This window comes from Lissotriton vulgaris, unplaced genomic scaffold (assembly GCF_964263255.1).
Source record: "Lissotriton vulgaris unplaced genomic scaffold, aLisVul1.2 SCAFFOLD_765, whole genome shotgun sequence".
Taxonomy (NCBI): domain Eukaryota; kingdom Metazoa; phylum Chordata; class Amphibia; order Caudata; family Salamandridae; genus Lissotriton; species Lissotriton vulgaris.
The window spans coordinates 794654-931677 of NW_028246657.1; the positions used below are offsets into that span (position 1 = coordinate 794654).

At 45.5% G+C, this 137024-nt stretch overlaps 1 protein-coding gene across 1 annotated transcript; it reads left to right on the forward strand.

Moving 5' to 3' along the window:
• Positions 1 to 26710: 26710 nt before the first annotated feature.
• Positions 26711 to 121293, forward strand: LOC147665804 (cytohesin-interacting protein-like; the record flags this gene model as incomplete). Its single annotated transcript, XM_086949473.1, has 3 exons — positions 26711 to 26894; positions 53669 to 53718; positions 121239 to 121293. Coding segments are annotated over exons 1-3 (276 nt in total), but the record flags the coding sequence as incomplete, so codon positions are not given.
• Positions 121294 to 137024: the final 15731 nt, after the last annotated feature.

Here is a 137024-nt window from a genome sequence, read left to right on the forward strand (position 1 = left end):
AGGAAAATTGTTAAATAGAAGCAGAGGAGCAAGCATCGGAAGGTGGCGGGGAGAGTTGGGTTGAGTGGCAGGGATGGGAGAATATGAGGAGGTAAGGGTTTAGATACCAATGGAAGAATATTAAGTGAAATAGATACACCTCCAGCTCACTGTTCACCTATTATAAATCAAGACACGTAGCACAATGTGGAAGCACAGAAAACTAAAAAAAAATTGCATTTGCCAAATGCGGTGGTGATGTCAGAAGGCGGCTTGGAGGACTCAGTGCGCACCATCCATGCAGTGGGAGTCCTTGGAAAAGACGCTGGTCTCTGGGAAACCCCTCAGCACATAGGTTTTCCCACCAAGAAAGGCGCACTGCAGTGAATTCTTGCTTGCGCCTAGGGTGACCAACTGGCATTGGTGCAAATTCAGGACGGTGAGTGTAAAAATTCAGGACAAAGGGTCAAAATTCAGGACACAAATTCAGGACAGGAGGTCAAAATTCAGGACAAAACTTTAGGACAGTTGGATACGTTTTACAGACACATCAGAGGTCGCGCAATTGTATATAAGTAGGCCCAGCCATATCTAGACATATTCAGCCATTTGCAAACCTATCCATCATGTATCCTTCCATCTTACATTTCACTCATCCATCCCTTCATCCATCCTTTCACTCATCCATCCATTATCCATCCATCCGCCCTTTCACCCTATCCATCTGTACACTCATCCATCCACTCTTCTACCCATCCATCCATTCACTCATCCATCCAGCGATTTACCCTTTCACCCATCCAGCCATCCTTTCACTTACTCATCCATCCACCCAGTCACTGATCCTTCCACCCATCCACCCTTTCAGTCATCCATCAACCTCCCTTTCTCTCTCCATCAACTCTTTCACTTAGCAATCCTTCCTTCCATCCATCCACCCACCCTCCTTCCATCCATCCATCCTCCCATCCATCCATCTATCTACTCATCCACTCATGAATCCATCCTTTGACCCTATCACTCATCCATCCTTTCTCTCATCCATTTATCCTTTCACTCCTTCACTGGTCTATTAATCATTTTGTCCATCTACCTTTCTTTTCACTCACTCATCCATCCTTACATACACTCTTTCACTCATCCGTCCATCCATTCGCCCTTGCACTTATCAATTCATCAATCAATCCATCATTTCACTCATCCATCCACCCACTTACTCATCAGCCACCTTTTCACTCATCCATCCTTTCACTCATCCATCCACCCTTTTACCCATCCAGCTACCCATCCACCCATACATCCAGCTATTTCCGTTTTCTCTCTTCCATCCTTCCACTCACTCATCAATCCATCCATCCCCTCCCATTATCCATCTATTCAATCTTTCATTCATCCATTCACCCTTTCACTAATTCATCCAGCCATCCCTTCACTTACTCACTCGCCCACCTTTTTATATTAATTTTGAGCTGAGCCTTTTTGAGAAGAGGCCCATCAAGAACTTCACCCTCGTTGCAGGAGCCATTCCAGGACTGGGACAGAAGCGACTCAGGGCAGAGACAGGATCCACTACGGTAGGGGACAGGAGCCATCACAGGCGGGGGGGGGGGGGGGGGGTGACAGGAGCCACTACTGGAAGCGGAACAGGATCCACCGGGGTGGACACAGGGGTGGGTATGCAGTATTCTAGTATCATCTTGGTCTCTTCCAGGGTGGCGGAGGGCTCCTCACCCCCTCCTGGACAAGACAATGAGAAGACAGGCTCTGTTTCCAAAATGTTCGTTTTGCCCCCCTCCCCCCACACTGATGTACAGTACTGAAAGGAGATACTCCAAGAGAACTGATTTAACTGATTGTCCTCCATACTTTGTTAATCAGTGTGGGTGCGATTGTGACATTTCTCTATTTTATTACAATATAGACTGCATGTTTGAAGAATCGAGGTTTGTTTACAATTTAGTGACAGTAATTAAGCTCTGCGAAGTGAACCACGTGCTGCCTCGGTGTAATCAGGGCCGGTTCTAGGATGTTTGCAACCCTGGGAAGGTCTCACACAAGTGCTTCCTTGTAAAATGAACGCAGTGCATGAGCTTGGTCAGCTTGGCTTTAAAGTTCAATCACATGCAGCTTCATAGCCTGTTAAGAGGAGGCAGTAGCTACATGGAGTGTAGATATTAACACACTTTGAATGACCCTTCTAAATCATGGAACACTTTGACTGGATATGCAGCATGCTGAGTCTACTGAACAAGTGGCTTTTCCAACCCATGCTATTGACTACTTCTGTTTTATCTACATCTGCGCAATAAAAATGATTGCAGTAAAATGCTTAATTACTTAAACTATAGAGTTTATTGAAATTGAATGAAGCTTGCCCTGACACATGGCGATCGGGAAGAATGAGCAGGCAAGAGAAGAGTACAGGCCTGGGCAGGGAGAGGGTCAGTAAATGAACAAACAAACAGCAAAAAGGCTAGCGCACCGTGATGTACTGAGAAGATGGGAACAATTAATTTCAGAGCTTTTGCCTCCATGCAAGTGCCATAACCTTCTTTTTAATGAAAGCTGTTATATACTATCTCTAGTGGCCCTGTTGCTTAGCTACTCTTCCTCATGACTTGCTTCTTCTTGGGGACATACGCCATGGGGCAAGGTTAAAATGATTGGCTATCTCGATCTGTGTTCGCATTTAATGCCCCCCCCCTATCCCCTCCCCCTCCACCAAACTTCAAATCTTCTGTCCTTGTGACTCCTGGGAGGCGGGTTCAAAAGAGGAGACCAGGGTGCAGTTTCTGGAAATCCCTCTTACAATGGGGTTCAGTATGGGGTGCTCATTCCTGCCAGCATGGCTGCTTAGATAATTGTTGCTGTAATTCGTTGATCATCAGAAATCTTGAATATATGAGGAAAACATGCCAGAAATTTGCTGCACAATAAATAACTTGGCAACATAACGTAAATTGTAAACTGGTTGTTTGACTTTCAGGTTTGCAGAGTTAAAATCTTCCAGGTCAGATCTTAAACAGGCGAGCATGCTGACTGGTCAGGCATGGGGCTCAGAGGAAGGGCACAAACATGGACTTAAGACATTCTTGAAAAGCACTGCGCTTGGAAAGCAAATTTCGTCCACAGTGCTTCACATTGTTCCACACCCACATCACCTTACATTTAAAATGCTCCTGGAGGATGTGTAAAGGAAGCACAGGCTTTAATATTAAATCACAATGTTACATAAGAGCAAGTCAGTGACCATTGTTGAAGGGATATATTTACAACAAGGGGTGGTGAGGGACAGAGTCTCTGAATTAAGCAGAAAGCTCTCACCCAGTCAAGAGATCAGGGCTAGATCCAACACCGTTTTTTAGCTCACTGCACCATCCCAGTTTCAGAACCTGGCTGTATGCAAATTAGTCTGTTCCTGTCCCAGTGCATGATGGGAACAGGGCAAACCAAACTACAAAAGCCAATTCTTACACTGGGAAGGAAACAAGCTCCCGGGGACCGGTTTCTGGCATTACAGCCGTCTTCGGCCCGGTTTGCTTGAATCCTGATGGTGCAATGAGCAAGGGTCTCACATCTGAGAATACCCTTCCACGCTTAGGGTGGACAAAAATATTTACAACAAGGGGTGGTGAGGGACAGAGTCTCTGAATTAAGCAGAAAGCTCTCACCCAGTCAAGAGATCAGGGCTAGATCCAACACCGTTTTTTAGCTCACTGCACCATCCCAGTTTCAGAACCTGGCTGTATGCATATTAGTCTGTTCCTGTCCCAGTGCATGATGGGAACAGGGCAAACCAAACTACAAAAGCCAATTCTGAACAGAGTGTCTGAGTTAAACAGACCACTCTTACCCAGTCCAAAGATCAGGGCTTGATCCATCACCGTTATTTATCTCACTGCCCCATCCCAGCTCAGAACCTGGCTATATGCAAATCAGTCTGTCCCTGGCCCAGTGCATCATGGGAACAGGGTAGACTAAACTACCAAGCCAATTCTTCACCAGAAAGGAAACAAGCTCCCGGGGACCGGTTTCTGGCATTACAGCCGTCTTCGGCCCGGTTTGCTTGAATCCTGATGGTGCAATGAGCAAGGGTCTCACATCTGAGAATACCCTTCCACGCTTAGGGTAGGTTTTTGGCCACTATAGGTGTGGCAGGGTATACTCAGACATGAGTCCCTTTCTCACTGCTCCATCAGGATTCAAGCAAGCCGGGCCGAAGAAGGCTGAAATGCCAGAAACCGGTCCCCGGTAGCTTGTCTCCTTTCTGGTGAAGAATTGGCTTGGTAGTTTAGTCTACCCTGTTCCCATGATGCACTGGGCCAGGGACAGACTGATTTGTATATAGCCAGGTTCTGAGCTGGGATGGGGCAGTGAGATAAATAACGGTGATGGATCAAGCCCTGATCTTTGGACTGGGTAAGAGTGGTCTGTTTCACTCAGACACTCTGTTCATCACCACCCCCTTTTCTAAATCGTTTTTGGCCACTATAGGTGTGGCAGGGTATACTCAGACATGAGTCCCTTTCTCACTGCTCCATCAGGATTCAAGCAAGCCGGGCCGAAGAAGGCTGAAATGCCAGAAACCGGTCCCCGGTAGCTTGTCTCCTTTCTGGTGAAGAATTGGCTTGGTAGTTTAGTCTACCCTGTTCCCATGATGCACTGGGCCAGGGACAGACTGATTTGCATATAGCCAGGTTCTGAGCTGGGATGGGGCAGTGAGATAAATAACGGTGATGGATCAAGCCCTGATCTTTGGACTGGGTAAGAGTGGTCTGTTTAACTCAGACACTCTGTTCATCACCACCCCCTTTTCTAAATCGTTTTTGGCCACTATAGGTGTGGCAGGGTATACTCAGACATGAGTCCCTTTCTCACTGCTCCATCAGGATTCAAGCAAGCCGGGCCGAAGAAGGCTGAAATGCCAGAAACCGGTCCCCGGTAGCTTGTCTCCTTTCTGGTGAAGAATTGGCTTAGTAGTTTAGTCTACCCTGTTCCCATGATGCACTGGGCCAGGGACAGACTGATTTGCATATAGCCAGGTTCTGAGCTGGGATGGGGCAGTGAGATAAATAACGGTGATGGATCAAGCCCTGATCTTTGGACTGGGTAAGAGTGGTCTGTTTAACTCAGACACTCTGTTCATCACCACCCCCTTTTCTAAATCCTTTTTGGCCACTATAGGTGTGGCAGGGTATACTCAGACATGAGTCCCTTTCTCACTGCTCCATCAGGATTCAAGCAAGCCGGGCCGAAGAAGGCTGAAATGCCAGAAACCGGTCCCCGGTAGCTTGTCTCCTTTCTGGTGAAGAATTGGCTTGGTAGTTTAGTCTACCCTGTTCCCATGATGCACTGGGCCAGGGACAGACTGATTTGCATATAGCCAGGTTCTGTGCTGGGATGGGGCAGTGAGATAAATAACGGTGATGGATCAAGCCCTGATCTTTGGACTGGGCAAGAGTGGTCTGTTTAACTCAGACACTCTGTTCATCACCACCCCCTTTTCTAAATCGTTTTTGGCCACTATAGGTGTGGCAGGGTATACTCAGACATGAGTCCCTTTCTCACTGCTCCATCAGGATTCAAGCAAGCCGGGCCGAAGAAGGCTGAAATGCCAGAAACCGGTCCCCGGTAGCTTGTCTCCTTTCTGGTGAAGAATTGGCTTGGTAGTTTAGTCTACCCTGTTCCCATGATGCACTGGGCCAGGGACAGACTGATTTGCATATAGCCAGGTTCTGAGCTGGGATGGGGCAGTGAGATAAATAACGGTGATGGATCAAGCCCTGATCTTTGGACTGGGCAAGAGTGGTCTGTTTAACTCAGACACTCTGTTCATCACCACCCCCTTTTCTAAATCCTTTTTGGCCACTATAGGTGTGGCAGGGTATACTCAGACATGAGTCCCTTTCTCACTGCTCCATCAGGATTCAAGCAAGCCGGGCCGAAGAAGGCTGAAATGCCAGAAACCGGTCCCCGGTAGCTTGTCTCCTTTCTGGTGAAGAATTGGCTTGGTAGTTTAGTCTACCCTGTTCCCATGATGCACTGGGCCAGGGACAGACTGATTTGCATATAGCCAGGTTCTGAGCTGGGATGGGGCAGTGAGATAAATAACGGTGATGGATCAAGCCCTGATCTTTGGACTGGGTAAGAGTGGTCTGTTTAACTCAGACACTCTGTTCATCACCACCCCCTTTTCTAAATCGTTTTTGGCCACTATAGGTGTGGCAGGGTATACCCAGACATGAGTCCCTTTCTCACTGCTCCATCAGGATTCAAGCAAGCCGGGCCGAAGAAGGCTGAAATGCCAGAAACCGGTCCCCGGTAGCTTGTCTCCTTTCTGGTGAAGAATTGGCTTGGTAGTTTAGTCTACCCTGTTCCCATGATGCACTGGGCCAGGGACAGACTGATTTGCATATAGCCAGGTTCTGAGCTGGGATGGGGCAGTGAGATAAATAACGGTGATGGATCAAGCCCTGATCTTTGGACTGGGTAAGAGTGGTCTGTTTAACTCAGACACTCTGTTCATCACCACCCCCTTTTCTAAATCGTTTTTGGCCACTATAGGTGTGGCAGGGTATACTCAGACATGAGTCCCTTTCTCACTGCTCCATCAGGATTCAAGCAAGCCGGGCCGAAGAAGGCTGAAATGCCAGAAACCGGTCCCCGGTAGCTTGTCTCCTTTCTGGTGAAGAATTGGCTTGGTAGTTTAGTCTACCCTGTTCCCATGATGCACTGGGCCAGGGACAGACTGATTTACATATAGCCAGGTTCTGAGCTGGGATGGGGCAGTGAGATAAATAACGGTGATGGATCAAGCCCTGATCTTTGGACTGGGTAAGAGTGGTCTGTTTAACTCAGACACTCTGTTCATCACCACCCCCTTTTCTAAATCGTTTTTGGCCACTATAGGTGTGGCAGGGTATACTCAGACATGAGTCCCTTTCTCACTGCTCCATCAGGATTCAAGCAAGCCGGGCCGAAGAAGGCTGAAATGCCAGAAACCGGTCCCCGGTAGCTTGTCTCCTTTCTGGTGAAGAATTGGCTTGGTAGTTTAGTCTACCCTGTTCCCATGATGCACTGGGCCAGGGACAGACTGATTTGCATATAGCCAGGTTCTGAGCTGGGATGGGGCAGTGAGATAAATAACGGTGATGGATCAAGCCCTGATCTTTGGACTGGGTAAGAGTGGTCTGTTTAACTCAGACACTCTGTTCATCACCACCCCCTTTTCTAAATCGTTTTTGGCCACTATAGGTGTGGCAGGGTATACTCAGACATGAGTCCCTTTCTCACTGCTCCATCAGGATTCAAGCAAGCCGGGCCGAAGAAGGCTGAAATGCCAGAAACCAGTCCCCGGTAGCTTGTCTCCTTTCTGGTGAAGAATTGGCTTGGTAGTTTAGTCTACCCTGTTCCCATGATGCACTGGGCCAGGGACAGACTGATTTACATATAGCCAGGTTCTGAGCTGGGATGGGGCAGTGAGATAAATAACGGTGATGGATCAAGCCCTGATCTTTGGACTGGGTAAGAGTGGTCTGTTTAACTCAGACACTCTGTTCATCACCACCCCCTTTTCTAAATCGTTTTTGGCCACTATAGGTGTGGCAGGGTATACTCAGACATGAGTCCCTTTCTCACTGCTCCATCAGGATTCAAGCAAGCCGGGCCGAAGAAGGCTGAAATGCCAGAAACCGGTCCCCGGTAGCTTGTCTCCTTTCTGGTGAAGAATTGGCTTGGTAGTTTAGTCTACCCTGTTCCCATGATGCACTGGGCCAGGGACAGACTGATTTGCATATAGCCAGGTTCTGAGCTGGGATGGGGCAGTGAGATAAATAACGGTGATGGATCAAGCCCTGATCTTTGGACTGGGTAAGAGTGGTCTGTTTAACTCAGACACTCTGTTCATCACCACCCCCTTTTCTAAATCGTTTTTGGCCACTATAGGTGTGGCAGGGTATACTCAGACATGAGTCCCTTTCTCACTGCTCCATCAGGATTCAAGCAAGCCGGGCCGAAGAAGGCTGAAATGCCAGAAACCGGTCCCCGGTAGCTTGTCTCCTTTCTGGTGAAGAATTGGCTTGGTAGTTTAGTCTACCCTGTTCCATGATGCACTGGGCCAGGGACAGACTGATTTGCATATAGCCAGGTTCTGAGCTGGGATGGGGCAGTGAGATAAATAACGGTGATGGATCAAGCCCTGATCTTTGGACTGGGTAAGAGTGGTCTGTTTAACTCAGACACTCTGTTCATCACCACCCCCTTTTCTAAATCGTTTTTGGCCACTATAGGTGTGGCAGGGTATACTCAGACATGAGTCCCTTTCTCACTGCTCCATCAGGATTCAAGCAAGCCGGGCTGAAGAAGGCTGAAATGCCAGAAACCGGTCCCCGGTAGCTTGTCTCCTTTCTGGTGAAGAATTGGCTTGGTAGTTTAGTCTACCCTGTTCCCATGATGCACTGGGCCAGGGACAGACTGATTTGCATATAGCCAGGTTCTGAGCTGGGATGGGGCAGTGAGATAAATAACGGTGATGGATCAAGCCCTGATCTTTGGACTGGGTAAGAGTGGTCTGTTTAACGCAGACACTCTGTTCATCACCACCCCCTTTTCTAAATCGTTTTTGGCCACTATAGGTGTGGCAGGGTATACTCAGACATGAGTCCCTTTCTCACTGCTCCATCAGGATTCAAGCAAGCCGGGCCGAAGAAGGCTGAAATGCCAGAAACCGGTCCCCGGTAGCTTGTCTCCTTTCTGGTGAAGAATTGGCTTGGTAGTTTAGTCTACCCTGTTCCCATGATGCACTGGGCCAGGGACAGACTGATTTGCATATAGCCAGGTTCTGAGCTGGGATGGGGCAGTGAGATAAATAACGGTGATGGATCAAGCCCTGATCTTTGGACTGGGTAAGAGTGGTCTGTTTAACTCAGACACTCTGTTCATCACCACCCCTTTTCTAAATCGTTTTTGGCCACTATAGGTATGGCAGAGTATACTCAGACATGAGTCCCTTTCTCACTGCTCCATCAGGATTCAAGCAAGCCGGGCCGAAGAAGGCTGAAATGCCAGAAACCGGTCCCCGGTAGCTTGTCTCCTTTCTGGTGAAGAATTGGCTTGGTAGTTTAGTCTACCCTGTTCCCATGATGCACTGGGCCAGGGACAGACTGATTTGCATATAGCCAGGTTCTGAGCTGGGATGGGGCAGTGAGATAAATAACGGTGATGGATCAAGCCCTGATCTTTGGACTGGGTAAGAGTGGTCTGTTTAACTCAGACACTCTGTTCATCACCACCCCCTTTTCTAAATCGTTTTTGGCCACTATAGGTGTGGCAGGGTATACTCAGACATGAGTCCCTTTCTCACTGCTCCATCAGGATTCAAGCAAGCCGGGCCGAAGAAGGCTGAAATGCCAGAAACCGGTCCCCGGTAGCTTGTCTCCTTTCTGGTGAAGAATTGGCTTGGTAGTTTAGTCTACCCTGTTCCCATGATGCACTGGGCCAGGGACAGACTGATTTGCATATAGCCAGGTTCTGAGCTGGGATGGGGCAGTGGGATAAATAACGGTGATGGATCAAGCCCTGATCTTTGGACTGGGTAAGAGTGGTCTGTTTAACTCAGACACTCTGTTCATCACCACCCCCTTTTCTAAATCGTTTTTGGCCACTATAGGTGTGGCAGGGTATACTCAGACATGAGTCCCTTTCTCACTGCTCCATCAGGATTCAAGCAAGCCGGGCCGAAGAAGGCTGAAATGCCAGAAACCGGTCCCCGGTAGCTTGTCTCCTTTCTGGTGAAGAATTGGCTTGGTAGTTTAGTCTACCCTGTTCCCATGATGCACTGGGCCAGGGACAGACTGATTTGCATATAGCCAGGTTCTGAGCTGGGATGGGGCAGTGAGATAAATAACGGTGATGGATCAAGCCCTGATCTTTGGACTGGGTAAGAGTGGTCTGTTTAACTCAGACACTCTGTTCATCACCACCCCCTTTTCTAAATCGTTTTTGGCCACTATAGGTGTGGCAGGGTATACTCAGACATGAGTCCCTTTCTCACTGCTCCATCAGGATTCAAGCAAGCCGGGCCGAAGAAGGCTGAAATGCCGGAAACCGGTCCCCGGTAGCTTGTCTCCTTTCTGGTGAAGAATTGGCTTGGTAGTTTAGTCTACCCTGTTCCCATGATGCACTGGGCCAGGGACAGACTGATTTGCATATAGCCAGGTTCTGAGCTGGGATGGGGCAGTGAGATAAATAACGGTGATGGATCAAGCCCTGATCTTTGGACTGGGTAAGAGTGGTCTGTTTAACTCAGACACTCTGTTCATCACCACCCCCTTTTCTAAATCGTTTTTGGCCACTATTGGTGTGGCAGGGTATACTCAGACATGAGTCCCTTTCTCACTGCTCCATCAGGATTCAAGCAAGCCGGGCCGAAGAAGGCTGAAATGCCAGAAACCGGTCCCCGGTAGCTTGTCTCCTTTCTGGTGAAGACTTGGCTTGGTAGTTTAGTCTACCCTGTTCCCATGATGCACTGGGCCAGGGACAGACTGATTTGCATATAGCCAGGTTCTGAGCTGGGATGGGGCAGTGAGATAAATAACGGTGATGGATCAAGCCCTGATCTTTGGACTGGGTAAGAGTGGTCTGTTTAACTCAGACACTCTGTTCATCACCACCCCCTTTTCTAAATCGTTTTTGGCCACTATAGGTGTGGCAGGGTATACTCAGACATGAGTCCCTTTCTTACTGCTCCATCAGGATTCAAGCAAGCCGGGCCGAAGAAGGCTGAAATGCCAGAAACAGGTCCCCGGTAGCTTGTCTCCTTTCTGGTGAAGAATTGGCTTGGTAGTTTAGTCTACCCTGTTCCCATGATGCACTGGGCCAGGGACAGACTGATTTGCATATAGCCAGGTTCTGAGCTGGGATGGGGCAGTGAGATAAATAACGGTGATGGATCAAGCCCTGATCTTTGGACTGGGTAAGAGTGGTCTGTTTAACTCAGACACTCTGTTCATCACCACCCCCTTTTCTAAATCGTTTTTGGCCACTATAGGTGTGGCAGGGTATACTCAGACATGAGTCCCTTTCTCACTGCTCCATCAGGATTCAAGCAAGCCGGGCCGAAGAAGGCTGAAATGCCAGAAACCGGTCCCCGGTAGCTTGTCTCCTTTCTGGTGAAGAATTGGCTTGGTAGTTTAGTCTACCCTGTTCCCATGATGCACTGGGCCAGGGACAGACTGATTTGCATATAGCCAGGTTCTGAGCTGGGATGGGGCAGTGAGATAAATAACGGTGATGGATCAAGCCCTGATCTTTGGACTGGGTAAGAGTGGTCTGTTTAACTCAGACACTCTGTTCATCACCACCCCCTTTTCTAAATCGTTTTTGGCCACTATAGGTGTGGCAGGGTATACTCAGACATGAGTCCCTTTCTCACTGCTCCATCAGGATTCAAGCAAGCCGGGCCGAAGAAGGCTGAAATGCCAGAAACCGGTCCCCGGTAGCTTGTCTCCTTTCTGGTGAAGAATTGGCTTGGTAGTTTAGTCTACCCTGTTCCCATGATGCACTGGGCCAGGGACAGACTGATTTGCATATAGCCAGGTTCTGAGCTGGGATGGGGCAGTGAGATAAATAACGGTGATGGATCAAGCCCTGATCTTTGGACTGGGTAAGAGTGGTCTGTTTAACTCAGACACTCTGTTCATCACCACCCCCTTTTCTAAATCGTTTTTGGCCACTATAGGTGTGGCAGGGTATACTCAGACATGAGTCCCTTTCTCACTGCTCCATCAGGATTCAAGCAAGCCGGGCCGAAGAAGGCTGAAATGCCAGAAACCGGTCCCGGTAGCTTGTCTCCTTTCTGGTGAAGAATTGGCTTGGTAGTTTAGTCTACCCTGTTCCCATGATGCACTGGGCCAGGGACAGACTGATTTGCATATAGCCAGGTTCTGAGCTGGGATGGGGCAGTGAGATAAATAACGGTGATGGATCAAGCCCTGATCTTTGGACTGAGTAAGAGTGGTCTGTTAAACTCAGACACTCTGTTCATCACCACCCCCTTTTCTAAATCGTTTTTGGCCACTATAGGTGTGGCAGGGTATACTCAGACATGAGTCCCTTTCTTACTGCTCCATCAGGATTCAAGCAAGCCGGGCCGAAGAAGGCTGAAATGCCAGAAACCGGTCCCCGGTAGCTTGTCTCCTTTCTGGTGAAGAATTGGCTTGGTAGTTTAGTCTACCCTGTTCCCATGATGCACTGGGCCAGGGACAGACTGATTTGCATATAGCCAGGTTCTGAGCTGGGATGGGGCAGTGAGATAAATAACGGTGATGGATCAAGCCCTGATCTTTGGACTGGGTAAGAGTGGTCTGTTTAACTCAGACACTCTGTTCATCACCACCCCCTTTTCTAAATCGTTTTTGGCCACTATAGGTGTGGCAGGGTATACTCAGACATGAGTCCCTTTCTCACTGTTCCATCAGGATTCAAGCAAGCCGGGCCGAAGAAGGCTGAAATGCCAGAAACCGGTCCCCGGTAGCTTGTCTCCTTTCTGGTGAAGAATTGGCTTGGTAGTTTAGTCTACCCTGTTCCCATGATGCACTGGGCCAGGGACAGACTGATTTGCATATAGCCAGGTTCTGAGATGGGATGGGGCAGTGAGATAAATAACGGTGATGGATCAAGCCCTGATCTTTGGACTGGGTAAAAGTGGTCTGTTTAACTCAGACACTCTGTTCATCACCACCCCCTTTTCTAAATCGTTTTTGGCCACTATAGGTGTGGCAGGGTATACTCAGACATGAGTCCCTTTCTCACTGCTCCATCAGGATTCAAGCAAGCCGGGCCGAAGAAGGCTGAAATGCCAGAAACCGGTCCCCGGTAGCTTGTCTCCTTTCTGGTGAAGAATTGGCTTGGTAGTTTAGTCTACCCTGTGCCCATGATGCACTGGGCCAGGGACAGACTGATTTGCATATAGCCAGGTTCTGAGCTGGGATGGGGCAGTGAGATAAATAACGGTGATGGATCAAGCCCTGATCTTTGGACTGGGTAAGAGTGGTCTGTTTAACTCAGACACTCTGTTCATCACCACCCCCTTTTCTAAATCGTTTTTGGCCACTATAGGTGTGGCAGGGTATACTCAGACATGAGTCCCTTTCTCACTGCTCCATCAGGATTCAAGCAAGCTGGGCCGAAGAAGGCTGAAATGCCAGAAACCGGTCCCCGGTAGCTTGTCTCCTTTCTGGTGAAGAATTGGCTTGGTAGTTTAGTCTACCCTGTGCCCATGATGCACTGGGCCAGGGACAGACTGATTTGCATATAGCCAGGTTCTGAGCTGGGATGGGGCAGTGAGATAAATAACGGTGATGGATCAAGCCCTGATCTTTGGACTGGGTAAGAGTGGTCTGTTTAACTCAGACACTCTGTTCATCACCACCCCCTTTTCTAAATCGTTTTTGGCCACTATAGGTGTGGCAGGGTATACTCAGACATGAGTCCCTTTCTCACTGCTCCATCAGGATTCAAGCAAGCCGGGCCGAAGAAGGCTGAAATGCCAGAAACCGGTCCCCGGTAGCTTGTCTCCTTTCTGGTGAAGAATTGGCTTGGTAGTTTAGTCTACCCTGTTCCCATGATGCACTGGGCCAGGGACAGACTGATTTGCATATAGCCAGGTTCTGAGCTGGGATGGGGCAGTGAGATAAATAACGGTGATGGATCAAGCCCTGATCTTTGGACTGTGTAAGAGTGGTCTGTTTAACTCAGACACTCTGTTCATCACCACCCCCTTTTCTAAATCGTTTTTGGCCACTATAGGTGTGGCAGGGTATACTCAGACATGAGTCCCTTTCTCACTGCTCCATCAGGATTCAAGCAAGCCGGGCCGAAGAAGGCTGAAATGCCAGAAACCGGTCCCCGGTAGCTTGTCTCCTTTCTGGTGAAGAATTGGCTTGGTAGTTTAGTCTACCCTGTTCCCATGATGCACTGGGCCAGGGACAGACTGATTTGCATATAGCCAGGTTCTGAGCTGGGATGGGGCAGTGAGATAAATAACGGTGATGGATCAAGCCCTGATCTTTGGACTGGGTAAGAGTGGTCTGTTTAACTCAGACACTCTGTTCATCACCACCCCCTTTTCTAAATCGTTTTTGGCCACTATGGGTGTGGCAGGGTATACTCAGACATGAGTCCCTTTCTCACTGCTCCATCAGGATTCAAGCAAGCCGGGCCGAAGAAGGCTGAAATGCCAGAAACCGGTCCCCGGTAGCTTGTCTCCTTTCTGGTGAAGAATTGGCTTGGTAGTTTAGTCTACCCTGTTCCCATGATGCACTGGGCCAGGGACAGACTGATTTGCATATAGCCAGGTTCTGAGCTGGGATGGGGCAGTGAGATAAATAACGGTGATGGATCAAGCCCTGATCTTTGGACTGGGTAAGAGTGGTCTGTTTAACTCAGACACTCTGTTCATCACCACCCCCTTTTCTAAATCGTTTTTGGCCACTATAGGTGTGGCAGGGTATACTCAGACATGAGTCCCTTTCTCACTGCTCCATCAGGATTCAAGCAAGCCGGGCCGAAGAAGGCTGAAATGCCAGAAACCGGTCCCCGGTAGCTTGTCTCCTTTCTGGTGAAGAATTGGCTTGGTAGTTTAGTCTACCCTGTTCCCATGATGCACTGGGCCAGGGACAGACTGATTTGCATATAGCCAGGTTCTGAGCTGGGATGGGGCAGTGAGATAAATAACGGTGATGGATCAAGCCCTGATCTTTGGACTGGGTAAGAGTGGTCTGTTTAACTCAGACACTCTGTTCATCACCACCCCCTTTTCTAAATCATTGTTGAAGGGAGGCAGATATTTGGTAATAGTACAAGTATGGTCACCTGGTAAAAATAACATTGGCAAAACCAGTATGTCTGGCTTACAAGAGTGCCTCTTCATTGATTGTGGAATTTAGTTACTGTGTCACTCATCATACATATATGTACCTGTGCATTAATTCATCCTCTTTTTGACTCATTCTATAATTGAGTCATCCGTCTACAATACTCGACCCGCACTCGCACACCATCAACGAAGGGCCACATTAACTTACAAGCCAGACCTTCTTACTTTGCCAATACATATTGACAGACAATGTTTGTAACGGCACAAATCTGGCTGTAAAGGCAGCTGAGTGCTGTACAAAATAGTATTTACTAAGTACATCATTATTTCATGAGGAATCTCTTTTCGCAGTCATATTAAAGCAAACTCGACTGCAGCCATCTGGGCCACACTAGCACAACTTTGTAAACAGTGATGGTTTTAATTTCTTGCACAGTTTATTCACCAAAATTTAACCATTGCAGTGTTGATTGCACTGTCACTTAATCATTAAAAGTCAGAAGTAACATTGCCTTAGCAGAATCTCTACAGAGCATGTTTTGTAAAATGTACTGCTTAAAAACCACTTCCATTGCATGCCTGGGGCCACTTCCATTGCATGCCTGACGCACCATGCGGACAGCTTTAAATTGCACGCTCTGTCTAACCAGCAGTGTAATCTACTCAAGTGGGGTAAGAATGCTATATTCCAAGAAATGGTTGTATACAAGACGCATTCAGTGCTGTTTGCATCTGAATAGATGCCCCTGCTCTGAAGCTGCCGCCCCTCCCTCTGTCACCTTCAGCACCTCTTAACAGCTCATCAAGGGCTGAAGGTGTGAGGGTTGCCATCCCGCTGTGCCTCGCCAATGCTGATGGGTATCTGAGCTTTTGTACTGCCTTGGAGTCAGTTACACCCGACCTCAGCAGCATCGCAGTCAAAAAGGGAGGCGGGGGCCAGCTGTGCCGGTTGTGCGACCAGTTACAATTACGAACAAATGGCGTCCGTCAAAGAATCCTCCATGGACAACGGACAGACGGCCGAAATTACGGACTGTCCGTGAAATTTACGGACGGTTGGTCACCCTACTTGTGCCCCGGGAAGACTGTAGAGTGCTTGGGAATACAGGAGCACTCTAGTCGGTTCCTGCTTGTGCCCCAGGGGCACTGTAAAGTGCACACTACATGAGAGCAATGCTGAAGACAAGCATCTGGCTGGAAATTGAAAGGCAAGGATTGCATGTGTGTTGCTGCTCGTTCCAGCTGCAATACTCCAGGGGTGTCAACTTAAAAAAAGTGGGATATGCACCAACCATAATCCATTTGGAGGCTACGATTTGTAAACAGCACATGAAAAAGCCTATCCAAAGCGTGGGAGGAGTCAAACCCCACAAGCACATACAACAGATCGCCAAACAGCGCAATCAATGTATACAATCAACCTAAAAACTAAATACTTCAAAAACGGCAATCACTGCAAGACGAGGAAACTCTGGCAGATTCTCTCACCAGACCACTGAAGAAAAAATATATACCCATGCACAACCACCTAACCAAGTAAAAAACACTTATATTTAATCTAAAATGTACTTATTAATAATCGGAAAAAAATAATAAATAATTAATAAATAAAACATGTCCAAAATGACAAAAATCCAATCAGTATTTCTATTTTCTATTTTTTCCAGTTGTTGAGCGCATGTTTACCAGGAGGAATCCCATCGCTGGGTAAGAGGACTAATAATAACAGAGTGGAAAGAGCACCTTAGTTAGTCCTCAATGTTCCACCCAGGACCCCCTCCCAACCTCTACTGGCTAAACTTCACTGGTTGCCTGTGCGGCAACGCACTAAATTTAAAATTTTGTGTACGATTCACAAATGCTTGATAGGGAAGGGCCCCAAATATCTCTCTAAAGCTTTTCAACCCTACATCCCTGGCCGCTCCTTACGATCTAGCAGCCTCCACCTACTACAGGTCCCTAAAATAAGAAAGTCTCGTCAGGGAGGCCGGGCCTTGGCACACACTGGACCTGTGCTCTGGAATTCCCTCCCCCCTACATTAAAAACCATTTACAATCACCTTCTTTTCCGTAAAACCCTCAAGACCCATCTTTTTAGTAGCAGCTAATCCTTCCACTTGCCTCAGTTACTGATACGATCGTGCACAGGACAGTCTCCTCCAGTGGCAAAAGCGCAGAGATACCCCTCCGGGGGTTTATTCAGGCGCTATAAAAGCACATAAATACATAAATACAAATAAATACCTATGAACACTGATTTATTTAAAGAGCCATGTTTTGATTACTTTCCAAAAGCGTAACTCGTTGTCTGTCGCTCAGATGATGAGGAGAAGAGAGTTCCAGTGTTTGGCTACATCAAAACTAAAGGAGTAACCACAGCTTCTAGCTCTTTTTATAGCCAGCATTGTAGCCAGATGTAGATTTAAAGACCAAAGTGGTGTATTTGGGGTATAGGGGATGGCAAATTGATGTAATATAGGTAGGTCCTGGCCTTATAGGGCTCGATAAGGAATACATAGAGATTGAAATCCACTCTTTGGGTAATGGGGAGGCAATGAAGATCTTTCAGACCCTGTCTGACAGATTGTGATCTGGGAAGTCCTAGCAGTATGTATGCAGCCGCATTTTGTACCATCTGCAATTTATGGATAACTCATTTAGGGGCTTCCAGATACAGTGAGTTAGTATACTCCAAATGTGAGAGGACCAGCACTTAGACCACCACTTGTTTCTTAGCCTGGGGGGCAATGCCTGCACTCTGTGTAGCAACCACAAGTATTCAAGCGCAACTGGCCACTGTTTTAGTGGCCTGTGCTTCCATAGCCGGGGTATTTTCAAGCCACATCCATAATCTTTTAAAAACAGCCCTAGGAGTTCGAACCAAGGCCAGTGGGCCAACAAAGGACTTGTTGAGTAATGGGGTTGTTCCCAAGAATCCTTAGTTCTGTTTTTGTTTCATTGAGCTTCAAACAAGATGTTTTCATCCAGCTGGCTACTCTTTCCAGACATGGTCCCAGGTTAGATCTTGAAGGATCTGAGTCTGGGTCGAGAGAAAACACCAGCTGGGTATCGTCCATATAGGAGACTCTGGACATTCCAAATGAAGTAATTTGACAGCGACTAGATTAAGCATTAGCAGAAGACATCTTAGTTTTAGCTGTTAACTTGACATTTAGTGGACTTCATTTTGTATTCCCAGCAGCCATTTTGTTTGCTGCATGCTGCCTCGTGTCGGCCATGTGCTTTGTCCTATCTTCCTGTTCACAGCGCTTGAAATCTGCCCGGCAACAAGTTATATTTAGCATCCCCCGCTTCTGCATGTATCCTGAGGGGTCCACATCTGTTAGTGATAAGCTCCACAAAGGAGTTCTTGTGTATTAGTCTCCAAACCTATAAGTCCTCCCACTGATCGATTGTGCCTCTCGATATTACCTTATATGTACATGAACTGTGCTCTTGTGTTTGTACCGCCTCCTTTTGAGCCCCTATGTGGGTATAAATAAACCACGCTTTCTTAGCTCGGTGTGCTACTTCTTGCAATGCCGAAGGGTGCTGTTTGAATCGTAGTACCACCTCATGAGGTCTAATAAACATTACTTTTGTATTCTGGTTTCCGTGCCAACTTCTTCCTAATGGTCTGAGGACTTGTGCTGAGAAGAGTGAACCCCTTGCACTAGCAGGTCTGGCTGAGGCCCGATACATCACAAAGAAAGCCACAATGTCTGCCATAGGTTGCAGACATATATTGAACAGTGTTGATGTAAGTGAGGACCCATGCAGGACTCCACAGGCCACCGGCAGACCATCCGATAAGCAATCTCCATCAAAAACTTGGAAAGTATGCTCCTCTAAAAAGGAGCCAACCCATTCTAGGGCTTTCCCTGTGACTTCGGCCATTACCACACTATCTAAAGGTATAGAGTGGTCAACCGTGTTAGTAGAACCAGAGATTTGCAAGGTTAAAGATGTTAAGAAAGAAAATAGTGCAAACAAACAAAAAATGCCAAATGTCAATATCTGGTCGCAGCGGACCGGGACAAAGTCACAAGCTCTGGACTAGACAGGAGGACAGAGTCACAGAGATAAGAAGCAACAGGGGCATTGTTTAAAGACAGTTTCTCCTCAGCAGGTCAATCCCTGAAGCTGGTAGTGACTTTGAAGAGAGAGAGTTATTACCAAACCAAACTAAAATAGAGGAGGATGTTTTACACCAGTGTGGTAGGATGTTTCTTCTGCCATATCAACAGACTGGTGGCCTACCTGACAACATCTAAATTAGGGCCTAATTTTAGTGCGTGCAGGATATAAGCAAAAATTGAATCAAATAAACAGGTACACTTTGTATTCTGTAAGTGCTTCATCCTACATTTTAGTGAACATTTTGTATTCTTCTGCACCCAGTGATTTTATGAAGTCAGCTGGCCTCATTTAGAGTTTGGTGATTGGTGGTGCGAAAGTCCAGCTATAAATAGGCTGGGCTACTGTCCCTAATGTTACAATTTCCCCATTCCACTTAAAGGTGGGAGAATTTACAGATTTAAGGAACTCGGGAGGATTCGTTTGCTGTGATTCCTTGACCGGTGACTAGTCAACTAGAGGGCTATCAGTCAATGTATAAGGAGCACTGTTTTTTCTGATGTACATTGTTCTTGTTTGGGAGAGCCAGGCAGAACCTGGTGTTCCTCAACACACAATGAGGGAAATGACCCTAGAGACTCCGGAAAAACCTCCCAGCATGTCAGGGCCATTCATTTTGATGAGCAGGGCCAAAGGAATATGACATCGATTTTGCATACTTGTCTGCTTTCTGTCCAGCAGCCACACCACTAGATGCATTGAAGATACTCAGATACTAACTAGTCAGGTGGGCCTCTCATAATATGGTGGCTAATCCTTCTCCAGGGAAGAGGATGCCATGAACTCCACTAATATTGCGGACTGATGAGATGCCCACCTGGGTCTAAATGACCCCCAGAGTGCTATCTTTTCTGACATCTACATGCATATGTGAAAGGCTTTAAACATTTTCAATCCAATTCCCCTGAATGCTCAATTGAGAACCTTCAGTAAAATCTATGCTTTTTAATTGAAAGGACAGCAGCAATCTCATATGAAAAATCTATTACACACCCTGTTGGAATATCTGTGAAAGAAATCTGTTGCAGAGGAGATACACTTCATCATAAAGTACCAAGCAGTAAGCTAGTTGTCATGATGTGACATGAGGCAACTGCCAACCAGAAAGTACAGAGTCTTCATGAGTCAAAAAAAAGTCTTTGATTTATATTGTTTTAGTTAGCTCTTAATGTTTTGATCACCCAGTTGCTGTGGAAACAATTGTTATAGTTTTGTTAAGTTGCAATTCTTTCAGTACTTTGCAGAAGGGTTATTCATCTCTATAGAGCCCACTTTTGTTCACACATGTGTTTCTTTTTTGTCTGATCTGATCATTTTGCATTTATGCAAAAGCAAAAATAACTAATGATGGACGGAATTCTGAACAAATCAAACATTCACCCCCAATCACAGATCTGGATGTAATCCATTGTTTTTTGCTCACCATGTCAACCCGGTTTGGACCCTGACATATGCATATCAGTCCTGACCCTGCTCCCCATGGGGATTGTACAGCCCAAAATGCCAGGCCAGGTTCTCCCTGGACCAGGAGCAAGCATCCTGGGACTGGTTTTGGGATATCACCCCTCATCAGCCAGGCTTGCTTGAATCCAGTGGCACAGCAAGTATGGGATCCATCAATCAGGGGATTGTAAGTGTGCTACTCACCCATGAGGGTCACAAGGTGCCAAGGGAGGGGGAGGGTCCGCAGCTCTGCTAGCCAAAGAGCTCGGTCTTGAGAGTCTACCTGAAGGTGTTCAGGGAGCTATGTGAGAGAAGGATCTCCCGCCTGCTCTGGCTCTGTAGATGTGCGCAGGTTTGGCCAGTGCGAGGTTGGGAGATCGAAGGTTTCGTTTGAGTACATGGAAGTTGATTCTGCCGTTGAGGTATTTGGGTCTGGTGTTGTGTTGGCATTTGTAGGTGTGGGTGAGGATTTTAAAGGTGACTCTTTTCTCTATTGTGGAGCCTTCGTAGGTGTTGGCTGATGTGTTCATCCCGGGGGATGCCAAGGACGAGTCTGGCAGCGGTGTTCTGTATCGTCTGGAGTTTGCGGAATAGGGACTTGTTTATGCAGGTGTAGAGTGCATTTACATAGTCCAGTCTGCTGGTGATGAGTGCGCGGGTGACCATCTTCCTTGATTCAGGGGGGATCCACTTAAAAGTCTTGCAGAGGATGCCGAGGGTGTTGAAGCAGCTGGAGGTGACGGTGTTGACCTGTCGGTTCATGGTGAGGGATAAGTCGAGAACAATGCTGAGTTTTTTGGCGTGGACCAAGGGGGTTGGTGGGCTTCCAAGGGCAGCCGGCCAGCAGGTGTTGTCCTATGCTGAAGGGATGGTTCCAAGGATGAGAACTTCTGTCTTCTCAGCATTAAGCTTTAGGCAGCTGTTGGTCATCCAGACTGCGACGTCCTGCATACCTTTCTGGAAGTTGAGTCTGGCGGTAGTGGGGTCTTTGATGAGGGAGAGGATGAGCTGAGTGTCGTTGCCTTAGGATACAATGTTGAGGCCGTGTTATCAAACAATGGCTGTGCGGGGGGCCATGTAGATGTTGAAGAGGGTCGAGCTCAGTGATGACCCCTGTGGGACTTCGCAGGTGATTTTCGTGGGATCAGAGAGAAAGGGTGGCAGTCTGATTCTTTGGCTTCTTCCGGATAGGAATGATCGGATCAAGTTCAGGGCTGTTTCTTGCATGCCAGCATTGTGTACTCTGGCGATGAGTGTGCGGTGGGAGACAGTGTCAAAGGCTGCTGATAGGTTGAGTAGGATAAAGGCTGCAGAGTGGCTTTGGTACAGGATGGTGTGGATGTGGAGAAGTGTGGCTCAGGGGTTAGAGGCGGCAGACCCGGAAGCTGAGATCGGCCCTGGACCAGGGTTCAATTCCCCGCCTCGGCGGGTCTTGGGCTAAAAATTGCACGGACTCGATAATTCTCGCTCCGGTGCCTTCTCGACTCACGGGTTCACACTCTGCGACTCTGGGCAATAGCTTGCTTAATCTCCACAACGGCCCCTCGCGGCGGGATGCCTGGCTTTCACCTTGTGGATACCCTGCCGGGGTTATCTCACAGGGGAGTACCAGGACAGGTTCCCTAAGCAAGCGCCGGGAAACCCACTGCGGGTAGCTGTGCGCTATATAAGCTCAAATACATTTACATTTACATGTCATCTGTGGCGGCAAGTAGGGCAGTCTCGATGCTGTGGTTGCTTCGGAATCCAGATTGGGACGGGTCAAGGACGGCGTTGTCTTCGATGAATCGTGTTAGTTCCCTGTTGACAGTTTTCTCTGCAACTTTGGCTGTGAAGGGGAGGAGCGAGATGGGTCAGTAGTTCTTGAAGCCAGTGGGGTCAGCTGTGGGCTTCTTGAGCAGGGGCCTGACTTCTGCACGTTTCCAGTCATCTGGGACGGTGTCTGTTTCGAGGGTGGTGTTGATGGTGGATTGCAGTTCGGGTGCAATGGAGGTGGCGGCTCTGTGGTAGATGTGTGTAGGGCAGGGGTCTGTGGGGGCCCCAGAGTGGATGCCTTACATGGTCGAGGCGGTTTCTTCAGCTGTGATCGGTGTCCAGGTGGAGATGGTGGGCTGGCTGGTGTGTTTGGGAGGTGAGCCGACTGTGGCTTCAGGTGGATGATTGAAGACGTTGTGGCAAAGGTTTTTGATCTTGAGGTGGAAGTAGGTTCCTAGCTTGTCGCAGAGGTCCTGGAACAGGGTGATAACTGTGGCTTAGCTGCGGGGTTGGTGAAATCCTTAATGACAGTGAAGAGTTCCTTGGAGTTGGTGGAGTTGGCAAGGATTTTGTTGTGGATGAAAGACCTCTTGGCGGTTCTGATTTGGTTGTGGTAGTCAAGACTCCTTGCACAAAAAAGTACAGCCAAATGTCAATCTGAGGAGTTTTTTTTAAATTCAAATCATCATTCGAGAAGGTTTTGATGTTGCTTGAGAGAGATTCTTCTCCATATTGCAAATTCGGAAGGTTCGGGATCGCGATCTTCGCAAAACTTCTGTTGGTAGTCTGATGGCATGCCCGAATCACGTGTTTGCAATCACACACTCTCATGGGACCATGCGGCAGGCTACCAAATCTTGTGCCGCTCGCGAACGCTTGGGAAATTTCGTCGACGAATGTAGGCATCCTGGTAAGTTGCTCCCGAATGCGCAAAAATGCATTTTGAGCGCCCGAAAACTAAAAAGACTCTGTTCCGTTGTGGAACGTGAAGCTTTTCGGTAACTCTGTGTTCTACATAGAACACAGAGTTGCCAAAATTCGCAAACTCCGCGAGGGGAGCGGATTTTATGCCCAGAGTTTCTATAAGGCCCTGCACAACAAAGGACCAGCATACATCAACTAACACCTGACCTTCCACCAGCTAACCTGACACCTTAGATCTGCTTCCCCCTCCCTAGCAGACACCCAATGGATGCGCTGAACCAACAACAGAGGATGTTCCTTCTTGCACTTGGCAGCAAGGCCATGGAACAACCTTCCCCTGCACCTCAGGACAACATTATCACTTCAGCAAGTCATGAAAGTACTCAAGACCTGGATGTTCTAATGAACAACCCACCACGCAGCTGCCAACATCTCCTGCACCTTGAGAGCCTCACTGGTGAGCTGCCATGCTCTCTAAATGTTTGATTGATTTGGAAGTCCCAAGACTGTCACAAAAAGACTACAGGTCATCCAGAATGCCACGCTTTTATATTGTTGAAAATCGCCAGATACTAATCCACAAGTGCATCCCTGACAAGCCTGCATTAGCTACCAGTGCTCAAAATAATTAATTTCAAGGCTCTTTGCCTGGCTCATCAAGCGATGTATAAAAGGGGTTCTATGTCCTACAACACTCCAAGAACGTTGAGCTCAAACAGCCAGCAGCTGTTTGCAGTACCCACGATAAAGAGAACCAGGAGCGGAGGAAGCTCTTTCACATTCTTGATTCCCAAGCTCAGGAACACGCTCCCAAAGCATATTAGTGATCCAGCGAAAGCATTATGATAGTTTTAATTTTATCACATACTTCTGCTACATACTCATTTATCCCTATCTCTGTACTTGGCCCTCTACAGTTAGACAGATCACAGCTTTACCCTCACCACAGAGGTGAATGGTCCTTTGATGTATTTTTCTCCTCCGATAGTTGGGAATTCGGGTGTCCAAAGCACCACATTAGCCACCCAATGAGCACCATTAATTGGTGAGTAACTCACAAGTTTGAGATCAGATTCAAATACACCACTCTCTGGACTGTGCTATAGAAATAAACTATTGCAATGCAAAAAGCCAACCTGCTAAAGAAGTTAGGTTTAACTGAAATAAGCAGACTAGGAGCTCGGCTACCACAACACAGAATAAAAGAAGCAGAACTTGATACTCTGAAAAGATTTGTTGATTCTCCCTTTAACGCAATGGTATTTAAATGGCAAATAGCACAGTTCAATGAAAGAACATCAGGACAGAATAATAGACTGTGACATTTGGATTATTGTATTAATGATCTGAAATCAATACAGATAAACAATTGCTTAAGCTTTTGCAGTCAGGAATATTACAACAAGTAGTACAAGACTTCACATTTAGTCAGAGATGCGAATCCAAAAGAAAATATTTTTAAAATAGTCATCAAATTCAAGGGTACAGATTCTTACCACCATTAAAGGCAGAAAATGGTTCATTACTCTAACAGCATCCAAAGGTTCTAAAGCAAACATCAAATAAATGTCCCCTAAGGGCGAGCCATAACATGAGCAAAAAGGGGAGTAAGACAAAATCATATAGTTCAGCAAAGAATGATTCCAGCTCTCTTCTTAAGGCAGCAGCCAAAGGCAGCAGCAAAAGGCGGTCCAAATGAAGAGATCAAGGATGGTTTGTAAACCTAGGAAAAGCATTCAGTCCTTTTGATTAGAAAAAAAAGTATGGCGTCTAGTACACCTTTCAAAAAAAGGAAAAATAATAGTGTTACCCCTCCTTTGGGTTTCTTATTTTATGTCTTTATGACTCGTTAGGGATGTAGTACCACTCCACAAGTCAGTCTATTGTATGATTAGTTTAAGTACACTAAATACAATTTGGTTATTCCTGCGTACAGGTTTGTCAGCTGTAAGAAGTTTTCATTGTATAAATCCAAGCCATTTGGTTATGGTTCACATTCTCACCAGACTATTTCACAGTGAACTCATAAATAAATGTCCTTTAAAAATAAGATGATACATGTACAGAACAAATAAGGCAACACTTGCAGAAATGTCATGGGACCATTGTATTTATCGACAGGGAAAAAGGCAGCTTTAGGAAAGAACATGTTTAACAGGCCTTAAAATGGATATGACAGCTTTAAACTAATAAAACTTAATTAGAATCAAATACACTTAATAAAATCTTCATGTCAAAATAAGAGAAAAATGATAATGCTTCTCCAACGTATTATTACACAAAATGGATTAACGTTAACTATGGTCTACTGCCACAAATTTCAACATCCTTAATGTAAATTATTCTTAAAAAACATTTTACTAAAATGGTTCCTTGTCCTCTATAATCATTACAGTCTTCACTATCACATTTGTAAATTTCAGCTTCCTAACTAATTTTATCGGATGCTCCACAATCTATTCATGATGCATTTCAATGTAAAGCAATAGAAATGCTAAGGCATTAGCACCATTAGTTTAACCAGTAACAGAATAATAGAACATAATTTTCATAAGTAATATTTTTATGTAAACCGATTAATAAGCATTATAATCAGTTAGCAATGCATTTCTCTTTTTCTAACACTTTCTAGCATGCTTTTAAGGTGCTGTTTTACTTCACTTGTCTCAACTGCTGTATCACTTCATCTCACATGGGCAATGTGCACTTTTTTGGTTTCTATGTCTAAAATCAATTAATGTGTCAGGTAAAGTGTTTTCAAATATTCAGTGTCGTCACTGAGAAACTGGAGTCAGAACCTAAATTCTGGTCATTGTTAAAAAACGTTCTGTTCAGCTAACTTGATTAGCTTGATTAGTACCCGATGCTGGTTTTTAGCACTGGGAGGCCCTTCTCGATGGGCATGCGCTCTAGAAAGCCTCTTGATTAGAATAGGATGGAATCTGCCTCTTATTTCTTCCCTCCCACCCTTGCTACCATATTGAATTCCCAAGGAACTTGTTAAATTATAAGGAGTGGGCCCAACACGTTTGGTGGCTGGAATGGGACAGACAGTCAAGTGTAACTTAGTAGAACAATGATATCTATTTAATAGTATTTCATGTTAGCAACTTAAAAGAAATACAAGCATGTTAAATAATATCTAAGCTACTTAGTTTTTGGCCATAAGGACTGATATTGAGCTGAGGTGAGAACACAAGGTTGCTTTGATAGATAACTGTCTTCACAGTTCCCAGGGCACACTGGCCAGCCCGACAGTATATGTCACTTTAGTTCTAGAGCAGTTCTTTCCAAGCGAAGTCGATTTTGCAGGCATACATACTTACTTGCATCCATGTTGTACAATATTGAGGCAGGTTCTAGTGCTGAAAAACCACATACACATTTCTTTAACTGACAGTTTGATAGATGGCGTATCTACAGTTTTAAATAAGGTTTTAGACCTACTTATGCTCTGCAGGAAGCAATTATTGTTCTTGCACAGGAAAACCACCGAAGTCACGTGCACTCCTTTGAGGTCGAAGTGTCTGATTGCTTGGTAGTGAGAAGGCAAGTTTGCCTTATTTGCAAGGTTACTTAGCAGGGGTATTCTGAAGAGCAATCATCCAAAATGTCTACCAGGAGGCTTATTAGGAAGACGAGCAGTGACAAAGGTGCGGGCAGCTGTGATGTCGCGACTGCTAATTCTTTACATCAGCTGACGTGCGCCAGTGACATCGATAACAGAAAGATTCCTACAGGGGAACGCGTAGGAGGAAGTTTGCCTCGAAGTCGCAAAAAGGTGAGCGTCGGTTCCTTAAAACGATAAGCGAAATCCCAAACCGATGCCTCTGTTTTTGTGAGTAGTACATTTTTAATTAAAATAAAATAAGTATTATTATCACCAATCTAAGAACTGAAAATAAATGCTTGAGAAAAAAGGAAAACATCAGCTTTGTTCTGGAATGACAGTTGGAGGGAGTTTTATATTGCCGCGTCTTAAGCAGATATTCGATTTAAGGATTTTAAATGTTTAGCTCTTGAAAATTCTACCTCCCTTTTAAGCCGACGAGTTGTTTTTCAGCGTTAACCTTACTTTCGGTTGATAGCTGGCTGAGAAGCACAGGAAACGGTGATTCATAACCTAACAAGGTGCTTGTTAGAAGAGGTGTACACACTGAAAGCCCTCTTCGTGGCTGTCTGATTCATCGGCCCGTGTATATTCACATTGGGCATTTCATTCTATAGGTAGTGTTACAACAGCTTTGGCTTGAATTGGCAAATACATTTAATTCTATAGGTAGTGTTACAACAGCTTTTGCTTGAATTGGCAAATATAAATATATATATATATATATATATATATATATATATATATATATATATATATATATATATATATATATATATATATATATATATTTTTTATTTTTTTTTTTTTTATTTAATGCAATATGTTACGTGGCATTATGTTAGACTTTTGTTTTGCTGTATGTTTAGTGGGTTCTGTGTTAGTTCGTTGCATGTAAGTGTATCTAAAGTCACAGCATATACCAGGCTATGTCACTGTGGCACTACATGTGGCATGCCATTACACTGCATAGTCTACACAGCAGGTAAGACACTTAAGAGCATATTTACAAGGTGTTAACACCACCAGAACGTCACTTTTTCTGATGTTCTGGTGGCGGTAAGTCCTTCGGCTTATTTACACAGAACTGTTAAGCCACTTAATGTGGCCTAATGTTGCCTTGTAAATAATGCTCAAATTCACGCAGCATTTATCGTGATAAGAGTGTGCAATGGGTGTGCAGTAGGTGTTCCGCCGCAACACCCTATGCTTTTTGATGCTGCTCCATATTTACAAAGTATGGGGCAGCAGCAAAAATATTGTTAGGGAATATCTGGTCTTAAGCATGTGATACGAGGAGAAATGTTACATTTCTCTACCTATTTTGCTCTATCCATGTGTGCTGCAATTTGCAGCACACATAGAAACAGCGAATCGGCTGTAAAGATTGCTTATGTGTAGGAAGGTATCCCTTCCTGCACATAAACAATCACCCCTGCAGTGCAGGCATCCTTGCAAATGGCGCTAGGCAGCTGCTTTTCCGCCAGCGCTAGTTGAAATAAATGGGGTGCGCCACATTCTTGTGAATACAGTGCATCCCTGCGTTTTGTTACTGATGGAGCAAGGCGCTACCAATTTTGCTGTAAAACGGCGCTCCGCCAGCTGCTAGTAAATATGCCCCTTATTGTTTTCTTCCCTTTACCACCTCCTTAATATATTTATATAATTTATAGTGCAAATTTAGTTCTGGTTAGGTTGATTTTCCACAGGAAAGGCATTCTTCGTTTTCCTAATGCATTTAGTGCTGTTTGACGAATCTGTACAAAACTTTTCAAAAAATGTCCATGCACTTTAGGTTCTTCACGGTAATTTATGTGCAGATCCATCAAGTGGGGCAAGAAAAAGAGGGAGTGGACAAAAATGTAATTTATAATTTTTTCCCATTTATTTGCTCATTGATACAGACCAAAACATCTGAACGGAATTACGCCAAATTTTGAACGAAGTTGGAACTTAACTTAAGGATTTTGCTTTTGTGTATTTCTTGTCGATTTGTTCGGTATTTTTTTAAAAAAAATTAATTTAAATGGATTCAGGGAAGGGCATTATGAGATGACATTTTAGAGCTATCTGGATTGTAAATTTGCGATTGTCTGCAGATTTGTGAGTACAAGAAGTATACATGGCTCCATTTAAAAAACATCAAAGCACTTATTTGAACTGTGGAGCTTTAGCCCCTTTTATCCATTGTTGAATTGTGGGCTGCAGCACAAACCGCAATAGAAGAAAAATACTTTTTAAAGATCCATGCACCGTGTTGCAGGCACCATGCGGTGAGCATGGTGCCTGCCAAATGGTGCATGGATGTTCACAGGTGCCCCCCCGGCCTCATAGTAAAGCCTGCGATGGGAAGCGGGCCCTGCCCACCAAAGTCACTTTCCGACAGCCTTTCAATGTTGGAAAGGCTGACATGGAAAGGCTTTTGGGAACGGACATTATAAGCCTGACATTTGGGGATTATCTGTCTGACCAACGCCCCAACAGGATCTCTGATCCTGTTGGAGGCGTAGGCTTTTTCCCCAGGCCACAGCAGTCTGACCGACTGCATCGTAATGCGGAGGTCGGGCCACTGAGTCTGATTGTCAGGCGGCTCGCCACAGACAACTTGCCGGTAGCGATCCCCCCAACATTGTAATGCGCCCCTATGCTGGGAATAGGACAACGTGCATCATGGGGCAGGGGGGACCTACCTTGACCCTCAGTCCCATGATAAATTTAAATGAAAATCAAAAAACTTATTTTTATCAAGGGATCTGTGTCCAAACATCTACCTGTGACAGGTCAATTCTTTGGGGCATGTGTATCTCAAGGATAACAAGGCAATTTGCATGACTACCATTTCCATTGCCTTTAAAACCACAGAACAATATATTGCCTCTCTCTTGATTTCCAAGTACTTCCCTTTTTCCTTTTGACTTTCAGAAGGTAGTAAAATAAAAGAGTCAAGGCTTACTTTTGGAAGGTGATGCGTGGTATATGTTTTAGTGCAGCTACCACTTGTATCGCTCACTAGAAATATAGGCCCACATGCATCATTGTGTCATTTTGCATTTCTTAATTTGCGAAAAATAAGGAATCGCAAATTAAGAAGTGCAAAATGCTATGCATCATTTTTTTCGGTATTTCTTTGTGATTCGGTAAAAATCGCAATTTTTACCGAATCCCAAAGAAATACCGAATTCTTAAGTTAATTTTCGCAATTCCCATTGATTCCTATGGGCCAAAAGGCCCATAGGAGTCAATGCAAATTGCGAGTGGCACTTAGAAAATTTCATGAGTGCAGGGGGGGGGTCCAAAGGACCCCCCCATGCACCCCTGAAATGTATTTTTCGCATCATGTTTCACACACACATCTCCTAAGGACATGTGTGTGTGAAACATGAATGTTGAAAAAAAAACATTTAAAGCATTTTAAACACTTTTTCCAAATTTACCGAGTGGTTCAACCACTCGGTAAATTTGGAACCCTAATTGCGAATTTCCACTTGTCAAAGTAATGATGCATTGCTTTTAAGAAGTCGCACATCTGCGACTTCTTAAAAGCACCCGCAATTTTAGAACTCGCAACAATGTTGCGAATTCTAAAATTGCTTCATGCATCCCAAAAAGCACTTTTGCATTCGCAAACGGCCGATTTTAAGGAATCGCACCGTTTGCGAATGAAAAAGTGCTTGATGCATGTGGGCCATAATGTTTAGGCAGTACTCCTAATAAACAAGATAACACTGCATTTATGTTAAATAAAACTGCTTACCCTTCATTATACACTTATGTGCATGTTTCCAGAATAGATGCCATTCTGTTAGAGATTGCAGTAAGCCAATTACAAAATTGTTTGTTGTATAATTTCATAATCGGATTTCAGGCTCATAGGTAGGGGTAAGGGCACACATCTCAGTTATCTGACTGCAAACACTGACCACACTATACAGACTGTGTGGTTCAGGGGTGATCTCTCTGGTTATCATGGTAAATGCAGATGAGAAGTTGCAGCTGCAGCTTACAGCTCAGAGAGTCAAGGCCCTTCACAGGGATGGTCCCCTCGATGGGGAGGCTGCACTGGGCACGCAGTAGATAACTTGCATCTCAAGCAAATGAGATTGCAGTGTGGGCAGGATGTGAGCTCCTGTGTAGCGTTTTTAACAGAGCTCACAGACTATTAGATTTGGCCCTCTCTGCAGGGTCACCCTCAAGCATTCTGCCTCCACCCCTTCACTTTTTGCTTAATTCATTTTGGTTGGCTTTAGGACTCTTTACCACTGCTAATCAATGCTAAAGTGCTTTTGATCTCTCCTTTAAATTTGTTAAAATTGGCACACACCGGTTTGGCATATTTAATGTACATAGAAGTTCTTTGTACACCAAGGGCATGTAAATCAAATGCTACTAGTGGACCTGCAGCACATATTGTGCTACCCGCTTAGGTAGCCCTAGGTCTGCCTTTGCAGCCTGAATGCTTCTTGAACTTCTAATTCGACTTGCCAATATATCCCCCTTGCCATTCCTTAAACTTCCCTTTTATTGCATATTAGTCACCCCTAGGGTAGGCCCTAGGTAGCCCACGGAGCAGGGTAGATTGTAAATAAAAGGCTGGACATGTACTTTTAAGTTTTACATGTCCTGGTAGTGAAAAACATCTAAATTAGTTTTTCACTACTGTGAGGCCTACCTCTTCCAAAGGATAAAATAGTGTTGCCTTATTACAATTAATAGGAGCTATCCTTGGATTGCGAATAGGAAAGCATTTTGTGGTAGGTGTCTGAACATTCTTAAATACAAGTCCTCTTTAACAGTAACATTTGCATTTTTAGTTACAACAATGAAAATGGCAATTTTAGAAAATGTGCATTTTCCTGCCCTAAAAGGTCACATGACTGGGTGTAGATGGCAGTTGGACTATGTTTGTTCCTCCCAGACAGTCATAAAATAGAGGGAATAGGTGTGCCTGGATGGGCTATCAACTGGCAGGATGGGGGTGGAGCTGATCACAGTCCTGATTGCAACTGAATAGGCCTTACTCTGCCTTCACACAAAGGAATTGCCACCACTGCATTGTTCATGCAGCACACTTGGAGCCAGGGCAGGGGTAGCAGGAAACCGCAAGCCCTTGAAAGGGAATTCTCCAGAAACTTCTCCTACTTCAAAGGAGGCAACATGTGTAAAATGGGGACCCTCAGACCCACTCTTCAGTTCACTTCCTGGACCTGCGGAAGAACTCCCAGAGTACTGCCTGCTGCTATGGCCTGATGTAAACTCCACAAAACTGCTTTGCAGCTCATGGAAGGATTGCTTTGCTACCTGGAACCTGCCTTGAACCCTCAGAAGCCTGCCCTGTTTCTTGATCCTTGTTTCTACACTTGAACCTAGACCTAGCAGAGTGATTGCAAGGGTAAGTTGGTGGACTGCCTGATCCAAGCCTCAGGAACAGAAAAGGCTCTGGCCACCTCCCCAGTCTAAGTGAGTCCTCACCTTCAAGTGGTGCCCCTCCAGTCCTGAATCCTTGGTGGTGGTGCTTAATGTGCCCTGACAGCCAAAATCCAAAACTTGACACAGGATATTTTGGGCTAAAACTGCTCTGAGCACCAAGAGAAGACGGGGACCAACCTGCTTATCTATCCACCCAAGGTGCATCGCTGGTTGGCCTGACTTTGAGGCAGCTCCCCCTACCCTTTTCTCTGCTGCAGAAAATCCTGTTCAGCGGTCCTTAGGCAAAAGGGTATCTGGAATACTGGAACTATTGGTGGCTACAGGCTCCACCTTCGTCCCGCTGGAATTTTTTGACATCCAAAAAAGAGACTAAGTCCAATTATAGAAATCTTCACTGAAACTTAGTCCAGCGGTTCCCCGAAGAAGATACTCTTAACTCTGAAGGTAAGCGCCGAGAGGGACCAATCCACTTTTTGTATCAGACTTGTGACCCATTGCAGTCAGACATATTTTTCAACTTTGACCCGGTCTTGTGCAACTTGATGTCAGTGGTTGGTGCTTTGTTATTTAGGCTGCTATTTTTTTCCTTAAACTATAAAAATTCATAACTCCAGGTCTACTGACTGAATGTTTGTTGATTTGGTGCGAAATTATGTTAATATTTCTTAAATTGGTGTGGGATTTTTCTTGCATTGCGTTTTCACTTTAATACTTTTTGTGTATCACATACATATTTTACACATTGCTTCTAAATTAAGCCAGACGGCTTTAGTGCCAAGCTACCAGAGGATTAAGCACAGTTTAATTAATGACTGTTGTGGTTCATCCTGACGGATTGTGACTGTTCCTTGAAAAGGGTCACCCCCCTTCAACCAACAACAGAATTTCTCACACCGATCTTTGAGGGGGTTATGACCAAAGCATGCTCTACTTAGGGAAAAACACACATAATACGTATCGGGACACCATGTTAATCTAGCAGTCTGCTCAACAGTGTCTTCCCTCTCTTCACAAACACCATGCTTCACTCGACAATTGCAGTATCACTTTAGTTGGGAAGAGTTTCCATGTGTCCAGTCTCAGCAGTCTCTAACAAGCACAGTTCCTCATGGCAACACACTGGAGTGCTGGATTCAGCCTCTGAACTGAAATATGATAAGCTCTTTACAAGCCAGGCACTCTAATCCCTTCAATCTTCAGGCTGCAGCATCAGCAAAGGAATTTTCTCAGCAGCAGAGTATATTTACTACTCCTTTAGGGGATACAGTTAAAGTATCCTGCCTCTGGAATTTCCCTTTGCTTGAATAGGACAAAAGGGGCCGCTTATATTCAGAAATAGTAGCAGTTTGTTCCAATCCATCTGATACTCAGATTTAAAGTTGCCATCAAACTTTTGAGGGAACTAATGAGCAGGTTCTTGTAGGCGGTTAAACTTCTTTGACAACCAGCTTCCAAATGTGCCCTGTCATTCTGGTTTCCTTGGGCATGGCAGGCATCCCTTTTATCTTATTTATAGGAAGCAGACATCCCCAGGCCAATTAGGCAGCTAGAGGCTCTTGCTTCTCCAGCAGCTCTGGACACACATCATAAGGAGAAAGCAGGCAATCCATCTCTCCATTACAGGTATATGGCTTTTGCCATGCTATTGCAAATGGTTCTTTATTTTAGTGGGATATTATCATATGCTTCCAGCAGGGACTTTCGCTCCATTCAAGGTTATGTGGATGAAAACTAGACACATGCTTTTTGATTTTACAATGGTTTGTGTGGGAAGTGTGAAAAGGAGAGTAGCACTGAGGCACTTTCTGGAATGGAAGACAGAAGCTCTGGCTACCACTAAACTCAGTAATCATCCTACATCCTCAGGGACTAAAAGCATACAATGGAAGCCAAAACTGGATGTACTCCATGTGAGAAGTTGGCCCGATATGCAGCGTTCGCTATTCTAGCGACCACTATGTATCGTTCCAAACGACCCTTATGGTGATTGGTTGTAAGTCAACCTTAGACCAGCTATCCTAGTAGCGTGGATACGAGCAGTCTTCGGGCTAAACTCTAGAGGGCGTGTTAAGCCAGCTGTAATACCATCACATACCCCTTGAACACCAAGTGAAAGGACACCACACAAGTGTTATGAAAATAAACAGTATATTTATTAGAATCACAACAGCCCTGTACTCTTTATGAGGACAGGGTACTGAGCACAGAACAAAAGCTCTTCGAAAATACTTCAAGTGCACAATTTAAAACAAGCGCCCGAGGGCACGGAAAGTTTAGTGGTCTCGGGCGGACCCGATAAGGCAAGTCGGAAGCGAGGGACTCGGGACCCTAGAGTAAGGAGGCTATGTAGGCACCGAAATGCCGAAGTTACCTAGCCACAAGGGCTGCGGCTGCACAAGTCTTACAGGCATCGGGGGTCTTCGCTGACGAGCCAGGAGCTGGATGAAAAGGAGTTGCTGGCCGGCGACCAGTGATGAATAGTTCGTAGAGATCCAAGCCTGGATCAGTGATTGTTGATACCTGAAAGCAGAGGGGACCAAGTTCGTACTACTAGCCAGTAGTCAGAGGGTACCAGGAAGGCACCGGATGGCCGTCACCTCGACTAGGTGAGTGGGCGACGCTAGGCTCTGCAGTCTCACGGACCAGGAGGCGTTGTCGGCGACCAGGATGGAGGTGCGAGCTGTCCCACGAAGGTTGAAGCTGTCGGCGTCGCTGGGCCCAGGATTGGGGCAACAAGCCTTGGCAGATTTCAGGGCCACGTGGTGGGCCTAAAATGGCGTGCACCAATTGGTCTGACTGGGTGTTAGAGAGAACATATGCCGGAAGGATAGAAGAACTTGTTTACAATCCTCCTGTTGATGTTCGGAGAGGCTGCCACAAAAGACAACACCGTCTACCGATCCATCGTCAGGATTCTGAGTGAGCAGGTCGGGGAGAGGGTCACTCTCCTCCTCCTGTCCCTCATCTATGGCCATGAGCAAACTCATGTCCTTCCTGTCGACATATGCTTTGAGCCTGTTGACATGGAGCACCCTGCGGGGGCTCCGGGGAGTTCCCAGGTCTACCAGGTAGGTGACCTCTCCCTTTTTCTCCAGGATGGTGTAGGGCCCGGACCATTTGTCCTTGAGTGCTGCTGGGGCCACTGGCTCCAACACCCACACCTTCTGTCCGGGCTGGTAAACAGTCAAGACAGCCTTTTGGTCATGCCAAGCTTTTTGGAGTTCTTGGCTGGCCTTAAGGTTTTCGGATGCCTTCTCCATGTATTCAGCCATCCGCGAGTGGAGGCCAAGCACATAGTCCACTATGCTGGTGGCAGGCTTTTTGAGAGGTCTCTCCCATCCTTCCTTCACCAAACACAGGGGTCCTCTTACAGGATGCCCGTACAGAAGTTCAAAAGGGCTGTAGCCAACCCCCTTCTGTGGGACTTCTCTGTAAGCGAATAAAAGGCAGGGGATCAGGACGTCCCATCTACGCCGAAGCTTTTCAGGTAGTCCGTGAATCATCCCTTTCAGGGTCCTGTTGAATCTCTCAACAAGCCCATTGCATTGTGGGTGATAGGGTGTAGTGAACTTGTAGTTAACACCACATTCCTTCTACATAGCAGTTAAGTAGCTCGACATGAAGTTTGCACCTCTGTCGGAGACGACCTCCTTAGGGAAGCCCACTCTGGAGAATACTCCAACTAGGGCTCTTGCCACCACAGGAGCTGTAGTGGTCCTAAGGGGAATAGCTTCAGGATACCTGGTGGCATGATCCACTACCACCAGTATAAACTTGTGCCCTGATGCTGTTAGTGGTTCCATGGGACCGACGATGTCAATCCCCACCCGTTCAAAGGGCACCCCCACCACAGGCATTGGTATAAGGGGGGCCTTTGTCGTGCCACCTGACTTACCACTGGCTTGGCAAGTGACACAGGAGCGGCAAAACTCCTTGGTATCTTCGTTCATGTGAGGCCAGTGAAAGTACGAGACAAGCCTGTCCCACGTCTTTGTCTGGCCGAAGTGTCCTGCTAAGGGAATCTCGTGGGCCAAGGTAAGGAGGAAACCACGCTGAGACAAGGGGATAACCAGCCTCCTGGTCATGCCAGGCTTGGGGTCTCTTGCCTCAGTGTACAGGAGTCCATCTTCCCAGTATACCTTGTGGGTACCTGTGGCGTTCCCAGCAGCCTCAGCAGCAGCCTGCTGTCTGAGGGGTTCAAGGGAAGGGCAGTCTAACTGGTCCTTCCCCAGGTCTTCTCGTGTGGGTCCCCCTGAGCCCAGAAACTCAACTTGATCAAGTTCGAGCTCTTTAGGTTCAGTTTCCCGCAATTCCTGGAGGTCAGCCTCCTCTGAGATTTGATCCTCGACCTGGGGCAAGGGGGAAGGCGAGGCCTTAACCCGACTGCACTTCTTCTTGGGAGGTGTCTGGTCCGTCGTTCCAGGATCCAGCACCTGTTCAGGGGGGCATTGTCTGACCTGTGACCTGGTCACAGCAAACACGTGTGCTGGCAAGCCTAACATCTCCATGTGAGTCCGTTGCTCCACTTCCGACCATTGCGATGACTCCAAATCATTGCCCAACAAACAATCCACTGGGAGGTCTGAACTAACAACAACCTTTTTCTGGCCATTTACCCCTCCCCAGGAGAAAGCAACAATCGCCATACTATGACTGGTAGTGACGTTGCTGGCATTGGTCACCAGGAAATCTGTACCTGGCATGATCTGTCCAGGGTCCACAAAGTTAGGCGTCACCATGGTGACGCTGGCACACGTGTCCCTGTAGGCCTGAGCTATTCTTCCATTTATTAAAGGCGTCTGTCGGTATTTGCCCAAAGTATTGGGACTGACATCAGGGGATATATCCACATCCCCTGTACAGACAAGGACAGCCTGAGTGAGTGTACCAACTAAGTTGTCACACCCCTCAGAACCCATGGTTAACCCAACTAGTCCCTTGGGAGGCGCACTACTACTGCTGGTTGTACTAGGGGGCACAGGTGCCTTAGGGGCTGCAGTAGCAGGAGTCTGCCCTCCTTTCTTGGTGCACTCACTAAACCAGTGAGTTTTACTTTTACAGTATTGGCACCACCTTTTCGATTGGCCTTCTTGATTCTTCTTCTTCTGGGAAGCCTGACCCCCCCCCTCTTTGGGTTGTTGGGGACCTGTCGAAGACTTCTGGTCATTTTGTTCCCCTTTCGAATCTTTACCCTTCTGGTCTGCTTTCTTCTGACCACCCTGGTTATGGCCCTGGTTTTGTTTAACCCTTGTTCTGACCCATCTATCTGCCTTCTTTCCCAATTCTTGGGGAGACGTCAGATCCGAGTCGACAAGGTGCTGATGCAACAACTGGTTCTGACAATTGTTTAAAATCTGTTCTCGCATGATCAAATTATACAATCCTGTGTAATCAGTAACCTTACTGCCCAGCAACCAGCCCTCCAAAGCCTTAGTGGCACAATCAACAAAATCAGACCAGTCCTGAGACTGAGTTTTCTGGGTATCCCTGAACAGCAACCTGTACTGCTCAGTGGTTAGGCCGAACCCATCAATCAGTGTGTTCTTCAGGATCTGGTAATTGTTAGCGTCCTCGACTCTAGTAGTGAGGAGCTTATCTCTACCTTTACCGTCAAAGGAGAGCCACAAGATAGCTGCCCACTGACTCTGGGGGATGCACGGTACAGTGCAGGCCCGCTCCAAAGCAGTAATCCATTTGTGGATGTTGTCCCCTTGCTTAAAGGGGGGCACTATCTTATTCAGGTGCTTAGTGTCTAAACTCCTGGGTTCCCGTGGGGGAATGCTGCCACCAGTGGGAATTGTCCCACTCAATTCTTGCTCTCGAGCAAAGGCGAGTCTCTCTTTGGCTAGGGCAAGTTCTTCCCTCTCGATCCGCAGATTGACTTCCCTCTCCTTTGCTTCGTACATTCTCCTCTGAGGTAATGTCATCCCTCTTCGAGCAGAACCTCGAGAGCCATTGGTTCGAGCGGATCTGTTAGAGCCTCTCGACAGAGACCTAACTCGTCCGTTCCCAATGTTAAGCTGGCCCGAGAGAGGGCCCAGGGGTCCCCTAGTACCAATCTCGTGCCGGCTTAAGTTGTCCTGAGTTAGCTGACTAACTATGACGGGACCTTCGTCTGCCTCGTCCCCAGATGTCTCTGGTTCCTCGTCCTCCTCTTCGCCCTCGGCGGAGAGATGGATAAGGTCAGGGTCACCTCGGGTTCCCTCGAGGGGAGGCATCTGCATTTCTGGATGAGAAGGGTCGGTGTTACCCTCCTAGCATCATAAGTCTCCAAGAGACCAATCAGAAACGGAATGGTAGGGTTTGCACCCTGTTTTAACTTCCGAGATGTACAGATCTGTCGCATCTCGTGGAAGCTAAGTGCAGCATATCTGGAGGTGACCTGTGGAGGGTCGACTGACACAAGGGGAGACTCAGAGTTTCCTCCTTTGTCCGACATGCTGCTTCTAGTGTGGTGTAAGTGATGCACCTACCTACACTATGGGTTTACCTACTGATCCCTTGCTAAGAGTTGTAGCCAAGGTGTGCTAAGCCTTGAGGAGCTGCAACAGCTGGTTCAGTAGAACTCAGAGTATTCTAAGCTAAGTTATATGTACCTGGAGTACTTATGTGATCTTTCACAAGATATTCTTAGGATACGCGTGGTAAAACAACAGCAAGCTCAAATCCCAACCGCTGCTCACCAATGTGAGAAGTTGGCCCGATATGCAGCGTTCGCTATTCTAGCGACCACTATGTATCGTTCCAAAAGACCCTTATGGTGATTGGTTGTAAGTCAACCTTAGCCCAGCTATCCTAGTAGCGTGGATACGAGCAGTCTTCGGGCTAAACTCTAGAGGGCGTGTTAAGCCAGCTGTAATACCATCACATACCCCTGGAACACAAAGTGAAAGGACACCACACAAGTGTTATGAAAATAAACAGTATATTTATTAGAATCACAACAGCCCTGTACTCTTTATGAGGACAGGGTACTGAGCACAGAACAAAAGCTCTTAGAAAATACTTCAAGTGCACAATTTAAAACAAGCGCCCGAGGGCACGGAAAGTTTAGTGGTCTCGGGCGGACCCGATAAGGCAAGTCGGAAGCGAGGGACTCGGGACCCTAGAGTAAGGAGGCTATGCAGGCACCTAAATGCCGAAGTTACCTAGCCACGAGTCGCTGGGCCCAGGATTGGGGCAACAAGCCTTGGCAGATTTCAGGGCCATGTAGTGGGCCTAAAATGGCGTCTTGAGTGGACCAGGAGGGTCCGGGGTGCTCCTCTCGAAAAAGGGAGCAAGGGCCGATCTGGAGAAACCAGACCAGCAGCGTTGGTTGTCGGATGTCATCAAAGAAGGGCTCAAGCCAGCGGCTAGTGACCAGACAACGTGCTGAGCAGCAGGCAGAAGGGCCCCACGCAGATCGTGGAGATGCTGGGAGACTGCACTTCGGTGCTGGAGCTACTCAGGGTCGGGGCTTCTCAGACCCCAGAGCACTCACCAGAGAATTGCTTCGATGGTCGTGCTGATTAAGAAAGCGTGCAGGTTTTGATGATGGCCAGTCCCTCGAGGTCTCGTCGCACCCACAGATCTCAGCTGAGCTGACGACGTGGGTAGAGGTCAGAGGTGCCAGGGAAGCCGGTTCTCATCGAGCTGGGCCGTCGGATCCTTGAGGAAGGACTTGCAGCAAACCGCAGAGTTCTTAGATGGTGCCTGCGGATGCAGGGTGACTACTCCTTAGCCACAAGGGAGAAATCTTGAGAAGAGTCTCAAATGTCCTTTCGTAGAAAGTAGTTCTTGATTCAAAGATGATCTAATTTGGAAGGGTCCCCACTCCGGCCTTTATCCTAAAGAAAGGGGTGGGTACATGACTAGGTCCTGCCCTAAGGGTGGGACCAGGAAGGGGGGTAGTTACACCCCTCTCCCCCTGCTGGACTTTCGCCAGGTCAGGGGCTGCGCTCCCCTGGAACTGGTTCTAGCCGGCAGATGCGTAGTGAGCACCGGGGTGCCACTCCGCAGTCACCTTCTCACAAAGCCCTACCTACCCAGAATACACAAACCCTGTCTGGGACGGTGCGAACACCGCCCTTGACAGGAAACCCTTTGTCCAAGCTCTCCTCGCTGGAAGGACTCCCAGCAGCAGGAGGTCAGACTCGTGTCTGTGGTGGCAGCGTCCATTTTGTGGAGCTGAGGCTTCGTTTAACTTTAACCGGGGTTCACAGTTACGTACATGTCGTGTCCCTCTAGAAGGGCGGAATGCTAACCTCGTTGCCAGAATTGGTGAGGGGGCAGCATCCCGATTCGTATGACACCTTACTCGACATGTCTTGATAACGCGATACCGAAGTTACCGATATGATATGCGTTATCATGGAACAGCCATTGGGTCTTGGTTCCGCAAGCTGCAACCGGGCTCGGCTCGTGCCAGAGCCCAATTCACACGGTTCCATGCACTCTGCCTTCAGGATTGTCCAGGCCTGCCATAGGAGTGACTGATAGGAACTCGGGTGTCCATTTTAAGGTTAGGTATAGGGATACTATACCTACAGCAACGGGCGAGGACGCCACGTTGCCCCAGCTGTCGTGCAGCCAGTTGTGTCAGATTTAGATGGCCATCCAGGGGTGGCATAATACATGCTTCAGCCCCTGGTAGGCCCTGGGTACACCGATGAGTTACAGGGTCTGACAGGGTGGCCCAGTTCCAATTGGGTAATGCACCTAAGGTACACACAGCAATTTAGCGAGAGAACAGCTAGGCTGTGGGTCTGATTGGCAGGCCCACAGCCTGAGAAAGTCGTAAACCAGTGAAACAAAAGCAAAAAGTCCAGGTGATCATAGGATTGCAGACCCTACTCTCCTACACTCCACATCCCATGTACCCAACTATCTCTCACACGAGCTCCTCTTATACTGAGAGGCAACAGGTGATGCGGTCATGACAGGCAACACAGATTTACAAAGGAGGAGCTAGTTGGCAGTCTCCCAACTGGGATGCAGGTATAAACGGACTGTACCTTATAACCATTGATCAGCTGCCACCCACTACTTGCAGCGTCATGAATAGGTGCGTACAAAGTTTATGCAGGTTTAGTCTCAAATTTTCAGTATTATTCTCCTACCTATAGTTCACCGAGGTTCCCACTTTCTCGCCTCTAATGCAGTTGTGCAGTTTTCTCCAACAAGTGTTAGATGGCGCAGGCAAATTGTCAGATTTTTTTTATTCCAAGTGCTTAAACTTTTCTCACAAGTACTGCCAAAGTGTGCCACAATGGTAACCTGGAAGCAGTTTGCCTGCTAGTACATACCGTGCTTAGCTTTTTATTGTAAGTTCTTTGAAACTGTCACACTTTAATTTCTGAGCAAAGTATGCGTGCACACTTAGCATATCTTTGTGAGCAAAACAGCACAAATTATATTGGAACAACTTCTGTAAGTCTTAGTTTCACAGAAAAGCCCAATTAGTGTGTAACGTCACAACGGTTGCATAGTTTAATATCTTTGTACCAATATTTGTGAGAAAAAAGCATTGCAGCTTCTCACACCCCTAGTCATGGTCTGGTCAAGCGTATGGTAGTTACCCAAGACACCTTGAGGCACCTCATTTAAATATATCACGTAGAAATAAAAAGCAGGAGGGGACAGTCTGTGTCCGGAACGTTCCTGGAAATATTTTTTACACCACAGCAACACTGGGGCAGAGTATAGTCTGACCACAGAAAAACATTCTACTCTCCACCTTTGTGTTTTTCTCAATGTAATGCTTAGTTGGAAGGAACACCCCCATAGAACTGAAGCTGTAGCTCCTTTATTTAGTCAAACTACTCTGGTGCTAGTCGGGGGTTGCTTGTGTTCTCTTTTACAGGGTCCCTGGTCTTTCAATTTAGACTGAATAGTTCCTACTACAGCAGGACCAAGGCTGATTGGCATATGGCTTGTTTTTGATGTGGCACAGTGAGCAAAAAATGATGCGCTGCTGCCTGAGCAATTGCCCATGGTCGAGACGTTTGCGAGTATTTCACCCATCACCTTTGCATTTTCTTCAGTGTAATGCCCTAAGGGTGATGGGTGTGCGCAGATGTAGACCCTTGTGCTTGCACGTGTATAGGGAGAACCAGTCTGCTACGGACTACTGGGCTATGCCGTGACACCACAATAGAGAGTACCACTGGCTGCTAAGACAAACTCCAAGTTAACTGGTATGTTGGAAGCAGTTTGTGGAGCATGCTCTAAACAAACAGCAAAAGCTTTTTATTCAAGGCTAACTGGGCAGCCGGAGACCTATCGTAAAGTTGTGTTTCAAATTATGATCAACATAAAACTGTCTTTACTAAATATAATTTTCAAAATGGAAAGCAGTCTTTCATTAAAGTGGTTTACCTTGCTTCCCCCATAGCTCCTGGAAGTGTCATGGCCCACTTATAGTTTTTTTAAATCCTCAGATGAAGGCTCAGTGAGACGTTAAATCAAAGGCACCAAGCCTGAAAGCCGCCTCACCTTCTGGCTTGACCCAAATCTGGGCTATAGAAATTCTTCTAAATTACGACGTGGAACTTCTGACCTGAGAAATTATGAATTCTCAGGCTGGCAACATGCACATGAGTGCCAGTTATATCTAGACACTACTGCTTGTTGCCCACCAGTCTAGTATACACCTGTATATTCTTATGTACAACTTTGAAGTACTGGTGGCATTGGTTTCTACACAGGAACACGTTCATTTTAGTTTTTCAGTTTTATCAGGAAGGATGGACCTTTGATCCTTATAATCCTCTCAATCACACTTGAAAGCTTTGTAGAACCTTGTTCTGCCTAAGCTATTTAATGGTCAGCCTTTGCATGTATGGTTACAGCAGTGTCGGACCACTCAGGAATGCTGTTTGGATAGTCTCAAATTGGTCCCGTCAGAGATTGTTTACTTGCTTAATTTATTATAATAAAAGCTGCAATCTTTCACTGGGAAAATTCCCACCTTAGATCTCGCAATTTGCACAAGTCGCTTATAAACCTTTTAACTATTTTGTTTTCCATACATTTGAGCATAACTATTTTCTATTGGTGCTTGTGGTGTCGAGCCTCAGGCCCACATGGCAGTAATAATGGACGCAGACACTAGGTGAAGCGTTGCAGTAAAAACTAGCCTGAAGCACGTGCACCCTGGCCTCTTTATTGACTGGGTCACGTGACTCGTGACGCCAGTGGTGGGTGGGTGTAAAGTGTGGGTTACATCATTTAAACAACTAGACCGTGTCCAGCAGGACACTACAGAGCTGTTTTATCCTTTTCCCAAAATGTCCCCCTTTTGGTCTATTTTGGTCAACACATTTTTATCTTTTTACAAAAACTTTGTGAGGTTACTGACGTTCTTTATTAATTCAGAGAGCAAGGGGCACTCACTGAAACATCTGTAATATGTCAGGCTAGTTTCAGTCAGATGTAGCAATAGTCACCAGCAATCTGCCATGAATAAAGGTGCAATGCTTTCAGATTCCATGCAAAACATTGCTTAAACATTTAACAAAGCGTGCCCTCGTGTCAAGCCATGATTACTTCCAGACCTTTTACCTTTGGAATATTTATTTACTTACCTATTTAGGGATATTTAAAACTCATTCAGTTGCTAGGTCTCGGCGCTCCAACACAAGCACAGCTTGATCCTAGTAAAGGGTAATGTTGATCACTCAACCGTCAGAGGCCTAGATTATTGCCGTCTTCATCATTAACGCATAAAGAACATAGCCAGGCTTTTAATTTCCTCCTAAACTTAAGCAGAGTTGCCTCAGATCTTATGAGTAACCTGACAACGTTCCGAGGATGCTACTCTGAAAACTCTTCCGCCAAACGCTTTATTTTTATTTTTAAGGCCCTAGTGGGTACATACTTTACAAAGGTTTTTGTTTAGAAATAAGGTACCATTGTTATTGTAAAACTTACAAGTCATACAAGTCATACAAGCTGCTTTAGACCTAGAGCTATCAGGGTCGGACTAGGACAGGCCCGGGCACCAAAATAAAAATTGCCCCAAATAGTAAATTGAATAGCTAAAAATGTGTCTCATGTTTGCAAACTGGTGCAGTTTTGAACTTGTAAAGAAATGCTGTATAAGTGTTTTGAAAAGTATGGAATAGTGCATGAATTTGGGCTTGCTGAAGGCAATGTTTGTTTTAATATCGAGGAAATTAGTTAAAATTGGCCCAGCAGACTATAAAGGAGGCCCATAACAAGCCACAACACCCGCCCACACACTAACTTGTCAGCTCAGCAATTTGGGCACTGTCCAATTGCCTTATAGGCCAGTGTGACCGAGTGTAGCTGATTTAGGTACATCTAGATTCTCTACATGTTCCTTAAAACAAAGATAGCCTAACTGCCTCTTTTGCATTACTGAAGTGCAGTCTGGACTATACAAATCTTCACAATTTTGATCCTTTGCGAGAAGAACAGAAAAGGAAATATTGTTTTTGGAATGTAGAGACTGAAACATCAGGCAATTGTCACCATGTCAATCTTTGAGTTGCAGCCCCAAATTCTCCATTAAAAGGTCCAGATTCTTGACCATATGTTAGACCTGGCACCATTGGCGTGGGTTTCCCCTGAATCTTTGCCTTTGTACCTTGTATTTTTGCTGTGTTTTGGACTTCGCTTTTGCTAGTCTAGATGCTTTGGGCACTTTGCCACTGCTGTTCAGTGCCGAAGTGCAGGTGCTCCCTGTAAATTGTATTTATGGATTGGTGATTCCATGATTGGCATATATGATTTACTGGTAACATCCTAGTACAGTGCACTGTGTGTGCCCAGGGCCTGTAAATCAAATGCTGCTAGTGTGCCTGCAACTCTGATTGTGCCACCCACATAAGTAGCCTGTAATGTAACTCAGACCTGCCACTGTAGTGTCTGTGCGCAATTTGGTACTGCCATGTCGACTTGGCAAGTGCTCCCAATTGCCAAGCCCTTGTAATACATGTGAGTCACACCTAAGGTAGGCCCAAAGTACCACCCTGGGTAGGTTGCAGTGTATGTGAAAAGTAGGACATGCCCTGATGTGTGTTGAAAGTCCTGATAGTGAAATACTGCTAATTTGATTTTTCATTATTGAAAGGCTATATGTCCCATAGGATAGAATGGGAGTTTATTTATAACATCTCATAAATATGGCGTCCCATTGGGACAAGATTGGAAGCTAAAGTTTAGAATACCTGAACCTAGAATATAAAGATGCATCTTTTAGTGAGGATGGTTTTTATATTCTGTGTTTGAAAATACCACTTTTAGAAAGTAGGTTTGTGTTTTGACTGTCCGGCTTTGGAGTGCCAGGGGCTGAGGATGTGCATTCAGTTCAGACAGCCACGCCGGGGAGGGGGGGGGGTTGTGAGGTGTGTCCTGCCTTTCCAGGGTGAGTCATGGCTGGGCTGAATAGGCCTGGGCTGCATTCAGAGTAGAGGGAGGCGATTTCTTTCACACCTGAATGGGCCTAGTCTGCCTTGGACAATGCTGTCTCCACCTCCTGCCAGGAAGCTGCACAAGAGAGGACAGAACTGGCTTTGGCTGGGCAAAGAGCTTCTCTGCCATTAGAGAACAAATGATTTTGTGCTATAAAGAGTGGGGCCCAGACCCCCGAACTTTAGATCATTTCTGGAATTCGAGAGAAACATTTGCCCAGGAGAAGAGCTGGAGAAACTGAGGAGAAGTACTGCCCATTTGCTGTTCGCTGTCTGGGGTTGGCCTGCAGTGGCTGTTTCTGCCAAGGAAAGGACAAAGATTTTGCTGTGTGTTGTGTCCCTGCTTGAGGAAGATCTCCAAGGGCTTGAATTAGAGCTTGCCTCTTGTTTTGTAGTCTCAGGGATACAAAGACTTCACCCTCAGCTCCCCTGAACTCCCTTTCTGGGAGTTCTTACCTGCCAAGAGGCATCTGCTGCTGTTCTGGGCCTCTGGAGGCTAATCCTACTGTTGGGAGCAGGAAAACTAAAGCAACAAGGAGAAGCGCGACGCATCAGTCACCAGTTTCTGACGCATCACAGAAGAAACCGACGCAGTGCCTGCAGGCAGCTTGAAAAATCGCTACACGCCACAACGAGTGCACTGATCTACGAAGGCCGAGATCACTGCACCAATTCCGATGCAGGCCCTGCTGTGCAGCTGCAAGAACTCCCTCATTGTGGGACCGCAGCTGAAGAAATCAATGCAAGTGCCATTGCTGCGAGAACCGATGCATCGCCAAGCCTCATACATTGCACCAAGGTGCCAAGTCTACAAGTACACTGCCATGGCCCGTGGAGGGAGTTTCGGTGGGGCGGAGAGGTGAGGCGGGGGAGGGGCAGGGTGGGGGGTGCTAAAAACTGGAGTATGGATAATTGAAGGTAAGTAAACAATTTAATAAATAAAACAAATTTCCTAGCGCGCCCTGCATCGCAAAATGGTTTTAACATTCTGTGTTTGAAAATACCACTTTTAGAAAGTGTGTATTTTCTGACCTAACCATCCAGCCTGACTCTGCTAGCTTGTGTATTAGCTGTCTGGTTTGTGAGTGATCTTGGCTGGGGGAGAAGGGGTGAGTCAGCAGGGCTGAATAGGCACATCTAAACACAGATGGGTGGGAGGAGTAGCACCTGGGTCTGAATAGGGCTGGGCTCGCCTTCCACAATGCTGGCTCCACCTCCTGTGGTGCGTCTGGTGACCCTGGCCCACACCGACAAAGGAAGAAGGTGCACACTGGCAGAATAAACCCAGAACTGGTTTGAATTAGGTCCAGGCCCCTCTGCCTTCAGAGGACAAAGGATTTGCTGATATAAATATTGGGGCCCAGACCCCAGAGATTTAGATTACTTCTGAACTAAGGAACCTGCCATGAAGAAGGACCGGGAAAGCTGAAGGAGGAGTACTGCCCCTAGGTTGCATGTTGAGGGGTTGGCCTGCATTGGTTGCTTCTGTCTTGAGCAGGGAAAGGACTGGACTGTGCTTTCATCACCCTGCGGTTAGAATTTTCTTCATGGGCTTAAAGTAGAGCTTGCCTCCTGTTGGAAGTCTCAGGGATAGAAAAAACTTCAGAGAACTCGCTGGAATCAAGGAACCTACCAATAAGAAGAGCTGGAAGAGCTGCCAGGAGGAGTACTGCCCCTTTGCTGTGTTGTTGCTTTGTTGGGTTGGCCTGCAGCTGCTGCTTCAGCCTTGGGCAGAGGAAGGACTGGACTGAACTTGCTCTACTTGTGCTGAGGATCTCTAAGGGCCTGAAACCGAGCTGGCCTCCTGTTAAGTAGTCTCAGGGACTGAAAATACTTCACCAACCTCTGGGTACTGCTCCTGGAACCGCTGTTTCAATTGCCACAGAGAAGAGGGAACCACGACAGACTCCGTCATCCGACTTTGCCGCAGGCCTTGTGTCCTGAAGGCACTGCAGACTGCACCGACTCACCCTGCACCGCACGCCTTGGTCTCACCGATGCAGTCTGCACGATCATCACCAAGCCGTTGCCTGCCTCGCATCGAGAGGCACAGCAACCAGTGCAGTCTCGCTTCACTTCGCTGGCCTGGTCTCCCTGACTCGGTCGCCGCTGGCTCGATATCCGTGACCGCCTCGTCACACCCAGCCGTTCGGCTCGGCCAGCACCGATTCCCGCCAACCGGCTCTGTCGCTGCATTGCAACTTGCCAGCACCGCATCGAGAACCGTCTTGCTCTGCACTGTCGGCCCTGCTCGCATTGCATCGAGGGACAACGCACCGTGCACCGCTTCCACTTTGCACTGTAACCGCGACGGACGCCATGACGCTGTGTCGCCATGACGCTCTGTCACTTGCACCGCAACCTGCCAGCACCGCATCAAGCACCGACTCGCCCTGCACCGCAAGCCTTGGTCTCACCGATGCTGTCTGGACGATCGTCACCGAGCCGCTGCTCTCACCGCATCAAGGGACACCGCACCGTGCACCACAACCACTTTGCATCGCAACCGCAACGGATGCCAAGACCGACTCTCACCTCATTGTGAGTTGCACTAAGAAAGGTACTATTAACAAGTCTGTTCCGCTGTTGCTGGGCCATACCTACGCGGTCAGCTAGAACTGTGAGACTTTGTTGTTTTCAGCATCGCAGTAGACTCGGACCGAGCTACCGACTCGTACGAACTGTGTTTTCAACTTATTTTTGCCATTTAAAGACATCTGTTGAAGCAACTATTTTTAAAGTACTGTATAGTGGATTTTTATAGTATTTGGTCTTGTTTTAAGTATATAAAAATATTGGATATTTTTCTAAACTGGTGTGGTGTCCTTTTGTAGTGCTTACATTGCATTACTGTTGGTTTTGTGCAAATGCTTTACACACTTCCTCTAAGATAAGCCTGACTGCTCGTGCCAAGCTACCAAGTGGGTGTGCAGGGGTTATTTTAGGAGTGTAACTCCCTTATACTGACTAGAGTGGTGGTTTCTGCCTGGCGAAATCCCATTTCTCATACATATAATATAGGACACAGGGTTGACCAAATTATGTGAGAACGAAAGGCAGTTTTGCAACATAATGCAGCACCTTTTGAGACAGATTACTGCATAATGTTGTATTTTGTATACATGTCCACACTGCCTGGGCAAAGGTTCTACCTCATTAGTAACAGTTTAACACTCAAGTATAGCATAAGGTAATTAAAAGGTGACCAGCTGAATTTTTAAAAGGGCCTTGTGTGTCAACAAAGGGTCGTCATGGTGATAGTAAATTTAGATCCATTTGTGCTAGAACCTTTTTGGCAAACTGCAAATTATTTAGCAGATGATGGAATGCTTTGCAAATGTGTCAAATCCATAATTATGGGGAAGGCAACAAGGCAACAGAATTGCATAATTTGAGTGGCCATGAATATCGGATACCATCACTGAGCTAGAATCTTTTAGTGAGTAGGTGGGGAGAGATCCCACTGACCTATTGTGTCCTATTCACATGAGGACTTCACACCACGCTCTACCAAAACTGCTATAAAATTTAAATTTGTACTGTTTCAACTGAACACTACTGTGGTTCAAGGTCCTGATTCACAACAAGCTCTTTCATAATCATGGCCATTTTCTCTGAAAAAAAAATTGGCCTGTCTATTAAATAGATCCTGATTGTAGCACACAGAGAGTTTAGTTTCTCAATAGCAGTGAAGATTTTGCTAGAGGTACGTTAGCTATAAAATTCAATGGGCCTCATTTATTAGGTTTTCCCGTAAGGAAGCGCTGCGGGCCTTCCTGCTCCACTTTCCTACGGCAAAAGATAATGGCAGGAATGAGTTGTATATATAAGATACGGCACATTCCTGTCCTTTTCCCCGGCGCATAATGGGCTGCCGTGCGCCAACGCAGGCACCTTTGCACCAAGGTGCGAGGGTGCCTACGTTGCTTTACCTCTTTCTATGTGTGCTGAACAATGCAGCACACAATGAAAAAGGAAAAACGAGGAGAAATAAAGATATTTCTCCCTGTTGAGCCTCCCTTAAACCACGCCTGGGGAGGCATACGCTTTTGGCAGGGCCGGCCCTAGGCATGTGCAAAGTGTGCACCTGCACAGGGCCGCCAAACCCCAGGGGCCGCCACGACGAGGATCGGATCGGAAGGATCACACTGGCGGCCCCCTGGCAGGATTTGGCGGCCTCCGGCTCAGAGTAATACAGGTACATATTAATAAACCTTGAGCAAATAGCAAAAACAAAAACAATTAGAAACAAGTATTTTATCGGAAGGAGAGGGTTTATATATGCTAAGCAACATGAACAGTGTGCCTTAAATAGAAGCTAACATAGAAGGAAACAAGTCTGCGGGAGAGTCACAGACATAAATTAGAGGTTTACTGAGGAGTTCAGGAGGGTACACTATGTGGGAAATATTCTGTTGAGCTCATACGATGCCAAATAATTGTTCAGAAGATACACAGGGCGCATGAATTCTTCCATAATGGGTATTACCAATTAGAGGCATAGTACCGCAGTCATGCTGGGAAATAATGTGCCTCTAAATTACACACCTTCTGGTTCTAGGAACCCGACCTTTCCTGCCCACTGAAGCAACTGCTTTGGAATCCCAATCAGAATCCTTAACAGTTTTTGGTTTACGAGTCACTGCTTGGCAACCACTGTTTATTTGCACATTCGAAAAGAAAATCTAAAGCCACATTATATGCATTGAAAGCATGAATTTTAACCTTGTATTTTGAAGTACACTGCTTCCGGCCCCTGAGTGTTCGACTCACACCATAATTAGGAAGTCATATGCGTCCCGGCTGGCAATGCTATGGTCACCTCGCCAGGTTACTTAGATAGTTACATATGACTGACATAAAGTCTACCAAGGCCCTGATACCCAGTCGGGCGGAGCAGAATTACCGTACAGAATTCCGCATTGCCTGATGCAGTTTGGGAAGTTTGAACTCCACAGTTTTTCAAGCTGTTGAAGTAGACCCAATTTTTGAGACCGATAATTTTGGCTGGAAAAATTACATGAGCTTACTGCTGTTTATTTCTGCTCTTTCAATGCTGATCACGTGAGTCTGACTTTAAATGTAGGTGTTGGTAGGGTAGGTACACAACAGGTAGCAAAAGATGCATCCTATTGCTTTTGCTCTTTATTAACCCAAGTCCTTTTGCCACACCCTTACGCTGCCACGAGTATGACTATTGTGCTCATCTGTTTGGTTTGACATTTCTGCTCAGTCATGGTGAAAAGGGCTGTTGTGGCTATTGTACAGCTTCATCAGTTGTACCAAACTTCTATGTGTTGCTGGTGCCCACTTTCCTGTGTGGTCAACCCTAACAAAGACCCATAAATAAATCACTACGTGAAGAGTGGGAAAGGCACACTCAATTGTTATGGGGTTTTACATAAATATGCTGTTACAACAAAGTGGTTTGCTTAAGTAACGTCTTGATAAATGTCTTCTAAGTTCATATAATTAAATTACTATACACACCATCCAAATATAAAAAAAGTACACACCATCCAATTAAAAAAAAAGAAGTTTTTTATCAATTTTTCAAAAACATCCATAACATCCAAAGCGTTTCGATCAACTGTGGAACTTCTGCAGGGCTTATTACTATGCAGGTGTTTATCGTTTGAGGATCTGGTTGTCTGTGTACTCCATATAGTGAGATATTTTTTGGTAATGCCCTAAGCAATATAAGGAATATCAGGAATAGGGCTCCTATGTCTTCCTGTTGGTCAAGTATTGTGTAACATCGAGTATTGAGCAAAGTATTGAACAGAAAATAAGAGGTGACCACTCTGAAAAGGAAGATTTCCTATCAATCAATCAATCATATCATTTAGGGTAGGAGCAGCCGCAGGTACTGGTCTATCATCTAAGGACTTTTCTGGACTTATTATTTAAACACCTTCCTGAGCTCCGTCCCGTCCGGACCCCCTCTTCCGGGGCCCCCACCTATGCTCCCTGCACAGGGCCACCATGAGCCTAGAGCCGGCCCTGCTTTTGGCACTGCCTCAGATTTACGATTTCTCATTAATCTGGGGCAGTGTCAAAAAGCCATGGATATTGCTGGGAACGCCCCCAGCAGCACCCTTTGCACGCCCCTTTAACCAGAACACTGGGTTAAAGGGACTGATATTTATCAGGCAGCATTAAGCCCAAAAAAGTGACTTAGTGCTGCCTGATAAATACCAAGCAGGCTTCTGCGCCACGGAACGTCACAAAAAGTGACGATCCGATGCCGCAAGGGGCCTCATAAATGAGGCCCAATGAGAGTAGAACAGAGCAGTTGTATTTATGCTGTTCTTGTATAAATTAAGCTTTGTAGGACTGCACTTATTTCGCTTCCAGATCGATTCAAGCATTCTTAGCTGGATTTTCTACTGTTTTAAGTGTTAATTAAACCAGTGGCAGCTTTTGAATTTAGGATTGAAACGACAATATTTTTGAGGATAGTGTATCAAATGGTAATACTCTATTTTTTCTTTTGCTTTGGCCTGAGGCTTGCTAAAGAAGTTTCAAACCCTATACGACCTCTAAAACTGTTTTATTATTTCCCCTTAAAACCCTCTTAAGGTGAACTTGGCCTTACATTTTGACTGGTTTCTACTCTGGCACTGGGAGGTGTCAAATGATTATACAAAGTAGGGTGCATTCAGGAGCACAGTACCACCCATGTCTGGACGGATATTTGCTTAGGTTTTAGGCAAGGTAATATGTAATAAATGTATTAGAATGCCACTCTTTGTCGTATGTGTTGTTTTGCCTCAAAAGTTGTGAACATGGCCTTCGCATCCTGAACTTTAAATACATATTTTCATCCATAAATGAAGTTGGGTCTTATTTAGATGCTTGTGGAAGGTCTGCTAGTTTTCTATGAGGTCAGAGGCATGAACTCCTCCTTGCTGATAAAGGGCTATCAACCTTATTTAGAAATCCCTGACTGGCTAGTGGGGATCTTTGTTCTTTGAAGGCATCCAGTGGAGCAACAATGACCATCTTAATAGCAGTGCAGTTTTGCCAACTGGGCCCCTTGTTTAAAGTGCCCCCTCTGCAAATTTGTTTGTTAAAAAGAAGAAACAGTTTCCAAAACAGTAGGCTATTTACGAGAAACAACAAATAAATGCCACCAATAAATAGAGAGCTCTGGATCTGTGCACTGGAGCCATTCTACATTTCCTCTGCCCACGTCAGGCAAAATGAGTGATGGTCACCCCGCCTTGTTGGGCGTGGGTTAACAATCACTGTCACTTGGTGGTTCCTTGGAGGCAGGCAGCCAGGTCAAAAGTTTACACCAGGAGAGCCAAAGTAGAATCAAGGGGTTTCAACATCGAGCTTCCCCGACTGTCAATAGTGAGTTTGGCAGGACAGGAGCACCATCAATTTACAGCAGTCCTCCCACTCAGCCAAACTCTAAATATGACTCTTACTCTGGGAGAGTAGGAGCCCCTGAGATAACATTCAGAATGGTTAACAGTGTTATGGTCTAAACTCCCAAATTAGAGTTTAAGATTATTATTCACAATGTTTCATGTCTTTCATGAATGTCACCGTGTTGAAGCACAAAGCTCTCAATTTAAAAAAACTGCAAAAAAAGGGTCCTGCTCTGAAGCAGAAACATTTCTGTTGTGATGCAGCCACGTTTAACCTGTTTTGAATACTTGCGTTTTCCTCTTCTCGACACTGAAAGGTATAGGGCAGAACATTTGGCAGTGGGGAAGAATGTGGCACTTTGGGGTGGGAGGTAGCTCTTATGCTGCCATATTCTCACTCAGGGCTGTACAATATTCATCGGAAAAGTGGTTTAGTAAGAATTCGCCCCTGGAAACAACAGTTGAAACCAAGCATAGAAAACATGCTTGCAATCAGGTATGTCCAGCCCATAATATAATCACAAAATGGCTACTAGCAGTCACACATTGTGGATTTGTGGATGGATCACACCGAGCACTGTTGAGTCATATGAATTTCTTGAAAATAACTGAATAATGTGCCATATCGATTGGTGAAATATAGATTGCATATATTTATGCTACTTTTTGTTTGTAAGCATATGTTTTTTTAAAATAACAGGGTGTGTATTTTTTTCGCCTTCAGGTTTCTTTGACCAGGTCGCGTTCTTTTATGGACTCTTCAGGACCACAAAGGTAGGTTTACAAGTACACATAAATGCATGATGATAATAAAAATGGAGTTATGCCATGATTAGATTCACAGTTCTTGTCCCACAAACCCAATCCCACGGCATCCCCAAATTTCGGCATACTAAGGCAATACTGAGTTTTAAATATTGTGCTGCAAAAGTATCATAGCCAGAATATTGATTAAAACAATGTTCTGAAGGTATGTATTTAAAGCAGAGGTCTCCAACCTTTTCTGTAATAAGAGCTACTCATGATCAATGAAAATACTCCAGAGCTACTTAATCATATGCAAGAATGTTAGCAGTGCTCACACCATTGTCAGGAACGATTGCCAGCTGTAATGTCAAAAAGCACTATTCACTTTGAAACCCTCTACATGGGCAACCCATTACCACAAGAGCTACAATGCCTCTGGCGCCGAGAAAGTGATAGTGATAATAAACCTCCCCAATACCAAATGATATTTCACTCAAATATCAGCTTTAAATATATTTTGGAAAGTCACCCATTTTTCTACAAACATCAGTTAATGAGTTCTGAAATTTCACCAATTTCCTCTCAAATACACATTCTTAATTGTGGTACACATATACTAATTTAACCATTCAAATTAGTAGATAACTAAAGATCTGCAATGCTTTCACGAGCTCATTGGAAAAGCCTTATGTACAGGTTATAGACACACTATTCTAAACTATACAAATGTGTACCCGTAGGAATCATATTGGCACAGTATTTTGGTAGTCGATATTCTACCTGCAATATTTTTTGCGGTCGATATTCTGACATACAACCCTCTTCAACTTAATGCATTTCCGAAAAAGCAAGGTGTATTTCAAATTTCAGATGCCATCCTCCTATGTATTCCACCCTTGCCAATACAGCGTACAGATTTTGGAGAGTAAAAGTTAGGAAAGGAGTGTATGTCGTTCGCATTTATGATTTTGTCTAGCATTAACTTTGCTTGATCGATTTGGATACCTTATTGCCCACATGCATCAAAGTAAATTGCATTCGCAAACGGTGCGAATCGCAATTTACGGCCGTTTGCGAATGCAATTTACAAAATTGGGATGCATCATGTTTTTCGCAAGTTTAGAAATCACAATCACGTTGCGATTTCTAAAATTGCGATTGCATTTAAGAAATCACAATTTGAGATTTCTTAAATGCAATGCATGAACATTTTAAATTTGCGAATTCGCAAATAGGGAGAGGTAAATTACCATGAAGTTGACCTTCATGGTAATTTGTGCAAACTTTCAAAAATGCACAAAAGTGCATTTTGGAAAGTTTCATTTTACACACACACATGCACTTGGGGCATGTGTGTGTGAAAAATGTACTTAAAGTAATATTTCAGGGGTGCAGAGGGGGGTCTATTGGACCCCCCCCTGCACCCTTGAAATTGCATTTTCAATTTGCGATTCGCAAATTGCTAATCGCAAATTGAAAATGACTTACCATTCATTCCTATGGGCCTCTAGGCCCATAGGAATCAAGTGGAAGGGATTCCTTAATTGTGATTCGCAAATTGTTAATCGCAATTAAGGAAATTTAAGAAATTGCAAAAAAAATTGCGATTTCTTGGTGCATAGCCGTTTGCGATTTCTTAATTGCGATTCCTTAATTTTCGCAATTAAGAATTCGCAAACGGCAACAATGATGCATGTGGCCGTTAGATTCTCTGTTGCACTCTGGCCACTGTTTTTGCCACTGCTGCCTATTGGCAGCATTTAACTTTATTTTTATGGCTACTGGTTTTAAAAATAACACATTTGATGCCAAATTTAAAACTTATATCTTTTGGGCTGCGTTGTGAAGAGTGCACCAAAAGGCTCTAAAAGGTCACTCGATATAGAAAAGCTAAGACATCATGGAGAACAATAAGGTTGGTGAATCTGAAGGCTCTTTTGAAAACATGAATTACGACCTGACTACAGCAGGAGCCTGTGGAACAGCACATCACAGTAGAAAGGTTTCACAAGATTGATCCTGCATCAATTCAAAAACAAATTAGCATTTTTATTAAAAAGTAGTTTGAGACCATTGGGAATGGCATCAGAACTGCCTGCACTGTTGTTCCTTTACTCAGAACGATGGCCCAGATTTACCAACACTTTGAGGCAGGTTTGTGTAAACCTCGAGCAAAATGTTGGGGTGGGATTCACTATCCAAAGCAAACCAGGATTTGCATTACAAAGTTTACAAAAGTAATGTAAAGTTGTGCTACGCGCTACTTTGCATCAAAGGGGCAGTCCATTAGTGGTACATAGGTGTTCCACTGCAACCACTGATACTTTTGATGCAAATCCTTATCCACTAATATGAATTGACAGGGTTTTGCACCAAAACCTTACGCCTCCTCGAGGCAGGTATAACGAGGAAAATTGTTCTATTTTCTCCCTATTTTCTATCTTTGCATGTGTGCTGCTTTATACAGCACACATACAATGTGGCAAATGTCCTAAAGCATAGTTTCTGTGCCACAAGTGTCCTCTGCCAGTACAAAACCTATGCTTTAGAGAACCCACTCACCCTTGGGTGTGCCCGTTGGTGTTAGGTAGGCACAATTGTACCAGCACACAGGGAGAAAATAATGTGCCATATCGTAGTTGATAAGCCTAATTTTTGCTTTCTACCTTTGATGCAAGGCAGCACAGCGACTTAAACTGCTGTGCTGCTTTACATAAAATATTAGTAAAAAGGGACCCATAAGACCCATAGGTTTACCTGGATATTTATGCATCAAACTCCCAATGCATTTTGGACCAAACTCTGTCCTTTTTCAGGGGACATAGTCAAACATTAAAACCTCTGACAATAAAAATATACATGTAGCCAATAATATTAGGTTATGGGACTAAACAATAGGAGTCACCTCATAGAGGAACATACAACCCCCAAAATAAATTCTAGCATGAAAGCAGGATGAAGAGTGGGGACTGGCACCAGCACTGCCTACACTGGAGCAAGCGGTACAAAAGGGGGTGGTGATGGACGGAGCATTTGAATCAATCAAACACTCACACCCAGTCAAAAGATCTGAGTTTAATCCATCACCGTTCTTTAGCCCACACTGCCACCCCAGTTCAGAAATGGCTATATGCAAATCAGTCTGACCCTGTGCCTCATGGGAACAGTCCAGCCCGAACTGCCAAGCCATGTCTTCCCTGGACCGGAAACAAGCTTCTGAGGACCGGTTTCTGGCATTCCAGCCTTCTTCAGCCCGGCTTGCTTGAATCCAGTGGCAAAGTGAGCAAGGGACTCACGTCTGAGCATACCCTGCCACACTTATGGCGGCCAAAAGCGGTACAAAAGGGGGTTGTGATGGACGGTGCATCTGAATCAATCAAACACTCACACCCAGTCAAAAGATCTGGGTTTAATCCATCACCGTTCTTTAGCCCACTCTGCCACCCCAGTTCAGACATTGCTATATGCAAATCAGTCTGACCCTGTGCCTCATGGGAACAGTCCAGCCCGAACTACCAAGCCATGTCTTCCTTGGACCGGAAACAAGCTTCCGAGGACCGGTTTCTGGCATTCCAGCCGTCTTCATCCTGGCTTGCTTGAATCCAGTGGCAAAGTGAGCAAGGGACTCACGTCTGAGCATACCCTGCCACACTTATGGCGGCTAAAAGTGGTACAAAAGGGGGTGGTGATGGACGGAGCATCTGAATCAATCAAACACTTACACCCAGTCAAAAGATCTGGGTTTAATCCATCACCGTTCTTTAGCCCAATCTGCCACCCCAGTTCAGACATTGCTACATGCAAATCAGTCTGACCCTGTGCCTCATGGGAACAGTCCAGCCTGAACTGCCAAGCCATGTCTTCCCTGGACCGGAAACAAGCTTCCGAGGACTGGTTTCTGGCATTCCAGCCGTCTTCAGCCCAGCTTGCTTGAATCCAGTGGCAAAGTGAGCAAGGGACTCATGTCTGAGCATACCCTGCCACACTTATGGCGGACAAAAGCGGTACAAAAGGGGGTGGTGATGGACGGAGCATCTGAATCAATCAAACACTCACACCCAGTCAAAAGATCTGGGTTTAATCCATCACCGTTCTTTAGCCCACTCTGCCACCCCAATTCAGACATGGCTACATGCAAATCAGTCTGACCCTGTGCCTCATGGGAACAGTCCAGCCCGAACTGCCAAGCCATGTCTTCCCTGGACTGGAAACAAGCTTCCAAGGACCGGTTTCTGGCATTCCAGCCGTCTTCAGCCCGGATTGCTTGAATCCAGTGGCAAAGTGAGCAAGGGACTCACGTCTGAACATACCCTGCCACACTTATGGCGGCCAAAAGCGGTACAAAAGGGGGTGGTGATGGACGGAGCATCTGAATCAATCAAACACTCACACCCAGTCAAAAGATCTGGGTTTAATCCATCACCGTTCTTTTGCCCACTCTGCCACCCCAGTTCAGACATGGATACATGCAAATCAGTCTGACCCTGTGCCTCATGGGAACAGTCCAGCCCGAACTGCCAAGCCATGTCTTCCCTGGACCGGAAACAAGCTTCCGAGGACCGGTTTCTGGCATTCCAGCCGTCTTCAGCCCGGCTTGCTTGAATCCAGTGGCAAAGTAAGCAAAGGACTCACGTCTGAGCATACCCTGCCACACTTATGGCAGCCAAAAGTGGTGCAAAAGGGGGTGGTGATGGATGGAGCATCTGAATCAATCAAACACTCACACCCAGTCAAAAGATCTGGGTTTAATCCATCACCGTTCTTTAGCCCACTCTGCCACCCCAGTTCAGACATTGCTATATGCAAATCAGTCTGACCCTGTGCCTCATGGGAACAGTCCAGCCCGAACTACCAAGCCATGTCTTCCTTGGACCGGAAACAAGCTTCTGAGGACCGGTTTCTGGCATTCCAGCCGTCTTCATCCTGGCTTGCTTGAATCCAGTGGCAAAGTGAGCAAGGGACTCACGTCTGAGCATACCCTGCCACACTTATGGCGGCTAAAAGTGGTACAAAAGGGGGTGGTGATGGACGGAGCATCTGAATCAATCAAACACTTACACCCAGTCAAAAGATCTGGGTTTAATCCATCACCGTTCTTTAGCCCACTCTGCCACCCCAGTTCAGACATGGCTACATGCAAATCAGTCCGACCCTGTGCCTCATGGGAACAGTCCAGCCTGAACTGCCAAGCCATGTCTTCCCTGGACCGGAAACAAGCTTCCGAGGACTGGTTTCTGGCATTCCAGCCGTCTTCAGCCCAGCTTGCTTGAATCCAGTGGCAAAGTGAGCAAGGGACTCATGTCTGAGCATACCCTGCCACACTTATGGCGGCCAAAAGCGGTACAAAAGGGGGTGGTGATGGACGGAGCATCTGAATCAATCAAACACTCACACCCAGTCAAAAGATCTGGGTTTAATCCATCACCGTTCTTTAGCCCACTCTGCCACCCCAATTCAGACATGGCTACATGCAAATCAGTCTGACCCTGTGCCTCATGGGAACAGTCCAGCCCGAACTGCCAAGCCATGTCTTCCCTGGACTGGAAACAAGCTTCCAAGGACCGGTTTCTGGCATTCCAGCCGTCTTCAGCCCGGATTGCTTGAATCCAGTGGCAAAGTGAGCAAGGGACTCACGTCTGAGCATACCCTGCCACACTTATGGCGGCCAAAAGCGGTACAAAAGGGGGTGGTGATGGACGGAGCATCTGAATCAATCAAACACTCACACCCAGTCAAAAGATCTGGGTTTAATCCATCACCGTTCTTTTGCCCACTCTGCCACCCCAGTTCAGACATGGATACATGCAAATCAGTCTGACCCTGTGCCTCATGGGAACAGTCCAGCCCGAACTGCCAAGCCATGTCTTCCCTGGACCGGAAACAAGCTTCCGAGGACCGGTTTCTGGCATTCCAGCCGTCTTCAGCCCGGCTTGCTTGAATCCAGTGGCAAAGTAAGCAAGGGACTCACGTCTGAGCATACCCTGCCACACTTATGGCAGCCAAAAGTGGTGCAAAAGGGGGTGGTGATGGATGGAGCATCTGAATCAATCAAACATTCACGCCCAGTCAAAAGATCTGGGTTTAATCCATCACCGTTCTTTAGCCCACTCTGCCACCCCAGTTCAGACATGGCTACATGCAAATCAGTCTGACCCTGTGCCTCATGGGAACAGTCCAGCCCGAACTGCCAAGCCATGTCTTCCCTGGACCGGAAACAAGTTTCAGAGGACCGGTTTCTGGTATTCCAGCCGTCTTCAGCCCGGCTTGCTTGAATCCAGTGGCAAAGTGAGCAAGGGACTCACGTCTGAACATACCCTGCCACACTTATGGCGGCCAAAAGCGGTACAAAAGGGGGTGGTGATGGACGGAGCATCTGAATCAAACAAACACTCACACCTAGTCAAAATATCTGTGTTTAATCCATCACCGTTCTTTAGCCCACTCTGCCACCCCAGTTCAGACATGGCTATATGCAAATCAGTCTGACCCTGTGCCTCATGGGAAAAGTCCAGCCCGAACTGTCAAGCCATGTCTTCCATGGACCGGAAACAAGCTTCCGAGGACCGGTTTCTGGCATTCCAGCCGTCTTCAGCCCGGCTTGCTTGAATCCAGTGGCAAAGTGAGCAATGGACTCACGTCTGAGCATACCCTGCCACACTTATTGCGGCCAAAAGCGGTACTAAAGGGGGTGGTGATGGACGGAGCATCTGAATCAATCAAACACTCACACCCAGTCAAAAGATCTGGGTTTAATCCATCACCGTTCTTTAGCCCACTCTGCCACCCCAGTTTAGACATGGCTATATGCAAATCAGTCTGACCCTGTGCCTCATGGGAACAGTCCAGCCCGAACTGCCAAGCCATGTCTTCCCTGGACTGGAAACAAGCTTCCGAGGACCGGTTTCTGGCATTCCAGCCTTCTTCAGCCCGGCTTGCTTGAATCCAGTGGCAAAGTGAGCAAGGGACTCACGTCTGAGCATACCCTGCCACACTTATGGCGGCTAAAAGCGGTACAAAAGGGGGTGGTGATGGACGGAGCATCTCAATCAATCAAACACTCACACCCAGTCAAAAGATCTGGGTTTAATCCATCACCGTTCTTTAGCCCACTCTGCAACCCCAGTTCAGACACGGCTATATGCAAATCAGTCTTACCCTGTGCCTCATGCGAACAGACCAGCCCGAACTGCCAAGCCATGTCTTCCCTGGACCAGAAACAAGCTTCCAAGGACCGGTTTCTGGCATTACAGCTTTCTTCAGCCCGGCTTGCTTGAATCCAGTGGCAAAGTGAGCAAGGGACGCACGTTCGAGCATACCCTGCCACACTTATGGCGGCCAAAAGCGGTACAAAAGGGGGTGGTGATGGACGGAGCATCTGAATCAATCAAAGACTCACACCCAGTCAAAAGATCTGGGTTTAATCCATCACCGTTCTTTACCCCACTCTGCCATCCCAGTTCAGACATGGCTATTTTCAAATCAGTCTGACCCTGTGCCTCATGGGAACAGTCCAGCCCGAACTGCCAAGCCATGTCTTCCCTGGACCGGAAACAAGCTTCTGAGTACAGGTTTCTGGCTTTCCAGCCGTCTTCAGACCGGCTTGCTTGAATCCAGTGGCAAAGTGAGCAAGGGACTCACGTCTGAGCATACCCTGCCACACTTATGGCGGCCAAAAGCGGTACAAAAAGGGGGTGGTGATGGACGGAGCATCTGAGCTGGGTATGGGTTGGGCTGGGTATGGGCTGGGTATGCTCAGACGTGAGTCCCAGGCTCTCCACATCACTGGAGTCAAGCTATCCAGGCTGAAAAAGGCTGATAGCCAGAAACCGGTCCTTGGATGCTTGATTCCGGTCTAGGAAAGACATAGCTTGGTAGTTCGGGCTGGTCTGTTCCCATGAGGCACAGGGTCAAGGCTGATTTGCATATAGCCATTGTCTGACCTAGGGTGGTGTGGAGTGCAAAAAAACGATGGATTTAGGCCCAGATCTTTGTACTGGGGTGAATGTAAGACATTGTTCTGCATTCTGTCCATCAACTGTGTTTTTTGCTATTTTCACCCCCAGTGGGCTCGGTATGCTCAGACGTGAGTCCCAGGCTCTCCACATCACTGGAGTCAAGCTATCCAGGCTGAAGAAGGCTGATAGCCAGAAACCGGTCCTTGGATGCTTGATTCCGGTCTAGGAAAGACATGGCTTGGTAGTTCGGGCTGGACTGTTCCCATGAGGCACAGGGTCAAGGTTGATTTGCATATAGCCATTGTCTGACATGGGGTGGTGTGGAGTTTTAAAAAACGATGGATTTAGGCCCAGATCTTTGTACTGGGGTGAATGTAAGTCATTGTTCTGCATTCTGTCCATCAACTGTGTTTTTTGCAATTCACTGGAGCCAGGACAGACATGATAGTACTTTTCACATCCCCAGAACCTACACAAGCAGCAGCTCATAAGTTCTGGTAGCACGACTAGCAGCAGCAGCTCTCACTTCAGATTTGGAAGTCTTAGAAACTGTAACCTTTATCAGTATCCCTAGCATGAGTCAGTAGATCCTTGACTAAAATAAAGATTGATATGCACAACGCCACAATATTTAATTTTAGTAAAGGCCCCTTTTTCTCTATCTCGCTTAAAAAAAGTCAGGTACCATTGCCTTTGTCTAATGGATTTTACTGGGGGGCTTGTTTTCTAGCTAGCTAGTGGCAGCCCCACACATTAATGTATTTTATACATCAATGTCCTTTCTCATTTTCCTAGTCTCCTTTGTTTCCTTTCAGTGACTGAGGAATTAGTTATGGGTTATTTGATTGTAGAATTTATAAATCGCATCCTGTTGTCCTGGTGCTTAAGCTGAAGAAACCACTAGAAGATTAGTTATTCCGAAAGATAAAAAAGACAACAGAGATAGGGGTTGTAAGTTTGAATCCTGTCTGTAAAATAATATCATACCATACTATTGTGGGCAAAATATCGAAGATCAGAATATTATCTAGGTAAGTGCCTATAGTTTTACTATTCTTAAATCAACATCCATGTACCTTAAAGATATGTATATCATCAAGGTTCATATAGGTGGAGTTAAATGAGTTACATTTATACTTAACTACATCAAGTTCAAGTTCAATTTATTTGATTTAGTTCTCTACTGAGAACAACAAATCCATACTAATAATATAAAGAGAGAGGCCAAACCTTTGAGGCGGGTAATCTCAGGAACCACAGCACCAATCACCACACCCAATACAGCGTTGGAAAGGGCAGTTGCAGCAGAAGGACATAGGCTATGCAGACGCCCACCATAAACATTTAAAAGGTAAAAGAACCGTGCCAGCAAAGTAGTCCCTTGTGGGCGTGTCTGCGTTGTGCTGTGGGCATGTGCTGGGGGCGTGACAAATGCTGGAGGTGTGTGGTACGTTCCGCCCTTCATGCCATGTCTCATATTATGTGCTAATCCCACCCTGCTCCCTTTAAATACCCCTGCACCCCATAATCATTACTCCTTAAAATACCCCAACACCCTTAAACACTAACCCATCTTAACCCTATAAATATACCCTGTACCCCAAAACCCAAACCTATCCCTAAACCCTAAAAATACCCCTGTATCCCAAAACCCAAACCTACCCCTGAACCCTATAAATACCCCTGTACCTCAAAACCCAAACCTACCCCTGAACCCTAAAAATACCCCTGTATCCCAAACCCAAACCTAGCCCTGAACCCTAAAAATACCACTGTACCCAAAAACCCAAACCTACCCCTGAACCCTAAAATACCCCTGTACCCCAAAACCCAAATCTAGCCCTGAACCCTAAAATACCCCTGTGCCCCAAAACCCAAACCTAGCCCTGAACCCTAAAAATAACTCTGTACCCCAAACCTAGCCCTTAACCCTAAAATACCCCTGTACCCCAAAACCCAAACCTAGCCCTGAACCCTAAAAATACCCCTGTACCCCAAAACCCAAACCTAGCCCTGAACCCTAAAAACACCCCTGTACCCCAAAAACCCAAACCTAGCCCTGAACCCTTAAAATACCCCTGTACCCCAAAATCCAAACCTACCCATGAACCCTAAAAATACCCCTATCCCCCAAAACCCAAACCTAGCCCTGAACCCTAAAAATACCCCTGTACCCCAAAACCCATACCTATCCCTAAACCCTAAAACTGCCCCTGTACCCCATAACCCAAAACTATATCTGAACACTTAAAATACCCAAACACCCCAAAACATATACCTCAGTACCCCAAAACATATACCCCTATACCCATACTTACCTTATTCAAACATTAAAAAATAAACAGGCTTTTACCATTCATGCATTTACAACGAATTTCGTTGTAAATGTATGCGTGGTAAAAGCATATAAAATGTAATGCCATGCGTTATAATGGCATTGCGGAGTCATGGTACTTTCGTAATGAAAGTATGCGGACTGATGGTCTGCGGAAAGAAAGTTGCGGAATAATGGGTGTTTACCCTCCCCCGGTAAGTACATTGGTGGCACGGTGGCCCACATCTCCAGCAACATATTCATATTTTTTCACCACCCATTTGAAAAAGGCACAGGTCTCTCTCATTGTTGGCCAGCACGACATACACTTTTAGACACACCTCCCGCTACAAGTTCTAGAATTGCAAAGTTTAGAGCCCGGGAGCTACGTTTGAATCTCGGCATCAGCTTAACATCCTGTGATTCCAGGCAAATCACTTTGTCTCCCCGTGCCTACCACAAATGAATGTTCTTCTGTAATGTAAATTGTGCTCATGCCATGTTGTCGAGTTCGCACTATATAATATTGTAAGGAAAAATAAAGTAAGGAAACTCGAATTCACACACTACTGAACGCGCACTCTTAAGTGCATCAGCAGTGCACTATGAATCGGCGCGTTTCACAGGCCTGTCACAGATAAGAAATGCTATCAAAACGAAATCCTACAAAACAATATACTACTGGCCGGCAGCAATTCATACACGGACAACGTTGGGACGGGCTGCTAGTTTCATATAAAGCGGTTACTGTTACTAAACACATAGAACAATCAATACAGATTTTAAAAAGATTTTAAAAATGTAAACAAATTATGACACACAAATTCACCAGGGGGAGAGTTTAAAAGCGTGATCAACTTTTTTTCAGATGCGGTATTACATCTAAATCGTATTGGTTTTAAATAGCGCCTTCTTGCCTCAACTACTATGGGGTTTGGGCATACCGACAATACATGCTTCAAATTTTGCACACCACCATTGCATAGATCACAATTGCTGGAAACCTGTTCTTTATGGGACCATTTAAAAGTCAGTGATTTAAGATGGAATAACCCAAGTCGCAATAAAATGATGCACCGCTGAATTCCATTCCTTAAGGAATAACGATATATTGTTGAGCCTGTTTGTATAAAATGGCTTCTGCATAATGTTCATAATGATGTAATTTGGAACAGTGCAAAATGTCCAGATCGTAACTGATCCTTGGGGTCAGATGTTTCAGAAAAAGTTTCAATTGGGCAGGATTCCATGAATTCAAAAGTTCGCTTGTGTAATTAGATAATTTGAAAGCAATCATCAAGTTCTGGCTTAGAGTATATTTCATAGATTCGGTCTTGAATGTCTCTTTTTTTAGTAAGAATCTCAAAGTGCCTTGGTCTGCTTGTAGAAGATTGTACGCCCATCTTAGTAGATTTGTAATTGCTCTGGAAAAATAACTGACTAGGGAGAATTCTAAGCGCAGAGCTTGTGCAGGGACAGCATTTTGGGCCTTAGCCAGTTTACGGAGGATTTTCCCTTCTTTTGTTTGAATTTGATGCCACTGGGCAATTGGAATATATCCAGAGCATACAATAGTATCGGGGGAATCTTAGAGCTGTAAACCTGTAGTAAGGAATGGAAGTGTCATTGCCCAGAAGAGAGTATAATCTTTGGAGTGCACCCACGTGAATATCTGTTTTTTCATTTAGAAGCTACAGGTGGCTAGAGTTTCCTAGTGATTGATTAAAGATCCGAACCAAATAAGTTTATTATTTTACCACTTCTAACGTTTCTCCTCCTAGTGTCCAGTTATAAGTTTTGTAATGTTTTCTCCCTCTTAAGGGGACTATTTTTGTTTTGGTTATGTTTGGAACCAGGAAATTTTCCTCTGTATATCTAATTAGTACATCTAGGTTCCTTTATAATACGAAAGGGATAAGATCAAAGATTACAACGCCCTCGGAGTACATCATGGGGTGTATGCTATAAGATGCTATCTTTGGGGGGACAATTATAACCTGTAGAAAACTGTCTTGAAGATCACTAAGGTCTAATGAAAAAAGTAGGGGAGCCAGAAGGCAGCCTTGACTGGGACCGTGTGATGTTGCGATTCGGCTGGTTAGACCCTTTTTTTGTCCCAGTTGTACCTGGCACCACGTTTTAAAGTTACATTTATACTTAACTACATAGACGTAATTTGATGATATTTTGGTCCTCAGAAATTTGCTAACAACGTAATGATAGGATGATATTTGTAAAATTTATTATGGTGAAATACTGAGATGGATCTAGTATGAAAATAAAGTAGCCAGGAATTCCAATTTTTAGCAGTTGTATAGAAGAAGAGAAGATACAACCATCCATAAGTACCTGGTTGATTTTGGCAAAAACACAGTAAGAATAGGCAGAACAGAATGTTTTAGAGAAGATTACACTGCCATTATTATCAATGGGTTTATAGCCGAGGTTGTTTGACAATAAGAACCCTTAATGTGACAGGGCATTTTCAAATGTTTGTTAATAGTATGAAAAAGGCATGCATCTGATTTTTGAATGACAGAGAGATTTGATTGAGAGCGCAGAAAGGAGAACTGAATTAATCAAGCCTGTCCTTAATAAGGGTATGATGATGTTCTTGCAAAAGTGTGTAGCTAGAAAAAGAAGAATGTTATGTACTATGTCAACAACATGAACCATGTTCAAGTAAGGGGTAATACACTCAATAAGTGTTGCCTCACCACTAAGATTACCCACCAGGAGGGTCAATAATTGAGTCTTGCAGAACTAGCTGCCCTTCCGCCACTGATCTGGAACAATTGCTCCAATCTCAACCTGCCCATGTTGCACTGTTTGAGTCCGCTGTCTAAACTATGCAGAACATACTAAAAGCACATATGCAGACATCAACCGTCCATGTACCCTATTAGCTTGGCTTATATGACAGGAAATGGACAGACGCCCTATCATGACTGTTCCCTCAAATGCAGGCCATTTGCTCTTTACTCGCCACATACACAACCACAACTGCAGTGCCCCTGGGCACCATCAGCGACTTCATGTCTGACATCACGCTCCCACTGATCCCGCCAGACCCCAGAGAGGAGCTCAATGAAGAGATTACCTTTTTGAAGTGCAGGAAGCGATCCATGCACTGACCATATGGGACCAGATGGCCTGCAGGCCGAATATTTGTTTTCGCCCCACAATTGGTGGCCCGCCTGAAAGCCCTGTATGATGTTGCTCTCACTGCAGCCTCTCTGCCACCCACACTGAGCGATGCCCTACTTATCTCACTACCCAAACCGGTTTGGGATGTCTTTGGTAAGGGTGCTTACCGCCTGCTGACACTGTTGAATGCAGATTATAAAATGCTTTTAAAGATACTGGTGAATCACCTGGCCCCTTTGGTTCACTTGTATTGAAATGACTTAGAGCTAGCTACAAATACCTCATTAAATATCTGCCACTTCTTCCGAGTGTTTATATACACACCACTACCACATCCCCATTTGGGGTGCCTGGTTTTAGACCTCCATAAAGCGGTTTACTCCTTGGAATGGCCCTTCTTACTTGAAGTGTCACAACGCTATTTGCTTGGCACCCACTTTCTCAATCTGGTTACACTGTTATATACCAACCCCATGGCCAGGGACATTTCAGACCCCATCGCAATACAATGAGGGGCCATCCAGGGATGTCTGCTGTCCCCTCTGCAATTCTCTTTGGCCCTTGAACCCCTAGCACACCACCTACGCACCCAGGGCCAAGTGACATTCGGTCTCGCTTTATGAAGACATTATGCTCCCTATCTCAAAGATGTTAGGTCGATACCCCCTCTATAGCAAACCTACTCACTTATCTTGTCACTATTTCTGGAGTTCGGATTAATTGGTATAAGTCATTCTTATTTCTCTTCAATACTCCGAATATATTCAGCATCCCGTGAACGCAGTGAATGGCATCATGCTCGAATAGAAGACCTCTAAGATTCTCTACTTGGGAATCCGCATAGATCACAGATAGGAATGACCTACTAGAGGGTAACCTGACCAGTGCAGATTCAGTGATACGTGCACAGATGTTCTTTTAGCAGACGATACTGTTGTCAGTGGCGGGCTGTGTGGCCCTGAAGAAAATGGGGGCCCTGCCTGCTATACTATTTCACCAACCTCCCACTCTATGTATTGCCCCTTGTTCCACTCCCAAGAATGCATGATGGGCAACCTCATTTAACACAAGAAGTGTTGCAAAGTAGCCCTTTTTAAGCTGCCTCTTTACAGAAAATGGTAGGCTCAACATCACCAATTTCGAACACTACTATCTAGCATCACCACATCAATGGGTGGTACATTGATTTGCTAGCCAGGACCTCACCGACACTGTATCACATCTCCCCCACGGAACACGGAACGCTGCTTGACATCATTTCACGTACTTGCTAGGACTACGCCACCAAACACTCTCCTCCTTCAAGTCACTTATTGGTGTTTCTGAAGGACATTATCCATCACCCAGTCGACTACACCATATACCCTGGTGCTGTCACTGCTTGGCATGCTGTGAAGGGGCATGTCCACAACTCTCTAAGAACTGAAACCATGGCATGAGGCAGGCTTACGCACCATAGGTGGACTTTACAGTGATGGATCTCTTCTTCCACTGGCTACTACTGAGCTCCTACCAGGTGATAGGTACTATATTGTTGTAAATTACATGGGCTGGAACTGGTGGGGTTGGGTATAACTTCATTTATTGCCAAGTAACAACATGGAAAACCCGACCAGCAGTGCCGGGCTTCAAATTCCTTCCAACGGCTCTGTGAGAGAACCCTGGGCTCAGAGGCATGAGAACATGCCAACACGAGCCCAGCGCGACTCACGATGATAAACATAACATATATGCCTCTTTTATTAATGTACTGACTCAGTCCTCGGGTGAGATACAGCAGAACCCTACACAAGATTAGGTCATACACTATTTGCACATACTGGGTATGAGCGGGCATCAGGCATCATAACCGGTGCTTTGTGCATGCACACAGCACCTCCCTTGACACAATGTATGTGGTCTTGTAAAGCGCACTGCTGCCCTGAGGCGTCATGGCGCTGTAGACCGCTGGGGAACCCGTCCTGGCTATCCCTGTGAGATGGTCCCTACTGGGTATCTCCAAGGTGAAACCAGGCATCCCCGGCGAATGTGGGGGGCCATTGTAGAGATGAGGCAAGCTAATGCCCAGAGTTGCCGAGTGTGATCCCTGGTTAGAGTAGGCACCAAGCCGAGAGTTATCGAGTCCGCTGACCCTGGTCCATGACCCTGCCTCGTCGGGAATTGAACCCTGGTCCTGGGCCGTTCTCTGCTTTCGGGTCTGCCGCCTCTAACCAGTGAGCCACACCACTCCACCTCACAATGTGAGGGCATTGGGACACAGACCTTGGCCGTGCCTGTACAGACAGTGATTGGTAGACTATCTTGAATTATCCTTCCATAGTGTCTCATAATGCCTGCTTTAAGCTGATTCAGTTCACTACTATCACTGCACTGATGCTCCAGTCATAGGAATAGTGCACACGCTTTGGTCCTGCCTAACATTAGCCATCTATTGGAGGGATGTTACAACGCACCTAGTACACTGCATGGGTACTATCCTCCAATATGCTTGGGAAGTATGCTTGCTGGGGATCTAACGGTGTACCAGAAAGTACAGAGCTGTGATGAGATTCGCAGACCTGGCCCTTCTATTGGTGAAGCATCTCGTCACCTGAAAATGGACTTCCAGTGGCCTCTGCATGGGTACTCTCCATGCTGGCATGAGCCCAGGTCAAGAGTGCATAGCTGCACAGGGATGAGATAAAGGGTCTCTGTAAATACCCCATCTTGGAGTTCTGGGACACCCTTCTAGGAAGGTTTTTGGTGTGCTTTCGGCAACTCAGCCCACTACTTGATCACATGCACAGAGAACAGCTTTTCCCTTTTTCCTCCCCCTTGTCCTATTTGGCGTTTGCTCCATCAGCCCCTGCTAGCCCTTCTTGGATTAATGATGTTTGTGTTGCATTAGCCTTCATCATAAATTATTGCACTCACCTATTTTGTCCTCCCCTTTTTTATCGGTTATGTTGCTTCAGAAGTGTTTTTTCCCTTTATATATTTGTTTTCATTCTTGTTAGTACATTGTACCACCATCCGGGATATTTTGTACATATGATAGCCATCCTCCTTGCCGTTGATATCACTAAATGTTTTTTTTGTAGTTCACACATGACAGGTGATCTGATTAACTGGAATATTTTACAATGTTGTACTATTCTTATTCCTTGCCTTTGTTCTTCTGATATGTATGCAAACAGTATTGTGATGCATCCTCTGCATTATACCGGATACGTACTTAGAACAAAAATAGCAATACATATTATTTTAAAAATTGAAAATGAACCATGATCAAGTCAGCTTAGAGATACAAAAGTCAAAAGAGAGACTAAGGTAAACAACAATGCCTAACTTGCACACAGAAGAAGCTAGGATGTGTATATGACATATATTTCTAAATAAGGTGGCTTCAATGTGAAGGAAAGTATTTGGAAGCACGTACCTAATTAGGGAAGGTCACCGATCTTTTAACCTCTGATTATGAGTTTATTTGTTCATATGTATATGTTTTTCAATCATGTTTAAAACATCTGAGTTTTGAATTGGAATATATATTGCATTAAATGAGAGTTATTGATTGTGCATTCATTATACATCCATATTTTTTGCATCGAATGTTGTTTAATTAGAATAAGTATGCAGAGTTATTTTATTTAGAACACCAAAAATCCCCTGTTCGTTTCAGTCCAAACCTAGTCCTTCATCAGGTTAAATGGTCAAACATTAAAACCTGTAAAAACAAAAATAGATATGTACCCATGAAAGTTAATTTGTTGTAAAACATGGGAAATAGGACTTACCTTATCGAGGTAAATACAACCCCAACATATCTTCTAGCTTGAAAGCTGGATGAAAGGCCCGGAGCCTGAGAGTATTCTAAATGTGTGCCATTGAGGAAGATGTTGCAAGAGGGGATATGAGGTAGTATTACATTTATAGTCATGGCTATGGCAGTATGGGTTCTGGAGCGAGCTCCTATGTAAGTATGTAAACATAGCATTGCTAGAAAATAAAGATGATATCATTATTTGCACTTTCTATAGTTTATACAGGTATATAGTTAATACATTCTCCAGCTAAGCTTGTCCACAACATGTGTATTCTCCTGCTAACCACTTTGTTGCATTTGCAGGTCTGAACACATACAGGAGCTCATTGCATAACATTGTTAATATGCTTAGTTACCTTCCATTGTCCCAGTCATAGACATAAATAGAGGACTGCCATTAATTCACTCTTGCTTTTTCCCATATAGCGCATATTTAGAACACTCTCAGGCCGCTGCTTCTGTTATGTTATGTTAAAATGGATTTGTACAGCGCACAGCTACTCAAAAGAGTATCCCGGCGCTAAGACAGAAAAGAACATATGCAAGAGGAGTAAAATGAGAGAGAAAAAGAAACTCAAAGAAGAAGAGACGGAGTATAATGTTTGTTTGAACAGCCAGGTTTTCAGTTGTTTCCTGAAGGCGAGCAGATTAGTGACTTGCCTGAGTTCTCCAGACTCTTTCCTTACTTTCAGTCTAGGCGGTGTTGGATTGCTTTGCCTCATGCAAATTCTGTGGCCTATAAGGCGCTCTCTGATGAATCTAAATTTCCAACTGAGGCTAGTCATCAAAATCAATACATTTCAATGATGTGAAGCACATTAGGCTCCACAAGGAAAACAGAGAGGGGTTCAGTTTCATGCCATAAATGTTCATTAAAGGATTAGCAAGGTTACATTTAAATCCTCAAATTAGTTAATGTTAGAAATTGGATCTCAAGTTGACAAAGGTTTGCACCCTATCCAATTAGAGATCACAATCCTCGTCAGGGTAAGCTAGATACACACTTAAAAATTAACCTGTGGTAACCCTCTGGTAACTTGGCACAGAGCAGGCTGGCTTGTGTAGAGTATTTGTGCAACACAAGCACACAGTAACGCAGTGAATACACTACAAAAAGACTCCACACACATTTAGAAAAATAGAGAATGGTTATCTGAGTAAAACAAGACCAAAGTGCCCAAAAAACTATAAGCAGAAGTCCAGATATGAATTTTTAGAAAACAAACCAGAAATAGGGCTTAGAAATCAATAGCACTAAAAGGTTACTTCAGGTCGCAATAGACTGGGGTAAATCCAAAGTTCAGGCCGACCCCGATTGAGGGCAGATTGGTGACAGGACTCAGACAGGTCCTGCTGACAAAGTATTTTAGATACTGCTGCAGAAACTCACTTTTTAGGCACAGGACTCAAGGGGGCACCCCAGACAAGGGTAAGACTCACAGATGGTAGAGTCCAGCAGTACCAGGAGAATTGTAGAAAGTATTTCAGGACCCTGAGGCTTCAGAAAACAGTAGGTCAGCCATTGGAGTCACTCTATGTTCAAGTGAGATGGGTCCAGTCCTTGTCCTCAGAAGGGGCAGAGATCAGCATGTAGCAGGGCAGCTCAGCAAAGCATAGAGGTAGTTCCTTAGAACAGTCAGTCAAGGCACAATGGCAATCCTTACAGCCCAGCAGCCTTTTCTCCAGCAGAGCTCTTCCCAGGTCCAGTAGTGTACTGTCTTAGTAGGATCAGAGGCCCAGTACTTATACCTGCCCAGGAAGGCTATCAAAATGCAGATGAATGCAGATGAGCCCTCTGTCATACCCACCCTTCCTGTATGTGTTGCTGTCTAAAGGGAATGCACAAAGTGTTGCTGTCACAGATGTGTATTGGAGACAGGCTACAGGCACACAGAGCAAAGTTAAGAGCGGAGATATGTCCACTTTCTGAAAAGTAATGATGTGAAAACCACAATGGTTCAGGGAAACATAATTTCATGAAAACAAATAATAAACAAGAAAAAGCTATCCACAAAAGAAATTCTTTGAAATAGCAAAACTTATTATTTGAAAATGTATATATAAATCAAAGCACAATACAATATACAAACCAACAATTGGTGCTCACAATGTTACACTATAGGAACAAATACTGGCAAAATACAGTGTAATTGAAAAAACTGTCCCACTGACAAAGGTTTCTAATTTGATAAGGCTTGTCTGTATCTATTTACCTGCGCTGTGGCCAGGTGAGGTGGGGTTACATTCTCCTACAATACAGGAGAATTACAGGTGACAACAATACTGTGTTTTTTCCACTTAATTAATAGCACTTAGCAGTAGCAGATATGGTCCTGATGAAGAAGTAGGAGACCAATGGGCCCCGGTTAAACTGCAGAAACATGTCGACCAAATTTCCACTCTAGTAGTTATTTGTTAACACTACTATTTGCACTGATTTTAGATTTGGGGATACGGAGGTGCTCATTAAAATTCTTTCCCCTCCTTAATACTCAATTGTATATATCTCACCTTAACCACTTATGATTTACACTAGTTAGCACTGCTATTCAGTTACCTCCTGATACCGAGTGAAAATCACATCCACACTTGGACATAATGGTAAGATCTGGCTGAGCCTGGCCAAATCTTCCAAAAGGTACGATCATCTACCTGCAATCTGAAGGCTCCCAGATGATGTAGGGCGGTACAGGTTGGTTATCTGATGGGAATTTCTCTTTGCTTTAAGAAAGTACCCTAGGAATGATTTCGCTGTTCACCATTCACAGTCAAGATCATCCATTGACAGACACAGACAGGAGCTTTCTTTTCATGACCCTTTGCTACTTTGTAGTTGGTAGTTACATATGTATAGGGATAGTAGCATTGACAGGTCGTTAAATATTCCCTAAGACCCCACTCCCCCCTTCTGTTGTATAATTGTCTGTATCACATCAGGACCATTATTCAATTATTGTTTTTCCCAATTTGCCAGGGATACATCAACAGTGTTTTGACCTTTTACAACTTGTTAGGTCAACCTCAGGACAAAAGAAGTACCTTAGAAGATACCACACGAAAAACAATCACTTTTAGAGCTCCAAACTAATGGTAGTCAATGATTCAGGAGGCCCAAAGCTCCTTTTAATACCAATGCAAAATCTAGTGCAGCCAATTTGAGACCGTCACTCAAGATTACCAGGGAACCAGGTTCCTGTACAAACAAAATGAAAATCAATGTAAATTGAATGATATGGATGGCCATGTAACTCCTTTATATTTATGCAATCAATGCCTGGCTATCTAACAAATTAGATGCCAGGGAACAAAGTTAATCACAGACTTCCCCCTGGGTCCCTGGACATTCAGGAACAGGCATGGCAAACAAGAAAAAAAATTAATCTCCCTACTATCTTGTTTCCTAGTCTATTGTCTAATCATCCAACCCAAGAGTGATGGGTCACATAGTTTCTCTATTTTAGGTTTAGATAGCTTTGGAATAATTAAGCTTGCATCACTGCCAAATTTCATGACAGATTAAAAGTGATAATGCTTTTGGTTTCTGGTATACAATGCCAATACAAACACTTAACTGCATTCATATCCTTGATTGTATTGCCAGAAGTGAAAAGGCCATTTTTCTGCTTATCATGTAAGCTTTTACTATGTAGCCAACATGTAAGAAATAATTGTCAGAGTGAGTCAGGGCAGTTGAAAGGTACTTAGGTGGTTCCAGTTCTAACATATAACATATTTTGCTTATGGTGTCTTGAGATCCTTACATTTCAAATCCCTAAACAGGGAACCAGTATCAATATTAGCACTAGTCACTCAGGGTAGCAAGGCACAGCAGTCCAAGGCTTACTCAAGGGAGGTGCTACGGGTAGAGATTGAGAATGAGGTGGTGATCATGGCCCTGGAGTTGAGGGTGATTCCATTAGTCTGCAAAAGCCTTCTTCCAGATTGGGTTACACCACCCTGTCTACCAGAGAATGTGTATCTGCTACCTCCCAGGACAGTAGGGATCAATTACTGTCTGGGTCAAACATTGGCCCTCAAGAAGACCTGCAGCTTTCACCGGCAGCAGCCTGCACATTACCTTATCTAGAATACATGTCTAAAGGCCCGTTTGATATTCTAAACGGGGGCAATACGCTCAAATTTATCAGATCGATAGGAAGCTTGGTGAGGTCTTGTCACATGACATAGTCTCAGTTGAATAAATTGACTTAGGACCAGGGCAGCGAAACGAAACAACCAAGGTAATTTGGGGCTCCACTGAGTTGGCCCAAAAGGTCTTGGAAAAGGCTATGACTTTCAAGCAGTGGAGTACTGTAATCACTCAGCTAAGGAATCTGGGATATCCACATGTCCTGGGGTGTTTGAGGAAAGATGGCACTACACTGACTCGACTTAGACCTGTTAACTCTGTTTTAAGAAATGCTCTAAGCAAATCCCCCATCTCCTAACAAAAAAAGCTGGCAGGCCTTCCGGTAAGTCTCCCTCAGGCTCAGAAGTGGCTGTTGAATAGGCCTGGCTCTTTGGGGGTCTGAATTTGACTAGACTTCTACAAGGACAAAGCATCCACTCAACCTACTCTACAGATCTTAAGATAAAGGTATGCTCCTGGAACATCAACAGGTGTTCCAGCAAATGTAAAGACCCCAAAATCCTCTAACACCTCAATTAATTTCACATAGTGCTCCTTCAAGAGACCTGGTCTCATGGCGTGCTACACTTGAAGGGCTACACAAACCTTGTCGTCCCTGCAATCAAACAACACAAGCATTGGCATAGCAAGGGCGGACTTGCAATATACGGATCAGCATAGGGGCAATCCAATGTCTGAAACAGAAAAATAATGATTCGGGTGGGCAGGTAGTAGGCATGGATATCAAATCATCTAATGGCCTGACTAAGAAAATCACTATTGTGAATGTCTTCATCCACCCAAATGCAGAATAGAGGACACAGCTCACTGATAAGCTGATTGACCTCATAATGGGCCAAAGGATGGAGAGGTGCAGCAATGACTTAATCGTATCAGGTGATTTTAACATGGAACTAATAAGCTAAATTCCTGCAAATGAGGTGATAGAGTTGCAAGACACACTCTGCATGACACCCCCTCAAGAAAATCCTCAGTGGCATAAAGTTGACAAAAGAGGGCGGACTTTACAAGGTAACCTTGAACATCTTGGCCTCAGAGCACTAAGTGGCTACATATACCCTGACAAACCGCCTGGTCTTTTATACTTAACTTCCTCTGGGGCATCTCTCATTGACTATACCTTTGTGAGCCTCCTGCTGATGAATGCCATCACCTCCTTCAGCTTTGGGAAGAAATTTGGAAAGTGATCATTGACCACAAGAAATAATCCTTGAAATAGGCTTGGAAGACCCATGTACATGCAGTCGACCAAGGCATTATAGTATACACAATCAACCTCATATGTATCAGATGCACTGCTTCTACCTTCCCAGCGCTGGCTCATGAAGTCAAACAATGAAAGGCATCCACACAAACACTGGAGGAAACTGTGTGACAAGCTGGGAAAGGTTGCATGCAATGACAGTCCCTGCTAAAAAAAAAGAAGCACCAAGTAGCACAACACTGTCTCCCTCCAAGGGTGGGGGAATAACTTCTCAACTAGAAGGGCCAAAAGGAGGGTAAACCAGCTTTGTAGGACTCTCAAAAGGTCACCAACAGGTTCTGCAATACGGCACACTCTTTGGGAGGCAAGAAAACAGGTAAAAGGCAAAAAAAAGGGCTATCAAAAGGGAGCGTTGGGACTCCTGGGCAAAACTGCAGTACGACATCAGGACAAACAACTCTGACAGACCATGATTTTCAGAACCCTCCCAAGCCTGGCATTCTCTAACTTCTCTGAGAGAACCTGGCACCAATTCTTGTTTGAGCTAACTTTTGCCTGCAAAGATGATTCAGAGCCTGCAAAAGCCCTGCCAAAACTGCTTTTGGAAAGCAATCGAAAATCATCATGATGCACTATAACCACAAGTACAGTTCAAAAGCAAATTGCAAAGGGTCACGGAGAAGGGCCATCGGGCCTAAACGGAATCCCACCAGCCATATATAAGAACACCATCATTCTGGGCTGCTCAACTAACTCCACTTTTTTCCCACCATTATTCAGCCTAATCATACTCATTTCCACATGGCAGGGCTCAACCCTTGACCCAATTTTCAATGTAGGTGACAAAGGGGATCCTGGGAACTACTGCCTAGTGGCTTCAATAGACAATGATGTCAAATACTTCTCAGGAATATTATTGGAGGTGCTACAGTCCTGGGCTGTGGTTAACAACATTATACCTCCAAATCAACCTGGATTCACCAGCATACAGGGACCTCAGTTATTATCATGGCACTCTCCTTGTTAACTGACTCAACAAAGATCAACAAACACCCATCCTATTTAAGCTTTATTGATTATATGTTTGGATTTGTAAGGGTTGATCAAGGGAGGTTTGGAGGAAACTGGTGAACCTGAACATTCAGGATGGCCTCCTAAGGGCCCAGGAACTATTACATAAGGATACTTGGGTCAGAATAAACATTGGGGGTGGCTCCTTCTCATCTAGGCTAATTGAATCTCCACAAAGCCTGACACAGGGCTGTCTCCTTGCTCCAGCTTTATTTAACATGTTCCTATCAGATCTTACTCCCATACTAAAGGCAGTCAACTGTCACTCATCCAAACTGGGGGCTTACTCTTCTCAAATCTCCTGTATGTGGACAATTTAGTCTTCATCAGCAGAACCAAGGTTGGCCTGCAGCACCTTTTTAACACAACTGTGGCCTACTCAGCAAGTAACAAACTGACTATTAACAGAAACAAAACACAAATCCTAAAATTCCAAGGGACTAGATCCCATAAGCACATGTGGCTCCTAGGTCATGAAAAAATAGGGCTGACAAAAAAAGCTTTAAGTATATTTGAGTCTATGTTAATGGAAACAGAAAGTATGGTGATCAGCTCAAAGAAATAAGAAAGAAGGGCAACTCTTTGGCCTTTGGTCTGAGGACTCTTTGCAACACATTGAAAGGCCCAACGCTCACATCAGTCTTGCCGGTGGCCCAAGCTAAAGTTCTTCCAACTTTGGCCTATGGAACTGTAGCTCTTAGAGGGTGGGACAGCACAATACTAGACATAATGATACTTAAGGTATATAGGTCAATCTCCCAGCTACCTTACATTTCCGGCCCAGATTAGACTGGAGTTTAGCATTGCCAAACAGTCACGATGTACGATGTGCTACAACAAACTGAGGCTGGCAACTGATGCTTCCCTGGGCTGTCACCTTTGGTCAGAACTGGATTAAAGGCCACCACAGACCTATCTGCTTCAAACCTTGAGCACACTTCATTTATCTAGCATTTGGGATTTACCAACAAGCCACCTGGAGTTTAAAAACCTGGCTAAAGCCAGTGCACAGCTGCTGTCAGACTGCCAATCCAGACATAAACATAGTAGGATGATCCTACATAGCTACACTGGGCTGAGGGCATAGGGATACTTAACTGAACCCTTTAGTGATCAGATTAAGGTATAGTTCCTGAAATATAGGCTAGGGATATTACCAATCTTAAGTCCCTACCCCCGTGGAAAAGACTGGAAGAACAAGAGATCTGTTGGCTATGCGACCAAGGGCAGGAGGACATAATTAATAGGCTTTTGTTGTGTAGCTATATCATGGAGGATTGGTGGGATATCCGGCGAAGAAAGACCGAGGAATACAGTATTGCAGGGAGGCAATGATGGCCTGCCTAGAACCTATGGATATTAGGTTGAACTGTGCACAGTGAAACTATTACAAAGATTTAGGAAAAAGCCCGGGCCCCTGTTTTCAGTAGATGCAGGGAAGGAGGGAATGGCTGAAACAGCCCATCTTAATGTATTTATCCTGCACTTCCGACCAGAGGGGTTTCAGCCCCAGATTCACTAAGCAAGCTGTTATATCCTACTTAGTTATATTTACATGTACTCCAGCCCTACTGCCTCTAGCTGCTCAGCCAAAGTGTGAGCTGGTCGTAGAATGTTGGTGTGCCTGTGATGTGTGGAATGCCTGGATGTCTTAGTGAATGAGTGTTGGGAGTTAGAGATGGGCTGAGCAGCTAGGCAGGCTGCTCCTGGTGGGGCTGGTACCACACCAGTGCTGGCTGGATTCAAGACTGATGTAACCTGGACTGAAGACTGAATAAAGAAGACTTGAAAATACATCCTCCTGGTGTCTACCTTTGTAGGACACAACACAATCCCCACAGTCTAGCACTATGCAATACAAGGGGCTGCTTGGTCAGCAAACTGACGGAAAAACATTTAAAATCACTAAGTATGGGACGAAAATTCGTTCCGTTCTCGGAATGTGCAGATTTTCCGCAATTTCGCGATCGCGAATCTCGCGAAATCGCAGCAAAATCCACGAATCCACGAGTGGGACGAATTTTGTTCATTAAGCTCTTACAGGGTTACAGCAGGTGCCCAAGTTGAAGCTAATTTCTTTGTAACCATTTACAAAAGGGTTACAAAGAAATTAACTTCAACTTGGGCACCTGCTATAACCCTGTAAGTGCTTCCTGAGCGGCGTCTTGTTGCCTACTTGTAACTATTCTCTGACCCTGTGCTGACCGTCGAAGCAGGGTCAGAGAATAGTTACAATTAGGCAACGAGGCTCCTGTCACAAAAATTAAACCTCAGCAGGAAGCACTTACAGATATAAATAAAGCAGGTGCCCGAGTTGAAGCTCAAATTCAGTAACGCATTATTAATCAGCCCAAGAATCTAGTGAGCACGGTCGATGCTAGGCAGGTGTGCTTTCTCCCCCAATCTACCGTCTAGAAATAGCTGTAATCTGTGATGGAGGTCTAGGCATCCACGAGTTTCTCGAGCGCAATCCCCCTGTAGTTCCAGTGACCAGAAGGCTGCTTTCTCCTCATCTGCTGCGATGATCGGTCTCTGACATTTATAAAGAAGAGGCATGTGAACTCGCACAGAAGCCCTGCCCCACACACACTAGGCTATGCAACCTCTTCCCGCCCTTTCCCCCACTGTGATGGACAGCTCACTCGAGGGACCTCGGAGCCTATGGGTGCTGTAGCAAAGTTACAGACACACGGGGTCACTGAAGACAACTCTTCTGGACCTTTATGCAGCTGCAGTGTAGGAAAAGCACAATACATTTACCCAACGAGCTAGCACTTACTGCTTTCTCCTCATCTGCTGCTCTGATCGGTCTCTGACCCTTTATAAACAAGAGGCATGTGAACTCGCACAGAAGCCTTGCCCCACACACACTAGGCTATGCAACCTCATCCCGCCCTTTCCCCCACTGTGATGGACAGCTCACTCGAGGGACCTCGGAGCCTATGGGTGCGGTAGCAAAGTTACAGACACACGGGGTCACTGAAGACAACTCTTCTGGACCTTTATGCAGCTGTAGTGTAGGAAAAGCACAATACATTTACCCAACGAGCTAGCACTTACTGCTTTCTCCTCATCTGCTGCTCTGATCGGTCTCTGACCCTTTATAAACAAGAGGCATGTGAACTCGCACTGAAGCCCGGCCCCACACTCACTAGGCTATGCAACCTCTTCCCGCCCTTTCTCCCACTGTGATGGACAGCTCACTCGAGGGACCTCGGCGCCTATGGGCGCGGTGGCAAAGTTACAGACACACGGGGTCACTGGAGACAACTCTTCTGGGCCTTTATGCAGCTGTAGTGTAGGAAAAGCACGATACATTTACCCAACGAGGTAGCACTTACTGCTTTCTCCTCATCTGCTGCTCTGATCGGTCTCTGACCTTTATAAACAAGAGGCATGTGAACTCGCACAGAAGCCCGGCCCCACACACACTAGGCTATGCAACCTCTTCCCGCCCTTTCCCCCACTGTGATGGACAGCTCACTCGAGGGACCTCTGCGCCTATGGGCGCGGTGGCAAAGTTACAGACACATGGGGTCACTGGAGGCAACTCTTCTGGGCCTTTATGCAGCTGTAGTGTATGAAAAGCACAATACATTTACCCAACGAGGTAGCACTTACTGCTTTCTCCTCATCTGCTGCTCTGATCGGTCTCTGACCCTTTATAAACAAGAGGCATGTGAACACACACAGAAGCCCGGCCCCACACACACTAGGCTATGCAACCTCTTCCCGCCCTTTCCCCCACTGAGATGGACAGCTCACTCGAGGGACCTCGGCGCCTCTGGGCGCGGTGGCAAAGTTACAGACACACGGGGTCACTGGAGACAACTCTTCTGGTCCTTTACGCAGCTATAGTGTAGGAAAAGCACAATACTTTTACCCAACGAGGTAGCACTTACTGATTAGCCAGTAGAAAGTACCCCAGTCGAGTATAGTGTAATTGCCAAAAAATCTGCGATTTTGCGGGAAAATCCACGAATTTGCGGATTTATTTGCGAATTCGCGCGAATTTGCGAACCACGAATTTGCAAAATTCGCCCATACTCAAAAATCACTTGGTTCTGACCCCTGTTAATGATCGTTCTCTTTATATCATAATTAAATGCAGGCACTTTAATACAGACTAAGCACTGAGCACTTAAACTGCTGCACCTGCACTTTAACATCAAAAATGCCTATTGCACTTTATTTGTCATACTTGCACCTACATGCTCACACAGATTAAAATAACGGCTAGAAGAGCAAGCCATGCTCCTCCTAGAGGAGGGCTGGGTACTTCCAGATGACCAGATCTAATTATGTGCACCAGCCACCAAGCCATATGGCACACAAAGTTATGGGGCCAACTACCTTTACTAAAATAGTAAGTAGAAAGTCCACTACCCTAAATCTGCTTATCTAAGGCTTGGACAAGAGGGTGTTATGCCCTTTTAGTATTGATGATGATGGCATGATGTTTTTCGTTTATGCTTTATGTATTTTCAATGTATTTTTCAGTGCATTACATTCCAACAGTTTTAACACTAAAGCAATAAATATTTTTTACCTGGGATAGAGATTCAGAACACAGCAATGTTACAAACAACATTTATTAATTTGCTTGCCGTTTTCACCTTTTAACTTTTAAAATGAAAAAGTACCTTCCTACACAAAAATTAAACTACTTCATACATAATTTCAAGGATGTACAAACGACAGATGGAAATACCTATGGCTCTAAAGGGCCTCACAAACTACAGGGGGTGCACCACAATGAAAGTTAACAAAGGTGAAATGCCCCTTATATTTAACACACACCACTATGGCTGAGGCATCTATAACAGTTTGTGCACCAGCAAGACATAACTGCTTGAAACTCAATACCTCTATATGTGTGTAACACGGGATGGAATGCATTAATAAAAAAAAGTCGGACCTATTGTCTTGGTCAAGGGTGTGACCATATAATTCAGTACTAGAACATCAGCCCCTGAGACTCAATGAAACATTTCAAATGGTAATAGAACTAAGGACTGATTTTCTTTTCGTTGTCAATAGAACATTCTTACAGTAACAAACCAAAGTCTCCTAGGGTCACTCTTTCAGTGAAATCAGGATATGTATGTTGTAGAAACGTCTAGAGATGTGGGGAGATTGTGTAGTCACCTGCCCTTCTTCCCCATTTGTGTTAGCCCCAAGTACCACCAGAACACTCCTTGCAGTGCCCCTGCTCTTCAGGAGCACAACAGCATGCAAATGTTTATTCCACCCTATAGGCTTCTGGGGCACTCTTATAGGCCACCAATGCTGCCATTGGTGCAGCTTTCATGTGACCCCAGGCCACCCTTTTTATTTCTTTTTGTAGTGCTTTCTCTTTTGACTGGAAAGGGCCCGCCGGTATTACGCACAAGTGCGCTGACGCTTCTGGTGCACCTGCAACCTCAGCGCAGTTGACCACTGTGGATCTCCACAGCCCTTGTGATCCTGGCCAGTCCGGTCCCACCCAGCACTTTTTCCTCAGTGGTAGTGGGGAAGTCAGCATTGTTTTCTCTTCCTGCTTCACCCTTCAATCTCCAGTGAGGTTAGATCAGACGTGGGAGCAGGGTAGAAAGAAGCACAAGAGCTCACTTTGGCACATGGGGGAACCACATGACTTAAGGAACTTGCAAGCCCGGTTTTGAGGTTTCTGTGGCAGGCAAAAAAACCTGGGGGTGTATTTACAAGCCCCATGCACCATTGGTGCATCACTTTTAATATTGGAAAAAGTGGCATGCTGGTTCCTGATCCACGCCTCTAAAGGGGGGGGGGCACGTTAAACTGAGCTTGACACACTTTGGCTTCACTCGTCCCTTGGGGGATCCACAGTTATTGGGCTCCCTGGTCACAAATCATAGCCCTCTTGGGATCCCCCTACTGCCATAGATGCTTTCAGTCCATCTGCACACACATGGATAATTTCCAAGTGCCACACACTAGTGGTAATGGACAAATCTGGCATCTGTAGCTATGATGCTTCTTTTTCAATTCTTGAACCTGGTTGTCGGACAGCTGGGGTGCTTATCATGGGCATCCTGGCATCAACAGTTTTGTTTATTTCTTCTTCACCAATAAAAGTTTGCTATTTACCAAATGACCCCTGTGACTTACCCTCTTGCCCCCACCTCCATGGTTGACGGTCTTTCTGCAGCACAACCTCATGTGCATCAAGGAAACTACACTTCCTTATCTGGTGCACAGTTCGGGTGAATGTATCACACTACTAGTTCATTGAATCAAAAACTTGACTTGAATTACATAAAAAACTTGTCTTAAGTATCTTTAAATCAATACAATTCTACAATAAACATACCTACAATCAAAGGTCTATTCATTTCCTTTGTGAGTTCCTCTTTTTCATTTTAATTTTGCAACAATTCATCAATTTCAATCAAATAATGTTTACATTCATTTTAGTTGGCCCGATGCATTTCGGGACGCCTGTCCCTTCTTCTGGGGCCTCGTTTGGGTGTTTTTCAAACGCCTGCAGGATACTTGCCAAGGGCCCCTCATCCTTTCAGGTGGCGCCCCATTCAGCCCAAGACCAATAAACATATATGAAACTCTGGGGCCTATCCACACATTCTGCAGGAGGGGGCATCTTTTTGTGTTATGCCACTTCACCAAGCACATAATAATAAAAACGGGGACAGTCATTTCAGCTGCAGTGGGAATCAGGGAATCTCTTCTGCCATGTACCGGAAAACAAAGTAACTGACAGTCCACTGTAGACTGTCTGTGTGTTTGCTTTCGGTTTCATAGCAGAGGAGACTCCTGTAGAAAAAGGTAGGGCTGATGGCCTTTTTCAAAGTTGCCCGGCGCTAACCGCCTCTATACCACTCGAATTACCAAACAAAGAGGCAGGTGCTGGAGACTGGAAGGCAAGAAACAGAAGTTTTATTCCGACGGAGCAGAACACATCAAAATCAGACAACAGGGTATCTTCTCGAGGTGCTCTACCCGCATCTTTGAGGCCTGGCCTCTTATACACCGGTTTATGATCTTTATTACAGTTTATTGCATGCCGTACATTCCTGCAAATGCTTTGAAGTATGAAAGGACATCCTCGGAATCCCCGCTTCAGGCCCGTTCCCACACACATTTACAGTTGAAGTCCCCACCCCGGTCACAACAGGTGATGATTGTCGCGCAGCTGGACATTCCGCCGATTCACGGAATGTATGTGGTTGATCGGATCTCATGGGGTGGGGGCTTTGATCAACTCGTGGATCCTTTGATGGGAGAAGCTTCCTACTGTATGGGGGGGCAATAAACAGCATCCGCAGGGCCAGGTGGCGGCCTGGGAACGAGTAAGACAATCGGGCACAGAGGAAAGGGGGTTTTTATCAAAGGACCCGGGATCATGAAAGGAATGGAGGGAGGTGTTGAGCTGGGAACAGGATGGGGTTCCGAGGCAGAGTTGTGCTGAAGAGGGGTTTATGGCCCAAGGCATGTGAGAGCGGGGGCTGTCAGCGCGCGGGGGATGCTTGCGAGGTCAGGAGAGAGAGAGAGAGACGCGCTGGCTGTCGGCGATGGGCAGAGAGGCCATGGTATTTAAAATGGCTGCCGCTTACGCGCACGAATAGGCTCAAATAGGGGGCAAGATGGCGCCGATAATGTTGACACTGTAGTCTAGGTTTTAACAGTCCTCCCTTTTCAACATATCTAGCCAGCTTGTCTACTCAAAGTTTATCTGCATTAAATTCCTAACCTCGACATCATACAGTGCTCCCATGCATTCCTTTCCAAAGTCCACAGTCTTAGGGCAGATACAATTCGCACATAATGAACACAGAGGCGGCAGACATTGAATTCCTAAGCAGAACCCGCATATTACAACTACAGGAATCAGGATAATGGTAAACAGTCTCCAGCCCCAGGTCTTAACGGTATTCCAAAATCATCCACCAAGCGACCATTCTTCCTGCTCCTGGTGGACTTCTGAGGACAGTCTGTGGAGATATTCGATGGCTTTGTACACTGATGGTGAATTGTCCGGTATATATGTACAGCAGCTGGACCCAATAATGCGGCATGCTCCACCATGATCCGCTAGAACCACATCTAGAACAAGGCGGTTCTGGAGAGCCACCAGGCGGACCGCTTGAAGCTCGACTGTGTTGTTCGATTTAGAAAAAGGGGTGGTGATGAACAGAGTGTCTGAATTAAGCGGACCACTCTTACCCAGTCCAAAGATTAGGGCTTGATCCATCACCGTTATTTATCTCACTGCACCATCCCAGCTCAGAACCTGGCTATATGCAAATCAGTCTGTCCCTGGCCCAGTGCATCATGGGAACAGGGCAGACTAAACTACCAAGCCAATTCTTCACCAGAAAGGAGACAAGCTACCGGGGACCGGTTTCTGGCATTTCAGCCTTCTTCGGCCCGGCTTGCTTGAATCCTGATGGTGCAGTGAGAAAGGGACTCATGTCTGAGTATACCCTGCCACACCTATAGTGGCCAAAAACGATTCAGAAAAAGGGGTGGTGATGAACAGAGTGTCTGAATTAAGCAGACCACTCTTACCCAGTCCAAATATTAGGGCTTGATCCATCACCGTTATTTATCTCACTGCACCATCCCAGCTCAGAACCTGGCTATATGCAAATCAGTCTGTCCCCGGCCCAGTGCATCATGGGAACAGGGCAGACTAAACTACCAAGCCAATTCTTCACCAGAAAGGAGACAAGCTACCGGGGACCGGTTTCTGGCATTTCAGCCTTCTTCGGCCCGGCTTGCTTGAATCCTGATGGTGCAGTGAGAAAGGGACTCATGTCTGAGTATACCCTGCCACACCTATAGTGGCCAAAAACGATTCAGAAAAAGGGGTGGTGATGAACAGAGTGTCTGAATTAAGCAGACCACTCTTACCCAGTCCAAAGATTAGGGCTTGATCCATCACCGTTATTTATCTCACTGCACCATCCCAGCTCAGAACCTGGCTATATGCAAATAAGTCTGTCCCTGGCCCAGTGCATCATGGGAACAGGGCAGACTAAACTACCAAGCCAATTCTTCACCAGAAAGGAGACAAGCTACTGGGGACCGGTTTCTGGCATTTCAGCCTTCTTCGGCCCGGCTTGCTTGAATCCTGATGGTGCAGTGAGAAAGGGACTCATGTCTGAGTATACCCTGCCACACCTATAGTGGCCAAAAACGATTCAGAAAAAGGGGTGGTGATGAACAGAGTGTCTGAATTAAGCAGACCACTCTTACCCAGTCCAAAGATTAGGGCTTGATCCATCACCGTTATTTATCTCACTGCACCATCCCAGCTCAGAACCTAGCTATATGCAAATCAGTCTGTCCCTGGCCCAGTGCATCATGGGAACAGGGCAGACTAAACTACCAAGCTAATTCTTCACCAGAAGGATACCAGCTGTGATGTTCATTGTTGTCTCGACTGCCTGAGTCAGATGTCGGATGGCACGGCTGTTTGCCATCGGGCCCCAGAGTGGAACAAGTCCCTTCATTACGTCGACGAAATGTGCTCCTGTAGGGTCGGCTTGTTCAATGTCCTTGGCTCGTTTTTGTCTATGGTGATTCGCTGAAGCCACATTGGTCGGAGGAAGGATGAAGGTGATAAAACAGGTGCCCCCCCAGCCTTTGGGGAGCCAGGTGTAGGCTTTTGTGCCGCAAACGAAGTACATGTTTGGAGAGGATACAAAGGAAGGTGGATCGGTAGAGTCCAAAGTTCTGGTGAAGCGGCAAGCACTGCGGCCCACCAGCTGGGTCCCAAGCCCTTCTATGCACATATGGCCTATGACGTTGATGACAGATAGAGCCACAGTCAGAGTGGCAGCTGTTCGCTTCCGTAGGTAGGAGAAGGTGGGTCTGGTTGGATTGTTGAACACCTGCATTTCAATTCGTTCTTTAGCAGGGATGTCCATGTGGATAGAGTCGTTGGAGGTCTGCGGGCAGAAATGCTGGAGGTGGCATTGTCCTTATAGCTCTCTTTCAGGAGGATCAGCCAAGCAAGGCAGGAGCCGTGAATTGAGAAGGGTGAAGGGATGAAGGGTATCGAATGTCCAGTGGCTTGGGGTAGCAACCCACAGATCCAGCAGTTGGTGGCATTGGTGGCAAGATTGTGCTGGTGCAGCAGCTGTACAAAGGAGTTGTTCCAAAACTCCTTTTGTCTTTCTCTGAGTTGGGGAGAGAGAGAGATCAAATAATGTTCTTTCATGGTGGTAGGCTGTGCAGTGGTCAGGAATGTCTCATGAGCAGGTGCATTTTCTTCCACAATCCAGAGCGTGGTGATGAGGAGAAGGCAGAAGAGGATCGTGATAAAAAGTGCAATTGTCTTTGAACTGTGGATTCTGTCTGTCTTTGGCTTTCTGTAGTGAATTTTCGGATGTCCGGTTGCTCCCATCACCTTCTTATCGGGCGCTTCCATCACCTTCAAGGTAGCTCGGTAGCGGGCAGAACCAAAGACCTCATCTGGCTTTCTCTCCTGACAGCCTTTGTTGTGTTAGGCCACCGATCTGAGAATTATGACTTAGTCAATGGTCTGCTTAGCCGAAACTCTCTCCTTTCGTCGCAGGTTATACCCTTCTTTGGATGGCACGATAGGGTCAGGAATCTTTGCAAGTTCAAGTGTCTCTGTGTCTGGGTAGCAATTCAGCGATGGTCGGTCTTTGTTCAGAAGCTCTTCCTGGGTGGTCACGTCTTCAGTCGTCATCAGAGTCGGGGGAATCCACTTACAATGGTGCGCATGCACCCAGGTCCGCTTTCCTTCCACTCGAAGAGCTGTTCGGGTGGTGAGTAGGACTTGCCAGGGGCCCGTCCACCGGGGTTCCAGACTCTTGGCGCGCTGGAAGTTCTTTATCAGTATGAAGTCCCCGGGTTGCAGGTTGTGTCCGGGACCCCTGGAAGCGTCAGGGATGGCATGCAGCACCTGTTGGTGAATGACAGACAAAGTTTCAGTCAATTTATACAAGTAATCAGACATTAGGACGTCCGGAACGTTATGAATGGAAGTCGGTTTTGGTGCAGACCAGACGCTCATAGGTCGGCCGAAAACGACCTCGTAAGGTGTCAAGTGGTGTTTGGTGGGGGTGGAACGCATCGATAGCAATGCCAGTGGGAGAGCGTCTGGCCATTTCAGTCCTGTGATAGCCACTATCTTGGCTAGTTTTAGTTTTAGTGTGGCATTGTGTCGCTCAACAAGTCCAGCAGACTGGGTGTGGAAGACTGCGTGGAACTTCTGTTTTACACCCAGCCCTTTCAGGATGAGCTAGATAACTTTGGCTACGAAGTGGGGGCCATTGTCGCTCCACAGAATTCGACAAAGGCCGTAGCGAGGGAAAAATTCCTTTAACAGTACTTTTGCAGTGGCCATTGCAGTGTTATCACGGGTTGGGTATGCTTCCACCCATTTGCTGAATGCACACACCACAACAAGTACGTATTTTAGGCCTTGGCATCTGTCTAGTTGGATGTAGTCCATCTGTAAGACTTCAAATGGGTGATTGGGAACCCCAAACCCTCCCCGGGGTACCACAGTTCCCTTCCCGGGGTTATGTTGCAAGCATATCAAGCATTGTTGGACCAGACGTTTGGCTGAGTCTGTGATTTTGTCGTTGTGCCAAACTCTGGAGACAAGTTCAATCATGGGGGCTGATCCTATGTGTGCAGGGGAGTGTGCCATAGTCAATATGGGAATCAGGTATGAGTCAGGTAGCAACCAATGGTTCGTGTCTTTTGTCTGCCAGCAGCCTTCTTCGTCTTTCAGTCCTACCCGTGCCCATTCAGTCAATTCGTGTTGTGAGCTAGCCATTTGAATGTCCCTAATAGTGTTTCTAGTGTCTGTCCATTTCTCTGCTTGTGACCTAGTCACGTACATGCGTGTCGTCGTCCTATTCTCAGCTGTGGTCCGAGCGGTGGTGTCGGCTAGTGCATTTCCCCGTCCAATAATGTCTGTCACCTTCTTGTGTGCCTGGCATTTGATGACTGCAAGTCGTTTGGGGAGGAGGACGGCTTCGATCAGGGCGGAGACTAGATCTCCATGTAAGATGGGGGTGCCGTGTGAGGTCAAGAATCCCCTTTCCTTACAAAGGAGCCCAAAATGGTGAACCACCCCGAAGGCATACTGGCTGTCGGTGTAAATATTCGCTGTGGTTCCTGCTGCTAGGATGTATGCTCGTGTCAGGGCAATCAGTTCTGCTGCCTGTGCAGATTGTTGTGTGATGCGGGCTGTCTCTACTACAGTTCGGGCCGTGGTGACTGCATAGGCAGCTGAAGTGGTGCCATCGGGGAGTTTGATGCAAGAGCCGTCCACCCACAGCTCTCCGTCAGGGTCAGGAAAAGCCGTGTCTCTGAGGTCAACCCTTCTTCTAGTCTGTTCGTCCGTGAGGGTCACACAGTCATGTACAGGGGGCACATTGGGATCGTTCTCCGGTAGGGGCAACAAAGTGGCCGGGTTCAGTGTGGTGCATCTTTTCAGGGTGATGTGGGGTGCGAGCAGAGTCAGTTCGTATCCAGTCAGTCGTGCACACGTCAGGTGTTGCGTCTTAGTTTGGTTCAGGAGGGTGTCAACCGCATGGGGTACCAATACCGTGAGGGAATTTGAGAGTACGATCCCCTCACTCTGTCGGATAGAGATAGCAGCGGCAGCTACAGCTCGAAGGCAGGCAGGCAAGGCTCTGGCTACGGGGTCAAGAGTGGCAGAGAAGTAAGCGCATGGTCGTTGCTTTGGGCCAATGGACTGGGTCAAGAAAGACAAAGCACATCCCTCCCTTTCGTGAGTGAAGAGGGAGAAGGGCTTTGTGTAATCGGGGGTACCTAGGACAGGGGCCGAACAAAGGGCATCTCGTAGCTCTATGAAGGAGGATTGGCATTCAGGGGTCCAAGGGAGGGGGAAGGGGACATCTTTAGCTAGCAGAGAAAGCAGCGGTTTCACAATGAGGCTGAAGTGTGGCAACCACTGCCGACAGAAGGAGGTGAGGCCTAGTAGGAAGCGGACTTGTTTCTGAGTCTTAGGGACAGGGGTTTCAAGAATGGTTTGGATCCGATCGGGAGTAAGTTTCCTTCCGTCTTTGGACAAAAGGTGGCCTAAGTAAGTGACCTGGGGTTGGCAGAATTGCAACTTCTTCTTGGAGACCTTGTGGCCATTTTCCGCAAGGAAGTGCAGGAGTTGAATGGTGGCTGTGACTGCTAGTGGAGTGGTGTCGGCCGCCAAAAGGATGTCATCGACGTATTGTATCAACACCACTCCATCGGGTAACTGGACCTCATCCAGTTGTCTCTTGAGGGCCTGACTGTAGATGCTGGGGCTTTCCGTGTAGCCTTGGGGTGCTCGATAGAATCTATATGAGCGGGCTTTTAGGGTGAAGCCAAAGAGATATCGGCTGTCTGGGTGGATGGGGATAGAGAAAAATGCATTTTTGAGGTCAATGACAGTGAAGGTGGTGGCAGTAGAAGGAATCAAAGTCAGGATAGTGGTGATGTCCGAGACCACGGGGTACTGGGGTACAACTACTTTGTTGATCTCTCGAAGGTCGATGATGAAGCGGTATGCTTTCTCATCTCCCTCTCTTTGTTTCTTGATGATGGGCAAGATAGGGCTGTTGCAAACGTTGCTAACCACTTCCTCTACCACTCCTGCGTCTATCAGTGACTGAATAATCTTTACCAATGCCTTCTCGCCCTCAGGCGATATCCGATATCGTGGAAGTTTTGGGAGTATTGCGTCCGGTCGAACAGTGATGTGCACTGGGTCAATCATCATGCGTCCTACGTCCGAATCTGTCTTGGCCCACAGATACAGAGGCAGAGTGTCAAGTAGGGACAAGTCAGTGTCAGTGATAGAAAACATGCGTCGGGAAGGGCAATGTCTGAGCAGAATGGGGTTGTCGTACAGAAAAACTCGAACTCCGTCTTGTGAACATCTAATAGTCGCTCGGAAATGCTTCAGCAAGTCAAGTCCCATAATGGCCTCAGGAGTATTGGCGGAAAGCAAAAACGTTGTGTCAGTTGTGTTGTTCTCTAAGTCAAAGGGGATCGGTGTGGACAAAGGGTTAGTGGAGGGCGTTCCATCGAAACCTATCGATGTTACAAGTGAGCCAGACAAGGGTGCCCTTGGAATCAGTTGTTTAGATAACACACTACGTGTCGCACCAGTGTCTACCAGGAATGGAGACTTTGTACCCAGGACCTTAGCGGTGACATAAGGACCTTGTTGGTCAACATAGAGCTCGACTGGATCCCTCCCTTGCCCTTGGCAGTCCTATGCGAAGTCATGGGCATCGTCGCAGTCAGACTGCTGGCACTGGTTCTGTCGGGGTCGGTCAAATGTGTTTGGTCTGTTTGATCTATCGTTAGTCGTGTCATTTGCGGACCCCCGTTGCTGTCCTCTATTTCTCGGTCCACCCGCTACGTCCTTGGGGTCCCTATTTCTGTTCATCTCCAACAGAACCGGACACTGGGATTTCCAGTGGCCGAATCCCTTGCAGAAGGCACACTGGTCCTCGCTAATGTCTCTACGTCCAATGTGGGGTGTTGGGGTGCGGTCTTTAGGAGGTGCGTTCCTAGGGACATTTGTCTGGTAGTTCCCTTTGTATTGCTCTCGCCCTACAGTCACCCCTTGCAACTGTGCAATCATTACCCTCTCTTTTAAGTCTTTTTTCTTTTTCTCTGTTGCTCTATCGTTTTCATTTTTCTGGTGCTCGTAATATTGGGCCATCTGAAGGATAGCCGCAGGTTTGGAGGCTGCCCAACTACTCTCACTGGCCTGCAGTTTCTGAGAGACCTCCGGCGACAAACCCTTTACATAATTCTGGACAAACAGGTGGTGTCCGGTTGCAGTGGTCATGTCCTGGCCGCTGTAATCAGAGAACACTGTTTCAAACCGGGAGAAGTATTCGGATACGTCTTCCTGGGGTTTCTGGCGACAGGCCGTTACTATCGACGAGTCTACTTTCTTTTCTGGGATCAGGGTTTTCAATTTCTGTACAATTTTGTCTGGGAAGTCTAAAATGGATTTCAAAGGCTTCTGTCCAGGTTCTCGTTGTCTATCTATGCCATCGAGTTGTGACCAGGTATGTCCGAACAGCTCAAGGTGGTCGACTTTCCGGATTTGCTTCCACACATCAGCTGGCAGACATAACCCGAAAAACAAGTCGATGTCAGCCAGGGTCATAATCGTTGAACCTAGGGCTGTACCTAATTCAGTGTAGAAGGCAGTGGGGTTTTTACGTAAATCGGGCAGAGATTTCCGGAACGTTAAAATATCTTGCCGATCCCATGGCTGGTAAACCCAGTGTTACACTACCCTCCCTCTTGCATCTTGGTGGTTGACGTCATCGTGTGTTCCTAGACCTCGTGGAGGAACCCAGTAGGGGGCAGCCTCTCTTATAGGCATCATGGTGCTAGCTCGCTCAGTTCGTGGTTCGGTTGCTACGGGTGTCGTGGGTTTAGCTTCCGATTCCTGTTCAGTGAGTTGGCGGAAAACCTCAAGCGTACGCGTAAGGAGGTCCGTCACGTCACACTCGCCCTCATCCCCGATATCGACCTTTCTATACAGAGTCGTTAGGCTCTCGGGACCTTTGTCTCGATATCGGTCCTCATACGCATTCAGGGCATGGTAACACAGTCGTACGGCAAAGTGCCGTCTGTGGCTCCCTGCATATGAGTTGAACATATCCGTGATGTGCTCTCCGCTCTCCTTTCTTTCTACCAATGTCCTCACTACCTTGTCGATCCCTGCTCGCTCATCTTTGCTTAACCTGTTCGTTCTTGTGGAATCTGTCTTTCGGGTCTCTGGGTCATCTAACACAGTCGCTTGTGCTGTATCTAGAACAAGGGGTTCGGCCGGCGCAGAGGCCATGGGGACCGAAGCTCTGGTACCACTCTCGTCTGTGCTTGGGGGTAGCGAGTGCTGTGCTAAGGGTTGGGAAGGGGCATATGGAGGGGGCATGTAGATGATCGGAGGACCTAACAAAAGATCATCATTGGCTCGCTGTTTCGAGGGCAATTCAGGATAGAGCGTAGAGGGTGTTCTAACCGGACACTGGCTCGATGTCTCTACCTCTAGTTTCTGTTTGGCTTCTTCTCTTTCCTTAATCTCTTCTTCTAATTTCTTAGCAGCTAGGTGGGCTGCCTTTCGCAGCTCTTTTCCCAACCTACTTTAATTTCTCTTTTTACGCTGTTCTGTTTCTTTGCGCCATATGCCGAGACTATCAAGCATAGTGGGCGTTGTCTTGTGTTTCCCAAGGGCTGTTTCTAGCGCGCTTATTTTATCTTCGTCAAAGGATCCTATCAGTGGCCACTGACTTTTCCGATCCTTCTTCGTATATTTATGCCACAGCTTGCTATAAGCTATAGCGATCAATCCATGCTTCATGAACATGTCCTTATTAGGGGTGCCTTCCAGTGGAGCCGGATGGTTCATCTCTAATAAGCGGTCCGGGCTAAACAGGCTACCAATCAGTGGGGAGAAGATAGGCATGACGGATTACAACGGGGACAAAGGTCTGCACTACCTATCTTATCACTGCGTGCAAAGACTAGACAGAATATTTCTATTCTTCGTTGTTTGCAGGTGGTGAATACCTCAAAAGAACCAATATCGAACAGTCAATGTTCGGTCAATCAAACAATCAATGGGGAGAATAAGTGGGCACGACGGGTTACAACGGGGACAAAAGTCTGCGTTACCTACCCTTTCACTACCTGCAAAGAGAGAACCTGTTCTTCCCTGTTTGCAGACAGAGAACCTCCAGAAAAAAATCCGCGAACAACAGTTCGGGGCCAAAACAATCAATCAGTGGGGGAGGAAGATAGGCACGACGGATTACAACGGGGACAAAAGTCTGCGTTACCTATCCTTCACTGCTTGCAAAGAGAGAGCCTGTTGTTTCTCCGTTTGCAGACAGTGAATCTACAAAAGAACCAACAAAAGAGTAATACTAGTATTATCGAAATCAAACAATCATTCCGCAATTTGTCGCATTTACACGACCTTACCCGGACCGCATGGACAGTTTCTTGTCTTCCGAATCCAGCGCCCGATCATCCTCTATTCTTCGTGATCTTCGCTGCACTCCTGATGGTTCCCAGTCAGGACCGTAGATCACTCGAGAGAGGTCTGTTCGGAACCAGTGAAGTTCGGATGATCGGCTGTCAGACGAGGGTCTATCGGACAGGAGCTCTCCCTATCGTTTCAGTCATTCACTCTGTCGTCAGGACCTCTCCCACTGGATCCACGAGTCGCTGATGGGCCCACCCAGGGACGCCAATTGTAGAAAAAGGTAGGGCTGATGGCCTTTTTCAAAGTTGCCCGGCGCTAACCGCCTCTATACCACTCGAATTACCAAACAAAGAGGCAGGCGCTGGAGACTGGAAGGCCGGAAACAGAAGTTTTATTCCGACGGAGCAGAACACATCAAAATCAGACAACAGGGTATCTTCTCGAGGTGCTCTACCCGCATCTTTGTGGCCTGGCCTCTTATACACCGGTTTATGATCTTTATTAAAGTTTATTGCATGCCGTACATTCCTGCAAATGCTTTGAAGTATGAAAGGACATCCTCGGAATCCCCGCTTCAGGCCCGTTCCCACACACATTTACAGTTGAAGTCCCCACCCCGGTCACAACAGGTGATGATTGTCGCGCAGCTGGACATTCCGCTGATTCACGGAATGTATGTGGTTGATCGGATCTCATGGGGTGGGGGCTTTGATCAACTCGTGGATCCTTTGATGGGAGAAGCTTCCTACTGTATGGGGGGGCAATAAACAGCATCCGCAGGGCCAGGTGGCGGCCTGGGAACGAGTAAGACAATCGGGCACCGAGGAAAGGGGGGTTTTATCAAAGGACCCGGGATCATGAATGGAATGGAGGGAGGTGTTGAGCTGGGAACAGGATGGGGTTCCGAGGCAGAGTTGTGCTGAAGAGGGGCTTATGGCCCAAGGCATGTGAGAGCGGGGGCTGTCAGCGCGCGGGGGATGCTTGCGAGGTCAGGAGAGAGAGAGAGAGACGCGCTGGCTGTCGGCGATGGGCAGAGAGGCCATGGTATTTAAAATGGCTGCCGCTTACGCGCACGAATAGGCTCAAAAAGGGGGCAAGATGGCGCCGATAATGTTGACACTGTAGTCTAGGTTTTAACACTCCCTGCCTCCCACTGCAGCTGAACCATTTCGGCTCTCACAATTAACCTATTCCCGGAGGGTTAGCTCTTTCCAGAAGGGAGGCAAACCTTCCCTTAAAATTAAAAAAAGCATAGGCACGTTGTGACCCATCCATTTCCCCTCCAACCCTAAGTGACAGCTGAACCCCCTCCATGTCCCCCCGACAGACTTGTGATGTGGGAAATGATAGTAAGAGTGTAGGATGGAGTGCGTGCCCCCCCTGAGACGGCATCGCACCCCCCCAGGGGGGCACGCCCCACAGATTGAAGAACACTGCCCTAGGGTGTCTTGACATGAGAATGTGGGTGCGTGACGTGCTGTCAGTACCGTATCTGGTGCACAGTTCAGGTGAATGTATCACACTACTAGTTCATTGAATCAAATCTTGACTTGAATTACATCAAAAAACTTGTCTTATGTATCTTTAAATCAATAAAATTCTACAATAAGCATTCCTGCAATCAAAGGTCTATTCACTTCCTTTGTGAGTTCCTTTTTTTCATTTGAATTTTGCAGCAATTCTTCAATTTCAATCAATAACTTTTACTTTCATTTTTGTTTGTGATAATCATTACTTCATGATTCACATATGCATTTACTGTCTGCTACATTTTAGTTGACGCAACGGCGATTGATGAAGGTGGCCCGATGCATTTCGGGACACCTGTCCCTTCTTCGGGGGACTTTGTTGAAAAAAACAATGTTTGAATTTTGAGTTATTTGCGCATACTTGTTCATGTGTACATAATAGTTATCACATATAAAAACATCATCTTTTAAGCTTTTCGAGACATGCAAGGAGATTGTTTTTTATTCGCCCAATCTAAGGTTAGTAAACTCGGCTACTTCTATACGGGTGGGTGTATGGAAGGCTTGATGGGTGGCTAAGGGAAAGGGGGATTGAGAGAGAAAGGGAGAATGGATGGATGACTAAAAGGGTGAATGGAAGGACGAGTGTACGGATGGATAGGGTTAAAGGGTGGATGTAGCGATGGATGAGTGAAATGATGGATTGAAGGATATATGATGGATAGGTTTGCAAATGGTTGAATATGTGTGGCCATGGATGGGCACACAGGTGGAAGGACATGGTGAAATGAATGAATGGTGAAAGACTGAATGATGGATGAAAGAATGATTACACCTTGTAGCCCTATTATCTTCAGAACATTGACTTTCACATTTATATGAGTCATTGTCTTTATATAATGTGTGTGATTTAAAGCACTTCGACACCCTGACGTACATACTTGGGATGAGTAGCACTATAAAAGAAACCAAATACACATGAGGGACGGTCTATGCGAAGATCAGGGGCACCATTGGAGGCTGGAAAGGTGGGGGTGGGTTTGTTACTGGGGACTGACACTGCAAAGTTCCTTGTATGTATATCCAGCATTTTTTAGGCAACAATAAAAGTGGCATTGCTTATATTCAGGTGTGGTTCACCAGGGTCAGGTGACTAATGTACCTGCTGGAAGATTGAGTTTTGAGCTGTGTAATAAGCCTTTGTCATTTAACCACATCCACTCACAAACCTGCAGTTAACTAAACACACTTATTGTGTGTGGCGGTCCATTATGTTGTGTACAAGATTCCAGAAATTTGTCAGGTGGTGTGGGGGCCCGACACGTAAAAAAAATCAGTTGGGGGGGCTCAACCTACAAAAGTTTGAAGACCTCTGCCCTAGGGACAGGCAGCCCTTTGAAATCTAGTAGCATGTTCAAGACAGAAGAACAGAAATGGGAAAAATCCTTTACAATGCAACTTTTACCACGCAGTGCTATTACAACGCAGGTTTTACAACGAAAACCATTACAACGCATTGCGCTGGGGGGCGCTCTAGGATAGGGAATAGATTTAATTTACTATACAACACCTTCCCTAGTGTCCACGGGGACTGGAGTTGGAATAGTAAATTAAACTATTCACTATCCAGCACCCCAAAGCGCTATGCGTTGTAATGGTAGGCGTAGTAAAACCTGCGTTGTAACAGCATGCGTGGTAAAAGCATGCGTTGTAACGTCATACATCCACAGAAAGAAAGTGGACTCTCATTTCAGCAAGTATCACAAGGAGTGCTAGTAACGACATTCTAAAAAAATACACTCCCTGCCTGCACTCTCTAGGTCTTAGTACTCCTGTCCACTAATAGGCTGCCTATGTGTCTTGCAGAGTCTTCTATATCCTGTCCTGGGCATATCCAGCCAGTACTAGTCCAAAAAAGTCCAAAGGGACGCCCTTCATTAAATGTCCCAGCAGGTCCACCCTCCACAGTTCCCCAGAGAAAAGTGCTGATGCCAGTACGAATAAATAAATACAGTCCAACAGAATCCATAAAGTACAGGCCTTCAGTCCTTCCATTCCAGAAAGGGGTTAATTGGTCTACTGGTCCATCCTTCCTGTTTTATAGTTCAGCTCTTCTCAAAGTCTCTGCCCCAGTGTAAAATTGCTTTCCTGAGGAGTCTTAGGACTCTGTCTATACCTTCACACTTATGTTCGTGAATTGGTGTACACTGTTTGGTATTCAGAGAACTTGAGCCTGGTTTCAGTGTTTCAGAGCAGGCTATCTGTAATCGTTTGCATTAGCAAACATCTGTTGGTTAAAAAACACGATCAATGCTGCTTTCGGAGAATAATCACAGACTTGTGACTTTACATATGCACTGCAGTCAAACGTATCTACTAAATATTAAGAAAAGCTGAACCTTGATGCGATTCACACCAACAACACATCTGTCACCTTGCAAAATGGATGTTACGAGACCCAAGAATTTCATAACTATATGTTGACAAACAGAAGGAGATAGGTGGTGCACTGCACGGGTTAACTTGAGGTTCAAAGCTGTTTTTTACTAGTTTTTGGGTGCTCTCAGGGGTGGTGTTTTCCGTCAAACACCGAAAGAATCATGGAGTGGGTAGTGTATGCAGCAACTGCAGATACATCCCCCAATGAGGCACTCCTCGGGTGTTCAATAATCTGATTCACGAAGTCAATAAAGTTTCATTATTTATTCAATGTTTTTCTTCATGCGTTTTTCTAGGAACCTGATATTGGCAGCATATCGGTCAGAATAGCATTATTCCATTAGTTAGATACATGAACTCTTCTCCAATGCATTTCGGGCGAAGATGCCCTTTGTCACGGAGTGCTGTAGAGGAAGACAAAGGAGGCAGGGTGAGGGGCGGGTAAACGGCTGGCGTTTTATGGGAATTGTTGGTGTCTATCGGTGAGGGGATAGGCGTAGATAAGCCGGAAAGGTTTGAAAGGTGCACGAAATCAACGTGAAGGAAGGGAGTGTGAAGGAGGTTTAACGCGTAGAAAAAAGGGTGAAAATTCTAAGCGCGTAGTGCGCTGCGGAGCAGAACTTACTTCATGTTCATGCGTAGCGGAGTTCGCTGTACAACGGTTGCGGAGTCGGAGTGGGTGTGGTTATGGGAGGGAAATATACGTGTCAAAAGTTGAACCGAGTGAAAAGGGTGGGTAGAAAGAGGACTAAGGGTAGAAACAGTGTGTGCATGCAAAGGGTTGTGAAGTGAAAGCGGCAACGTGAAAGAAAAAGGAGTAAGGAGCAATGCAGACAAATTAACATCAACATATGTACATGTTACAGATAACAACTATATTCAATGCGATCGTTAAGGCCAAATGGTTTTAGAGTCTGTAATCGATAAATCCATTCAAGTTCTCTTTTTAACAATAGTTTATGGTTGTCAGTTCCTTCTCTTTTGGTGACGATTTCCAGAACAATGAATTTGAGTTGTGCGATTGTGTGGCGTGATTCAGCAAAGTGCATGGCGATGTTGGATTTCTCCAGTTTTAGACGTATGTTGGATTTATGTTCATTTAAACGTATTTTTATTTTACGTTCGGTTTTTCCAACATATAGCTTTCCGCAGGGACATTTCAAGGCATAAATTAAGTTCATCGAGTCGCATGTGGCATCAACGTGTAATTTGATGGCGTGGCCCTTCATTGGATGTTGGATGATGTTGCCTTTGATGACACTGTTGCAGTGGTTACAGTTTAGACAAGGCTGAGTTCCTCGATGTTGTGAGATAGCTGGAGTGGGTTTGGAAAGGATCTCTTTGATATTTTTGCTTCTGGTGTGGGCAAATAAAGGAGGTTTTTCAAAGATGCCCCGGAAATCAGGTTCCATCTGTAAAATGTCCCAGTGTTTCAACATGATTTTCTTGTAAGTGGAACTGGCTGTAGAGAATTTGGACACTAGCACAATGCGTTGTTCCTTCTCTTTCCTAGTTTTTAGTAAACTTTCTTGTCTGGAGATCTTTTCAACTTGGTTTTCGGCTTCTTGTAGAACTTCCTCGGGGTAACCTCGATTGAGGAAACGTTCATGCATTTGGTTGATGCGTGTTGTCAATGTTAGTTCGTCAGAGACAATGCGTTTCACGCGCAGCATTTGCGAAAATGGTAAGTGTTTCTTCAGGGAGCCTTGATGGAAGCTGGAGAAATGCAAGGTGTTATTGCGATCCGTATTTTTCCTGTGCAGGTCTGTGACGAGTCCTTGAGGAGTGATCTTAATGTTAACATCCAAAAAGGACATTTCTGTGTCTCTGATTTGCCATGTGAGGTTGATGCGTGAATCCTTGGTGTTGACTTCAGTGAGGACTTGATTAAGAGAGTCTTTGGTGTCTGACCACATCATGAAAAAATCGTCTATATATCTGACGTACATTTTTGATTTGTTTTCGAATGTCGGGTTGGTGTATATGTGTTGATTTTCGAAATTCTCCATATATATATTTGCATACGTGGGAGCAGCGCAATTTCCCATCGCCATTCCGGATAGCTGAAGGTACCATTGATCCTCTTGTTGAAAATAGCTATGATACAAAGTGTAAATCATAAGCTCCATTAAGAACGATTGCATTTGTGCATCAATGTCACTGTTGAGAAGGGCATGTTCTATGGCTTCAATACCTCCGAGATGAGGTATGGAGGTGTAGAGAGAGCTGACGTCAGCAGTACAGAGGATGAGTGTTTCACTGTTATTAAGTTGAACTTCAGATAGTTTCACGAGGAAATCGGTAGTGTCCTTGATGTAACTGGTGGTCTTTGTGACAAGTGGTTGAAGGTATTTGTCGATAAATTTTCCGGTAGGTTCATGTATCGATCCTTTTGTGGAAACAATGGGTCTAAAGGGAGGGTCCAGGAGGTTTTTATGTATCTTGGGACACATATGTATAGTCGTGCTCTTGGGGTGCTCTTGGAGTAGATACTTTTTGGTACGATCTTCAATAATTCTATTTCTATTTCTATTTAGGGGGTTTTGTAAAGCGCTTGGTGACGCTGCTTGATGAGCTGCAGTCACTATATCAATGAGGATGTTTTCTCCGCGTCCTCCTAGCACCTACCAAGCACCTCAGAGTCATAAGTGTATTGATCTGTTTGAAACCTTAGTGCGCAACGATTTGCAAAAAATCAATCTAAAAAAATCTCAGAAACAACAAAACTTAACTACGAAGGATCGTGACACACTCAAATCGTTGGCCAACAATCCACAAATCAGATGTGTCAAAGCTGACAAGGGAGGAGCTTTAGTAATCCTCAACTCCACCATGTATACACAGAAGCTACACGAACATTTACAAGACACCACGATCTACATGGCACTTGACCATAATCCTACCAGGGAATTTCAAAACATCCTCTAAACTGTAACTACTGCAACAGTGTCATCAAAGGCAACATCATCCAACATCCAATGAAGGGCCACGCCATCAAATTACACGTTGATGCCACATGCGACTCGATGAACTTAATTTATGCCTTGAAATGTCCCTGCGGAAAGCTATATGTTGGAAAAACCGAACGTAAAATAAAAATACGTTTAAATGAACATAAATCCAACATACGTCTAAAACTGGAGAAATCCAACATCGCCATGCACTTTGCTGAATCACGCCACACAATCGCACAACTCAAATTCATTGTTCTGGAAATCGTCACCAAAAGAGAAGGAACTGACAACCATAAACTATTGTTAAAAAGAGAACTTGAATGGATTTATCGATTACAGACTCTAAAACCATTTGGCCTTAACGATCGCATTGAATATAGTTGTTATCTGTAACATGTACATATGTTGATGTTAATTTGTCTGCATTGCTCCTTATTCCTTTTTCTTTCACGTTGCCGCTTTCACTTCACAACCCTTTGCATGCACACACTGTTTCTACCCTTAGTCCTCTTTCTACCCACCCTTTTCACTCGGTTCAACTTTTGACACGTATATTTCCCTCCCATAACCACACCCACTCCGACTCCGCAACCGTTGTACAGCGAACTCCGCTACGCATTAACATGAAGTAAGTTCTGCTCCGCAGCGCACTACGCGCTTAGACTTTTCACCCTTTTTCTACGCGTTAAACCTCCTTCACACTCCCTTCCTTCACGTTGATTTCGTGCACCTTTCAAACCTTTCGGCTTATCTACGCCTATCCCCTCACCGATAGACACCAACAATTCCCATAAAACGCCAGCCGTCTACCCGCCCCTCACCCTACCTCCTTTGTCTTCCTCTACAGCACTCCGTGACAAAGGGCATCTTCGCCCGAAATGCATTGGAGAAGAGTTCATGTATCTAACTAATGGAATAATGCTATTCTGACCGATATGCTGCCAATATCAGGTTTCTAGAAAAACGCATGAAGAAAAACATTGAATAAATAATGAAACTTTATTGACTTCGTGAATCAGATTATTGAACACCCGAGGAGTGCCTCATTGGGGGATGTATCTGCAGTTGCTGCATACACTACCCACTCCATAACTGTATGTTGCACATGCTACCTCCTTGTTCTGGTTTCCCACGGGTGGCTGCTTTGTGTAGGTCCTCGAAACTGGTAGCGCGTATCACCACCAGATAATGTGGAGATGAAGAACAGCTCTGTCCATGGGGTAAAATGCTTTTTTGTCCGCATTGTAAAAAATATGCATATTGTGCTTTTAACTGACCTACCCGCTGGGTCGAATTGTATGCTCGCTATGTACAATTATGAGCTGTGGACTATGTACATTATTTTTTAAAATACATTTTTATTTGATTTTTTCCAAGAATCAGAATAATCAGTGCAATCACTTACATATACAAGATGTAACAAATAAGGGAATGAGATGTAGAAGAGGGGGGGTTGATTTATAGATTAACCTAAGATATCCAAAAATGAATCTGCAATTAATCAGTAAAATAAATAAGGCAGTCAGCTAGGCCCAGTGCCAATGTGACCATATTGTTCCCCACTTTTTTAACTGATCAAGGACCCTGAGCTTTTGAAATAATCATGATTAGTGCCTAAAAGCTAGGAGCCATGCCAACATGATTTCCTTATAACTCAGGTTAATGTTAGTGCTTTGTACATTTCTGTGCAGGTGAAAGAATTCGGACCATGAAGGCTACATTTTATTTTCTGATAATAGAGCAACCTGGTAGTAAGAAATATCCAAGATGAAAATTGTCCTTGATTGTCATTTCAGCTATGGGGCAGCGCTTAATTTGTGAAAAAATGTTTGCCATTGCCCAAACCTCTGCTCGGAAGCCCGAGGTCTGTTCAATTTAATGTCGGCGTGCCAATACCAAGGCTGGATAGGCTTAAATTCCCCTCACGCCTCCTTTATTCACCACCATACACTCCCTACCCCTTTATGTCATTCCTACAGACTCCTGATTTCTTCCTTTGTGACGTCTTTGCGTCTTTCTCTCATTCTGTTTTTTGCTTTATGTGTTCTTCCCTCTCTTTTTTCTCGGTAAAAGTCTGATGCGGAAAAATAAGAGGCGGTCCCCAAAAATGAGAGCCAGATTCCTCACTGGCAACCAACAGCTCAAATTAAGCACTAGATCTCAAGGAAATAATGAAACGCTAACAACGCTTCACAAATCCATCAGCTATCATATATACATAAACTTGAACGAGAAAGGAGTGGAATCAACTCCATCCCTGGCTCCTGAAATGGCGTATTGACTAGAAGCTCAAAGCTATTTCCGTCTGCCAATGCAACATAGTCTCTCTGAGCATTCACGATGGACCTCATTGTATTTACACACTTGTTCATAGAGACATTGCTGCATCTAAATTGTAATTAGAGGCACAAATATTTTGATAAATGGGTGTAATTACACAGTTGGAATTCACAAAGCTTGCAAATGGATTTGCTCACATCAAATTACATTAATGTACTGTAATTTTAAATGTGAGGAAATCTCATCACATGGGCACAGAGTTGGCATTCTAGGTTGTGGATGCCTTGAAAAGTAGATTTGTATGGCACATTTGTAGAGCACATTCCCACCATGGATATGGTCAGATATTTGTTTTCATTCAAAAGCAGGAGAAAGAAAATCTCAAAAATTGGTGGAAGTGTAGGGAAAGAGAATTTTGTGGGAAAATGTGCTCTATGTACCCAGAAGTGCTGATTGATTTTTTATAAACATGTACAAATAAAACCTGTGATGTCATGTTGACGAAAGAATCACTACATATGGATGTAAGTAGTCCTGGACCTCCACAACTGTTGAAGTCAATCTACAAGAGTGACTAAACCATTTTGGGGCATTTTCACAAACGCATTTTGAAGTATGTAAAGAAGTACTCCTGTAGTACTCTTTTACATACTGTTATATGCCTTTGTGAATTGTCTCCAAAACATCTGAAAAAGAAATAAAATGGGACTGTTTGGGGAATATTTGCATACAAATAAGTAAAAAAATGACGGTGTCGTGTTTGCATTTTTACCACTAGGGAGCCTGAGGTTTCGGCCGATTCTCAAAGGCGTGTACGAGTACTTAAAATAGTACTCCTTTAGTACTATTTTCCGTATTTTAATATATTTTTGTCAATTGTCCCCTTTCTTTTGTGAATCTAGCACTGTGACTCTAGGCGTATCTCTTGATGGCACTGTATTTAACCTTGAGCAATCTCGCCACACGTTTCATTATTAGTCTTAGAAAAGTGATTGACTTACTGGTGCCTCATGCTCTTGACTTTGAAGTGAATACTATTTGGTGGGTGTTGCCTGTACAAGAAAAAAGATAGTTTGGCTGGAAACTTTTCACAGCTTTTCACAGCTTAAAATTTATCAACATCTGGCCATTACTTCTACTTGGAGAGAGGCCTGAACAATGAATCATTCGGTATTGTGGAATAATAATTGTTTAATGTACACAATTTGAAAAAAGATCTTTCTAAGGACTAAACCTAGTCAGATGTGTGCCCCTTTAGAAACCTTTTTGAACAATGCTTATTTGGGGGAATCAGGAAACCTTGGCAAATTGGTCAAAAAACTTCCATGAATGTTTGGGGATTAGCTCTGCTGCTAGATTTTCTGCTCTGTCAACAGTTACTTTTATTTGAATATTTTTACCTCCGATTGGCTTGGAGTTTTGCGACTTTTGACCTGTCTGGCTGTATTAAATTTGTCCTTTGTCAGTTAATCCCTTACTATATTGATAATTGTGTTTCTTCCATGTACGGAACTGTACTGACGGAAGACACGGTCTAGTGTCTAAGTTCCTGCAGTAACAATACACCTAACACCCACCCACCACCAGGCGTCATAGAGCACATGACCCTGGTCAATAAAAGGGGCCGAGCGCACGTGCTCTGGGCCCATTACCTATCCCCAGCCATTGTGTCCGTGTCTCATTCAACTCTCCACAGAATGAGGGCCTAGTGCCCTCACCAAACCCTACAATGGCGACGAGGCGGTAACGCGATGCCACGCGTGCCAGCTACAAGGAAATCTTGATGAAAGGGGAGAGAGCTGCAGGGCGACGTTGTGCCACCCCCTCCCACACAGGAGTGGCACCAGCCTGCCGAGAGGCCAGCGGGGCGTGTACCTTGCTCCGGGGCCAGATATCCATGACGAGGTGACCGGGAGCTCACCCCGCATCTCCCAAACCTGCAGGGAAGTGCCTGGAATGCAGCGGACCGACCGGAGCCCACCCTTGTCAGCCGAGATGAGGTGTGCACCAGAAGAAAGTGTGGACCGGTCAGAGCCCACCTGCACCGGCCGCAACTGTGCCCCAAAGAAGTGAGCGCCGGGCGGAGCCCACTCGCCACGGCCACAGACAAAGAAGAAGGCCCGCCGGCCGGAGGTAAGCCCGGGCACTGGAGAGGCCTGCGGGGCAGCGCGAGCCAGGAGCGACCCCCTATGACCGTACTCTGAAGCGGAGCCCACCCGCACTACCATGGCGCCTTGTCGGGCGCGATGCGGCATATGAACATAGAGACATAGAGAGAAGCTAGGTCTGCGGAGCCCACCCACAGCCTGCTACCACTGACTCCTGCCCGCCGCGCAGCCCGTGTGTCCAAGGCTGCTGTGGCAACGGGGAAACGAGCCTGCAGCGTGTGGAGAGCTGCGGGCGTGAAGGAACAGAGTGGGTGCCCACCCCACATCGGTGCGACTGCCCCCAGTGTCGCAGGATCAAGCGGAGCCCACCCGCAGGTTGCCACTGCAGCCCAAGCCCCCCCTCACATCAAATGAACAAGGGCAACAAGAAGGGCACGAGCGTCCGTCCACACAAAGCCCCAGTGGAATGTAAAATAACTCAAACTCACAGGCCAGGACGTGGGGCAGCAAGCAGGGAATTCCCTGATCCGACTGAAGGGCTCTGCGAGAAGGAAAACGGCCGTGACCTGCTAGAAACTAACCCAGCACTGCCACCTAGTGGCCAGCGGGAGACATTTCCCCAGCAACCTGAATAAGCAGTACATTGGCTGCAACAGTGTGAAGACACAGAGACAGTGCCCACAAAGGGAAGACAGTGGCATCCAAAGTACAGTCTGCACCCAATGGGTCACTTACTCCCCTGCAGCTAAGGAGAGTCCACCCGTGTGGAGACAGTGTCGCTAACTGGAGAGAAAGCGCAGGCACATGCCACAGAGCTACGCAGGACTGGCGCACAGATGCCACACCATGGGAGAGATGCCACCGACAAGTGAGTGCGCCAGGAGCGCAAGGACTCTACACAGGTACCCGGACTAGCACTGCACTGCGATGCGCAGAACGGCGCAAGGAGGGAAGAAGCTCCACGCAACAGAAGAAGGACGACTGAGCAGAAGCGCAATCCCTCAGAAGCACTGACGCCACACCAATGGAAAGCACAGTGATGCCTAGTGGCCACAGGCTGTCACCGCTGCCGGAAGAAAGGAAAGGAGCACCACCACGAGACTCCCCAACAAGCAAGTGCAACACAGGGAGGAAGCGCGCCGACCGCCGACACTGCTCCAAGGTCCCAGAAGAAAAGCAAGCACACCCCATGAAGTAACGGGAGTGACCTGAACATGAAGAAGCTCGGAGCGGTGATGTAACCCTCCGCACCTAATGACGCACAGGAAGAGCGCAGACCAAAGCGCGCCAACGCTAAAGCACCGGAACGGAGCGAAGAGCGACCAAACAAGATAGCAAAGCGTGAGGATTCACGCAGAAGACCACCCCGATGGTCGCCCACACAGCCGACCACTCAGACGGTCGCACGATGAGTTCAAACGGTCACACGACGTGACGCACCCAAGAAGCCGGCCAGCCAGATGGCCACTCCAATAGCCGACCCTCTCAGACGGTCGCACGAAGAGCCTGGACGGTCACACCACGTGACGCACCCAAGAAGCCGGCCAGCCAGATGGCCGCACCAAAAGCCGACCCTCCGGGGGTCACGAAAGGAAGTGACCGAAGCAAGGGTCAACAAACCGTAACACAGCAAGTATCCCACAAGAGAACAGAAGATAGCCTGCCAGCATTGGCAGAGTGGACCGGCAAGAGGTCCAAGAAGTTCAAACACCAAGACACAGTCCACGATCAACGACTAGCGAACTTTAACAACCACAACGCAACATTCAAAGTCTGAAGGGAAGATCGCAACGACCGGTCCAGTCACAGACGAGTAGGGACAGTGTCCGTGAACCAGGACAAGACCGGATGGAAGCAGGCGGAGTGCACGCTGCCTGGAGAAGTCTGGCCAGGAAGAGGAAGACAGCAAGGTGACCAGACCGCGTTGCGAAAAGGAAGGAGAGGAAGCCGGAGTGGCACGACGCCACCAAAGCAAAGGAAGATGGAGAAGGAGTGGCACAACGCCACAAAGGAGAAGAGAAGAAAAGGAGAAGGTCTGCGTGGCACGTCTGCCACCACCAAAGAGAAAAGAGAAGGAGAAGAAGTCTAAGCAGCACGACGACAGGAAGACAAGAGGATAGAAGAGAGCCAAGAGGAGTGTGGACCAAGACACTACGACATACAAAAGGGGAAACACCGAGGAGAACGTGTGAGGTGCACAACAGTACACACGCACGACCGGGACACTGTAACATCACTGGAAGCGAGCATCCACGTGCGAACCTGACAGTCATTCAGGAAGGACAGAAGCGAGCAGGCCGGTCTGTTGGCAACACCCACCTCTGGGATGGAACGGACATAAGGGCGCGGAAATCCCGGGGCAGAGGCCTCAGGGACACCGGTGGCAGCGGGTCCCACTACGAGAGACGGACTGTTGAAGTTCACGCTGAAGATCCTGAAAGACCGAAGGTCGCACACGACTGAACCAGTGCCAACAACACCCTTTCAGGTGGAACTCGGACACGGAGAAGAGGCCCCGTAGTGATGTCCTTCAACATGTGTGAAGAGGCAAGGCGGTATGCCCACCGGTCCAGTGGAAGCCTGGCAGAAGGGCCTCCGGGTCGTCCAATGAGAGGGGACACCCACGAGTGAGGGGTATCCATGAGAGGGATAACCTGCAGCTGAAGGTCTCGTCAGGAACAGGCACCAGTTTGAACCAAGCACTTTGACCAGCACGGTCCAGCGAAAAGTAACAAACTTGGGACTCTATATATATTTATTCTTCTGCACGTTCGCAGGGTGTGGAACAGAGCGAGAGAGACTGTAAAGCCCACTTACAAGTTGCAAGTATGCCAAGGCAAGAAGAGACAACATTGCCAGCAATCAACGTGACCAGCAGTGGAGAAGACCACGTGGGAGTCGTCGTGATTTTAAGTTATGAGTTTGGTGTGAACTATTTTCTTTCCCACAGGTTGGACTTTAGTTAGGGTAATTTTCTTAACTAAGGTTGGGAGGGATGTACTGACGGAAGACACGGTCTAGTGTCTGAGTTCCTGCTGTAACAATACACCTAACACCCACCCACCACCAGGCGTTATAGAGCACATGACCCTGGTCAATAAAAGGGGCCGAGCGCACGTGCTCTGGGCCCATTACCTATCCCCAGCCACTGTGTCCGTGTCTCATTCACCACTCCACAGAATGAGGGCCTAGCGCCCTCACCAAACCTTAGAGGAACATGCAACCTCTAGCATGTTGATTCCTATATGATATATTCTAATAACTAGTCTTACAAAGCTAGGTCGGAATCTTCCTCTATTTTCGTTATGACATTTATTTTTTCGACATATACATTCAGTTTTGTGGCATATTTTTACATTTATTTCTGTTATTTTCAAAAGAGAACAACAAGTGGTGCTTACAATGAATAAAGCACATTTAGAAGTCGTGCAATCAATAATCCCTAAAAAAGCAATAAATACAATGTACCATGCAACAAATGCAAATGAAACACAGTACGGCTTTGCATTACAATTTGCAATTGTAACCAACATCTATTGTGAGCCATTAATGCGAGAGATCAGTGCCAGATGTAACGGTGGACTAGCCAGAAGAGCACTTAGGAGCAGAACGTATTAACGAATACATATCTGGAAAATAATGAACAGATTACATCCAAATTCAAGGTGGTTTATCATCAGATTTAGAGTTTATTGAAACAGGATAGTGCCCCATTGCCTTGGTTCAACAGAGAGGCATACATTGATCCCTTTAAGTTGTTTATGAGACAAAATCCATAATGTTCACTTATCAATGTGATGTGGTTGTTGTTTTTGGTGTTGTATGTACGAAGTTAACAATAAAAGCCTACAAACACAATTTGGCTGCACACATTGAAATTCGTAGCGTTTCAAAATGTTTTCAGGATGGCTTTTGAACTTTAGTTTTTGAATAAGGGTGGGCGTAGTTTGCGAAGTAGCACTACGCGAAGCTACGCGAAGTGCACTTCGCACTACGCAAACTTCACGTAGCACTACGCGAGCTGCGTAGTAGCATGTTCGCACTGTGCAAGATGCGCTTTCAATGATTGCACAGTGCGGACAAGCATCCGGCACTGTGCAATCATTGAAAACGGCATCTTGCACAGTGCGAGCTGTAGTTTTCTGCTGCTCGAGTAGATTTTTACTGGAGCGGCAGCTTTCTCAAAGTGAACTGGTAGTTTTTCATCGAGAGCGGTCGCGAGCATGCGCAACCACTCGCAATGAGAAACCTGACCTCCCCGCGTTGAGAATCTCACCAGCATGTCATTTTGCTTGCTCGCGGTCACGAACATGGCGTTGAGGACCACGAACAAGCAAAAAATGACCGCTGCACTACGCTACGCTGCACTACGCATGTTCGCACTGTGCTACGTGCAGCTCGCGTAGTGCGAAGTTGGGCAAACTTCGCAAACTACGCGAGCGTAGCGTAGTGCTTCGCCCAGGGTTATTTTTGAACTTAAATCATATCTTGACAGATACAGAGTCTGACATAACACTTTCAGGTACCTCTAATGTAAATGTTCACTTGCACTGAGTGAACATTTACATTAGAGGTACCTGAAAGCTCGGTACAGACCTTGTTGTGCCACTTGTTTGGGGGCCGCTACTGCCAGAAGAGTAATCGCAGGCCGTAGAACAAGGTCTGCATTTCTCGGCACCACCCGCCGGGCGAACAGTGCCGACATGACACCTGAGCGCGAGGAGGCGCATAAATGGATTGCCAGGCTCTCGCAGCGTGGGAGCTCATTACAGACCTTGTTGTGCCACTTGTTTGGGGGCCGCCACCGCCAGAAGAGTCATTGCAGGCCGTAGAACCAGGACTGCATTTCCCAGCACCACAAGCGGCGCAAACAGCGCCGATGTGACACCTGAGCGCGAGGAGGCGCATAAAAGGATTGCCAGGCTCCCGCAGCACGGGAGCTCGTTATAGACCTTGTTGTTAGGGTGACCAACTGGCATAGGTGCAAATTCAGGACGGTGAGTGTAAAAATTCAGGACAAAGGGTCAAAATTCAGGACAAAAATTAAGGACAAAAGGTCAAAATTCAGGACAAAGCTTTAGGACAAAATGTAAGTTTTACAGATATGTCAGAGGTGGTTGCGCAATAGTATATATGTAAGTAAATAGACAACCATCTAAGTACAAGTCAAAATAGGTTTATATTAGGTTGAGACAATCGTGCACTTCACAGTTTTTCAGTTTCGCTGCAGCTTGCTGCCTTAGACAATTCAAAATTCGCATCTTGCTCCAGCAGTTACATTAATCACCAGAAAATGGTGAACCACACCTGAATATAAGTGAAACCGCTTTTATTGTTGATTGAAAACTACTGGATATACAAGGAACATTGCAGTGCTAGCCCTCAGTAATAAAACCGCCCCCCCCCCCCCTTTCCAGCCTCCCAGGGAAACATCCGATGCCCGATCCGGCCAGTCCTGCCTTGCTATCACCCTTCAGTGGTGCCCCTCATCTTCACTTAGACCGTCTCTCATGTGTATTTAATTTCTCTTATAGTGTTACTCATCCCAATTATGTAGGGCAGGGTGTCGGAGTGCGTTACATCACACACATTATATAGAGACAATGACTCATATTAATGTAAAAGTCAATGTATAGGAAATGCTACTTAAGATAATGGGTGCTACAAGGTGTAATCATTCTTTTATATATTATTCAGTCTTTCACCATTCATTCTGTCCTTTCATCTATGTGCCCATTTATATCCAAACATATTCAACCATTTGCAAACCTATCCACCATATATCCTTCCATCCATCATTACACTCATCCATCCCTCCATCCACCCTTTCAGTCATCCATCCATTATTCATCTATCCACCCTTTCACCTCATCCATCCGTACAGTCATCCATCCACTCTTTCACCCATCCATATATTCACTCATCCATCCAGCCATTTACACTTTCACCCATCCAGCCATTCATTCATTCACTTACTCATCCATCCTCCCAGTCACTTATCCTTCCACCCATTCACCCTTTTAGTCAAACATCCTCCCTTTCTCTCTCCATCCCCCTTTCACTTATCCATCCATCCATCCATCCATCCATCCATCCATCCATCCATCCATCCATCCATCCATCCATCCATCCATCCATCCTTCCACCCATCCATCCATCCATCCATCCATCCATCCATATACTCATCCATTCATTTATTCCATCCATTGATCCTATTACTCATCCATACTTTCACTCATCCATCCGTTCTTTCATCCATCCACCCTTTCACTTCTTCACTCATCATTCATCCTTTTGTCCATCTACCACTCTAAACAATGCTCTAGTGCCAATACGGCTCCCCTCCCTATCAAAACCCAGGAACAATGCAACGAGCTTGCAGATTTCTTTCATGACAAAGTCTTAAAAATTTATTCCACCTTCCAACCTGCAGCTACACCCCCGGAAGCGATCAAACCACTCTTCCTCAGATCACCTCCTCGTCCAGACCAGCCTTTGCTCGAGCATTTCCTCCCTCTTGACCTCGACACTTTAAGTAAAGTGGCCCGCTCGGTCAAGTCGGGTTCCCCCCGTGATCCTGCCCCTCCAGACGTCCTGATGCAGGCAAGCAAAGCCACCCTGCCTGTAATCCTGGACCTCCTAAATACGTCCATTTTCGCCTGCTCTGTCCCTACAGCCTGGAAGCAAGCCATGGTACGGGCGTTGCTAAAGAAACCCAGCCTAGATCCAAACGACCTTTCCAGTTACCGCCCCATCTCACTTCTCCCTTGGGTGAGCAAGGTGCTAGAGAAGCACATAAATGCACAGTTGGCTCAGTTCCTGGAGGACCACTCGCTGCTACACACATCCCAGACAGGCTTTAGACCACAGCACGGTACAGAAACCGCCTTACTAGCAGTCACCGAAGAAACCAGAAGGATACTAGACCAGGGAGGTTCAGTGGCAGTGATCCTCCTTGATCTAAGTGCCGCCTTCGATACGGTCAGCTATTCCACCTTGCTGGACCGTCTCCACAACATCGGAGTTTCAGGTGACGCTCTAAGGTGTTTTGACTCCTTTCTGTCTGGGAGGTCGTTTCAGATCTTCGACGGTGTAACAGTATCCACTAGCAAACCCCTGAGCTGCGGAGTACCACAGGGCTCCTCCCTGAGCCCTGTACTGTTCAACGTATGCATGAGGCCGCTGGCAAGTGTCGTCGAACCGCATGGCATTAAAATCGTGTCATACGCCGACGACACCCAGCTTGTGGTCTCGCTGGCTACCGAGAACAGCAGGCATTCCTCAGCCGATCTGTTAAACTGCCTAGAGGACATAAAGGGTTGGATGACCAACTCCCCCTTTAAATTAAATGGGGATAAGACGGAGCTCATGCTCTTAGGCCCACCCTCCCCAGTGCCATTCACCTCCTTGTGGCCCAATGCACTGGGTCCCCCCCCACCCCCAAGGAAAGCGTGAAGAGCCTGGGAGTGTGGCTGGATAACAAACTCTCCTTCTCCACCCAGGCCACAAAATTATCTGCCACATGCTTTGGCCTACTTAGAATCTTGAGGAAGGTTCTTCCGTTGCTTCCGCTAGAAGCTAAAAAGGTAGCGGTTCAAGGTCTTATCCAGTCCCGCCTGGACTCAAACAATGCCCTATACTTGGGGGCACCTGAGTCTACACTCCGAAAACTACAGGTTGTTCAAAACTGTGCAGCACGTTCTTTGCTGGAAATCCCGCGCACTCAGTCTGCCAAACCTGCTCTAAAAAGTCTCCACTGGCTGCCAGTGAGGCAGAGAGTGGCCTTTAAAGCACTGTGCCTGGCGCATCGCACCTTCTGGAAAACAAGCCCAGCGATCAACAGTAATCTTGTCACCCCCTACCATCCCAATAGGAACCTGCGATCAACGGAGGCCTTCCTTGCCGTTGTCCCCAGAGTAAAGCGAGCTAGAGCCGGGGGAAGACTGTTCTCGCTGAATACCGCCAGGCTCTGGAATGACCTTCCCCTCTCACTCCGGTCCAACTCAGATCTCCTTTCATTCCGTAAAAACCTAAAAACATTGCTGTTTGTCAAATCCTATGTACCCTAGTTCCCCTTCCGTCACTTACTGGTCATCTCAGCGCTTGGACGCCTATGGGCAGCAATCGCGCTCAATAAATACCATTACAATTACAATTACAATTACTTTCACTCATCCATCCATACATTCACCATTTCACTTATCAATTCAATCCATCCATCCTTTCACTCATCTATCCACCCATTCACTCGCCCATCATCTAAGCTTTCACTCATCCATCCATCCTTTAATACACCCATCCACCCTTTTACCCATCCATCTACCCTTCCACCCATACATCCATCTATTTACCTTTTCCCTCATCCATACTTCCACTCATCCATCCATCCTTTCTTTTATCTATCCATTCACCCTTTCATTCATCCATTCATCCTTTCAGTCTTCCATCCAGCCATTCACACATTCCTTCACTTATTTACTCACCCACCTTTTCACATTATGAGCTGAGCCTTTGTCTACAGAATTGCAGACAGAAGATGCCCATGAATAACTTCACCCTTGCTGTAGTTCCTAAAGCAAGGGGTGAGGTGCGGGAAAGTTCACCATGCATCTGCACATAGTCAGTCTGAAAACGTAGAACTCATGAGTCACAGTGCCAGGATGTGAGGTGACTGTGACATGGTGTTGTTTCCAGGGCTTGAAGTGGTGTAAAGAAACTGGGGGGTTCTCTTCAAAGGGGGTGTTCGATGTAATTAAGGGCATAGTTTAAAACACCTAGGATAAAAATCAGCTCTAGCGTAGTGTTCCGCCCGACTAGTATTATGTTGTTTCTGTCATTGCATCCAGATATATAATACAGCAAGTATCATTACACCAACAAAAACCAGGACTATTGGCTTTGTTAATTGCGGTTAGTTGCTTAAAATAAAAAAGCAGCAACCATGGCTTTGTTGGATATAATATTGAAAATACTTCAGTTAAAAAATTATGAGACAGTGAAAGAACGATAACCAATTCTTTTAAACTTATTTTACAGGCTTCTTTGTATAAACTGTTTTCTTACGTTGCTAAAGTTGCAGCATTAGCGTTTTGCCTTTTATTTCACAGAACTCCCTGCTGTACACCGAGGCATGAGAAGGCCACCACATGATTTACCAGCCCAGACTGCCCCATTGACATTCTGTATGTGGCAATCATCAGCCCCATACAGAATGACAATGGGCGGGGAGGGGCTGCTCTTGTGCTCGAGGAGGAGCGCGAGGCGCCCCATCCGGAAGGTGAGGCCTCTCACAGGGGGGCAGTGCTGCGGACAACGGACGTGAGGTCCAAATTACGGACTGTCCATGACATTTACGGACGGTTGGTCAACTTACTTGTTGTGCCACTTGTTTGAGGGCCGCCACCACCAGAAGAGTCATCGTGAACACCGCCGATGTGACACCTGGGCGTCAGGAGGTGCATAAAATGATTGCTAGGCTCCCGCAGCGCGGGAGCTCATTATAGACCTTGTTGTGCCACTTGTTTGGGGGCCGCTACCGCCAGAAGAGTCATTGCAGGCCGTAGAACCAGGACTGCATTTCCCGGCATCAACAGCGGCGCAAACGCTGCCGACGTGACACCTGAGCGCCAGGAGGCGCATAAAAGGATTACCAATCCTGCAGCACGGGACGCGGGCGTTCAGCACCCGGGCAAAGCCCTGGCCAAAGGCAGGCCCATCTGTGCCCGTCAGGGACCGTAAGAGGCCGGGCTGGGCCACCCCTTACCCTTTGAAATACTTACCGGACTGCCCTGTATATATACTACAGTCCAGGAAAGAAGGCACTGTTATGAGTGACTTTATTTACCCATATGGTCTGAGTTTAAGAATACCTAGGCAGAACCCCAATCAGTCTGATTTTGGTAGAGCCCAGGAATTGATTTGAGGGGCCCGGGCAGGAATGTAATTTTGGGACTGGTGGCAATCAATCATTATCAATTGTGCAGTGTTTTTGTGTAAAGTCACTGTGAAGGACCTGTAATCTATAATGAATAGGCGTAAATCTCTTACGGGGCGGGGGGTGGTGGGAACTTTAGATATGTTTTTAACGAGGGCAGAGTCAGCGTTAATCCACGAAATACAGCTCACTGAGCGGAGGCTCTTGTTGGATCCACAAAATCACACAGTATGTCCTGTAGTAATTTCCCCGCAGTAGAAATCCCTCATAATAGTAATCCATGTATAACCATAATGTCCCAGTCTATTGTAGAGGATCCAGAGGATGTAGTCTCATTAGAGAACCCAGAGACTAGTAATAAAAGGCCTAGGCCAATTGTGACCACCAGAGGCCAAAAGGCTAAATCCACTGATTGTGATAGACTTACGCCCCCACCTAAAAAGAGAAAGGGACAGGGTATACATAAATTAAGAAACTCTGTAAAAAATCAGGCCTGTAAGAGTAAGCCTGTGGGAAAGCCACCACATCAAGAGCAGGTCCTAACTACGAGTGGTCAAGATAGCTCACGTCCAGGACTTCAGTCTGAATCTGGGTGGGAGGATTTTTTGTCAAAACTTGAATCGACAGTGGGGCTTATGCTGGACCGGTATACACCTGTTACAACGCATTTGTTACAACGCACTACCATTACAACGCGACTTTTACAACGCATACCATTACAACGCATTGCGCTGGGGGGCGCTCTAGGATAGGGAATAAGTATAATTTACTATCCAACACCTTCCCTAGGGTCCACGGGGACTGGAGTTAGAATAGTAAATTATACTTACCACTATCCAGCACCTCAAAGCGCTATGCGTTGTAATGGTATGCGTTGTAATGGTCGCGTTGTAATGGTAGGTAGTTGTAACGGTATGCGTTGTAACATGGTACATCCGCTGGACCCATTAAAGCAAATGCTCACACAAATCAACAACAGGTTGACATCACTGGAGAGCTCAATGAATATTAACCCGACGGTGTGTAGCTGCTTTAGTCAAACAGTTCACCCGAGTTCAAATAGAGCAATGCAAGGTAGCCATGTTTTAGCTAGCCATGAGAGTGGGGTTGTACGACAGCAGCAGACAGAGCCAGATCTGAACACTCCAAATGCCCGGATTAGATTAGAGTCGTTGAGAGCCAGAACACCCAACACCTCCCATAATCAAGCGCAGGCAATCCATGTTAGGCAAGGCACGCCACCAGGGACAGGGAGAGGGAGGCGGGCAGAGGACTCCATGCAGACCACCGCTATGGTGAATATCCCTGCAAATACAACTGGCAATGTAACATCAAGGTAGGAATGTCCATTAGAATCTAGGAACTTGAACCTTCCCCGGAAGCAACTCCATATACGGTAATCCTAGCGAATGTCCCCCCACTTCCAATCGGTACAGTAGAGCACTGGACAACTTTGAGAAATAAGGTTCTTCCCCATCTGGGGGCAAGGACTGGGCTTACTAACACCTTATTTACTTAATTTAAAATGGCTAGACGAATTGCATGGGTAGGAGAATCTAGTAAAGCCCTGCCAAGATTGTATAGTGCTAACTTTTGGCACGCCTAACCTGACTAAAACCATATTGGAGAGAGTTGGATCCAGATACCTCTCTACAAGGGGTATAAATATCCTTCCATTGGGCTTTTTTTATCAACTTCCCAGGCGCCTACAACACCACAATGAGACAGAGAACTGCTTAGGAGGGTTTCAACAAAGATTCCATATCCCAACTAGTAACCAATTTGAAGCTCTAAGCTCTCTGGGGGAAATTGACTGACTGAATGCGGGGGCATACCATGCCACCGAGAATATTGAGGCAGAAAGGCGCATCGGGGAGGATCTCTCTCTCCATCTGGGAGAAGCAACAAGGTGCTTGAAGCTAGTAATCATTTAAGACCAGGGGTTGAGCGAATGAGGGGCCAAGAAGAAGGTAATGAGGTTTTCTTACCTCTTAACGCCACTTCTATCATGCAAACACTTGAACTGCCTTGCACTGGTGATAGTAACAACTCCTGGCATACGCAACTGCTGCCGTCCTTGAATGGTGATGAGCCCCCCTGCGATATTATCTCCTGGAATATAGTAGGGCTGCAATCAAAAATAGATAACCCAGAGTGGCACACGTTCATTCAGGATAGAGATATAATAGGCCTACAGGAAACCTGGGTCAATGAGCCACTTCATATCAATGGATTTAAAATCTTCCATACACCAGCCGTGAAAGGCCTCGTGGGAAGGCTTAAGGGCGGCCTGAGCCTGTAAATTTCTAATAAGTTGGTAATTACTAAAATATAGGCATTTTTGAGTAGCAGCTTTTATCAGATAATTAAAGTGTCTATACCTATGAACCAATGTGTAATACTGGTACATTTTTATAATAATGTGATTTCAACAGAACTTTATCTGGTTTTAAAAAAGTAAGGAACTATATGCAATGTGTAATGCTAGCCCTGCTAATTATGATGGGCAATTTTAATTGTGCAATGTGCCCCATTGAGGACTGGAGATTATGTGGTCATATATATGAGGAATCAACTCATTTAACTCATTTCTGTCATTCCACGGCAGGAGATCTGTTTAATGAAATTTTAGCTACATTTGACCTAGGCTTTGTAAATGAACTTATGGAGCCCCCAGTATTGATGCCTTGCACATATAATGGAAGAGGTGCTTCTAAAATTGATAATATATTAGTCTCCCATAATTAGAATTACATAGGCATCCTAGAATAGTGGAGAAGATTAGACTTGCAAGGATGGAATACCTACAGGCATTAAAGGAAAGAAAGAATACCTTGAGAAACAAAGCATGGGAAGCCCTACACACAGCAGCAGTTTTAAAGGATAGTGCAGCTTTTTGGAGGGCAGTGAAGACACCATTCCTAACCACACACAAAGGTCCATCAATAGCTAATGCTATTTCAGAGGAGGAGTGGATAACTCACTTTGCACAGGTATATAACGGTACTGACGCTTTCTATATTATATCGGTTGAAGAATTAGAGCATGACCACCCAAAAAATAATTTAAATTTCACTCTAGATAAAGTGATTAGAGAGTTACATGGGAGTAAGACCGGTAAAGCACCCGGCCAAGATAGCATCCCGATAGACTTGTTTAAATGTAATGTTGCTCTATGGAGCCCTATTATAACACAGGTTATAAACGCAAGAAAACAAGATTTGAAATGACTTACAATATGGCTTTCAAAACGGGCTTGGAACCTTGGAGCAGTGCTTAAATCTATCCCTACTCATAAGAAAATATTCGAGGGCAAAAAATAGTAGATTGTACATGGTCTTTGTAGACCTAACCGCTGCCTACGATTCAGTAAAACATATAAGATTGTGGGAAGTTCTTGAGGACCTGAAAGTAGACCCCCAAATCATTCTCTTCCAAAGGATTCTTTATAGCAGCGCAAAAGCTAGTGTACGGTTTGGAACAGGGGTGGAACATACAGCTAACTTTCCTGTTTGAAGAGGGGTGAGGCAGGGCTGCGTGCTGGCCCCCTTACTTTTCAACTTGTTTACGAACGGGCTAGGAGAGGCACTAGTTAGAACAACATATGATTTCCCCCATGTTGCAGGTCGATCCATCCCGGCACTTCTATATGCGGATGATGCAGTTATGTTGGCAAGAACTCAAGTTGCCCTCCAAAGGATCCTTAACGGATTATTTGTTTTTTATGTAGGATCTAGTTCAAGAGTTTTTCATATTTGGGCGTCTTGTTTAACCAAAATGAATCGTGGGCCCAAACTATAATTGCCAAAAAACTGATGCTTATCCGGACATCGAATGCTTTGATGAGGTTCTCCAAGAAACTGGGCCGGAAACCCCCTGCGGAGCTGATACATATTTATAAAGCGAGGTGTATCCACGATGTATGGAGCAGGAGTTGGGGGTCTAACAAATACAATGCAGCGGCAGCAAGTGGAAAATTCTTTTTTAAGATTTATACTGTCCGTCCCCCCGAGTACATCAGCTTTTTTTTGCCATGAAGAGTTGGGCCTCCCTTTTTTTCCGATTTAATTAAAATAGAACCAATACTATTGTGGCATAGTATCTGGATCAAGGAACAGACGCAGCTAAATCGGGATATTCTTGCTGATTGCCTAAAACTAGATGGAGCGTTAAAAATTCCATGGATCAGCTATGTTCTGTATTTTATGACTGATGTAGGGAACATAGAGTATTTTACAGACCCAAACTCCTTGCAGAAAATCTTGCAGGAAACACTAAAATGTGTGGGGCTCTGCATGTTAGAAGAGGCCAGACTGCCTAGTGAACTCACTAAACATACTGTTAACCAGCATCAAACTATTTTAACTACCTTTGGAATGGAGCCATATTTGTCATATGTAACTGCTACATTCGATAGAATGTTAGTGGCTAGATGTAGGTTAAATATATTCCATAGAATGGTCTCGTGGCCTAAATTGAATGACTGGTCGATACACCTTGCACCGTGTCCATGCGATAACCACTCATGCCAGTCCACAATCCATACCGTCCTTTTCTGCATATTCTACTTTGAATTAGGAAAAGTGTGGCTGGTCCCGCTCTTAAAAGCTTATGGACTAAGACAACGTCGTCCTGCTTTCTAAAACTCCAGCAACTGGAAAATGATTGTGCAGTATGGAGACTTGCCATGTTTTTAAAGAGAGTATTTTATTTAAGGAAAAGATGAATTATTACTGTAGAATTATGAATTTTTACTCGAATGGTTTTAATTCTTCATGAAATAACATTGTCCATTTTTATGATTGCGTTTTGCACAATATGATAGCTGCTACTCTGTAATTTTTATCTAATTGAATGTAATGTAAAAACGACTTTTAAATTTGTGCTTTTATGATTGTAAATTTGTAACAATCGAATAAAGCTTTATGAACTGAACTGAACTGAACTTGCACTAAGGTGTGTTGAAAGCAGGAAGAATATTTATGGTAATTCAAGTAGATCATCAGCGCACGAGTAAAACATATCGTCCTCATATTTTCAGCACACTGTGTTTCTGTTGCTTTGTTCCAAAGGAGAGCAGGGCCGGTTCAGTGGTTAGTGGCCTATTGCAATTAGCTTCATTGTAGTGAGCATCTGCATCACAAGTGGCCCTTCACACCATTAAAGCACAATGACGTGGTTTTTCTTTTTAAAGAGTAGGTTTTGTTGGATATTGTTGAATTTCAATTAAACCAGAAAAAAGCCTATTTGTTTCTCTCTCTCTTTTACATTTCTATGCTCCTGTATGCATGTCTATAATATTAAGAAACATAGGCTCTGATTACGTCTGGCAGAAAACTGAAATATTTAAAGCACCCACAATACTTCAACACAGCAGGGATCAGAATTTATTGGACGTGATAAATAGCACCCAATTACAATTATTGCCCAACCACTGTCATATAATGTGGATTTTGATGCTTACCACACCAACATATAAATATGTTGTTCTTTAGCAGGCACGTGTTATCTGCCAAAGAAAATATTTCCTAAAAATACAAGGGACTGATGTTTATCACACAACTTGTCTTTAAGATATATGTGTAACTGGAATGATCACACATGTGACATTAATTGTGCCACACATGATTACACACCCTAGTATTCATGTGTGCACTCGTAACACCCTCCTTTTACGTTAAGTACAGACATTGCTGCTTTAATGAGTGTACTTTTTATTTCTCTTCGTAGGCGAATCCTGGTTTTAGCCAAACAAGATAATGAAGCATTTGGGTTTGAAATTCAGGTAAGAAAAAGAACCCGAAAAGAAGCATATTTCACATTCGATGCATTATTATAACTTTTTGGCAAATATATCTTCTGAATCTGAAGTGGTGGAACAAACTCTATCAGATTCAACCTGAGATCATTAAGCATGATACATTAGTAGACTCTTAACCATGCCCGTCAACATAAATTCAACATAACCACATTGAGGCCTATGCACAAAGTAAATTTTGTAGTGCAAAATGTACTACAAAATGCTATTCACAAACACATATAAGTATACGTTTCAGTGGTTAATGTGGGAGGCACGGGGGAGTGGATTGAAAATGTGCCAGGGATAGGGGAGTTGCTGGAAAATGGGAAATAATTACTATTAAATGGGAGGGGAATAGAGAGGGGAAAGGAGGAATTAAGGGAAGGCAAGGAAGAGATTATAAGGAGAGATGTATGACCACCCACAGAAAGAGTAAGGTCATTGCTATTCTCAAATTTCACTTCTTAAGTTATTACAGACAAATATGGACCATGAACGGTAATAACTTAATCTAGCTCAGGGATGAGGTAATCCCAACCACACACAGCCAACCACTGGTACTGCGATACCTTCCCATAGAAATCAATGGAGTTATTTATTAAAAATAGTCAAAAATATAAATAATTATCAATGTTTATGTGTAACTAAATATATAAAATTAGTACATCATTTTTATTTAAGTATACAATATTTTAATATATTTTTCAATTTTAGAGTTAATGTAACAGTACATGTTATTAAATATAATTAAATGACGGAATTAATTAAAAAATCACGTAATATGTGTTAATACATAATAAAAAAACATCGGTTTTACTCTAGTTGGGAATTTCTTTTTCAATTTAAGCTTTAGAAAAATAATGTTAACGTAACTTAATATATTTACATTCATTAAATTAAATTAATACTTAGCTTTACATTTAAAATAAATATATACATTTAATTTACATTGTACTCAATAAGCTTTTGTACTTTATCGTATACTTGACCATAGAGAGACTCCACAGTCTGGGCGCAGATTTCTACTAGGTAAAGTATGGGGAAATGATTCCCTGTTTTTACAGTGGTGTGAATTTTGAGTTGGGTGGTAATTACTGCACCCGGTAACTATTGGGTGCAGTAAATACCTCACCCTTTATTAAAAATTGGCAGGTCATACCTGCCAGAATTTAACATGGAAAAAGAGTATGGTGTATACTGTGCCATGCGAGTTTAGTGCATTAAGCACCAAAATTATCATGAAAACCCCAAATCATCAGAACAGATGTTATTTAGCACACCTGATCAATAACGTACCCTTGGTAATATTAGGTGCTCTTAACAACACCTATTCCTCCTACAAACTTGGAATCAGGACCTTTCTACCCTGAAGTAAAAAGAGTGAGAATTGAATGCTCATTAGTTAATCCTACAACAACTTGGGAAGGTGGAGGTTTACCAGGTTCTACACTGAACACCCATTACTTGGAAGACCATATGTAAAATCGCATCCCAGTTGAGAATTGCAGCTACTTGTTTGTGCCTGTGGGGCTAATATTAAAGGAAACAATGTATGGATTTTACATAGTCAAATTCCAATTTCTTTCTAAAAAATAGTATTCAGCATATCTTTACTTTTGAACTTTGAAAGCCACATAGCTGTGCGACTGTGCTTTGAAACAACCTTGTTTAATGTATGGCCATATGATCCTGGTCATCCAGCAATTCCTCTGTGTGTTCCTGATATTATGTCCAAAGGAGAGATGCCAGTTGTTACCATATTGACTAATATGTTCAAACAGCCATTAAAACTGGTGAAGTTCCAACTGCTCGATTACAGAAAAGGGCCACAGCACAAGCTGGGGTCGAAAAGGGCAGTTTGCAAACATCCACAATGCATGGATATTTCGAGGTGCACCACATTTTCCCACCTGGAGACTCATGGGGATGGGGGCCCTGCTAGGGGCCCACAAAGTCCCATTCTAGCTTCCTTTTCATAGCAGTCAGAACACAATGAAAAGGCAGCTGTAATGGTCCTTTGTAATCTCTACAGCAGTGCCTCCACAGGCACCTTCCCATTGAAGGTATTATGGTAAAACTGACCCTTCGATGGGCTCTTTGAGCCTGTAGGGGGTGTTGGTCGGTCCTTTTGCCCGCAGTATCTGACCGGCTGCATCATAATGTGGCAGTCGGACCGCTATGATAGATGTCGGTGGGACCGCCACCAAAGGCCTGTCAGTGGCGGTCCCACATGACATCATAATCAAGGGCCCAAGAGTCCAACAGAATCCTCCACAGTTCCCAAACTGCCTTTAGAATTTGGAGAAGTGCAGAAATCTCCCTCCTAGCCACTATCAAAGAATCTGAGGTCAATTCTGGACATAGGAGGTGCTGTGGCCTTGATCCTACTTGATCTACGTGCTGCGGTTGACACAGTATCACACCTAACACATTAAAAGACTAGTTGAAAAAGGCATTGGGGGCACAGCCTTGAAATGGCTCGCCTGTTTTCTTCATAATTTCGCCTTCCAAGTGCAAGAAGTAGATAGGCAATCCAAATCCAAACCTCAAGTACGGAGTACTGCAGGGCTCGTCCCTTAGCCCGACCCTATTCAATCTGTATGTCACCCCTCTGGCGGAGATTATAAAATCCTATGGCTTTACTTCAATCTCCCATGCAGATGACACAAAAATTATTATTAGTCTGTTCCATCAAACAGACAATACCTCAACTCTTGTTAATTTAAATCCTGTTTTAGGGCTACATTAGGGGTCTGGAGGTCCATGAAGGGCCAGACTTGCTACGTCGCAGTGGTGGCGGTCTTCTAACTAACCGTGGCCGGAGAACTCTGCTCCGCCCATGGAGGGTGTGGAGTTTTTCCGACTCTGCATTCTATGGAGAACGTAGAGTAGGCAAAACTCGCCCGCCTCCACCCCCTATTAGTAACAGATCTTAAAAGTACATTAAAGCATATTAAAAAAACGTACCTTTAAACCACAACGTCCCCGGGCTGCCCTTCTCGTCTTCTTCGGTGTTAGAAATACTGATAAGAAAACTGCACATGCGCACCGCCCACGCATGCGCCCACGCATGCACATTTCTTACGAGAGAAACTGCATGCGCAGTTTTCTTATCAGTATTTCTAATGCCAAAGAAGACGAGGAGGGCAGCCCGGGGACGCCGCGGTTTAAAGCTAAGTATCTTTAATATGCTTTAATGTACTTTTAATTTATATTAATAATAGGGGGGGTGGAGGCGGGTGGCGTAGCAGAGCTACGTGGAGTGCCACAGAGTTTGTTGCCAACTCCGTGGCACTCTTTGTAGCCCTGCTGCGCGGACTCCACCCAACCTTACTTCTGAACACCATATTATGACCAGGGTGGTCGGGTCACCCTGGGACTGCCGCAACATCCCTGGTGGTGGTACAGCAGTATTGAGGCTGCAATATGGCGGGCCCCCAAGCATATTAAGAGTTTCCTGAAAAGTGTGGCATGAGGAAACTCTGGTGCCTCATGCCATGTGGATGCACACAGGGGGCAAAACATTTGCCCCCTGTGTGCATGCACACCAGTACCTGCATGACGTGCAGGTACTGCCTTTGAAGTTCCCATTGCGGTGCCTATTTAATAGGTTCCCTGGGAATGCCAAAGAACTGCCGGTCCGTCAGGAGAAAACTCCTGATCTGGAGGGCGGTTTGTAATTAGGTTTGGCGGTGCGGGAGGTCGCACTACTACACAGCCAAACTCATAATAGGGTCCTTAAACACATAGTTGATAGGATGTGAGCCATCAGTTTAAAGATCAACAGAGATAAGACAGAGGTGATTTTAGTGGGTAACAATCCAACTAGGTGGTTGGAAATGAGCTGGCCAACTGTCTTGAGCAGTCATCCTATCCCAAACATAGGTTAAGAGCTTGGGAGTCTGGCTGGATAGAAAACTGATAATGGAAATCCAGGTCAAGAAACTGGCAGCAACATGTTTTGGCCTACTTCATACTCTAGGAAGACTTTTGGGATGGCTACCAGACCCAACAGATGATTTAGTGACATAAGGCCTGTTAATTTGTCAACTCGACCATGGCAATTCTCTGTACCTTTGAAACCCTAAGTCAGTCCTGAAAAGAATGCAGGTCATACAAAATGCTGCTGCACACACCCTCCTAAAAATACCGAAGCATCAGTTAGCAAGGACAGCACTGGGAGCCAGTGATGAAAAGACTTAAAGAGTTCCTTTCAAGACACTCTGCCTTGTACATAAGGTGATCCATAAAAAGGTTCTAAATTGATCCAGGATGTTCTCACTCCTTACTCCTTACAATCCACTGGGATTGTTACGCTCCACTGACATGCTGCTACTCCTAGAATTAAGAAAGCTGGAACTGGGGCTTTTTCCTTTCCTTACATTGCCTCGAAGCTTTCAAACTACTACAAATGAGGCAAATGGAATCAGAACTGAAATTCCGAAAACTGGTTTAGTCTAGGCTGTTCGAGTATATTTCGCATGGTAGTTGTCCTGTGGTTGGTCAGCGCTGGGAGGTCATTCTGGGTATTCATGCAATTTATAACTCTAGAAAACAGAATAGAATGTTTGGTACAGTCTCACCACTCCAATATTGTGTGCCATCATGAACCCCTTTACCTCAGCTGTAGAGCTTAACCTACAAGGAAAATAATGCTGTAAGAAACTCCATCCCAATTCACTGAGGCAATCTTTCCTTTTTCAAAGGCCAGGAGACAGTGTAGAGTCTCAGGCACTTCGAGGTGCATTACATAAGATGTATGACCCTCCAGCCTGAACGCAAACTGATTCATTGACCTAAAAATGAATTGCAGAAGGTAATTCCTCTCAGCTCAAGTTCATTGATTCATTCTCTCACTGGTCAGCCCCGTTTGAAGCAATGCACTCAATAACCAAGCTCCATACCTAAGCTGAAGCTAGGTTATGTAATGTTTTATTATGTAGTGTTTGTTATGTTATGTTTTGTCATGCTGTGCTATGTTAGGGTACAAACATTTGTATGGATCACTTTTACCTTTTGTAAGGTCTTGCAGTACATTGTGAATCTGCACACCCATGTGGTGTGAGTTGTTGTATATGTAGGGGTATGGTGTGGGAAGTGAATTCGGTAAATATTAAATACCAATTTATTATTAATTTTAATAAAAATGTAATTGATTTATAATTATGCAAATTGTTAAATACATATATTTTTTAAGTTATATGTTAAGTGTGGGCTTTTGCATTTTTAGGGGGATAGGCTGGAACGTTATTTAAGTCATCATTTATGAACAATTAATTATGACTGTATTATTAATTATTGTATTGGTTTAATATGTTCATTGTGTTATACTTTTTTATTTTAATTGTGGGTTGCTAGGTATGTAGGAGTTTAGTGTGGGAATTTAATAAACTAGTTAATGAATAGCAATTATTTAAAGATTTTATAGTTATGCAAATGTACATTGTTTAATTGTTTTTTAAATATGTACATCATTTTTATATTAGTAATTTTACATTTCTGTTCAGTTAATTCAGTTATAAAAAATTGGTTTTATGTTTGAAAAGTACTTTCCCTGCTGATGCTCAGACTGGGGTGGGAATAATGCATTTTACCCCTCCACAGTCCAAAAATTTCCGTACTGTTGCAGAGTGGAGTGGGAATATTATTTTTGCCCATACGTAGTCCAGTGCTTTCCCTACTGTTGCACCGACTGGAGTGTGTATAGTAGATTTTACCTCTCATGAGTCCATTGTTTTCCCTACAGCTACACAGACTGGAGTGGGAATAGTACATGTTACCCTTGTACAGGACAACTCTTTTTCTACTGCTGCACAGACTGGAGTGGAAATAATATACTTTACCACTCCTGAGTCAAACACTTTCTTACTGTTCCACTGACTGGGGTGGAAACTAGTAATTGTTACCCTTTTTGTTCCAGCACTTTCCCTACTGTTGCACTGACTGTAGCAGGAATAGTACATTTTACACCTTCGCAGTACAAAGCTTTCCCTATTGTTGCACAGACTGGCGTGGGAATAGTGCATTTCACCCCTCCCGAGTCCAATGCTTTCCATACTGCTTCAGAGACTGGAGTGGAAATAGTATATTTTTTACTCCTAGATTTCAATAGTTTTGGTGATATTGTTTAAATATATATTATTATTATTATTATCATGTTTTTGTGTATTTAATTTTATATTTTTTATATATAGTAATGTTTCAAATTTTAAAGATATTTTTCATAAAATGTATTTTTTCTATTTACTTTTTTATATATAAAATTTGGCAATTGGAAAACAAAGTATGTACATTTTTTTGTTTTGTGTGCATATGTTCATATGTATACATATTTATATGAACAAATGCACACAAAAAAAAGTACAAAGCTGCAATTTTTTTATTTTTGCGACCGCCAGTAGGTAATACATACACATATATATGCTGGTTGCCAGTAGGTAGTTATAATTAGGATGTAGTTTACATTGGAAGAGAGTGTTTTCATTTGGCAGTAACTTTAATGCCTTTGACGAATCCTTGCAAAATTTTCAGAGGGGTGATCCGTCAAGCGGGGGCCAAGAAAAAGGTGGGTCCCAAAATGCCTTTTCTCCATGTTAATTTCAATAGGAATCTTTAGACAGGGATACAGCCCAAACTGCTGAAAGGAATTACACCAAATTTGGCAAAAAGGTAGATGTTGGTACAGAAAGGGACCTTTTTGTTAAATGGTTTAAATCCATTAAGTAGTTGCTGAGAAATTTAAAGATTTCTCAGATATACAACTGTGGCTGTAGTGGAACAGTGAGCCCTCCCGATCACGTGCCTGCGATCTTATTGGGTACTAACACTTCAAACAAGGAAGTGTTGGCAACCATCTTGTGACTCGGTTGAACCGAGTCACAAAACGAAATATTTAAAAAAGAAAATGGGGCAGGCTAGAAACATCCTGACCACATAGGACTCTTTGGGTGTTCCACAGGGACCCACCAGGGCCCCCAAAAATGTGAAAGAAAAACAATTCGGCCAGAGTCGCATTGGATTAGCTTATCCCACCTGTAATGGGAAAACAATGAAGCCCTGGCAAATGCGCTTCATTCATTATAGGCCCCAAGGTGGGCCAGGTCCTGGGTGCATTCTTAAAATATATAGGAAGGTGGCTCATGGGGGTCCCATCCAAGGGCTGTTCAAAGCCCTCGGGACCGCCAGCTCCCCGGGGCACTCACATAATTGCATGGGGGGTAGCCTTGCGGCTCCCCTGCTGCCCTTGGGACCGCCACCTGACCAGGTCACATACATTCTTTAAAAACAAAGGTGTGGGGGCGACCCTACAGCCTTCCCCACAACCCCAGGTACAGCCACCTACCCGGAACACATACATTTTTTAAAAAGTGCAAAGTGTAGGGGACTGCCACCTCCCCAGGTTACAAACACAAACATGAAGGGGGTCAGTTGGGGTCCCCTGCCCTGGGGATCACCCCCTCCCCAGGGCTTACATAGAAGGGAGGGTCCCCCTTGTGAAGCCTTACATGGCCCCCTGGGACATTGCAGTTTTGTACGGCATGGTGGCAGCAATGCTCCCGCCATTCCATAGAAGATGCAGATTTGCTTTCAGCAAGCAAGAGCCTAAATGCTGATAGCAGAGCTGTGTCTGTTTCCCTGCTTGGTGTGAAGTGAGCATGGAAAAAAACACTTTGCTTTGGGACCCAGGGAGCTGCATGTCAGCAGCTTCCTAGATCCCAAAGCAATGCCGGCTCCCGCAGGAGGTGGGGAGACAGCAGAGTCAGTGGGAGCCTTCAGGCTCCCCCACGGTCCCCAACAAAGTAGCCTGGCCTCAGGGGATGGGGCCCCTGGGGGCTGAAGTTAGCCAAGGAGGGGGCCGCACGGGCCCCCCTACCTATTAAAAAAAATATTAAGGCCTGGCCCCAGGGAATGGCTGTGCTCAGGGCCGAAATAAGCCTGTGGAGGTGGGGCACGTGCCCCCTCTCTTTCTAGTTTAAAATTTTTTTTAAATTCACAAAAAAAGCCTAGGCCCCGGAAAAGGGGTCCCTGCACTGAAATCGACCCAGGAGTAGGGCCACATGGCCCCCCTCCCTTTTGGTTTGAAAAACAAAATTGAAGAGGGTGCTGTCCCGGGGGGATGGGGTCTCAGGGACAGAAAATGACTCAGGGAAGGGGAGCCAGGAGGCCTCTCTTCCTTAAATACAGAAGAAAAATATGGCCCACCCCCTTTCTCCACCACTCTGCAAGTGCGCCTTCTGGCATGCTGCTGTTTGGGGGAAAAAGTCCTATTTGCTGGTGTGAGTCCTTAGGGGCCAACAGAGCCCCTTTTTTCTACCACTCTTCAAAAACACACTGCGTGTGGGAGGATGAGGTCTCCTTGCCTCCTGAGGCCCTCACAAGAAAAGTGAGCTTCTTCCCCCAACCATGAGTGCGCCAGGAGGCATGTTTGCAGAGTGGTGGAGAACGGGGACGTGGGTTCCTACCAGGTCTCAGCTATTCCACTGTGTGGGACTTGCTGGAGGTAATAGGAGGGATAGTTGGTCCCCAAGGACATCCTTGGGGGCTAACTTCCCCTCCAGTTATCTCCAGTCCCACACAGCAGGATTGCTAAGAGGTCTTTAAAGGCCATGCCCCCTTCGGTCATGGTTATAGTTAGGAATTAGCATTTAAAAAACATAAATTCACAAAAAAAACAAAGGTTCGGGGAAGTTATGGTTAGAAATAGAATTTCAAAAAACCCATAGAAATTCACTGGAAAAAAACAAAGGTTACAAGGACGGTATAGTTAGGTTGACATTTAACTCGTACAAAACCCTTCAAATTGAACAGTTATAGTTAGCTGAGCTAACTAAACTTGCACCCCTGCAATGTACTGCTTATGACCTCACATATTACATCATTCATGACATGGTCAGTGACATCACTGATGACATCTCAAATGACATCACTCATGAAATCATACATTGACTGTGAGTGTTTTCAAAATGTTTCCATGTTAAATATATATGCCAAAGTGTATTGATGAAGCAATGGGTGTATGAGTCCATGTATCAATGATTCAGTGTATGACTGACTATATGAGTGAGTGATTACATGTTACAGTGAATGCATGGTCACTGACTTGATTGCCTGAATCTCTGTATAAATCTGTCAGATGGTGTCTATGTGGCTGTATGGGTTGGTGAGTAGGTACATGAGTAGCTGTATTGGTGATTGATTAGTTGTATGTGTGCATGAGTGTCTGTGTGTATGAGTCAAATGTACGCCTAACTATAACGTCCCTGTAACCTTTGTTTTTTTTTCAGTGAATATATATCTCACCTACTGATGGTTGCCAGTAGGTAGTTATAGTTCGGACCTAGTGTTCATAGAAAAAGCATATTTTGACTTGACTACAATTTTGGCGTTGTTTGACCAATCTGCACAAAATTTTTGCCCAGTCAGTGTCACAATGGGTACTATTGATTGGGAACATTTAGGGATGATCCGTGCAGTGGGGACTGAGAATTTGGGGCACAAACAGGCCCCTCGAAATATATTTTATAAAGATGGAAATAATGAGTGTTCATGAAATAAATCTATTTTACATGTACAGTTCTACTTCCTCCTCTTCCGTCAGGACCGTTTCATTCTTCAGCCCTTCTGATAAATACACCAGGTTCTCCACTAAGGACACCAGGAGTTGGTACACCTTCTTCCTCCTGGACAACCTCCTCCAGCGACTCCTTCTCGGGCAGGCCCAGAATAGACCGGAGCATGATGGAATGATTGACAAGACCATCTATGGCCTCGCGCCACAGCTGCACATTATTATTTTTGAGAACAAGAAAGTTCTAGCCTTTACAGCACTTGTCCAAGACCCAGTGTCATGGAACAAAATACCAAGGTAGGGGAAAGTGGAGGTGTTTTCGAGGGGAATATCATTTATGAACATTCTTTTCATTTGGTTCCTAGTTCGTGTACCACAGTTCATGGAGAAGGTTTTACTACAGTTAATTTTTAAGTCCAAGCTCAACATGAACATATCAAAAGATGTTATCAGATTCTGTAGGGCCAAGGGGGTCCGGGCCATTAGGACTGCGTCATCCGCGTACAAGAGTGCAGGGATAGATCTTTTGCCAACCCAGAGCATATCCCTGCACTCTTGTAAAAGACGAAGCTCAAGTCCATTTATATAGACCAGAAATAAAAATGGAGCCAGGACACAGCCCTGGCGTACCCCACGTCCTACCCCAAATTATCTGGTACATTCAGCCCCCTTTCCATAACGAACCGATGCTGTGGCCCCTGAATATAGTTCTTTTAAAAAGCAGATAATAGGATCTTCCACGCCCAACCTTTTTAAAATTGCCCATAATTTACCATTGGACACACAGTCAAATGCCGATGTAAGGTCGACAAACGTAAGGTACAGGCGTTCACCCTTTACCCTGGTATATTTTTGATTGATTTTCGATTGTTCCTATGCCCTTCTGAAATCCAAATTGCAAGTCACTTATTATCCCATTGTCCTCTGCCCAATTTTGAAGTCTGGCTAGGATGACTCTTCCAAGGATTTTTATAGATGAGTCTAAAAGGGAGATTGGTCTATAACATGCACAATTTTGTCTGTCTCCCTTCTTATATATTGGGACAATGACCGAGGTAAACCATGAAGGATTTAATCCCCTCGCTAACGTGGCATTAAAAAGCTGTACCAGCATGGGGCCCCAGATCTCACTATTTGCTTTGTACAAGTCTGCTGGGATCTCATCAGGACCTGCAGCCTTTCCCCCCTTTGTTGCTTTCAAACCCATCATAACTTCCTCCAGGGTTACCACAAGCTTTTGGGCCCCTACCCCTATATCGCACAATGTACTAGGACCTATAATAGATCTTTCATCGTGGGATCTGTAAAGATTGGAAAAATGTTCGACCCAGTCATCCTCAGCGATTGCAATCTCCATGCGCGCCTTGGTGTTATCATAAAGAAAAGGGGCATTTACGGCCCTCCAAAATGCAGATGCATCTTTAGACTGTGACGCTGCACATAGGACTTACCAGGCCTCCCTTTTTATAACATTTTTCCTATTTTTTAATGTCTCATTGTATATTTTCCTTAAACCTCTTATTTGTAAAGGGTCTCGGGGTGTCCTATGGATGGCATGTTTCAGGTCGGTCAGTGCCCTTGTGCATGCATTGTCGAACCATCTCTGGTTACCTTTTGCCCGTCTGTTTGCCTCCACCCACAGACTATTTCTAATAGAAGATGCTATGATGTTAAAGTGTTCTATTATCTGATCACTGTCAGAGTGCTCACCCAGGCAAATCGTGAAACTATCAGAACAATTTTTCAACAGTTTGCCTAAGAACTTCTCTCGGACCACCTTACCCCATTTAAGAGTATACCCATTTTGCCTCCCAAGAATCACTTCGGTGGCTGTATGCGTAAGGGACCCATCGTTATGCTGCTCCCAAAATGGGTTTTCGATCTCCATTATTTGCGGCCGATGGTCACTCAATGGCAACTCTATGGTCCTAAGCCTCTTAATCTTGCGGCCATAACTGTTTGAAGAAATGATGAAGTCAATAGTGGTCAGTGCTCCTCTGCCAATAAATGTCGGGACAAAGGGAGTTGGTTTTTGGGCAATTTCATTTACCTATCCCAAGTCATAAGTGAACAGTATTTCATTTAGTAAGTCAAAGTGTATAAGGTTAATGTCCTGCTCTAACATTAAACAACAGATGCCTTGTTTGCCCTTTTTACAAAGTGGACAATTAAAATCACCCCCCCAGAAAATTATTACTTCCCTTTCATTTTTATCTATTTCATGTTGTATATCCTCAATCAGCATTTTTAGGGTGGTTAGAGTTTCATTTTTCGGGATATTATTATAAAAGTTTATGACAATAAAATGAGTTCCCTTCCTGCTATCTATCATTACTACCTGATAGTAGCTGGACTTTGACGAGAAACGTACCTGGTCATACTTGAGCTGGTTTGAGAGGTACATGATTAGCCCGCCCTTTGCTCTCCCATGTGCGCCCCCCACTTCCGGAGTGAAGAAACTTCTCTAACCATTTATATGCACTGGGTCAATTGACCAAGTTTCTTTCAAGGCCAGAATATCAAGACCATTTATAATACTTTCCCAGGAGGGGTTTTTAATTTTCTGTCTCAAACCTGCCACGTTCCAGAAGAAAAAAGTGCAGGATTTCCTATTCTCAGTCACTGCGTACTCACACAAAAGCGCATTACCCGAATCCTTTCTACATGTCGGGGAACTTACTTCCCCACATTTTTCCCCCTTCTTTTGTTCAAGGTTGCTATTAGTCACACAAAAGCGCATTACCCGAATCCTTTCTAGATGTCGGGGAACTAACTTCCCCACATTTTTCCCCCTTCTTTTGTTCAAGGTTGCTATTAGTTGTATAGCCTTCCTCATTGTTAGGGCCATTGGTCTCTACAGACGTAATTTCAATTAGGTTAATGTCTACATTACCCTCCCACAGCCTTTGGTCTTCTAAGTTCCCCTTAATTTTATCAGGATTCTCCTGTATTCCTAGAGTATTAATGGGAGGAGTGTCCTTTTTGAGTCAATCCACAAATTCAAGGCCCGAAAATGAATCGAACCGATTGTGGGTTGGTATGTTATAGGCAGTTGATGCATTACCTCTGTTACCCAACAGATAAATGTTTTCATCGTTCGGACCTGGAATTGGACGATGAGTCAGCCTGGGGTAGAAGTCAGTAAATCTCTGGGATTGGGAAAAAAATGTTTGATTACGCCCATAATATTCAAATCCGGACCTTTTTACGGAGTGCCTTCCTAATGAACATTCTTTTAAGTAAGGGGCTGGTGTCTGCGGATAAAAATAACTAAGGTAATGTGTGGAGATGGAATCACTGCCTCTCGCATCATACCAGTCCCCAATATGCCTCACAGCTCTATGATCTTTAAAATGTACAATGATTACATCCCCCTTCCTGTCTTTTGGTCGTGAACCAACCCAAATTGCACGCCTAACATTTAAGATTGTTAATGTGGGCAGGCAAAGGTCTATTGTTACACAACAAATATACAACTTTATTTCTTAAGGCTCGATGGTCTTCCTTAATACCTACAGGGAGCTCAGGGACTCCTACCATAATAATAGCATAAGGGGCAGCTTCTGGCGGTAGGGCTACTCTTCTGTATGATTGTCGATTTATGTTATGCAAGTCCTTTGCCCCATTATCCTTGTCAATCTTACTTTGTGGGAGTTCTGATTTTTTCCCCAGAATCGTTTTATCCCCCCTTTGATCACCTTCCTTGCGTTCTGCTGGTACTTTAGGTGCAGGTATCTTCTCCAATGAAGAAGATGTCTGTGCTTTTTGGGGTGAATTACAAGTTGGCTTTTTCCCTACATAGTTTGCTTTTGTAGAGAGAGTAGGACAGGGAGGGCATTGTTCCGTTGGTGGCATAGTATTTACAGAATTTACTCCGGCATTTATACTGGTCAGTCCCTTTGCCAGGTCAGACAATAGAAGTGTTTTCCCTTCTACTTTTTTGTCGATCAGGTCTAGATGTGTATTGATCATCCTTGTTCTCTCTAAGAGAGGCAGCATCAGTGATTTTACCAGGATTTCAATTTTTTCCAGAAGGCCACCCTCATCGGTAAAACAATATGGGCGGTGAGTTGATATTAAGGGGGCCCTGGGAGGGATTGGCGGCTGAACAGCATCTGACACTATCGAGGTTGTGCTCCTCTTTTGCATTTTGGCTTGGCGAGTCTTTAAAGAACCACCCCCTCTTTTTTTAGTAGTTTTAATCTTAGGCGGCGTCCTCTGACTCATATTTGGGGGAGATGGGATAGATAATCTAGGAGAATTCAATAGACCATCGTTATCGGTACTGGTGGACAAACTCAGCAGTGATAAAACACTACTAGAACTGCCCAACTCTTCTCTTATATCCTCAGCATCCTCTATATCCACCTGCCTAATTTTTTCTACTATATGATTTATAGGTATTGGAGAAGCAACAGTCCTTATTTGCCCCAAAGAAGATCGCTTCCCCATTATTAAGTCCAAAGAAAGACGCCTCTCCACGTCAGCGATTTCCTATTCCAGCACATTAGAGACTCTCTTAAAGAACTGATCGATGGTTCCAGTCACCACCCCAGTCATTGTGCCTAGGTCGCTGTCACCACAGTGTCATTTGAGATGTCATCAGTGAAGTCACTGACCATGTCATGAGTTATGTAATATGTGAGGTCATAAGCAGTGCATTGTGGGGGTGCGAGTCATAGTTAGCTGAGCTAACGATAAATGCTCAAAGTCTCTGGTTTTGTACAAGTGAAATGTCAGCCTAACTATAACATCTGTGTAACCTTTGTTTTTTTCAGTGAATACCCGATGAATACATGCAGGTATTCCGCTCACATTTTGGATCTTGAGTTGTAATGAACAATGAGAATACATGGACCGTGCAACCAGGACAATACATTTTACTCATATTCCTTTCTTTGTTGCAAACAGTAAACACATAAACATAAAAAAGGAGAGTGTGAATACTACCTATCGATTCACACCCAATTTACAGCAACAAAGAAAGGAATATGAGTAACATTTATTGTCCTGGTTGCACTGTAACTTGTATGTTAAATGTTTAATGTTGTATGTTTTTTTCACATATAAGTTGTGTCCACTGCACCATTCACTGTCCTTTTACTTTGGGTTTTGAGACACGTTAACGTTAAAGCTTGATGGCACCAATGATGAGAACAGGGCCATCCTGGTGAGTACCAGCCAGGGGTCCCATTGGTGGTGCGCCCGTGAGGTGCCATCTTGCTCTTCACACATTTTTTTGTCGTCTCCTAAAGGGATTGTTGGTCGTGTGTTGTTCTAAATGTGTAGATCAGAGCCGGGTTGCTTTTTATAAGGGCAATACATTGAGACATCTTGATAATCTCTAGTTTATGAGATTCCCTGGGGTGACTAATGCTTAACCAGTGATGTCTACATATTAATAGACAAGTATTGCCACGAGAACTAGGACTTATTTTGTTTGATGACTTACTGAGTGGGGGGCGTCCTAGTTTTGTCTTTCCCTCTATACTCCTATTTTGTTTATGATTTAAGACTGACCATGATAAAACGCAGGTGGGATAGAGAAACTGAGTGGAGGAAATTTAAAACTCCTACCCACGGAAGTTCCCTTGCTGGCACTATACTTAAGCACCGTCTCCCTGTGAAGATGTCTACTTTCGGACTTATGGCCTGATTTTGAGTTTGGCGGATGAGTGTGTACTCAGGCAGGGCGAAGGAGTACAGTGCTCTGTAGCCCTGATGAAGTCCTGACAATTCAGTGGATAACTCTACCATTGGCAGGAACCACCATCACACCGTTTCCTGTCAATTCATTGTAAGTTAGACAGATGGCTGTGTCACCCGCAAACTTACAAAGTATTACATTATTTGCTCGAAATAAAAACATTTTACACTGCCCATCCCCACCAGGCATTCCAGGCAGGGAAAGACAATGGTGGGCAGACACATGGTTTATCCTTCAAGGGTCCTTTTCTGTTGGACCATCGAATGTTTATGTCAGCGGTGGAGACAGAGAAGCCAGAAAGCTTCTAAGTCACAGGTTTCAGGGGATTTTAGGAGGAGTACACTTTGACAAAGCCAAGGGTCATCAAGACCTTAGGAAGAGCACTTTGGGGTCAAGACTCACTCCTGCAGAAGCCTCCAGCAGGGTCCAGGGCAGGCCCAG